The sequence below is a fragment of the Hemitrygon akajei genome, chromosome 27 (genome assembly GCF_048418815.1).
Source record: "Hemitrygon akajei chromosome 27, sHemAka1.3, whole genome shotgun sequence".
Lineage (NCBI taxonomy): Eukaryota > Metazoa > Chordata > Chondrichthyes > Myliobatiformes > Dasyatidae > Hemitrygon > Hemitrygon akajei.
In genome coordinates, this window is record NC_133150.1 from 41109767 (window position 1) to 41253945 (window position 144179).

The window sequence follows — 144179 nt, forward strand, 5'->3', positions numbered from 1 at the left end:
CATTCACTAAGCAAAAGTGTAGAAAGATTGAACTCAAATGAATTCTATGATGAGCAGTTTCAAGCACAGAAACTTTAGCGGATAGGGCTGGGTTAAGTTCAAAGTACAAAAAACATTTATTCTCGAAGTACGTATACCATATACAACCTTGAAATTTATCTCTTTACAGGCAGCCACAAAACAAAGAAAGCACAATGGAACCTATTGAAAAAAGATTGTCAAACACCCAAAGTGCAGAGAAAAAAAAACAAATCATCAAATAGTAAGAGTATGCAAATAACATTCAGGACTGAAGTTCATGCAAGTGAGTCCACAGCCATGAAGCCATTCAGAGCCTATCTAGGACCCGTTAGATACGGGCCAGAGCCTCAGTTCAGAGCAGAGACGAGTAATCCTTGAGGAGCAGTTAGCCTCACATCAGCCCATCCCTCTTGTTCAGTCCTGTCACCCTGATCTTTTCAATCTGGCCTGCTGCTGAATTCAGCCAAACAGCAGATCATTCCTCATTCTCGCACCCAGTCCCTGCCTCTTCAATGCACTCTCGTGCCTGGGTCCTGCTGCCCCGATTTGGCTCGTACTTGACCTTTCCATTCTGGACCAAAGCTTAAATCGGTTAGACTTTGACTTGTTCCTTGCTCTTGGGCCACCGATATTGTGTGCAGATTTGGTCCGATGAAACATTTTCTTGTTGTGGAAGGAGGCGAGCAAAGGATCAGCAGACTGATTTCTGGAGATCATTGGGTTTATTGCAAGGTAGAAAGTAGGTAATCACCAATAATAGAGGAATGGTGATGGAAAATTGATGTGATTGAAAACCAAAAAATCTCCTGCTTTCAGTGTTGTGTTTGATCATCTAAAAGCTTCTGAGGGGATCTCTGTAATGCATGAAATATTCCCTGAGGGATGGATGGAGTTCCTTTTAAAAGGGATGTTTCACAGGCTGCAGGGTCTGGAATGGGGACAATTCCAGGAGAATATTGATCATCATTTTGTTCTTGTACATAAGTGTATTTCACTGTGCAGTTTGAACAGATGTTTCAAAAATGAAAATCAGAGAAATTATATGCAGAGAAAATTATTGCCAGGATTTTATGACAGCTTCTGAGAATGAGGTATCTGTCACTAGTGCAAACGCAAAGTGCCGGACATAAAGTTTACACACACGTTCTCCCAGTTACTACGTGGGTTCCTCCAGGTGCTCAGGTTTCCTCCCCTGCTCCAAAAACACAAGTGTTAGCATTAGTAATATGTAGGCAAACTACTCTGACACTGGAAACATGGAACATTTGCAGGCTGGTCCCAGAACGAAGCAAGAAACTGAATTTTACTTTCTTTCAACAGGGCCAATTCATTTCTGTGAAAATACTGTGAATGGAACGACAACTCCACAAAACGAAGGATCTACAAATGAAATGTAAAGTATAAGGTTCTCTCTACAGATGGTTTCAAACAGACCCATTTGGGAGAGAAATTGGATTCTCTTTAACTGTGATAAACATGCTTGACATGATTAACTTCAATGAAATCATGTATTGGAAACTTAATATTCCTGATTTTCTTGTCCAGATGTCAAAGATAATAATGTGCAGCAGTTCTGATGAAATGTTTGTAAAGGAACATGGTAGGATTCCTGAATGACCTGGACAGTAGTTACTCTCTAACCAACATCACTATCATTGGCCATGATCACATTTCTATTTGTGAGACCTTGGAGTGAGCAGATTGGCTGTTGTAATTTGCCACACTGTCAACAGTGTCTAATGTTCATTTTCTGAGCTGTAGACATCCGGAGTTCATGAAAAATGTTGTGTAAATGTCAGAGTTTACAAATGGCCAAGAATAAGTGATGAACCAGCACTGACCCTTTCCTGTTCTTTACCACAGATCCACTGTGCTCAGTGTTGTTGGAATTCTATTCATACTGCTTGTCGTTTGTCTACTTTGCTACCTGAAGAGAAAAAACAGGGGTAGGTTTCTTTGTTTCTTTAATTATTTCATGATGAATATGATAGACAGCTGCTGAATTTTAAGGAACTTGATTTGGCTGCAGTCAACAAAAAGCCAGGATTAGAGTGCCAGTGTGTTGGTTTGCAACACCTCAATGAATGGTGTTGCTTCCACTGTAACCCGGTGACTCCATTATTCCCGAAACATCAGACGATGGGATCTGACCTCAAACGTGGAATGGTAGAGGACCAAGAGGTTGGGGAGAAGAAAGATTTTGATGGTCTCACCTGTTCTAATCAATTTTGGGGAATTAGCTCTTGTGATTGAAAGTGCATTCAATAAGCTGTTCCTCAGAACAGTCTCCAATTAAATGCAATCATTTGGACAATGTATGTGTAAAATCATACTCCCGTGTAATTCTCAAAAAATGGCGCATCTTTTACCAATCTACCACTGACTGCATATCACTGGAGAAAATTCTCTGCTCTCATCGTACAAAGTTGCTGTAGATTAAGTCAGAGGTCTGCTTTATTGAGATGATCCTGAGATGAGCATCACAGTAGCGTAGAGGTTAGCGCAACACGATTATTCCTCGGGGCTTTTTGAAGTTCCAAGTTCAATTCCGATGCTGTTCTGTGGAGAGGCTCTGTGTCTTCCCCATTGACACATTGGGGATGGTATTTGGTTATTGTAAATTGTTCATGTTTAGGTTAATGTGAGTCAAGTTTGTCAGGATTAATGTGTCAACGTGGCTCAAAGGACTGGAAGAGCCCACTCACAATGTATCGCTAAATAAATAAATAAATGTCGTTAAATTGACTTTGTAAACCAATGAAGAGAACTGTGAGTACAGTGATCTTCTGTGTGTTATTATCAGATGGGGAAATGTAGATCACTGGAAAATAAAGCCCCTGCAACCTCCAACTCATCAGCTGATGGAATATATCTCCTTGGCTGAAAATTATGACAATTAATAATTCATCTGAGCCCTGTGATGTATTTCCTGGCCTCTCTGTCTCTCCAACTGACCAGACAATTACCTGTAGTGTAGTGTTATCCCCCAGTCGCTATTTGTTACAAAGATCTGAACAAAAGGAGTGCATTCTTTTCCAAAGAGAAATTCCCCAAGTGATCAATACCTGAGATATTGGCAGAAAAGTGCTGGGAATGCTCAGCATGTCAGACGGCAGCTGTGGGGAGAGGAACAGCAGATCCTTCAAGGCAACGACCTTACATCAGAACTGGAAAATGTGAGCGATAACAAGTCTTGAGGTGCAGAGGAAGTATAGAAGGAAGAACAAAAAAGCACGATTCTGATAGAGTACAAAATAGAATATAGTACATCAGAAAAGATGATGTGCGAGGCAAAAGGTGGGTGGTAATATAATTAATGAAGATTTAAAGATGGGCGGGCTCTGAAATTTGATCTCTGCATCGGTGACATTATCCTCATCAGTAACTGAGAGTACTGCTCTTGATTTTCCTTGACACTTCTCTTTATATAGTTGACTACTAATTATTTAAAAAAACGGACAGGCTTTGTGAAATAAAATCTGTTCACAATTCAGCTTCCACTATTCTGCCCTCACTCAAGAGCTTTTCCCGTTTTCTGAAGATATGCATATAGGTAAACTCTACTCCAGGTGTAGTTGTAGTTTTAAGGCAGTTTTATTGTTCACCAACACGTTACAGTAAACCAGGAGCTCAGTAGAAAGACAGTGTTTCAAGGTGTACTCACGAGAGATGGATCCAAATATTGATTAAAATCCCTTCAACTCATAAGTGTTTCTGACAAATGAATGAATAAATAAACAAGTGACTCTAAAATGGCCGACTTGATGTCGAAAGTCAACTGCTTAGAAACACTGTAGTAAGGAATGAACAACAGCTGTAAACCTACAAATAAGCCGTGATATCTTGTTGCTAGAAATAAAATAGCAAACAAGTCAAGAGGGACCTAACATACACCAATAGTCAAAGGCCATCAAAACCGTTCATTCAGGATAGGACATTTGGATTCTGTATGAAATCGTTGATCACAGTGTTGAATTCAAAAGGGGTTTTGTGGCCAGTAGGAAAATGAGATGATTTTAATTTTGGGCAGTTTGTTCCTTCTGCTTGAGGGACAATCTGTCACTGTGGCCTGGACAGATCAATGAGATGTTCATGGGGCAGTGTGAATATTGTCTGGTAATCTGCTCCATCATATTGTGAAGGAGAAATATTCTCTAAAAATACGCAGAGATAATGTAGAAAAGCTCAGTAGATCAGACAGAATTTTTAGCAATATAAAGCAATTAAAATGTCAAATCTAAAACCCTTATAACAATGTTCATAGATGGAAAGCATTAGATTTCAGTTGCCCAGAGAAGGAGGGGGTGGGGAGGGGATGGGTAATACAATATGATCCTTTCTGAATATTGTGTAGTAACCAGAGCAGAGGTTGTGTGGAGAATCATTATTGTGCTGCATCCTTGTTTCCTGTGGTTCTGAGATTCAGTATGGTGACCATGGTAACGTAGCGGTTAAGTGCAAAGCTATTACAGCTCAGGGCGTTCTGGAGTTTGCAGTTCAATTCCAGAGCCGTTCTCAAAGGAGTCTCTGAATGTCCTCCCTGTGGGATGCATGGATACACTCTGGGTCCTTCAGTTTCCTCCCACAGTCCAAAGACGTACCAGGTAGGTTAAATGGTCAATGGAAATTATGTCATCGTTACGTTAGGGTTAATCTGGTTTGTCAGAGGTTGCTGGGGAAGGCTGAAAGTGCCTGCTCTGTGCTGTATCACTAAATAAACAAATAAATAAATCTTTATGTCTGTTCCTGACATGGAATTGTTAGCAATAATTTTGTATTTTCCAGAATCCAAGCACAACGCATATCACGGAGGAGAGAAGAATGAAACCCAGGTATGGACATGAAGTGTAATTTGTCTGAATAATTCAGAATGTTTAAAAATTGGATTACATGGGAGTTCACACATCATTCATCCCCACTAGGCCATTCCAGCATCAATATTTTACAGAAACCTCTAAACACTCCTCTCATTGAATCCCATCAGCATACCCTTATAGTTATTTGTCCCCTTCTCTTGTGTTTATCCAGCTTTTCTTTAAGTGTATCTGTAATATTTTATGTGATTCTTTTCCAAAGTCTTTATTATCATTACTGAATGGTGAAGAGTGAGATTGGTCCTTTCTCTACTGTTAGACATGAAGCGTTTAATTGTGTAAATCTCTCTTTGGGTTCAATGATTTTTCAGTTTACATTTTGTATATTCACACTGAGTCTCAAACTCAGATGTGAAATCAGAAAAAATAGGGCAGGTCTACTCAGAATAATAAATTGGGGATGACACGGTAGTGTAGCAGTTAGCGTAACTCTATTGCAGTGACAGTGACCTGAGTTCACTTCTGCTCCTGTCTGAAAGAGTTTGTATGTTCTCCCTGTGACCGTGTGGATCTCCTCTGGGTGCTCTGGTTTCCTCTCACATTGCAAAGATGTTACTATGTTAATTTGGTCACATGGGTTTAATTGGGTGATGCGGGCTAGTTGGGCCAGAATGGCCTGTTTCCATGCTGTATCTCTAAATAAGTAAATATCTGTTCTGTGCTGACCTCACCCACCCACTTTCTCACTCTACCCCTCAATCCTGACACCAGTGTGAATATTCTAATGTCTCTTCGGTCTGTTACGAACAATCTTTGTTAGTGATATTTTCCACAGATTTCAACTTGCTTGTTGTATATTATTACCTTCTTAATTAATATCTGAATTGATATAACTTGTTCTTAATTGATTAAGATCAATATAGTCAAAGAGCTTCAATTTTTTCTCAATTTTATCAGTTATCTTTCACTGTCCCAAATATTACTAAATGGTGGAGATTGTTAAAGAATTGTAATAATATTGTAATTTGCCCAAATAATTTCCAAGTTCCTTTTTAAGCTCTTCTCTCGCTGAACTTCAGTGAAAAGCCTCGGACCAGTTTAGTGTGTGGATGTTGTGAAGCAACATGCTGTTGTTGTACATTTAGTAGCGGGTCCTCACTAAGGTTCACAGCCACTGAGTCTAAAGCTCTTATTAAACATTCAGGAAATTTAATTTCTGCAAGCTGATTGAAACAATCAGGGTTTATATAAAGGGTGAAAACTGAGAGTGATCTGGTAGTTGTCTGCAAGAGTATCAATTTGTTTTACAGAATAAAGAAAGTGTTCTATGTGAACACAATGAGATATTAACATAAGATAGTTAATTAAAAATCTTCAGGAACTTAAAACCTTAAGACCATATGGTATAAGAGCTGAATTGGGCCATTTGGCCCATCAAGATTGCCCCACCCTTCAATCATAGCTGTTTTATTTCCCGCTCACACAATTTTCCTACTTTCTCCCCATAACCTTTCACATCCTCAACTTTCATATTCATCAGTCATAAAATAGAACTTGGAATTTTTTTTCAGGAATTGGCCACGATGGAAGAAAATGTCACTTATGCAGATCTACACCATGTTCAAAACAATGAGGCAGCTGCCCAGTTGGCTAACAATGAAAATGGAATTGTGTATGCAAAAGTGGAATATACAGGGAAATCTGGAGCATTACACTCTGTTACTGATGTGGACAATGTCAACTACACAGATATCAAATTCAAATATCAACATGCAAAGCCCAAACAGAAAGCTTTCTCTCCTGGTACTCCACGGGACTTGGAATAAGTTTAATAAAGTAATTATGTGGATCAATGAAGGCAGAAGAGTTATGCTTGGTGGCTATTTTACACTTGTACACCTGCTTGTTAATAAAAACGCCTAGTCAGCCAATCACGTAGCAGCAACTCGATACATAACAGCACACATATCGGCTGATGAATAACTGTCACATTTCTGTCAGATTGAACCAGTCTCACCATTGTCCACTACTGGACCTCAGTTTATTTTCTAATCCTTTGGGTTCTTCCATGATTCAGGAATGATGAACAGTCTTAATTCTAATGATCATTTATTTTACAGTACAAACAAACGTACAAATACTATGCAAACTAAATAAAGAACTAAGAAGTAAGTGAACAGTAACAAATGTGAAGACAAAAAGATGGCACATCTGAAAAATATATTACTTTTAAAGTTATGATTAGGAAAGTTCCTTCCATAGAAATAAATTAGTTAATGGGCTACACAATTAAAACAATTACATCACATGGGTAATGGGCTAATATTTCACCAGTGAAAAAAGAGGAAGGTGATAAATGATTAGTTTAACTGCAATTACACTTTCTGCCAGTGAGTGGGGACAAACCAGCACATACTGTGAAAAATGAATCTGTTGAAAAGTAAAAATCTTATAAAAAGTATTGTTTAAAAAAAGCACTAGTTTGCAACACCTTTGACCTCTCTCATTAACAAGCATTTGCAAGCACAGAACTGACACTCTCTGGATTTTTTTTGTTCATCGCTGATATCACATTTCTTATCAATTCGTCTAAACAAAACTGAACCTCTTAATCATATGTTTTTATGCACTGAATTCCTGTCTTATGATTGGCTGATTAGTTACTTGCAATTATGAGCTGAGATGTACCTAATAAAGTGGTCACTGAGCATAACTCTTCTGCTTTAATCAATCCACATAATTACTTTGTCAAGCTTTTTTCTGAGCTGCTTCTTCCACACCCCCCATGTTCCAGTTCCCTTCATCAGCAAGTATGACCTATTGGCAATGAGGGCCTGACTCTAGATCATCTCTGTTACACCACTGGCGTTTGGGGCAGCAATGGAGGTCCTCCATCTCTGGTGGTGTTCGGTGCCTCCTTCATCATGTCAGTAGCTTCATCTCAGTTTTCACGACTGATAGTCGTGCAAATCCTGGGTAGAGACTCTGGAATACTATCGCACTCAGATGTAGAATGATTCTTCATTGCTGTTTCCACAACAGTGTTGTTTCACCTGAACGGAACCCCAAAACTGGAGGACCTGTGAACCACTCTTAGCCTGGCCTTTACCCTTTGACCTGTTAGCAAGATGACCAGACTAAGAACCAAAACATAATGCTTGAATCCAGCCAACATATTTCTCTGGGTCACTGAGGCACACAAGCCTCCAAACCTTGACAAGGATTTGATCCCCTTGGAGGCCTGATCATCTCCACAAATGTCAAAATGCTCTTGTCCCCCAGGGTACAATAACCAACCTGACACCCCACTCCCACCAGCTCCTCCTCAATCATAACTCCTTTCAGGTAGTTAAGTATTAACAGAGTGTTTATCATGTTCCCGTTATACAGAGCTCTGGTAAGACTGCATCTGGACCATTTTCTACAGGTCTGGTTCTTCCCACCTGAGGAAGGATACACTTACATTGGACTGAGTACAGCCAAAGTTTTCCGAAAAAGATTCTTGGGATTTTTAGGAGGTACAGAAACCTAAAGACACACACTCAATGTTCCAGAAACAGCTTAAACCCCTCCACCAGCAGATTGATGAATGGACAGTGAATCAATGAACATCACCTCACTATATATTCCTCTCTTTCTGCATCACTGATTTAATTTAATTTTCCATTTATGTACTTAGGGTAATTTCCAATTTTTTATAATTATTTATATCAATGTACCTCTGATGTAAAACAACAGATCTCATGATGTAGGGCAGTGATATTAAACGTGATTCTGATTTCCAGCATTCAGCCCACATCTCTCTGAGCCCTGCCCCTCCATGAACCTATCCAGGTGCTTCTTGTACCTGCCTCATCACTTCCTCTGGAAGATTCCACAACTCAAAGCTCTGCTGCCTTGTGGCTATACACACTCATGGGTAAGGCTTGGGGAGTATCTGGAGCTGCAGTCTCTATGCCAATCCTACGTTAAGTTCAATGCTGATCGGCATTGTGACACCACTCCTGCAAAACTGTATTTGTCTCCGCTGTTCCTTTGGAATCATTAATTGTGTGGAGAGCAGGAGCCTGGTACACAGGCAACAGCTTGCTTATCACATAGACGGCTGGGATACAACATCAATGGTCAGCCCCAACCAACAGAGGTCCTTTTAATTATCTTTTTTTTTTCTCAGCTCATGCTGGTAAAACCAGTGGTACAGCCAAAGCAAAGCTCTATTTTATGGACTTTGACTCCAAAACTGGATAAGGCTTGTATGAAGAGTAAGTTATGAACTCCTTTTATGAGTTTGTATTTTAAAGCAAAAGTTTGGTGAATGGTGTTTGCCGCTTGGTTGTCCCCATGTAAGTAATCAGATTGAGTTAAACTGCTGCAGGATCCATTATTATTATTCATTATTTTTTCTCAGATCAAAGTCGTAGGACCTGAGGTACAGGAATAGCCAAACACACTCATTTCTCAATTGCTAGGAACTTTCAGACTATTCTAGTGGTGTTTAGCATTGTGGCTTTCTTAAGACTTATATAGATATAGGTGATCTAATTGTTTAATGCTATTGGGTAGTGCTTTTGGGATGATACCAGTTGTAGATATTACTATCGGGACAATGTATACCATGTTAATGTTCCAAAGTTGTTTAATTTCCTCTTTCAATTCAGCATAGTTTTGGCATTTCTCACTTATTGATTTATGTAAGTTATGTGTGTTTGGAATGGCTATATCTATGAAGTAAGATGATTTTGCTTGTTTATCCTGTATTATTCTATCCAGATGGTTATTATGGATTAACCTGTCTGCAATAACGGATGGGCCATAATATAATTTGTGGGATCCTAACTCTAAAATTGAATCAGATTGTATTTATTGTAAGATATGGTGTCCACCTTATCTATGTCTCCCATAATTTGACGCACTTCCATCAGGTCTCTACTCATTTTCCTGCATTCTGAGGAATAATGATCTAACCCGGACAACCTATCCCGATAACTCAATGTCCTCTAATCCTCTAACACTCGGTGCCCTGACAGGTGAAGGCCAGTGTGCTGGACATTTGTTTCAGCACCTCTGTCACAGTTTTCAATAAACTATGCACTTGTATTTCTCTGTCACAATGTTGCATTACGCACCCTAGCACCATGTCATTCATAGTATAAGTCCGATGGTGGTTTGACTTTCCAAAATTCATCATCACACATTTATATGTATTGAAATCCATTTGCCACTTCCAGTTACAGCTGTGGCAGGCTTCTTCTTGAGCATGAAAATCAATCACACGAACAGCCAGTGAGGGAGAAGGAGTGAATTTACTTGTGTGCGATTGGCTACAGCAAGTGCCCGTTTTAGGTCTGTATCAGATGAAAACCGGCAAGTCGGTCAAGCGGAAACATTATTTTTCAGCAATCCTGATGAAGGTAAACTCAAGGGTACCAAAGTACGTCTTCAAGAAACAGGTACAGCCAAACCAGCTTCCTTCAAGGCACGTTCCCTGCCGTACGTGCTTCGCCCCAAAGCCGAAGCGGAGTTTCGCGATTGCAAGAAAACGGGACCATTGATCCTGCGAGATTTTCACAATTGCAACCGCAGATGTGCCAGTAATCGAGAGTGATGGGAGCGTAAGAATATTTAATAATTTAATCTAATCTAATTATTAATTAATTAATCTAATTAGCTTAGAAGTAGGTAATGGAGGCAGTTGAGTGCTCCGTTTGCAGTATGTGGGAAGTCAGGGCGTGCACTGTTGTCCCTGATGACTACACCTGCAAAAGGTGCATCCAGCTGCAGCTCCTGACAAACCGTGTTAGGGAGCTGGATGAACTTCGGATCATTCGGGAGGCGGAGTTACAGGGAGATAGTCACCCCTAAGAGTCAAGAGAGAGGTAGCTGGGTAACTGTCAGGAGAGGGAAGGAGAATAGACAGGAAGAGCAGAGCACCCCTGTGGCCGTTCCCATCAACAATAAGTATATCGTTTTGGATACTGTTGGTGGGGACGACCGACCAGGGACAAGTTGCAGTGGTTGCGTCTCTGGCACCGAGACTGGACCCTCAGCTCAGAAGGGAAGGAGGGAACAGAGGAGAGCAGTAATGATAGGGAATTCGATAGTTAGGGGGACAGATAGGAGGTTCTGTGGAAGAGATCGAGAATCCCGGATGGTCTGTTGCCTCCCTGGTGCCAAGGTCCGCGATATCTCGGATCGAATTCTTACTATTCTTAAGAGGGTGGGTGAGCAGCCAGATGTCGTGGTCCATGTAGGGACCAATGATGTGGGTAGGAAGAATGAGGAGGTCCTGAAAGGTGAGTTTAGGGAGTTAGGTGCCAAGTTAAAGGGCAGAACCTCCAGGATAGTAATCTCAGGATTGCTACCTGTGCCACGTGCAGGTGGGTTTAGAAATAGATAGCACAGACCAACACGTGGCTGAAGACATGGTGCAGGAGGGGGGGGGGGGGGGGTGGTTCAGATTTATAGATAATTGAGCAGTTTTCCAGGGAAGGTGGGATCTGTTCTGGCGGGACGGTTTACATCTGAACTGGAGTGGGACAAATCTTCTTGCAGGTAGGTTTGCTAGAAAGGCTCCAGTGGATTTAAACTAGATACAAGGGGGGAGGGGAACCAGAGTGTAGGAACAGATATATGGGAGAAGGAAGAAAAAGAAGATAGTAAAGTTGTTTATACTGTTAGAGATAAACAGAGAGGAAGAAGTGGAAAATTTCTTAAGTACATTTACTTTAATGCTAGGAGCATTGTAAGAAAGGTGGATGAGCTTAGAGCATGGATTGATACCTGGAAATATGATGTTGTAGCTATTAGTGAAACATGGTTGCAGGAGGGGAGTGATTGGCAACTAAATTTTCCTGGATTTCGTTGCTTCAGGTGTGATAGAATTGGAGGGACAAGAGGGGGAGGTGTTGCTTTGCTTGTCAGAGAGAACATTACAGCCGTGCTCTGGCAAGATAGATTAGAGGGCTCATCTAGGGAGATAATTTGGGTAGAATTGAGGAATAGGAAAGGTGTAGTAACACTTATAGGGGTGTATTATAGACCACCTAATGGGGAGCGAGAATTAGAGGAGCAAACTTGTAAGGAACTAGCAGATATTTGTAGTAAATACAGGGTTGTGATTGTGGGAGATTTTAATTTTCCACACATAGGCTGGAAAGTCCATACTGTAAAAGGGCTGGATGGTTTGGAGTTTATAAAATGTGTGCAGGATAGTTTTTTGCAGCAATACATAGAGGTACCAACTAGAGAAGGGGCAGTGTTGGATCTCCTGTTAGGGAATGAGATAGGTCAGGTGCTAGAGGTATGTGTTGGGGAGCACTTCAGGTCCAGTGATCACAATACCATCAGTTTCAATATAATTATGGAGAAGGATAGGACTGGACCCAGGTTTGAGATTTCTGATTGGGGAAAGGCTAGCTTTGAGGAGATGCGAAATGATTTAAAAGGAGTGGATTGGGAGAATTTGTTTTATGGGAAGGATGTAATAGGGAAATGGAGGTCATTTAAAGGAGAATTTTTGAGGGTACAAAATCTTTATGTTCCTGTTTGGTTGAAAGGAAAGGTTAAAAGTTTGAGAGAGCCATGGTTTTCAAGGTATATTGGAAACTTGGTTCGGAAAAAGAGAGATATCTACAAAAAATATAGGCAGCATGGAGTAAATGAGGTGCTCGAGGAATATAAAGAATGTAAAAAGAATCTTAAGAAAGAAATTAGAAAAGCTAAAAGAAGATACGAGGTTGCTTTGGCAAGTAAGGTGAAAATAAGTCCAAAGGTTTTCTATAGTTATATTAATAGCAAAAGGACAGTGAGGGATAAAATTGGTCCCTTAAAGTACCAGAGTGGACAGCTATGTGCGGAGCCAAAAGAGATGGGGGAGATTTTGAACAAATTCTTCGGTATTCACTAAGGAGACGGATATTGAATTGTGTAGGGTAGGGGAAATAAGTAAGGAAGTTATGAAAACTATGATGATTAAAGAGGAGGAAGTACTGGTACTTTTAAGGAATATAAAAGTGGATAAATCTCCAGGTCCTGACAGGATGTTCCCTAGGACCTTGAGGGAAGTTAGTGTAGAAATAGCAGGGGCTCTGACAGAAATATTTCAAACGTCATTGGAAACAGGGGTAGTGCTGGAGGATTGGCGTATTGCTCATGTTGTTCCATTGTTTAAAAAGGGTTCTATGAGTAAACCTAGCAATTATCAGCCTGTAAGTTTGACGTCAGTGGTGGGTAAATTAATGGATAGTATTTTTAGAGATGGTATATATAATTATCTGGATAGTCAGGGTCTGATTAGGAACAGTCAACCTGGATTTGTGCATGGAAGGTCATGTTTGACAAACCTTATTGAATTTTTTGAAGAGGTTACTAGGAAAGTTGACGAGGGTAAAGCAGTGGATGTTGTCTATCTGGACTTCAGTAAGGCCTTTGACAAGGTTCTGCATGGAAAGTTAGGAAAGTTCAATCATCAGGTATTAATATTGAAGTAGTAAAATGGATTCAACAGTAGCTGGATGGGAGATGCCAGAGAGTAGTGGTGGATAACTGTTTGTCAGGTTGGAGGCCAGTGACTAATGGTGTGCCTCAGGGATCTGTACTGAGTCCAATGTTGTTTCTCATATACATTAATGATCTGGATGATGGGGTGGTAAGTTGGATCAGTAAATATGCAGATGATACCAAGATTTGTGGTGTTGTGGATAATGAAGTAGGTTTTCAAAGCTTGCAGAGAGATTTAGGCCCGTTAGAAGAGTGGGCTGAAAGATGGCAGGTGGAGTTTAATGCTGATAAGTGTGAGGTGCTACATTTTGGTAGGAATAATCAAAATAGGACATACATGGTAAATGGTAGGGCATTGAAGAATGCATTTGAACAGAGTGATCTAGGAATAATGGTGCATAGTTCCCTGAAGGTGGAATCTCATGTGGATAGGGTGGTGAAGAAAACTTTTGGTATGCTGGCCTTTATAATTCAAAGCAATGAGTATCGGAGTTGGGATGTAATGTTAAAATTGTACAAGGCATTGGTAAGGCCAAATTTGGAGTATTGTGTACAGTTCTGGTCACCGAATTACAGGAAATATGTCAACAACTTAGAGAGAGTACAGAGAAGATTTACTAGAATGCTACCTGGTTTCAGCACCTAAATTGCACAGAAAGGTTGAACAAGTTAGGTGTTTATTCTTTGGAGCGTAAAAGGTTGAGAGGGTACTTGATAAAGGTATTTAAAATTATGAGGGGGATAGATAAAGTTGACGTGGATAGGCTTTTTCCATTGAGAGTAGGGGAGATTCAAACAAGAGGATATGAGTTGAGAGTTAGGGGGCAAAAGATTAGGGGAACACGAGGGGGACTTTCTTTACTCAGAGAGTGGTAGCTGTGTGGAACGAGCTTCCATTAGAAGTGGTAGAGGCAGGTTCAGTATTGTCATTTAAAATAAAATTGGATAGGTATATGGACAGGAAAGGAATGGAGGGTTATGGGCTGAGTGCAGGTCGTTGGGACTAGGTGAGAGTAAGCGTTCGGCACGGACTAGAAGGGCCGAGATGGCCTGTTTCCGTGCTGTAATTGTTATATAGTTATATAATATGTCGAGATTACAAGATCACCGACCGAGACATACCCGATTCCAAAGATAGAAGACATCTGCGCAACACCAGGAGGCGGAAATATCTTCACTAAGGTTGACCTCGTACATGCATACCAACAGCTCGAGCTGGAGAAAGTCTCAGAGCCTCACTTCTATTGCAAGGCACGAAGGGTCCAGTATTCTAGGCTCCCGTTCGGAATAAATTCATCTTCAGCAAAATTGCAACGTACCATCGATTCCTACATTGAAGACCTGCCCACTGCAATAGCTCACCTGGATGACATTCTCATGACCGGTCGGCCCGTGAATAATCTTGATAAACCTCCCGACTGGCGCAACTTGATCTACGACGAAAGCGCGAAAAATGCGCCGTTCCGACAGATCGTGTAGAATACCTGTGTTTCCGCTTGGATCCCAAAGATACACATCCTATCAAAGAAAAGCTTATCCCCGTTCTTAAAGCCCCAGCACTGAATAATATCCGGGAACTTCGCACCTTTTGGGGCGTTTTCATTCATGCCAGAGTTTTACCTCGCACAACCATGCTCCCGGCTCCACTTCGCGCTCAATGTAAGAAAGATACGAGGAGGCGTTGGGAACGGGCAAAGGAATTTGCTTTTCAACGAGGGAAACAAGTGCTGACTCAAAACCAAGCATTGATACATTTCAGACCCGGGGCGCCAATAGTTTTGCCTCCGTGTATAGTTTTGGTGCGGTGCTACCCCAGAAGGATACGGACGGACTTTAAAAGCCTGTCGCTTTCGTGTCATTAACCCAGCCGAAGGAATCTATTACAGTTGAACCAAGGTAGCATTGACATTAGTTTTTCGGGCGATGCCTTTTCACCATTACCTGTGTTGCCAACGTTTCGAGATTCATACGGATCACAAGCCATTGGTGGGACTGCTTGTTGAGAGCAAGGCCGTTCCGCAGACGGCGTCACTAATGGTGGACTCTACCTGTCCGCTCATCAATACACGATATCTTGGGTCCACAGCAGAAACAATCAGAGAGCAGACGCCTTAAAGCCGTCTACCGTTTCGTGAATATTCTGGCGAGTCAGAACTTTGAGGTGAACTGGTACGACTGATGAATGGGTCAACGCATCTCTGATCGTCGCTTCTTGGGTGAAAGAAGAGACTGAGCGAGATGTAACATTGGTACAAGTAAAACGGTACGAGGAAGACGAATGGCAAACTAATGTGCCCTAAACTGTGCTAACATGTACCAAACGTCAAAACGAGCTGAGCATCTCCGACAGTTCTCTACTGTGGGGGAAGTCGTTGAAAGTGTTGATTCCTGATCAACCCTCGATCCTGGGGTTCCCGGATTGCGCTGATCAGAACGGGTCAGAAAACCGGTGAAATATCATCAAGCTGGGTTTGTCTAAAAACTTGCGGGTGGAGAGATATTCTATCTTTTTCCACGGGTACAGCCTGACCTACTGAGTACTCCCAGCATTTACCAGTCTCTGTAACGTCCCGCGCCGGCGGTCGCTCACCGGACAGAGAACAGGTGAGAAGAAACAGAATCCACTTTGTTCTATTGGCAGTGACCGACCGGGCAGCACTTGTCCGCTCGAAGAACTAAGTAACTAACAAGGGAAATACGACGTGGAATTTTAAATCTGACTGAGGAGTTAATAGTGACTGTGACAAAAATACTGCTTACACTCGAGCCGCGTGTGATGTTCTCTTTCTTCCCTTTATTGAAAAAGTATTTGCGTTACTTTGTTTAACGTGGGGAGGCTGATGCACAGGCACCGTCCTTGACAGATCGCGCCCAGGGTCCAGTAGTCTGGAGTGCCAGGCGACCGTGGACCCCAATTTCAGGTAATTCCCTCCCCTTCCCCCTCCCCTTATCCTAGGTCCCTCTCTGCCTCTCTCTCCCCTTTCAACTTTCTGCTCCTTTACCTCTACAGTTCTTTCATGCTTCTCCCCTCCCCCCTTTACCCTTCCTCTGATTGGTTCTCCACCTGCCGCCTCTAGCCCTTCCCCCTCCCCTAGCTCTATTACTGGGCTTCGGCCCACTCTTCCCCCCCCCCCCATTCCTGATGAGGGGACTCGGCCCGAAACGTTGGCTACGCTTTTCTCACGGATGCTGCCTGACATGCTGAGTTCTTCCAGCGTCGTGTACGTATTCGTGGAACTTCACTGCCGCCGCCTTCATCCACCTTCACTGCTGTTGTGATGTATCAACGTCTTCTGCCAGCTCCGCCGTTGAGAACTTGGTTGGATCGCAGTTTATCTGAAAACTCTCTCCTTTGACCATTCCACCATTGTCTTTCCTGGGTCTCCCCGCTGGGGCAATACAGGGAGTTGTGCTTTGGAGTCTCCAAGCTCACCGGCGGGCCAGAGCTCTGCGTGGAGCGGAAGTCAGTCCATAACTTAACTGGGAACCTGTTCAGTCCTGACTGAGTGAGAAAAGTAGAGGGGGGTGAGGGGGAATGTCACTCAACCTTACTCACCGCAACACTGGATCGTTCCTGCAACGTGTGGACTCAATTTCAAGTTCTCTTCATCTCATGTTCTTGATATTTATTGCTGATTTATTGTTATTACTCTTTTTTTTGCATTTGCCCATTTCATTGTCTTTTGCCCATGGGTTGTTTGTCCGTCTTGTGTGCGGTTTCTCATGGAGTCTGCGGTGTTTCTTTCTATTTACTGTGAACGTGTGACAAGAAAAGGTCAGTTTTAAAGAGGAAGAAGAGATTTATTGCAGTGAGTATGTGGACTACATTTTTTTTTCAGTGTCACCTCCTGGGTATGCGGTGTTCCTTGGATTGTTTACCTGTTATGTCTAATTGTTTGTCTTTGGTCTATCTGGGTTTTGCACTTTGTTTTCTAGGCGTCCCATTTCGGATCATGTAGATTTTTAAGCTCTCTTTGTACTTATCACTTTTATTGGATTTGGGATAATTAGCATGGTATTTGCAATGTTTTGCATTGGAGTTATTGTCTTGTTTGGACACCTGTGTTATATGATTGACACTGAATTCCTATATATTCCAGGGTATATTTTAGGGGGTCATGCCAACCCCTCCTTACTCAGTCGTTGTAGATCCTTGTCTGATGAAACCCAAAGTTCTCTGTGTAATGTGAGTGACTTCATTTCTTCAAAACTCTGTATAGAGTGCCTGTCTTCTTGGTAGTTTTCCTGCAGACTTAACTGGACAATGAGAGCAAGCCCCTCTCACGAGGAGTAGCCCCATCGATGACCGCCAGTTTTCACCCATCATAAGCTCAGTATGATCTGTCCCCTGTCCACAGGCTATCGCAGAGGTGGATGTGGGGCTGTGCAGCACACACATGGCAGAGCCAGCTTCGGGAACGGTCACATAGAAACATAGAAAATAGGTGCAGGAGTGGGCCATTTGGCCCTTCGAGCCTGCACCGCCATTCAGTATGATCATGGCTGATCATCCAACTCAGAACCCTGTACCTGCTTTCTCTCCATACCCCCGATCCCTTTAGCCACAAGGGCCATATCTAACTTCCTCTTAAATATAGCCAATGAACCGGCCTCAACTGTTTCCTGTGGCAGAGAATTCCACAGATTCACCACTCTCTGTGTGAAGAAGTTTTTCCTCATCTCGGTCCTAAAAGGCTCCCCCTTTATCCTTAAAATGTGACCCCTCGTTCTGGACTTCCCCAACATCAGAAACAATCTTCCTGCATCTAGCCTGTCCAATCCCTTTAGAATTTTATACGTTTCAATAAGATCCTCCCTCAGTCTTCTAAATTCCAGTGAGTATAAGCCTGGTCGATCCAGTCTTTCTTCATATGAAAGTCATGCCATCCCAGGAATCAATCTGGTGAACCTTCTCTGTACTCCCTCTATGGCAAGAATGTCTTTCCTCAGATTAGGGGACCAAAACTGCACACAATATTCTAGGTGTGGTCTCACCAAGTCCTTGTACAACTGCAGTAGACCCTCCCTGCTCCTGTACTCAAATCCTTTTGCTATGAATGCCAACATACCATTTGCCTTTTTCACCGCCTGCTGTACCTGCATGCCCACCTTCAATGACTGGTGTACAATGACACCCAGGTCTCGTTGCATCTCCCCTTTTCCTAATCGGCCACCGTTCAGATAATAATCTATTTTCCTGTTCTTGCAACCAAAGTGGATAACCTCACATTTATCCACATTAAATTGCATCTGCCATGAATTTGCCCACTCACCTAACCTATCCAAGTCACCCTGCATCCTCTTAGCATCCTCCTCACAGCTAACACCGCCGCCCAGCTTCGTGTCATCCACAAACTTGGAGATGCTGCATTTAATTCCCTTGTCTAAATCATTAATATATATTGTAAACAACTGGGGTCCCAGCACTGAGCCTTGCGTTACCCCACTAGTCACTGCCTGCCATTCTGAAAAGGTCCCGTTTGCTCCCACTCTTTGCTTCCTGTCTGCCAACCAATTCTCTATCCACATCAATTCCCTACCCTCAATAGCGTGTGCTTTAAGTTTGCACACTAATCTCCTGTGTGGGACCTTGTCAAAAGCCTTTTGAAAATCTAAATATACCACATCCACTGGCTCTCCCCTATCCACTCTACCAGTTACATCTTCAAAAAATTCTATAAGATTCGTCAGACATGATTTTCCTTTCACAAATCCATGCTGACTTTCTCCGATGATTTCACCTCTTTCCAAATGTGTTGTTATCACATCTTTGATAACCAACTCTAGCATTTTCCTCACCACCGATGTCAGACTAACCGGTCTATAATTCCCTGGTTTCTCTCGCCCTCCTTTTTTAAAAAGTGGGGTTACATTAACCACCCTCCAATCCTCAGGAACTAATCCAGAATCTAAGGAGTTTTGAAAAATTATCACTAATGCATCTGCTATTTCTTGGGCTACTTCCTTAAGCACTCTGGGATGCAGACCATCTGGCCCTGGGGATTTAACTGCCTTTAATCCCTAAAATTTACCTAACACCACTTCCCTACTAACATGTATTTCCCTCAGTTCCTCCATCTCACTAGACCCTCGGTCCCTTACTACTTCCGGAAGATTATTTATGTCCTCCTTAGTGAAGACAGAACCAAAGTAGTTATTCAATTGGTCTGCCATGTCTTTGTTCCCTATGATCAATTCACCTGTTCCTGACTGTAAAGGACCTACATTTGTCTTGACCAATCTTTCTCTTTTCACGTATCTATAAAAGCTTTTACAGTCAGTTTTTATGTTCCCTGCCAGCTTTCTCTCATAATCTTTTTTCCCTTTCCTAATTAAGCCCTTTGTCCTCCTCTGCTGTTCTCTGAATTTCTCCCAGTCTTCAGGTGTGTCGCTTTTTTTTGCTAATTTATATGTTTCTTCTTTGGACTTGATACTATCCCTAATTTCCCTTGTCAGTCACGGGTGCACTACCTTCCCTGGTTTATTCTTTTGCCAAACTGGGATGAACAATTGTTGTAGTTCTTCCATGTGATCTTTAAATGCTTGCCATTGTATATCCACCGTCAACCCTTTAAGTATCATTTGCCAGTCTATCTTAGCTAATTCATGTCTCATACCTTCAAGTTACCCTTCTTTAAGTTCAGAACCTTTGTTTCTGAATTAACTATGTCACTCTCCATCTTAATGAAGAATTCCACCATATTATGGTCACTCTAACCCAAGGGGCCTCACATGACAAGATTGCTAACTAACCCTTCCTCATTGCTCAATACCCAATCTAGAATGGCCTGCTCTCTAGTTGGTTCCTCGACATGTTGGTTCAGAAAACCATCCCGCATACATTCCAAGAAATCCTCTTCCTCAGCACCCTTACCAATTTGGTTCACCCAATCTATATGCAGATTGAAGTCACCCATTATAACTACTGTTCCTTTATTGCACGCATTTCTAATTTCCTGTTTAATGCCATCCCCAACCTCACTACTACTGTTAGGTGGCCTGTACACAACTCCCACCAGCGTTTTCTGCCCCTTAGTGTTATGCAGCTCTACCCATATCGATTCCACATCCTCCAGGCTAGTGTCCTTCCTTTCTATTGCATTAATCTCCTCTCTAATCAACAATGCTACCCCACCTCCTTTTATTTCCTGTCCATCCCTCCTGAATATTGAATATCCCTGGATGTTGAGCTCCCATCCTTGGTTGCCCTGGAGCCATGTCTCTGTGATCCCAACTATATCATATTCATTAATAACTATCTGCACATTCAATTCATCCACCATGTTACGAATGCTCCTCACATTGACACACAAAGCCTTCAGGCTTGTTTTTACAACACTCTTAGCCCTTATACAATTATGTTGATAAGTGGCTCTTTTTGCTTTTTGCCCTGGATTTGCCTGCCTGCCACTTTTACTTTTCACCTTACTACTTTTTGCTTCTAACCTCATTTTACACCCCTCTGTCTCTCTGCACTTGTTCCCATCCCCCTGCCACATTAGTTTAAAGCCTCCTGAACAGCAGTAGCAAAACAACAGCAGTCACCTTCAGCAAGATACCTGATGGGGTCGACAGTCTTTGTCCCTCCACCCTACTGATGGTTATCTTTAATGTGTAGCACTTAGTGTAATACCCAGCACTGCCTGTAAGAACGTTATACATTCTCCCCGTGACTGTGTGAGTTTCCTCTGGGTGCTCCAGTTTCCTCCCACATTCCAAAGACACACAGGTTAGCAGGTTAATTAGGCAGTGGTTTCTTGTTGGGCCTGATGAGCTTGTCACTGTGCCATAGCTCTAAATTAAATTTAAAATTAAAATATACAGGTGTCAATGGACAATGTCCCCTGAGACAGTGGTGGTTTTGAACACTCCTACGTTACTGAGCATTTTTCTCTGCAGATACTGCCTGGCTCTCTGATTTACTGCAACAGTTTCTGTGTTGTTCTTGTTGTGGGCAGGGTCGGGAAAAAGGAATTCTCTGTGTGGGCAACAGGGATGTCCCACTGGCCGAGCAGATTCAATAGAGTGGGAAGGACTTTGAAGAAAACTGTTGCAACTAAGCATTGTGCTAACTGCTTAATCGGTGGCTCTCACGAACATCCCCTGTGATTCTGGGAATAAAAGAAGGTATTTCCTGTGATTCTCAACATGTCGCCATTTCTGGCTCAGCCCATAATTCACCAGAATCCCCTTATTTAAGTGTGATCATTCAGTCCCGCTAACATTTTAACACTCTTCACAAATTTTTATCACTGGATGAAATTAATGTACTGTCTCTGTTGTGTATACTTCACGAACCTCAATCGTTCAGATGTCAGATGTCATCCGCTGGCTCACTATGATTTCTAATGAGTCTTCCTCCTGCATAATTCCTCATTTATATTCTAATGAATAGTTTCACTTCAGACCATTATTTAGATGATGTGTAGTAAGAGCTGGATGACTGATGAACAAAGTTCCAGACTGTGGTGTTTATTCTAGGTAGCCCTGAGCTACACAAAAAAACATTCAAGACCTTTACAAAATAATCAACAATGTCAAGAGACAATACCAGCCCAAAACTGAATCCCAGATGACTGTCAGATGTGGAATGGCTTAAATACTGCAAAACAAAGCAGTATGTTTGGCCACACTACATCCCTTCCCAGTAAAGTTTATGCATTCTGAGCATGTTTTGAACAGAAAGGGTTTGGAGTGTCATCATTTGCCCTGACAGCCTCCAGTGCTTCTGATCCCACAGTCACTGTGACAGATGTCCATTCAGTCTGGAGACTCAACCTACAGAAAGCATCTGGACTGGATGGTGGACCTGGCCATGTTCTCAGATCCTGTGTGGATCAATTGGTGAGGGAGTAGGCAGACATTTTTAACTTCTTCCTGCCTCCATCTGAGGTACCCTTCTGCTTTAAGATGAGCACTATCATCCTGGTTCCAAAGTAAAACAAGGTAATTTACCTTAACCACTATCGCATATTAGCTCTGCCATCCACCATTATGAAGTGCTCTGAGAGCCTGTCATGGCACCCATCAACATTAAACTCCTAGACAACCTCAGTCCACTGCAACTCACCTACTGCAAAATCAAGTCTATGATGGAGGCTGTCTTCCTTCCCTTTTACTCTTTGGAGCATCTGGACAGAAAAGAGCTCCGATGTTAGATTGCTACTTATTGATTAAAACTCCATCTTAAATACAATAGTTTCAAGTACACTCATCTCCAAACTCCTTAATGTGGGACAGAGCACCTCCATTTGCAGCTGGATCCTTCACTTCCTGACCAACAAACCACAATTTGTAATGGTAGGCAGCAACACCACCACCACGATTATTCTCAAAACTGGTGTCCAAAAGGTTGTATCCACAGCCCCTTATTCTACTCCCAACACACTTATGACTGTGGTGGCAGATTCAAATCTAACTCCAACCATTCCCTTTCCTAGTGGGCCGTATCTCAATGAACAATGAGGTGGAGTAGTGGAAGCACATAAGAGAGCCTAGTGACATCGTGACAATAAACGTCCCCTCAGAATTTGGAAAAAAAAGCTGGTTATTGACTTGAGGTGGGGTGGTGCACTTGCTCTTGTTTACATCAGTAGTTCTGAGGTTGAGTGAGTTGAGAGCTGTGAGAAATGTAGAGGAAGTTTGACATAAAAGCAGTGCAAAGGGGATGATTTAGAGTGAACAATAACTTTACTAATGGACCACAAAATAACAACCCGGTGTGGTGCGGAAACAAAAGAGAACAGAAAATAAGCATGACAGGCAATAAGGAAAAATTTATGCAGGGGGAGTGCAGGCCAGGAACAATTGCTTGAGGCCAGCTGGGTTGATGAATGAACAAGGACTGTGGATGCAACTGGGTTCAATAGGCTGCAGGTGATTGGTCTGGAATAAGCAGCAGATGAATCCTATTACCTGGCTGGAGACTGGGAGGTGCCTGCGTGTGCATGCTGAGAGTGGTCTGAGGGAACAGTCCTGACACCGAGGTGTGAATATCACCAACAGTCTGTCCTTGTCCAACCACATTGATGCCACTGCCAAGAAATGTGATCCGTGCATCTACTTCCTCAGCGAACAAAGAAATTTGGTATGTCAGCTTTGACCCTCCCCAATTCTTATCAATGCATGGTGGTTGTCATTGCAAGTGTTTTGCCCATGACCACAGATAATGCTGAGAATTGAGAACATACCTCAGTACATCATGGAAAATGACCAACCCTCCACTGACTCTATCTGTGCTTTTTTCTGCCTCAATACAGCAGCCAGCAGAATCAAAGACCCCACATACCCTAGACATTCTCTCCTCAACCCACTCCCATCAGGCAGAAGATACAAGAGCCTGAAAGCACACAATTCTAGTCTCAGGGATGGCTTCTATCCTCCCGTTACAATACTATCTATTACAATACAATCATCTATTACAAAAAGCTGAATGATTGACTTCACAACTTACCTCATAAATTTCATCTTACTGCCGCCCTGCTCTGTACCATGTCTGAAACTGTAATACTTTATTTTGCATTCTGTTATTGTTTTCCCTTGAATTACATCAATGCACTGTTGTAATGAATTGACGTATATGGGTGGCATGCAAGACAGTTTGTTTTTACTGTATTTCAGTACATATAATAATTCTATTTACTAATTTACTGGTTCACAAGCATGATTACTGGTTAAGTAAGAACATAAGAAATAGGAGCAAGAGTTGGCTATTTGGCCCATCGAGCCTGCTCTGCCATTCAATCAGATCATGGCTGATCTGGCCATGGACTCATCTCCACCTGTCTTTCTCCATAACATTTAATTCCCCTACTATGCAAAAATCTATCCAACCTTGCATTAAATATATTTACTGGTGAAACCTCTTGAAATAATGTACATGTTGTGTTGGCCTTCATTAATTGGGGGATTGAGCTTAAAAGACATTAGGTATTGCAGCAATTCAATGAAACCCTGGTTAGACTAGACTTGGAGTATTGCATTCCATTCTGCTTATCACATTATACGAAGGATGTGAAAACTTTGGAGAGGGTACAGAGGAGACTTTCATTTTCAACTAAAAAACAATTATTTGTTCAGCTTGAGCAGATGGACAATCATTGGATAAAGAGCTCAAAGGTCAATTAACAATTGAAGAGAACAATGGATTTTGAGTAAAATGAGAGAGTTGGACCTTACAATGGTCAATATGATGTGACATTCTCAATAGGAGAGAATCTCAGTGTTGTTTTTGAGCCCTGCCCCAAACTCAGGTTGTCACCAGCTGTGAATTCAAGTGAGATATTCTTCACTTCAATGACCTTCTAGATGGCTGTTGATCTTATAGAGAGCTAAAGAATCATGAGAGGCACAGAAAGAGTAGATCACACAATCATTTTCTCAAGGAATGCCATGCCTAATGAATCTTTAGAGTCTTGAATGCTATCTACTTGGAACTTAGCAAGGCTTTCACTTTGGCTCCATAAATCTGGGCCCCATGGAGTCCAGGGAGAGATAGTGAGGAGGAATCACATTGGCTTGAATTAGGAAGCAGAGGTGGTGTTTGAAGGCTTTTCTTGGCATGGAGATTGGTGACTCTTGTCATGCCACAAGGATCAGTGTCAGGGCCCTTGTTATTCCTTACTTATATCAGTCATTTGGATGCAAGTGCACAAGCAAGTTTGTGAAGAGCAGAAAATTAGGAGTTGCTGTTGTTAGGGGAGAAAGTTAATGTAGATTACAGAAGTATCTTGATCAGTTAGGGAAGTGGACGGAGGAGTAGCAAATGGATATCAATACATATAAAAATGTGATGATGAATTTTGGAAAGTCAAACCACCATTGGACTTATACTATGAATGACATGGTGCTAGGGTACGTAATGCAACATTGTAACTGAGAAATACAAGTGTATAGTTTATCGAAAACTGTGACAGAGGTGCTGAAACAAATGTCCAGCACACTAGCCTTCATCTGTCAGGGCACCAAGTGTTACAGGATTAGAGGACATTGAGTTATCGGGATAGGTTGTCCAGATTAGATCATTATTCCTCAGAATGCAGGAAAATGAGGAGTGACCTTATAGAAATGCATCAAATTATGGGAGACCATAATTATGAGACCATAATTATGGAGACCATAATTAAGGGCACCATATCTTACAATAAATACAAGCCTGATTCAATTTTAGAGTTAGAATCCCACAAATTATATTATGGCCCATCCGTTATTGCAGACAGGTTAATCCATAATAACCATCTGGATAGAATAATACAGGATAAACAAGCAAAATCATCTTACTTCATAGATATAGCCATTCCAAACACACATAACTTACATATATCAATAAGTGAGAAATTCCAGAACTATGCTGAATTGAAAGAGGAAATTAAACAACTTTGGAACATTAACATAGTATACATTGTCCCGATAGTAATATCTACAACTGGTATCATCCCAAAAGCACTACACAATAGCATTAAACAATTAGATCACCTATATCTATGTAAGTCTTAAGAAAGCCACAATGCTAAACACCACTAGAATAGTCTGAAAGTTCCTAGCAATTGAGAAATGAGTGTGTTTGGCTATTCCAGTACCTCAGGTCTTACGACTTTGATCTGAGAAAAAATAATGAATAATAATAATGGATCCTGCAGCAGTTTAACTCAATCTGATTACTTACATGGGGACAACCAAGTGGCAAACACCATTCACCAAACTTTTGCTTTAAAATACAAACTCATAAAAGGACTTCATAACTTACTCTTCATACAAGCCTTATCCAGTTTTGGAGTCAAAGTCCATAAAATAGAGCTTTGCTTTGGCTGTACCACTGGTTTTACCAGCATGAGCCGAGAAAAAAAAGATAATTAAAAGGACCTCTGTTGGTTGGGGCTGACCATTGATGTAGTATCCCAGCCATCTATGTGATAAGCAAGCTGTTGCCTGTGTACCAGGCTCCCGCTCTCCACACAACTAATGATTCCAAAGGAACAGCGGAGACAAATACAGTTTTGCAGGAGTGGCGTCACAATGCTGATCAGCATTGAACTCAATGTAGGATTGGCATAGAGACTCCAGCTCCAGATCCTCCCCAAGCCTTACCCATGAGTGTGTATAGCCACAAGGCAGCAGAGCTTTGAGTTGTGGTATCTTCCAGAGGAAGTGATGAGGCAGGTACAAGAAGCAACTGGATAGGTACATGGAGGGGCAGGGCTCAGAGAGATGTGGGCTGAATGCTGGAATTCAGAATCAGGTTTAATATAACTGCCCCATGTCATGAAATTTGTTGTTTTACTTCAGAGGTACATTGATATACATATCAATAAAAAATTGTAAATTACCCTAAGTACATATATGGAAAATTAAATTAAATCAGTGATGCAGAAAGAGAGGAATAAATAGTGAGGTGATGTTCATTGGTTCACTGTCCATTCATCAATCTGCTGGTGGAGGGGTTTAAGCTGTTTCTGGAACATTGAGTGTGTGTCTTCAGGCTTATGTGCCTCCTAAAAATCCCAAGAATCTTTCTGGGAAATGTTTGGCTGTACTCAGTCCAATGTAAGTGTATCCTTCCTCAGGTGGGAAGAACCAGACCTGTAGAAAATAGTCCAGATGCAGTCTTACCAGAGCTCTGTATAATGGGAACATGATAAACACTCTGTTGATACTTAACTACCTGAAAGAAGTTATGATTGAGGAGGAGCTGGTGGGAGTGGGGTGTCAGGGTGGTTATTGTACCCTGGGGGACAAGAGCATTTTGACATTTGTGGAGGTGATCAGGCCTCCAAGGGGATCAAATCCTTGTCAAGGTTTGGAGGCTTGTGTGTGTAAGTGACCCAGAGAAATATGTTGGCTGGATTCAAGCATTATGCTTTGGTTCTTGGTCTGGTCATCTTACGAACAGGTCAAAGGGTGGAGCCCAGGCTAAGAGTGGTTCACAGGTCCTCCAGTTTTGGGGTTCAGTTCAGGTGAAACAACACTGTTGTGGAAACAGCAATGAAGAATCATTCTACATCTGAGTGCGATGGTATTCCAGAGTCTCTGCCCAGGACTTGCACGACTATCAGTCGTGAAAACTGAGATGAAGCTGCTGACATAATGAAGGAGACACCGAACACCACCAGAGATGGAGGACCTCCATTGCTGCCCCAAACGCCAGTGGTGTAACAGAGATGATCTAGAGTCAGGCCCTCATTGCCAATAGGTCATACTTGCTGATGAAGGGAACTGGAACGTGGGGTGTGTGGAAGAAGCAGCTCAGAAAAAAGCTTGACAAAGTAATTATGTGGATTGATTAAAGCAGAAGAGTTATGCTCAGTGGCCACTTTATTAGGTACATCTCAGCTCATAATTGCAAGTAACTAATCAGCCAATCATAAGACAAGAATTCAGTGCATAAAAACATATGATTAAGAGGTTCAGTTTTGTTTAGGCGAATTGAGAAGAAATGTGACATCAGCGATAAACAAAAAAAATCCAGAGAGTGTCAGTTCTGTGCTTGTTAATGAGAGAGGTCAAAGGTGTTGCAAACCAGTGCTTTTTTAAAACAATACTTTTTATAAGATTTTTACTTTTCAACAGACTCATTTTTCATAGTACAGTATGTGCTGGTTTGTCCCCACTCACTGGCAGAAAGTGTTATTGCAGTTAAACTAATCGTTTATCACCTTCCTCTTTTTTCACTGGCGAAATATTAGCCCATTACCCATGTGATGTAATTGTTTTAATTTTGTCGTCCATTAACTAATTTATTTCTATGGAAGGAACTTTACTAATCTTAACTTTAAAAGTAATATATTTTTCAGATGTGCCATCTTTTTGTCTTCACATTCATTACTGTTCACTTACTTCTTAGTTCTTTATTTAGCTTGCATAGTATTTGCATGTTTGTACTGTAAAATAAATGATCATTAGAATTAAGGCTGTTCATCATTCCTGAATCCTGGAAGAACCCAAAGGATTAGAAAATAAACTGAGGTCCAGTGCTGGACAATGGTGAGACTGGTTCAATCTGACAGGAATGTGACAGTTATTCATCAGCCGATATGCGTGCTGTTTGTATCGAGTTGCTGCCACGTGATTGGCTGACTAGGCATTTTTATTAACAAGCAGTTGTACAAGTGTAAAATGGCCACCAAGCATAACTCTTCTGCCTTCATTGATCCACATAATTACTTTATCAAACTTATTCCAAGTCCCGTGGAGTACCAGCAGAGAAAGCTTTCTGTTTGGGCTTTGCAGGTTGATATTCGAATTTGATATCTGCGTAGTTGACGTTGTCCACATCAGTAACAGAGTGTAATGATGCAGATTTCCCTGTATATTCCACTTTTGCATACACAATTCCATTTTCATTGTTAGCCAACTGGGCAGCTGCCTCATTGTTTTGAACATGGTGTAGATCTGCATAAGTGACATTTTCTTCCTTCGTGGCCATTTCCTGAAAAAAATCCAAGTTCTATTTTATGACTGATGAATATGAAATTTGAGAGTGTGAAAGGTTATGGGGAGAAGGTAGGAAAATTGTGTGAGGGGGAAGTAAATTGAAAGCCATGATTGAAAGGTGGGACAATCTTGATGGGCCAAATGGCCCAATTCAGCTCTTATACCATATGGTTTTAAGGTTTTAAGTTCCTGGAGATTTTTAATTAACTATCTTATGTTAATATCTCATTGTGTTCACATAGAACACCTTCTTTATTCTGTAAAACAAATTGACACTCTTGCAGACAACTACCAGATCACTCTCAGTTTTCACCCTTTATATAAACCCTGATTGTTTCAATCAGCTTGCAGAAATTAAATTTCCTGAATGTTTAATAACAGCTTTAGACTCAGTGGCTGTGAACCTTAGTGAGGACCCGCTACTAAATGTACAACACCAGCATGTTGCTTCACAACACCAACACACTAAACTGGTCCGAGGTGTTTCACAGAAGTTCAGCGAGAGAAGAGCTTAAAAAGGAACTTGGAAATTATTTGGGCAAATTACAATATTATTACAATTCTTTAACAATCTCCACCATTTAGTTATATTTGGGACAGTGAAAGATAACTGATAAAATTGAGAAAAAAATTGAAGCTCTTTGACTATGTTAATCTTAATCAATTAAGAACAAGTTATATCAATTCAGATATTAATTAAGAAGGTAATAATATACAACATGCTAGTTGAAATCTGTGGAAAATATCCCTAACAGAGATCGTTCATAACAGACCGAAGAGACATTAGAATATTCACACAGGTGTCAGGATTGAGGGTTAGATTGAGAAAGTGGGTGGGTGAGTTCAGCACAGAACAGATATTTACTTATTTAGAGATACAGCATGGAAACAGGGAAACTGGCCCAACAAGCCCGCATCACCCAATTAAACCCATGTGACCAAATTAACATAGTAACATCTTTGCAATGTGAGAGGAAACCAGAGCACCCAGAGGAGATCCACACGGTCACAGGGAGAACATACAAACTCTTTCAGACAGGAGCAGAACTGAACCCAGGTCGCTGTCACTGCAATAGAGTTACGCTAACTGCTACACTACCGTGTCATCCCCAATTTATTATTCTGAGTAGACCTGCCCTATTTTTTCTGATTTCACATCTGAGTTTGAGACTCAGTGTGAATATACAAAATGTAAACTGAAAAGTCATTGAACCCAAAGAGAGATTTACACAATTAAATGCTTCATGTCTAACAGTAGAGAAAGGACCAATCTCACTCTTCACCATTCAGTAATGATAATAAAGACTTTGGAAAAGAATCACATAAAATATTACAGATACACTTAAAGAAAAGCTGGATAAACACAAGAGAAGGGGACAAATAACTATAAGGGTATGCTGATGGGATTCAATGAGAGGAGTGTTTAGAGGTTTCTGTAAAATATTGATGCTGGAATGGCCTAGTGGGGATGAATGATGTGTGAACTCCCATGTAATCCAATTTTTAAACATTCTGAATTATTCAGAGAAATTACACTTCATGTCCATACCTGGGTTTCATTCTTCTGTCCTCTGTGATATGCATTGTGCTTGGATTCTGGAAAATACAACATTATTGCTAACAATTCCACGTCAGGAACAGACATAAAGATTTATTTATTTGTTTATTTAGTGATACAGCACCAAGCAGGCACTTTCAGCCTTCCCCAGCAACCTCTGACAAACCAGATTAACCCTAACGTAATGATGACACAATTTCCATTGACCATTTAACCTACCTGGTATGCGTTTGGACTGTGGGAGGAAACTGGAGGACCCGAGACTCCTTTCAGAACAGAACTGGAATTGAACTGCACACTCCGGAATGCCCCGAGCTGTAATAGCTTCGTGCAAACTGTTATGTTACCATGGTCACCATACTGAATCTCAGAACCACAGGAAACCAGGCTGCAGCACAATAATGATTCTCCACACAGAGCAAACCTCTGCTCTGGTTACTACACAATATTCAGAAAGGATCATCTTGTATTACCCATCCCCTCCCCCGCCCCTTCTTCTCTGGGCAACTGAAATCTAATGCTTTCCATCTATGAACATTGTTATAAGGGTTTTAGATTTGACATTTTAATTGCTTTATATTGCTAAAAATTCTGTCTGATCTACTGAGCTTTTCTACATTATCTCTGCGTATTTTTAGAGAATATTTCTCCTTCACAATATGATGGAGCAGATTACCAGACAATATTCACACTGCCCCATGAACATCTCATTGATCTGTCCAGGCCACAGTGACAGATTGTCCCTCAAGCAGAAGGAACAAACTGCCCAAAATTAAAATCATCTCATTTTCCTACTGGCCACAAAACCCCTTTTGAATTCAACACTGTGATCAACGATTTCATACAGAATCCAAATGTCCTATCCTGAATGAACGGTTTTGATGGCCTTTGACTATTGGTGTATGTTAGGTCCCTCTTGACTTGTTTGCTATTTTATTTCTAGCAACAAGATATCACGGCTTATTTGTAGGTTTACAGCTGTTGTTCATTCCTTACTACAGTGTTTCTAAGCAGTTGACTTTCGACATCAAGTCGGCCATTTTAGAGTCACTTGTTTATTTATTCATTCATTTGTCAGAAACACTTATGAGTTGAAGGGATTTTAATCAATATTTGGATCCATCTCTCGTGAGTACACCTTGAAACACTGTCTTTCTACTGAGCTCCTGGTTTACTGTAACGTGTTGGTGAACAATAAAACTGCCTTAAAACTACAACTACACCTGGAGTAGAGTTTACCTATATGCATATCTTCAGAAAACGGGAAAAGCTCTTGAGTGAGGGCAGAATAGTGGAAGCTGAATTGTGAACAGATTTTATTTCACAAAGCCTGTCCGTTTTTTTAAATAATTAGTAGTCAACTATATAAAGAGAAGTGTCAAGGAAAATCAAGAGCAGTACTGGGAGTATCTGGGAGTACAGTTGGACGAGAAGCTAGACTGGACTGCCAACACAGATGCCTTGTGCAGGAAGGCACAGAGTCGACTGTACTTCCTTAGAAGGTTGGCGTCATTCAATGTCTGCAGTGAGATGCTGATGATGTTCTATAGGTCAGTTGTTGAGAGCGCCCTCTTCTTTGTGGTGGCGTGTTGGGGAGGAAGCATTAAGAAGAAGGACGCCTCACGTCTTAATAAGCTGATAAGGAAGGCGGGCTCTGTAGTGGGCAAAGTACTGGAGAGTTTAACATCGGTAGCTGAGCGAAGGGCGCTGAGTAGGCTACGGTCAATTATGGAAAACCCTGAACATCCTCTACATAGCACCATCCAGAGACAGAGAAGCAGTTTCAGCGACAGGTTACTGTCGATGCAATGCTCCTCAGACAGGATGAAGAGGTCAATACTCCCCAATGCCATTAGGCTTTACAATTCAACTGCCAGGACTTAAGAACTTTTTTTTTTCTTTTTAAAGCTATTATTAATGCTTTTGAATTAGTGATTTAGATGCATATCATATTATTACTGAGTTAAGTATTGTATGTAATGAGTTTTTGCTACAACAAGTGTATGGGACATTGGAAAAAATGTTGAATTTCCCCATGGGGATGAATAAAGTATCTATCTATCTATCTATCTATCTACACTCTGTTACTGATGAGGATAATGTCACCGATGTAGATATCAAATTTCAAAGCCCGCCCATCTTTAAATCTTCATTAATTATATTACCACCCACCTTTTGCCTCACACATCATCTTTTCTGATGTACTTTATTCTATTTTGTACTCTATCAGAATCGTGCTCTTTTGTGCTTCCTTCCATACTTCCGCTGCACCTCAAGACTTGTTATCGCTCACATTTTCCAGTTCTGGTGTAAGTTCGTTGCCTTGAAGGATCAGCTGTTCCTCTCCCCACAGCTGCCGTCTGACATGCTGAGCATTCCCAGCACTTTTCTGCCAATATCTCAGGTATTGATCAGTTAGGGAATTTCTCTTTGGAAAAGAATGCACTCCTTTTGTTCAGATCTGAGTAAAAAATAGTGACTGGGGGATAACACTACACTGCACGTAATTGTCTGGTCAGTTGGAGAGACAGAGAGGCCAGGAAATACATCACAGGGCTCAGATGAATTATTAGTTATAATTTTCAGCCAAGGAGTTATATTCCGTCAGCTGATGAGTTGGAGGCTGCAGGGGCTTTATTTTCCAGTGATCAACTCCATTTCCCCATCTGATAATAACACACAGAAGATCACTACACTCACAGTTCTCTTCAATGGTTTACAAAGTCTATTTAAGGGACCGACAATTATTTATTTATTTAGCGATACATTGTGAGTGGGCTCTTCCAGTCCTTCGAGCCATGTTGACACATTAATCCCGACAAACCTGACTCACTTTAACCTAAACATGAACAATTTACAATAACCAAATACCATCCCCAAGGTGTCAATGGGGAAGACACAGAGACTCTCCACAGAACAGCATCGGAATTGAACTTGGAACTTCAAAAAGCCCTGAGGAGTAACAGTGTGGCGCTAACCTCTACGCTACTGTGATGCCCATCTCAGGATCATCTCAATAAAGCAGACCTGTGACTTAATCTACAGCAACTTTGTACAATGAGAGCAGGGTATGTTGTCCAGTGATATATAGTGAGTGGTAGATAGGTAAAAGATGCGCCATTTTTTGAGAATTACACGGGAGTATGATTTTACACATACATTGTCCAAATGATTGCATTTAATTGGAGACTGTTCTGAGGAACAGCTTATTGAATGCACTTTCAATCACAAGAGCTAATTCCCCAAAATTGATTAGAACAGGTGAGACCATCAAAATCTTTCTTCTACCCAACCTCTTGGTCCTCTACCATTCCACGTTTGTGGTCAGATTCCATCGCCTGATGTTTTGGGAATAATGGAGTCACCAGGTTACAGTGGAAGCAACACCATTCATTGAGGTGTTGCAAACCAACACACTGGCACTCTAATCCTGGCTTTTTGTTGACAGCAGCCAAATTAAGTTCCTTAAAATTCAGCAGCTAGCTATCGTATTCATCATGAAATAATTAAAGAAGGAAAGAAACCTACCCCTGTTTTTTCTCTTCAGGTAGCAAAGTAGACAAACAACAAGCAGCATGAGCAGAATTCCAACAACACTGAGCACAGTGGATCTGTGGTAAAGAATAGGAAAGGGTCAGACCTGGTTCACAACTAATTCTTGGCCATTTGTAAACTTTATATTTACACGGCATTTTTCATGAGCTCAGGATGTCTACAGCTCAGAAAATGAACATTAGACACTGTTGTCAATGTGGCAAATTACAACAGCCAATCTGCTCACTCCAAGGTCTCACAAATAGAAATGTGATCATGACCAATGATAGTGATGTTGGTTAGTGAGTAACTACTGTCCAGGTCATTCGGGAATCCTACCATGTTCCTTTACAAACATTTCATCGGAACTGCTGCACAGTAGGATCAATTGGTGGTTTCTTCTCTGACAGACAGCATTGCTGACCATGTACCCGAACCTCTTCTTTGAATGGTTTCCATGGTTTTCTTTGTTTCTAGACTCTTGGTTGGCTTGGACGAGTTAGGCTTAGGATCCTGTTCTAATATATAACCATGACTTTATAACTCAGAACATGAGCTTCAACTGCTATACTTTAATTATTAAATATTTAGTGTAAGAAAATTATCTTTGACATCTGGACAAGAAAATCAGGAATATTAAGTTTCCAATAAATGATTTCATTGAAGTTAATCATGTCAAGTATGTTTATCACAGTTAAAGTGAAACAAATTTCTCTCCCAAATGGGTCTGTTTGAAACCACATGTAGAGAGAACCTTATACTTTACACTTTATTTGTAGATCCTTCGCTTTTTGCAGTTCCATTCACAGTATTTTCACAGAAATGAATCGGCCCTGTTGAAAGAAAGTAAAATTTAGTTTCTTGCTTTGTTCTGGGACCAACCTGCAAATGTTCCATGCTTCCAGCGTCAAAGTAGTTTGCCTACACATTATTAATGCTGACATTGCGTTTCTGGAGCGGGGAGGAAACCTGAGCACCTGGAGGAACCCACGTAGTAACTGGGAGAAAGTGTGTGTAAAATTTATGTCCGGCACTTTGCGTTTGCACTAGTGACAGATACCTCATTCTCAGAAGCTGTCATAAAATCCTGGCAACAATTTTCTCTGCATATAATTTCTCTGATTCTCCTGCTGGTGGGAATGATGATCAATATTCTCCTGGAATTGTCCCCATTCCAGACCCTGCAGCCTGTGAAACATCCCTTTTAAAAGGAACTCCATCCGTCCCTCATGGAATATTTCATGCATTACAGAGATCCCCTCAGAAGCTTTTAGAAGATCAAACACAACACTCAAAGCAGGAGGTTTTTTGGTTTTCAATCACATCAATTTTCCATCACCATTCCTCTATTATTGGTGATTACCTACTGTCTACCTTGCAATAAACCCAATGATTTCCAGAAATCAGTCTGCTAATCCTTTGCTCGCCTCCTTCCATAACAAGAAAATGTTTCATCGGACCAAATCTGCACACAATATCGGTGGCCCAAGAGCAAGGAACGAGTCAAAGTCTGACCAATTTAAGCTTTGGTCCAGAATGGAAAGGTCAAGTACGAGCCGAATCGGGGCAGCAGGACCCAGGCATGAGAGTGCATTGAAGAGGCAGGGACTGGGTGCGAGAATGAGGAATGATCTGCTGTTTGGCTGAATTCAGCAGCAGGCCAGATTGAAAAGATCAGGGTGACAGGACTGGACAAGAGGGATGGGCTGATGTGAGGCTAACTGCTCCTCAAGGATTACTCATCTCTGCGCTGAACTGAGGCTCTGGCCCGTAACTAACGGGTCCTAGATAGGCTCTGAATGGCTTCATGGCTGTGGACTCACTTGCATGAACTTCAGTCCTGAATATTATTTGCATACTCTTACTATTTGATGATTTGTTTTTTTTTCTCTGCACTTTGGGTGTTTGACAATCTTTTTTCAATAGGTTCCATTGTGGTTTCTTTGTTTTGTGGCTGCCTGTAAAGAGATAAATTTCAAGGTTGTATATGGTATACGTACTTCGAGAATAAATGCTTTTTGAACTTTGAACTTAACCCAGCCCTATCCGATAAAGTTTCTGTGCTTGAAACTGCTCATTATAGAATTCATTTGTGTTCAATCTTTCTACACTTTTGCTTAGTGAACAAGGATACACAATTTTTTGAGTCACATCTGACTATTCCATCTACAAGGGAAAGATATGTGGGTTTTCAGGACACAGACAACCCATGTGATTCTTTACTTTTTATCAAGGTTCAACTGCTTTGATTTTATGACTCAGCCCATTTTCTATAAAATACAGAACAGATAATTGTTTATAAATTCAGGCAGAGCAAATACGGATAAAAGTCTTCAAGGAACACTGCCATGAGAAAGCAGCATCTATCATCAAGGACTGCCACCATCAAGGCCATGCCTTCCTCTCATTGCTGCCATCGGGAAGGAGGTCTCATACCAGCAGATTCAGAAATAGTTATTACCCTTCAACCATCAGGCTCCTGAACCACTGTGGATAACTTCACTCATTTCAACGTGAAAATGATTCTACAACCAATAGACTCATTTTCAAGGAGTCTAAGTCTTATGTTCTCAATATTTTTTTTGACTAATTAATAATTTGTTCTTTTATTTGCACAATTTGTCTTCTTTGCAACATTGGTTGTTTATACACTTTTGATTGTGTGGAGTTTTTCATTGATTCTGTTTTATTTATTTGTATCTACTGTGAATGCCTGCAAGAAAATGGATCTCAGGGTAGTATGTGGTGACATGTATGTAACTTGATAACAAATTTACTTTAAACTTTGAAGTGGATTACCTTAGAAGACTATCTTAATTAACAGCCATAAATATTACCAGATGATACACCTAGCCAGTAAGAGCAGATCAGTAGCAGGAGACTATGTGGTGAGTGATTCATGTTTCAACTGCTGTGCCGAAAGGCTTTTAATTCTCTGAAAGGTGGTGACAACATACATTCCATGCTCCTGAGTGAAGTTCCAACAACACAATATCCAGCACTCATCAGTCATTGAGTTGTACTCCATCGACCATCATAAAGAATCAAACCCGGCATCATTTACTGTGCTGTTGACTTCAATCACATTTCTGCAGATACTGACACTGTCTAGAGATGGATACGTTGACCACTTCACAGAACTTTTCTCCCTTAGCTTTTGAGGCTTTGCAATACTGTAATACAAATGATTTTTGTATTTTAAGGATTGACAATTTAGATCCAGTTTGTTGGTGTCAGAGATCTTTGAATCCCCAGATGGCATCTTTTCGTACCATGAGTACTGAATGGGAAGGGATCCATGGACAGACTCACAGGACACTGACATGCAGTCCCCACAACTTAAGCCACTTGTTGGTGATGAAAACCGAAGCAAAGGAACAGACGGGGGTTCTGTGGAAAATAATCAGTGAACATCTGAAAATCAAACAAACTGAAGATTTCAGCAATTCTGTATCTCAACCAGGACCGACCAGTTTGGAATCACAGCAGCTTGTCTACCTCTACATCTCTGCAACCTCACAGCTGTCTGAACTGCCATGTCAGGCATTATCCCAAAACAGAATGTAACTCCAGATCAGGACAGCAGTGATGACACTGTGTCAGTCACTATCTCTCAGCGGTAAAGGGACACCTAACAGCTTGACTTTGAATGGCTTCATGTGGAAGTGGGAAATTGTCAGATATGTGTAAAATGAATGGTGACTTTAGGGAGAGAGTATAATTGTGATTGTTTCAGTGACCTGGAGCAGAAAGTTAGTTTTGATATCTATATGAAGCTGACAAGGAATCATGTGAGACTGGAGAACCAGAAGGTCCATAGACCATAAGACATTGGATCAGAATTAGGCCATTCAGACCATTGAGTCTGCTCCACCATTCTATCATGGCTGATGGATTATCCCTCTAAGTCTATTCCCCTGCCTTCTCTCTGTATCCTCTGACACCCTTACTAATCAATAACTTATCAAACTCCACTTTAAATATACCCAGTGATTTGGCCTCCACAGTTGCCTGTGGCAATGAATTCCACATATTCACCAGCTTCTGGCTAAAGAAATTCCTAGTTAACTCACTTTTAAAGGCACATCCTTCTTTTCTAATCTGTGCCCTCTAGTCCTAGATAGTCGCTTTGTTGGAAACATAAGACCATAAGACAAAGGAGCAGAAATCAGCCATTAGATACATCGAGTCTGCTCCGACATTTTATCATGAGCTGATCCATTCTCCCATTTAGTCCCACTCCCCTGCCTTCTCACCATAACCTTTGATGCCCTGGCTACTCAGATACTTATCAATCTCTGCCTTAAATACACCCAGTGACTTGGCTGCCACCACCACCCGTGGCAACATATTCCACAGATTCACCACCCTTTGAATAAAAAAATTTCTTCGCATCTCTGTTCTGAGTGGGCGCCCTTCAATCCCCAAGTCATGCCCTCTCGTATTTGACTCCCCCACCACGGGAAACAACTTTGCCACATCCACTCTCTCCATGCCTTTCAACATTCGGAATGTTTCATTGAGGTCACCATCATTCTTCTAAACAAGGAGTACAGTCCAAGAGCAGTCAAGCGTTCCTCATGTGTTAATCTTCTCATTACCGGAATCATTCTCGTGAATCTTCTCTGAACCCTCTCCAAAGTCAGCACATCCTTTCTTAGGTAAGGAGCCCCACATCCTCCCCACATCCACTGGGCTTTTCAATGCTCGATAGCTTTCCATGAGATTCTTCCTCATTCTTCTAATCTCCCACAAGTACAGGCCCAGAGCCCTCAAACGCTCCTCATGCATTAGGGAAGTTTGACATGATCTGGAATTTAATAGCTGGATTCCTTTAGAATTAATGTTCTTGGGGTAAAAGTCCATTGCTCCCTGAAAGTGGCAACACAGGTAATGAAAGCATTCAGCACATTTGCCTTCATTCTAGATGTTGAAGCCTAAAGCTGACAAGGCATTTTGTAGCTTCACAAAACTTAGGTCACATTAGGAACGTAATATGTATTTCTGGTTGCAACACTATGGGAAGGATGTTAAGGTTTTGGAGAGGGTAAGGAGGCTCACCAGGATGTCACTAGGGCAACATGGAAGCATACTGGTTACCACGATGCTTTACAGTCCCAGCAACCCGGGTTCAATTCCTGCCACTGTCTGTAAAGAGTTTGTACATTCACCCCATGACTGCAAGGGTTTTCTCTGGGTGCTCCCTTTTCATCCCACAGTCTAAAGAAGTACTGGTTGGTAGGTTAATTGGTCATTAAAAATTGTCCAGTGTCTAGAGTTAAATTTGGGGAAGCTGGGTGCAGGGCCCAAAGGGGTAGAAAGGCCTATTCCACCCCTTATCTCAATAAATAAACAAACAGATAGATAAATAGATAGATCGATAGACAGATAGACTATGAATGAATGAATAAATAAATGTTCCCGGAACTGGAGTGTATAAGCTGTGGGCAATAGTCCAAAAGGAGCGAAAAGGATTAAACTAAAAAAAAATAGTTGGAGAATTTTGGTTTTCTTCACTGGAGAGTTAGAGGCTGAGGAGGGACATGATAGAAGTTTATAAAATTATTGAAGTCATAGATAGTCAGAATCTTTTTTTCCAGGTCTGAAATATCAAATAATAGTGACCATAATTTGAAGATGATAAGGAAAAAGTTTAAATGCCATTTGTGAAACAAGTTTTTTCTTACAGTGAGGGTAGTGACTGCATGGAACACATCAGACCAGCTGGTGGAATAGGATATCAACAATATTTTAGCTCTGGGAAATGATTCACTTTTTATGATTATTGAAAATATCTTTGGGATGTGTTTCCTCTGAAAATCATTCTTCCATACTGCTCATTTTGCCCATTTGTATTCACTAACGATGTGCATTGACAATCCTGCATGTGGCCCAAATACTTTGTGTGTGAACGATACATTGGTGCATAGTGACAATTGATTGTGATCGCTCTTTCCACCACTCCACTCACTTTATCTTCTGCCTGTAAAGCCCTGGAACTGAGGGAAATGGTCAGGTATAATCAAATTTACACAAGCAGATTCAAGATTCTATGTTGTTTAATGTCATTTCCTGTACAATAGTGTGAAGGAGAATGAAATTGTTGTTACTCTGGTCTGATATAGCACAAAAAAATACAAAAGGTAACAAACACAATAATTATAAAAGAGATGTTTTATTTAAAGCTGTCACTTGTGTGTGTTTTGCTATGCATTCTATAGTGTTTATCTGCAAAAAGATGAATCTCTAGGTTGTTTATGGTTTCCATACTTTGATAATAAGTTTAGTTTGAACTTTGAACTAGGAAAGTGGCCAAAGGAACGGCTGATGGCATTGAACTCTCCTGTTTTAGAGGGACTGGAGGGGGAGTGTTTTCCACACAGAGCGGTGTGTACGTGGAAAAGGCCGCCAGAGAAAGTGCTGGAGGTGGGTACACATACACTCAGGCAAGTTCATGTACAGGAAAGCTTCTGAAGGAAGTGGCCCAAATGCAGGGAAATGAGAGAAGCTCAGAAAGACACTGTGGAATCTCCTGTTTCCATAATCTGTAACTCTGACTCTGCAGCATCCTCTCTAAACTGGACCACACTTTTGAATGGTTAAATTCAGAAATCTATTCCTTTGCATTGGTGTAACTTCTTATGAAATCACAAAGAGTCAATTTCAAAGATCAAAGTTGAAAGTACATTTATTATCAAGGTATGTATACTACATACAGCCTTAAAATTTGTCCCCTTACAGACAGCCAAAAGGCAATGAAACCACATAGAATGCATGAAAAAACAGTCAAACTCCCAATGTGCAGAAATACACTGAAGCAAACCATAAAAAGAAAGCAAATTACATTCAGAACTGAAATTCACAAAAGTGAGTCACAGACACAAAGCCACTCATCACTGCAGCTGATTCAGAAGCTCATTAATTGCAGGTCACAGCCTCAGTTAGTCACAGAGAGAGCATCAAGCTGAACACCAGCCTGTCTCTCGCCTACAACAGGCATTCCTGTACTCAAGAAATTCTGAAGTTCATCAAACATTTCCATAAGATGTATTTCAGACATTGTACATATATATCATATAATCATATATATCACAAAATCTCCACAAAGTATTTATTTATTTGAACTTCAATAAAAAATAAATTACAAAAAAAACAAAAAAAAATTCTAAAGTTAATGATAGCCATAAGACAATGGGACCATAAGACATCAGAGCAGAATTAGGCCATTCGGCCCATCCAGTCTCTCTGCCATTACATCATGACTGGTTTATTACCCTCTCAATCTAAAACACCTGCCTTTTCCCCAAAACCTTTGATGCCCTTTCTAATCAACAAATTATCAAGCTCTGCTTTAAATATGCCCAATGACTTGGCCTCAACAGCCGTCTGATGTAACAAATTACAGAGATTCACCACCCTCTGGCTAAAGAATTTTCACCTCATATCTGTTGTAATGCACTTCCTCCTCATGGAATGTGTGGGATTTCCATGGGTGCTTCCATTTTCTCCCACAGTCCAGAGGTGTACCAGGTAGGTTAATTGGTCGTTGGAAATTGCTCTGTGATTAGGTTAGATTTAATTGGTTTTGTCAAGGGTTGCTGGACAGCTGTGTCTCAAGGGGTAGGAAAGGTTTAATCTGCACTCTATTGCTAAATAAATAGAATTAATTGATATTGTTGTGTTCTGAGACTGTGCCCTCTGGTCCTGGACACCACCCTCTACAGCAAAACATTCTCCCCAAATCCACTCTATCTTAGACTTTCAATATTGTTCAGGATTTATTGAGATCACCCTCACTCAAAGTCAAATTCAAAGTAAAAAAGTATTATCAGAGTACAGACAGGTTCTACAGGCATACTTAGCAAGTCTACAGAACAGAAACAGTAAACAGGAATAATGAGCAACAAACTGAACTCTGACTTTATTGTCCCCAAACTTGGCCACAAAGTCATCAATACCAAATCATTGACATAAAACATGAAAAGAAGCCATCCCAACACAGACCACTGCAGCACACCACAAGTCACTGACAGGCAAACAGGAAGGGGCCCTTTGTTCACACTCTTTGTCTCCTGTCAGACAATCTTCGATCCCTGCAAGATTCTTTCAGGTATTAATGTGGCTTCTTAACTCATTTAGCAGCCTCGTGTGTGGCACCTTGTCAAATGCCTTCTAAAAATCTAATTGAGCAACATGTACTCACTCTCCTTTATCTATCACACCTGATATTTCCTCAGAAATTGTCAAGAGACTTATTAGGCAAGATTTCCCCAACTGGAAACCATCATGCTCCTCCAAGCACCCCAAAACCTCATCCTTTATAATGGACTCCAACATCTTCCCAACCACTGAAGACAGGCTAACTGCTCTACAATTCCCTTTCATTTACGTACCTCTTCTTAAAGAGTGGAGTGACATTTCCAATTGTTCATTCCTACAAAACCATTCCAGAATCTAGCTATTCTTGAAAAATCACTACTAATGCCACCACAATCTCTTCAGCTACCTCTTTCAGAATCCTGGTGTGTGGACTATCTGATCCAGGAGACTTATCTACCTTCAGACCTCTCAGCTACCCAAGCACCTCACCTTAATAACAGCAACTACACTCACTTCTGCCCCCTGACTTTGCTGAATTTTTGTCACACAGCTTGTGCCTTCCTCAGTGACAAATTATGCAAAATACTGAATAGGTTTGTCCTCCATTTCTTTGTCCCTCATTATTACCTCTTCTGTATCATTACCCAGTGATCTGATATCTATTCTTGCTTTTCTTTTACTCTTCATATATCTGAAATTCTTTTTGTCTTCTCTTTTATATTATTGGCAATTTTTCATTCATATTTAAACTTTTCTGTCCTTATGGTTTTTCTTTCTACCTTCTGCTGTTTTTTTTTCAAAAACTTCCCAATTCTCTAATTTATATGTCTTTCCTTTTGTTTTTATGACAGTGTCACTGTCTCACAACTCAACACCCATTCCAGCGTCTTCAATGCAGGAGTCAGAAGTATGAATGGAATGCTCTCAATTTCCCTCCAGCGAAGGGATCCCTGGAGAGAGACTCAGGGCATAGACACTGAGCCCCCGAGATATCGAAACATACAGCAAAATGCATCTTCTTGTGTCAAATCAAATCAGTGAAGACTGTGCTGGAATTAGGCTGGGTTAAATAGATGGGTTACTGTGCGATGTTGCTCATTGGGCTGAAAGAGTCTGTTCTGTGCTGAATCTCCAAATAAATAAATACTGAGGACATGAGTTGTAGAGTCCTCAAAAGTGAACCCATAAATTGTGTGCAGTAATCAGTTCTGTGTTGAGAGAGTGAAGTTATCCATGCTGATTCAGGAGCCTGATCTTGAAACTACAGTCTGTCTGTTACTGAAACTTGTCACAATAAAAGGTGAATCCTCTGTATCATATTTATTAAAGAAAATGACATATTGATCAATGGTGAAAGATATACAACTAAAATAAGCTTAAAACTGGTGTGTGGATAGTTGAAACTTAAGCTTAATCAATGTTGAAACTTAGGTAATAGTGACCTGCCACATTTATTCATATAAATGTGGTCTTTGGATTTATTTCTTCTTTTCCTCATCCACTGTATGAAAAAATTATGCGACATCACATTATCTGACTACAAAGAATCTTCTAATAATTCTAACTTCCTATCATGCAGTGATGACTCTCACATTTGCAAATATCTCCCTTCATGCTCCGAGGCTAAATGTACATCCACAGATTACAGTTACATGTCAACTCTGAGAAAAGTAGCAACTTCTATTTACAGATTCACACCCCACTGACCATTGCAAGCTGCATCAAGCTGCAAACACTCATTTTGTTCAATGCCCAACTTTTAATTTTATTGTTCAATCAACTTCAAGGCCTTTGATTATTGTTTGCAAATATACTCAATTTCAATTAATTCTTATTTTATGTTGATCAGATTGTTGTATCATTCTCAGAAGAGAAAATTAAATTTATTAGTAAACAACATATTGTATATGTCTCAATGAAAGGCCATAAGACAAAGGAGCAGTATTAGGCCACCTGGCCCAGCGAGTCTGCTCCACCATTCAATCATGGCTGATCCTTTTTTTTTAAATCTCCTCCTCAAACCCAGCTCGCAGCCTTCTCCTCGTAACCTTTGATGACATGTTCAGTCAAGAACCTATCACTCTCTGCTCTAAATGCACCCAGCGACCTGGCCTCCACAGCTGCATGTGGCAACAAATTCCACAAATTCACCACCCTTTGGATAAAGAAATTTCTCTGCATCTCTGTTTTGAAAGGACTTCTCTCTATCCTGAGGCTGTGCCCTCCTGTTCTCAACACCCCCACCATGGGAAACATCTTTTCCACATCTAATCTGGAGTGTTGTCTACAATTTCCCTTCCTTTGCCTCCCTCCCTTCTTAAAGTATGGAGTGACATTTCCAGAGTCTGGTTATTTTTCAAAGATAACCACTAATGCCTGCACAATCTCTTCACTTACCTCTTCCTGAAACCTGGGTGTAGTCCATCTGATCCAGGTGACTTATTGACCACCCCGAGCACCTTCTCCTTAGTAAAAGTAACTACACTCACATCTTCCCCCTGACATTGCCGAATTTCTGTCATTCCCACCATATATTAGATATATTTCATGTCCTTCCTTTTGTTTTTATGACAGTGTCAATGTCTCACAACTTAACATCTCTTCTAGCTTTTTCAAATCTGAAGCCAGAAGTATGAATGGAATGCTCTCAATTTGTCTAGATGTGGTAGACCAAATATGTTTGAGCTGCTCCACATCTTCCAGGAGGAAATGACAGACTTAACTGTTGACAACATTTTATTTCTACCCCATGGAGGCTGCAATATGTAGTTTCTACAAATGCAAAGAAATTCATTACCCTCACTAGAAGTGTAAGAGCACATGTAAAAGAGTATCGAGAATAAATATTTAAATGTATCCCCACTTAAAATTAGAACTTACTGGTGCCATTGATTTCTGTCACATAACTGCAGATCTCTCCGTTGTTGAAAACTGTCACATTAACCATTGCACTGGATCTTGCTCCAAGCCAATTCGAGGCACTGCAGTAATATTGTTGGTGCTGATGGTTGAAAGATTTACAGCATAGATTCAGTTCATTTGTATCTGAGATCTTTGTATATCCAGATGAGGTTTGTTCATACCATTTGTACTGAATGGGAAGGGATCCCTGGGAAGACTCACAGGAAAGTGACACTAAGCCCCTGAGACCTGAAATATTTGCTGGTGATGGATATCGAAGCACAGGAACAGACACGGGTTCTGTGGAAAGGAATTCAACAATCAGATACTGAATGAACATCTGAAAATCAAACACTTTTCTGCCACTTTATTAGGTACTCCTGTTCACCTGCTTGTTAATGCAAATATCAAATTAATCTATCATCTGGCAACAACACAGTCCATAAAAGCACGAAGACGTAGTTAAGAGGATCAGTTGTTATTCAGGTCAAACATCAGAATGGGGAGGAAATGTGATCTTAGTGGCTTTCACCATGGAATCATAGTTGGTGCCAGAAGGGGAGGTTTGAGTATCTCAAAAACTGTTGATGTGCTGGGATTTTCATGCACAACAGTCACTAGAGTTTACAGACAATGGTGAAAAACAAGAAATATCCAGTGATCAGCAATTATGTGAGCAAAATGCCTTGTCAATGAGAGAGATCTGTCAATACCTCCAGTTGAACTTTGTCTCTTTGTGTGTTTTCCTACTAGCGGTCGGTCTCTGGTTTTGTATTGTCATGTGCGGTTGTTTGTGTTCATGCCCCATGTGCTCCTGTCCCCGCTCCTGCTCTACTCCAGCCCCTGTATTACTGAGAACTCCCCTCTCATCTGTTTTTTATTATTACCTGTTTTGCTGCCACTTCTGTCTCATTGTGCTCCACCTATCATCTGCCTCTCTGCTTATTGCTCAGTGTATTTTAACCCTGTGTTGTCACCTGTTTGTTGCCAGATTGTGCCAGTGAATTTTCCTGAGCCTTTCCAGTATTCATATCTGTACTCTGTCTGTCTGACTATCGACCCTGCCTGTTTCCCGATTCTGGTTTTTGGATTTATCTGGATGTGTTGGTCTCTGCCTGAACTTTGACACTGACTTTGTTTGTACCTTGGGATTTATACTCAATTAATATCTCTGTGTGCACGGTGCTAGATGTGCAAATGGATCCCTTCTCCAGTGCCCTGACAAGGTCAGAGATGAATGGCCAGACTGGTTCAAGCTGACAGAAAGATGATAAAAATACAGATAACCACGTTTTATGTCAATGGTGTGCAGAAGAGCATCTGGATACACAACACATTGAACCTTGAAATGAATCGGCCATAGCAGCAGAAGACCATAACGATAAACTCAGTGGCCACTTTATTAGGCAGAGGAGGGTCCTAATTACGTGGCCATTGAGTATTTAGAGACATATGTTTGGAGGCTGTCAGGAGAAAATGAAATTGTGACTGGTTTCAGTGACCTGCTGTAGAGAGGGAAACATTTGGCACTGATATTAATGCAGAGATAGTGAGGGATGGGCAGGGTCTGGACAAAGATCTTGTAATCTGTGCAGAGGCTGATCAGGAGGAGGAGGAGATTGCTGTTCTTCGGACACATCCATGAAATGGGCATTTCTCCATTCAACAAGCTCGAACCTGGGATCGGCACCTGTTGCCAGATTGTGCCAGTGAATTTTTAATCGGTCCTAATTAAGTGGCCATTGAATATTTAGAGACATATGTTTGGAGGCTGTCAGGAGAAAATGAAATTGTGACTGGTTTCAGTGACCTGCTGTAGAGAGGGAAACATTTGGCACTGATATTAATGCAGAGATATTGAGGGATGGACAGGGTCTGGACAAAGATCTTACTATATGTGCAGAGCTGAGCGAGAGGAGAAGTAGTTTGTTGTTCTTCAGAAACATTCATGAGATGGGCATTATTCCATTCTACAAGCTTCACCCTCGCATCAGCACAGTGTCACTGCTCTGGACATCTAATGCACTGACCCTTCCCAGAGGAAACACGGATGAGACATTTATTTTACTGAAGGCACAAAGTCAATCACTGAGAAACCTACCTTCAGATACTTCTAAGTGTACGTTTAACATTGGATCGAGACCTGTTGTTGTAATTCCACAGCTGTACCATCCTGTATCTCCAGAGTGAGGATTCTTCATAGTAACAGTAAATATTCCCCGTTCCGGGTTATCTGTGATTGACACTTGTCCACTCCGTCCGTGTTGCCCATTTGTTTTCACTAAAACTGAACAGTAACGAGTCCATCCATGGCACCAATACTTTGTGTGTGAGTGGTACTTTGCTTCATAGTGACAATCGATTGTGATCGCTCTTCCCACAACTCCTCTTACATATTTCTCTGCCCACAATGCACCTGAAACTGAGGGAGACATTTTCAGATTTGAGGGGGAAAGAACAACTTAATGCAAACAACTAACTTTGAACATCACGGTAAAAACAGGTCCAGGTCACGTCCAACATGTCATCCATGACACCACAGCCAATGATTTTGGTCTGCAGTGCAGTCAGTGCTGTTACTGTGTCAGTGCTCTCTCCCCTGTGTCACTACATTGTGGGTTCACTTCCCACTCCAGAGTCCTGAGCAGAAACCAGGGTTAACCATCCAGTACAGTACTGAGGGAGAGCTGCAACATTGAATTATAAATTACCTCAGATCATGCTGCACTTTCAAATGTCCACAAATATCCCAGGCAATTTATTTGGGATAGATAGCGCTACTCTACATGGAGATTTGTGAGGGTATGGTTCAGTTCTCTCCATGATGCCAATGTCCTGACTTCCTCCTCACTTACAAGTTTATAAGCTGCAGAAAGAAACTCCTCATGAACTCTGAAACTGAGCCCTCTGGTTCTGATGGAAATTTTATATTTCTATCTGTCAGGTATTTCTATGGGTACTTAGAAGGTGGTGCAACAGTGATCGTTACCACTTTAGTGTCTAGAAATCCAGGTGTGATTTCAATTTCTGCTGGGATATATTGTGTGTTTAAATCTAATTTATTATTTCTGGAATTAAAAACCACATATCCATAATGATAGTGATCAACTACCAGATTGTTAAAATCCCATCTGGATCAGAAAGGCCTTTAAGGACAGAAATCTCTCATCCCTCCCCACCCTGGTTTACCTGTGACTCCACATCTAGTAATGTTCTTTACTAATTGCCCCACTGGAATGGCCCAGGAAAGACATTGATATCAAGAGAATAAAGTCCATTTACGTAGTGATCCCTGCAAAGTGAGATCAGTTTCCAATAAACCTGATGTTCTCACTTAACAGCCTCTAGATTCCATCAGCAGGATATATATATTCTTCCCTCACCTGACTCCACACTATATCCTTTTTCTTCTTATCTGCTTCCTCCTCTTATGCATCTCCAAAGTCCACCCCTTTTCCTCCCCATTCCAGTTTCCTGTCATGCTTCACTCCTCCTAAGTCCCTGAACCCCTAGTGGATCCAGTCTCACACTTCCCCCTCTCCTACTTACACTGTCTCCCTCTCCACTCACACTTGAGGCAGAGTCGCAGACCAAACTGTAGCCAATTCCCCTCCCCTAACAGATGCTGCTTCAGCCGTTGAGTTCCTCCAGGGTGCACTCTGAACTCCAATTTCTCATCTCTTTTGTGTCTATGGGTATTCATGTACTGTTCTGCAAATGGTGTACGACCCCCAAACCAACACTGATTATGCAAATGTCCAGCAAAATTTGTCACTTACCGGGTAGGAAACCAATCAGGAAAATCGAAGTCCACATTTTTTTTATTCACAGAGACCCAGCCAGGACCTGTCTGTCCTCAGAGAGAAATAAATATTAAATAAAAATGAGGAAGAAGGCAGCAGGAAGTTTGATCAAAAAACCAAGGGTGACGCAACCGGTGTGAGGTACATGAGAATCTGGAAAGCTTTTGGCTACATTTATCAAGACAAATACTTAAACAATTCCTAAAGACTGAACGAAATGGTGAGAAGAGTTGAAATATTTGACACAAGCTACAGTAGATGTTCTAATCTGAATGAACAGTAAATAGCTGGAGGTGTCCTGAAACAGGAGATTAATCTGAAATGTTGACCACTCTGCCTCCACAGATCCCACATGATTCATTTTCTATGAAAATGACTCCAGAAGTTTTATTTTTTCCTTGACTTAAAATATACTCACTGGAGTTTAGAATAATGAGACAGAAACTTGAAGAAACCTATTGAATATTGAAAGGCCTCAAGTGAGTGGATGTGGAGAGAATATTTCCTGCAGTAAGTGAGTTTACAACCAGATAGCACAGCCTCAGAGTACATGAGGTTGATAGGTTCTTGATTTGTAAAGGTGTCAAGGGTTACGGGGTAAAGCAGGAGAATGGGGTTGAGAAGGCCTAATTCTTCTTCAATGCCTTTTGGGTCTTATGGGCTTCTAATACAGACACCAATCTTGTGAATCTCTTCTGCAACATGAATTCTTGAATGCTCATTGCTCATCCTATGCCAGAAGCCCTCTTTAACACCTACTTTACCATCCCTGTTTGTTCTAAATCTCAGGGAGTTATGGACTTGCAATCCAAGATTTGTACATCTTTGTGGACCTGCCTTGATGATAATTTAATCAAACGCGACATGAGGAAGACATGACATGAGTCCTGATGAAGCATCTCAGCCTGAAAGGTTGATTGTTGACTCTTTTCTGTAGATTCTGCCTGGTCGTCTGAGTTCCACCAGCTTTTTGCCTGTGTTGCGATAATTTTTGGGAACTTGCTACTGAGCAGGGAGCAAAGTGGGAAATAAGTGAGGTGTAGAAGGGGCTTCTCCTGCAAACTCTGCAAATATAGTTGGTTTCATTCTCTCTTCTCTTTGATCCTCAAAAGCTCACCTATTCTGAATTCTATTCCAACTGTCATTGCAATTTTGTGACCTCTGATGGGATTTCACTTTGCCGCAGTTAGATTTGAGAGGAAACCTTCTGAATGGATTTACACATTCACAATGGTGTAAAATCCATATCAGATCCATTCTTAAAGCAAATCAACTCCGTTTGACAGTAAATGATCTGTGTGAGTAGACAACCCCTGGTGTTTCTAATTCCCACAGAATAATAGAGCACAGTAAATGGACAGTTCACACTGGTCAAAGGAGAGAATATTTCTATCCTTCCTATCTCACTCCCATGGTCTCCCTGACCCCTGAAACTACACACCTTTGCTCACTTTCTCAGTAGCTAGCTTCACAATATCTCTGTTTACCTGGTTAGATCTTTCAATGTTATGGAAAGTGTGATCTATCCAGATTCATGCTGTCTGATTCCCTGGGGCAGATGAAGTCTGAGGAGAGTTTCAGTACAGGGGATAACAATTCTCACATGTCACACATATTGGAGAAGTAATAGAGAATCAGCATCAAAATCAGGTTTCATATCACCGGCATACTGTGTATCGCGAAATTAGCTGTAGATGTATGAAACCGTGACTATCTGTTCATTTCCATAGATGCTGCCTGAGCTGCTGAGTTCCTCCAGCATTTTCTGTGTGTTACCTTTGATTTCATTGTCGTGTGAGGGTTGTGCTGATGCAAGAATGTGGCTGATTTACATTTTCCTGAATTTTATAATTTTATTTGCTGACTTTGCAATTGTTTATAAACACTTAATTTCACATTGATAAGTAAATAAACGATAAATTAATTCAGTACACACGGTGAGCTTTTGTTACGTTGGGTTTGTTTGAGAGATAAACAGTGCAATATGTTAACCTTGAATGTGTGTTTGCTTAAATTCTGTACATTGTACAATATGAGTGCTGACTATTTCATCAGTCACTGCTGTCATCTGTGTAATGTTCACCCTCAGTGAAGGATGTGATCAGAACTTCTGTTTTCTTTATTTGTCTTACCAAACAGAATATAGAGAAGTAACAACAGGTGCTACACATTGAGAGATCATTCCCGTCACCATGTTCAGATATGGCCCATGTGAGGAGTGAAAGATACTGAAGCCAGTCGATAGTTCACAGACCTTTATGCAAACAGCGATAGAGGAATAAACCAATAAATACTAAGCCAAACAGGGCTGTTCACTGAAACTCTCAAATTGAAATGAAGACAACACCGTGCTGAAAGGAATAACTAAATATGAAATGAAAACTGCTAGTCTTCAGAGTCAGTTGACTCAACAGTCCTATTTCTCAAGCTAGGCCAAATGCAAGCAGGCAATGAAACATTGCTGTGCTTTGCTCACTTCTTAGCAAGCAACACAACGAAAAGAATGGACTGAAATACCATCACATTGAAGTAATAATTAACAGACATGTGCATATTCATGAGCACAACTGCCGTATCTGTTGCGATGCTGAATTTGTGGTTGTGACAGTTCTGGCCTCTTCCTGCATTGCCCCATCTCTTCTTGGAAAACTTCTCAACAAACGTGGTTCAATATGCTGATGAGAACAAGTGCTGAGATACATTTTCAGCAAAGTGTTTCTGTTTCAGCAACTAGATTACTAAATAACAGTAACAATTTGGTGAAGAAAATTGAAAAGGCCTTTAACTATTATGTTAAATATTAATCCCACTGCTGTGCATAACTGTAGATGCAATGGTAGGATCTTAAAACGTTTTCTATTTGGTTATTGAGATTATATCCAAGAACTGAAGTTTTATAAAGCATTAGTCAGACCAAACTTGGAATATGGTGAATAATTTTGGCTTCTATCTATAAAAGGATGTACTATAATTGCAGAACTTCACGTGAATAAAAGTGTTATGTTATGAGGAGTGTTTGATGGTCTGGGCTTGTACTCATTGGAGTTTAGAAGAATGAGGGGAGTTGTCATTGAAACCCCTTCAATAGTGAAGGCCCAAAACCTGGATGGCATGTATGTGGAGAGGATGTTCCTGTAATGGGGGAGTCCCAGAGCAGAGGGCACAGTCTGAGAATAGAAAGACATCCCTTTAAAACAGAGATGAAAAGGAATGTCTTTAATCAGAGGATACTGAATCTGTGGAATTCATCTCCACAGATGACTGTGGAGGCCAAGTCTTTGGGTCTATTTAAAATGGAGTTTGATAGGTTTTTGATTAGTAAGGGTATCAAAAATTACGAGCTAAATGTGGTTGAGGGTGGTAATAAAACAGCCATCATAGCATGGCAGAGCAGACTGAATGGGCTGAATGGCCTAATTCTATTCCTATGTCATTTTGTCTTACCGGTCTTCTGGTCTTACGATCTTAAAACATGGAGCAGCGCAGGAAGAGGATGGAACATTTAGTTTCCATGAGGCATCTACTGGTTTTTCCCTAAATTCTGTTTTGTAAGAGAAGTAAAGGGAACACAAGTTCCAACCATCCAATAAGTGAATTGTTTTGGGACGTTCTTGGAAAGGGAAAAGGTCCCCTTCAGAATCAGAATCTGGTTACTCTCACTGTCTTCTGATGTGAAATGTCATTTTTGCAGCAGAAAAAAACTAAACAAGTCTGTTTTCTCAGACCATTAGCAAGCTCAGGATGAACATATTGAGATTTACAAGTCGGACCAGTGCAGCTGGAGTTATCCCCGGATAATCAACACCATCAGGTAACACTGGGTGAACTCAGCAGGTCAGGCAGCATCCATGGAAACGAGCAGTCAATGTTTTGGGCCAAGACCCTTCGTCAGGACTGAAGAAGGAGGGAGCAGGGGCTCTATAAAGAAGGTGGGGGGAAGGGGGAAGGTTCCAGGTGAAAAACCAATCAGAGGAAAGATCAAGGGGTGGGGAAGGGGAAGCAGGGATGGGATAGGCCGGAGAGGTGAAGGAGGAATGTAAGGGGAAAGCACTATGGGTAGTAGAAGGCAGCAAAATCATGAGCGAGGTGATAGGCAGCTAGAAGAGGAGGCAGAGTGAAAGTGGGATGGTGGAAGGGAGAGGGAGGGAATTACCAGAAGTTGGAGAGTTCGATGTTCATACCAAGGGGCTGGAGGCTACCCATACGGTATGAGGCGTTTCTCCTCCAACCTGAGTTTAGCCTCATCATGGCAGTAGAGGAGGCCGAGTATGGACATATCCGAATGGGAATGGAAAGCAGAGTTGAAGTGGGTGGCAACCGGGAGATCCTTTCTGTTGTGGCAGATGGAGTGGAGGTGCTCGATGAAGCGGTCCCCCAATCTGCATCGGGTCTCGGTGATGTAGAGGAGGCCGCACCGGGAGCACCGGATGTAATAGTTGACCCCAACAGACTCACAAGTGAAGTGTTGTCTCACCTGGAAGGACAGTTTGGGGCACTGAATGGTGATAAGAGAGGAGGTGTAGGGACAGGTGTAGCACTTGCGCTTACATGGATAAATACCAGGTGGGAGATCTGTGGGGTGGGACGTGTGGACCAGGCAGTCGTGGAGGGAACAATCCCTGCGAAAAGCAGAGAGGGGTAGAGAGGGAACGATGTCCTTAGTGGTAGGGTCCTGTTGAAGGTGGCGGAAGTTGCGTAGGATAACATGCCGGATCTGGAGGCAGGTGAGGTGGTAGGTGAGGACAAGGGGAACACGGTCTCTGTTGTGGTGATGGGAAGATGGAGTGAGGGCCGAAGTGCGGGAAATGGAGGAGATGTAGGTGAGGGCATCATTGATGACTTCCAGTAATTCCCTCCCTCTCCCTTCCACCATCCCACTTTCACTCTGCCTCCTCTTCTAGCTGCCTATCACCTCTCTCATGATTCTGCCACCTTCTACTACCCACAGTGCTTTCCTCTTACATACCTTCTTCACCACTCTGGCCTATCCCATTCCTGCTTTCCCTCCCCCACCCCTTGATCTTTCCTCTTATTGATTTTTCACCTGACACCTTCCACCCTCCCCCCACCTTCTTTATAGGGCCCCTGCCCCCTCTTCTTCAGTCCTGATGAAGGGTCTCGGCCCGAAAGGTTGACTGCTCATTTCAACGGATTCTGCCCGACCAGCTGAGTTCATCCAGCTTGTTTGTAGGTGCTGATTTCACCACAGCATCTTCAGTGTTCTTTGTGTTTACTATCAAGTGACACTGACCTGAAGATGTAACAAGCTCCAAACAGAGTCTGGTGTTAATGCTTCACATTCTCACACAGCAGGTGAAGGACATTGTGTCATATTCCTCCTTGTCAGTGAGGCATTTCAAAGTTCAAAATTCAGATTAAGTTGATTATCAAAGTAGAGTACATACATGTCACCATATACTACACTGAATATAATGACAATAATTTACGACCCTTCATTGTACACTCATGGATTACAGTCACAGATCAGTACTGAGAAAAGTTACACCTCCTATTTGCAGATTCACACCCTGATGACCAATGCAAGATGCAATTATTTGCAGCTCACTCAGTTTATTCAGCACCCAACTTTTATTTCCATTGCTCGTTCTCCTTTAAGACCTTTGTACAGTGACTGGAAATGTTCATGCTTCAGTCTCTTTCTCACTCCATTTCTACAAAATCTGTTACAAAAGACCAGTGGTCATGCACGTGATCAAAGTTCAAAATGTACTTTGTTGATTTATTTTCAAAGTATGTTAATGTCACCAGATCTATCTTCCACCGACATTCATCTTGTTGCAGACATTCAGAGTAGGACAAAGAAATGCAACAGAATCAATGAAACAGGACACACAAGTATGGAGAAACAGACGATGTGCAAAGGAAGACAAACTGTGCAGATACAATTAAAAAAATTAATATATAATAGACCATAAGACATAGGAGCAGAATTAGGCCATTCAGTTCATAGAGTCTGCTCCACCATTCCATCATGGCTAATCCCAGATCCCACCCAACCCCACACACCTGCCCTCGCCACTTCCTTTGATGCCCTGACCGATCAGAAAACTCTCAACTTCCACCTTAAGTATACCCACAGACTTGCCCCCACCACAGTCTGTAGCAGAGCATTTCACAAACCTACCACTGTCTGGCTAAAAAATATTCTTCCTTACATCTGTTCAAAGGGTCACCCCTCAACTTTGAGGCTGCGCCATCTAGTTCTGGAACACAGAACAGCACAGCACAGTTCAGGCACTTCAGCCCACAATGTTGTGCCAATCGATACTCGATGATGAATCTAAACCTTCCATCCTACAAAGCCTGTGACAGTCTGTTTCCAGACATAAATGTATGTGTTGATCTAAGAGCCTCTGAATATCCATATTGGATCAGCCTCTGCCACCTTGCCAACAGTGCGTCCCTGGAACTCAGCACTCTGTGTGAAAAATACATAACTCTTACATCTCCCCTAAACTTTCCTCCGCTCATTTTAAACAGAGGTCCTCTGTATGGGTCATTGTCACCATGAGAAAGAAGTGCTGCTTGTCCACTCAATCTATGCCTTATACACCTCTTCTACATCACTCTACCAAGTTACCTCTCACCCTCCTTTTCTCTGAAGAGAAAAATCACTGGCTCACTCAACACTTGCTTTTCGACCGAAGACATATTCTCTGATCCAGTCAGAATCTTGGTAAACCTCCACTGCACCCTCTCTACAGCTTCAGCAAGCTTCCAACAAACAGGCAATCAGAACTGAACTAAATTCTCCAAGTGTGATTGAACCAGAGTTTTATAGAATGTAACATTACCTTGTGGCTCTTGAACTTGATCTGTCAACAAGTAAGGTCCAGCACATCATACACTTGCTTTAACACCTTTACAACTTGTGCAGCAACTTTGAAGAATCTACAGACTTGGAGACCAATATCATTCTGTACCTCCATATTGCTCAGAAACCTACTATTAACCAGCCTTCAGGCTCGATCCTCCAAAGTGTATCACATCACATCACATTTTTCTGTGTTAAACTTCATCAATCACTTCTCCACCCAGCACTGCATCCTGTCTTTACCCTGTTGTAACTTAAAACAATCTTTGTATCACATGCAAACTTATTTACATATGGTACTGTGCAAAAGCTATAGGCATATGTAAAAATATTCTGTAAAGCCAAGATGCTTTCAAGGAAAACCTACCAGAAATTTGTCTGGTAGATTGCCACAGTTCTTCTCCAGACTTTGGCTGCCACACTTGTTTCTGATTTTCCAAGTAATCCCAGACAGCCTCAGTGATGTTGAGATCAAGAAAGAGCAAGAGCAAGGAAATCCTCTTGCATTTGTACAGAGCCATGGTGAGACCACACCTGGAGTATTGTGTACAGTTTTCATCTCCAGCGTTAAGGAAGGACATCCTGGCTGTAGAGGAAGTGCAGCGTAGATTCACGAGGTTAATTCCTGGGATGTCTGGACTGTCTTACGCAGAGAGGTTAGAGAGACTGGGCTTGTACACGCTCGAATTAAGGAGATTGAGAGGGGATCTGATTGAAACATATAAGATTATTAAGGGATTGGACAAGATAGAGGCAGGAAATATGTTCCAGATGCTGGGAGAGTCCAGTACCAGAGGGCATGGTTAGAGAATAAGAGGTAGGTCATTTAGGACAGAGTTAAGGAAAAACTTCTTCTCCCAGAGAGTTGTGGAGGTCTCGAATGCACTGCCTCAGAAGGTAGTGGAGGCCAGTTCCCTGGATGCTTTCAAGAAAGAGCCAGATAAGTATCTTATGGATAGGGGAATCAAGGGATATGGGGACAAGGCAGGAACCGGGTATTGATGGTAGTTGATCAACCATGATCTCAAAATGGCGGTGCAGGCTCGAAGGGCCAAATGGTCTACTTCTGCACCTATTGTCTATCATGGCTCTTTGGAGGCCATACCATCAGAAACCATATAAGACTCTTGTGTGCCTAAATCTGTACACTGGAGTTTAAAATTAAGTAACATTACAGAAGCTTGTTCATATGTAGAAGTATCCTTAAGCCAGGAATTCACAACCTGGGAAATGAACTGCATAGTCTTTTATCCTACACATCACTCCTCCCACCAGATCTGCTTTGTAAACTGACACTATTCTGCTTTTAACCCAGATCTGAAGAGCGTTCCTGACCTGAAAGCTGATTAAGTGGCCATTGAGTGTTTAAAGGCAGAAACTTGTGAGTAATCCATCATCTGTTTGGTGCCTTTCAGAAGGAAATGAAATTGAGACTGGGTTTAGTGACTTGCAGAAGCATTTGGCACTGAATTTGCAAGAAGTTCTGGTAATCCACGCTGAGGCTGAGTAAGAGAAGGAGTTTGATGTTCTTCAGACACATCCACGAGATGGGCATTTCTATGTTCAACAAACTTAACCCTGTCATCACTCCCCAGGACATCTAATGCACAGACCCTTCTCAGAAGAAACATGGATGAGACAGAAATCTCTCATCCCTACCCACCAAGGTTTACCTTTGACTCCAGATCTCATAATATTCTTTCCTAATTGCCCCACTGAAAATGACCCAGGAAAGACACCGATTTCAAGACAATAACATCAAAAGTCATAGTGATCCCTGCAGTGTGAGATCAGATTCCAACAATGGGAGACCTGATATTTCTGCTTAACAGCCTCCAGGAGATTTCTCCAGTTGGACGTATTCTCCCCCCAAACTGGCTCCACTTTATCACCCTTTTCTCATTATCTTCTTCCACCAATCACCAAGCTCCAAACTCCAACAATTTTCCTCCTCATTCCATTTGCTTGCCATGCTTCACCAATCCTCAGTTTCCAACTACCGACAGAATTCAGTCTCAGGCCTCTCCCTCTCCACTCTGACTTCCTGCAGATTCTTGACCCAAAGCTTTGTCAAGTCCCTCCCCACTGACAGACACTTTTGACTCATTGAGTTCCTCCAGAAATTTGCACTGAACACCAGATTCCGACATCTTCACTGACTACATTTACTCAAGCACTGGTCTGGAAACTATGCATGACCCCAAACCAACACTGCTTACGCAGATGTCCAGTGTTGTTTGTTCCTCACAGGTTAGGAACCCAATCAGAGGAATGAAAGTCCATAACATTTTATTGACAGAGACCAAGCCAGGGCCTGTCTGTTCTCAGAAAACAATGACTAAAACTAAAATGAAGAAGAAGGCAGCTAAAAAATATTCTTCCTTTCATCTGTTCAAAGGGTCACCCCTCAACTTTGAGGCTGCGCCATCTAGTTCTGGAACGTGGAACATGGAACAGCACAGCACAGTTCAGGCACTTCAGCCCACAATGTTGTGCTAATCGATACTCGATAATGAATCTAAACCTTCCATCCTACAAAGCCTGTGACAGTCTGTTTCCAGACATAAATGTATGTGTTGATCTAAGAGCCTCTGAATATCCATATTGGATCAGCCTCTGTCACCTTGCCAGCAGTGCGTCCCTGGAACTCAGCACTCTGTGTGAAAAAGACATAACTCTTACATCTCCCCTAAACTTTCCTCCACTCATTTTAAACAGAGGTCCTCTGTATGGGTCATTGTCACCATGAGAAAGAAGTGCTGCTTGTCCACTCAATCTATGCCTTATACACCTCTTCTACATCACTCTACCAAGTTACCTCTCACCCTCCTTTTCTCTGAAGAGAAAAATCACTGGCTCACTCAACACTTGCTTTTCGACCGAAGACATATTCTCTGATCCAGTCAGAATCTTGGTAAACCTCCACTGCACCCTCTCTACAACTTCAGCAAGCTTCCAACAAACAGGCAATCAGAACTGAACTAAATTCTCCAAGTGTGATTGAACCAGAGTTTTATAGAATGTAACATTACCTTGTGGCTCTTGAACTCGATCTGTCAACAAGTAAGGTCCAGCACATCATACACTTGCTTTAACACCTTTACAACTTGTGCAGCAACTTTGAAGAATCTACAGACTTGGAGACCAATATCATTCTGTACGTCCATATTGCTCAGAAACCTACTATTAACCAGCCTTCAGGCTCGAACCTCCAAAGTGTATCACATCGCATTTTTCAGTGTTAAACTTCATCAATCACTTCTCCACCCAGCACTGCATCCTGTCTTTACCCTGTTGTAACTTAAAACAATCTTTGTATCACATGCAAACTTATTTACATATGGTACTGTGCAAAAGCTATAGGCATATGTAAAAATATTCTGTAAAGCCAAGATGCTTTTAAAGAAAACCTACCCGAAATTTGTCTGGTAGATTGCCACAGTTCTTCTCCAGACTTTGGCTGCCACACTTGTTTCTGATTTTCCAGGTAATCCCAGACAGCCTCAGTGATGTTGAGATCATGGCTCTGTGGAGGCCATACCATCAGAAACCATATAAAACTCTTGTGTACCCAAATCTGTACACTGGAGTTTAAAATTAAGTAACATTACAGAAGCTTGTTCATATGTAGAAGTATCCTTAAGTCAGGAATTCATAACCTGGGAATGAACTGCATAGTCTTTTATCCTACACATCACTCCTCACACCAGATCTGCTTTGTAAACTGACGCTCTTCTGCTTTTAACCCAGATCTGAGGAGGGTTCCTGACCTGAAAGCTGATTAAGTGGCCATTGAGTGTTTAAAGGCAGAAACTTGTGAGTAATCCATCATCTGTTTGGTGCCTTTCAGAAGGAAATGAAATTGAGACTGGGTCTAGTGACTTGCAGAAGCATTTGGCACTGAATTTGCAAGAAGTTCTGGTAATCCACGCTGAGGCTGAGTAAGAGAAGGAGTTTGATGTTCTTCAGACACATCCACGAGATGGGCATTTCTATGTTCAACAAACTTAACCCTGTCATCACTCCCCAGGACATCTAATGCACAGACCCTTCTCAGAAGAAACATGGATGAGACAAAAAACTCTCATCCCTACCCACCAAGGTTTACCTTTGACTCCAGATCTCATAATATTCTTTCCTAATTGCCCCAATGAAATGGCCCAGGAAAGACATTGATTTCAAGATCATAACATCAAAACCCTGCAGTGAGAGATCAGATTCCAACAATGGGAGACCTGATATTTCTGCTTAACAGCCTCCAGGAGATTTCTCCAGCTGGAAGTATTCTCCCCCCAAACTGGCTCCACTTTATCACCCTTTAAATACCAAGAGAATTCAGTCTCAGACCTCTCCCTCTCCACTCTGTCTTCCCGCAAATTCTTGACCCAAAGCTTTGTCAAGTCCCTCCCCACTGACAGACATTTCTTGGCTCATTGAGTTCCTCCAGAAGTTTGCTCTGAAGAGCAGATTCCGACATCTTCACTGACTACATTTACTCAAGCACTGCTCTGGAAACTATGCATGACCCCAAACCAACACTGCTTACACAGATGTCCAGTGTTGTTTGTTACTCACAGGTTAGGAACCCAATCGGAATAATCAATGTCCATAACATTTTATTGACAGAGACCTAGCCAGGGCCTGTCTGTTCTCAGAAAACAATGACTAAAATTAAAATGAGGAAGAAGGCAGCAGGAGGTTTGATCAAAAAACAGTGTCCCAAGTGGTGTGTGGTATGTGAATATCTGAAAGGCTTTTAGTTATGTTTAGCAAGATAAACATTTAAACAATTCCCAAAGACTAAATGAAAGTTGAGATGTGTTATATTATTGGGCACAAGCAACAGTAAATGTTCAAATCTGAAGGAAAAATTAACAGCTGTAGGTGTCCTGATTAATCTGAAATGTTGACCACTCTGGCTTTGCAGATCCCACCTGACTCCTGAAGGCAGGAGAATGCGGTTGAGAGAGGAGATAAATCAGCCATGATGGAATGGTGGAATAGACTCAATGGGAAAAGCAGCTGAATTCTCCTGCTATGTTTTTTCATTTTCCCTTCCTCTGATACAGGCAACAATCTGATGTGTCTCTTCTTCAGTCACTCCGATATTTCCACATCCTTCCTGCTATGCAGTAAACACAACTGCACACCTGCCCCAAGTGTGTCCTAAGCATATTTTTATCCATTTGCCACATGTATTCTTGAATGCTCAATGCTGTCCCTATACCATAAGCTCCCTTTACCACCTGTTTTACCATCTCCCTGTTACAAATTTTAGGGAGTTATGGACTTGCACTCCAAGATTTGGACATCATTCTGCATCTGCCTTGGTGATAATTCAAGCAAATATGTTCTGGGGAAGTTGCTGCTGAGAAAGTAGCAAAGTAAGAAATAGCTGTGATGCAGAAGGACTTTTCATGCAAAGTAACAATGTGGTGCGTCGATTCATTTCCATAGATTCTGAATTCCTCCAGCATTTTGTGTTGCTTTTGGTTTTATTATAATCCAAGAGTTGAGGTGATCCAAGAATGTACATTGTATAGCATGAGTGCTGACATTCTGTAAATTGTATAGTATGAGTGCTGACTATCGCATCAGTCACTGCTGTCATCTGTGAAATGGTCACCCTCAGAGAAGGATGTGGTCAGAACTTCTGTTTTCTTTGTCTTACCAAACTGAATATAGAGAAGTGCCAATGGTTGCTACACACTGACAGCTTATTCTGGTCTCTTCCACTATTGACTCATCACTTCTTGGAAAACATCTCAACAGCCATGGTTCTCTTTGCTGACGGGAACAAATGCAGAGATACAAAACATCTTCAGCAAAGCATTTTGTTTCAGCAGCTAGATCACTGACCAACAATAACAATTTGGCCATTTCATCATTGTGTTTAAATCTAATAATAGTCATGCACACACTTTTAAATACAATGGTGGGATTGTAAAACATTTACCACTGTTGTTGATGAGTTATCCAAGAACTAGAGCTTTATAAGTTATTGGTCCGACTGCACTTGGAATATGGTGAACAGTATTGGGCCTCTTATCTTCAAAAGTGTCATACGGTGGGCACTGCGAGCAGACCCAAATGCAAGACACAGACAATGAAGGACTTGGAACTGGACAAGACATAGAATAGGAGATGGGACTGGAACACAGACTTGTGCTAGGATTTTGGCTAGGAAAGCAGGACCAGGACAAGGAACTGGGAACTAGGAGCCTGGGCTTGGACTCCAAGCCAGAGACTGGGCAAGGACCCAGAACATGGGTCTTGACTTGGGCTTGGACCCCAGAACTAGGCAAAGACATAATGTGGCTACAGGACAGGATGAGGCTTGGGTTTTTCAAGGCTTGGGGTCTTGGCAGAACTGGAACACAGGGACATGGAACACAGAGCCAGGACCCCTCCTTAGGAACAGGACTTGGGGCTGGGGCTCTACACGGAGTCAGGGCCCCTCCTAGGATGCAGGACACAGGGCCAGGACTCATACACAGAACACAGAGAGATGGTTCCCAACACAAGATAGTAGTGAACAGCCAGACCTACCTAGCAAAGGCATGGACACAGAAACAGTTCCCAACAATGATAGACAGTTCCTTATCCAGACACAGCAAGGTTCCAGTCTTGCTCTGGCAGCAGAACTTGACAGCAATACAGGCCAGGACACAGGCAAAGGCTTCAGGAGGAAGGTGAAGTAAAGGGAACAGTCCAGCAAATGAAGGTGACCCCAGGAGCTATTTATGTAGCCAGCCTAAAATGAGAATCAGGTGCCTCAATTAGAGCACCCAACAGAACAAATGAAAAGTGGAAAACCTGGAATAAGGAAAGATTGACCTGACTGTGAACCAGAATGCGGATTTATGAACTGGACCATGACAGAAAGGGTGTGCTGTAATTGGAAAGGTGTTCAGAGGAGGTTCCCCAAAGTGATCCCAGCAGTGAAAGGGTAAATGTACGAGGAGTTTTTGATGGCTATGGACCTGTACTCGCTGGAGTTTAGAAGAATGGTGGGTGTGGTGGGAGGGGTCTCATTAAAATCTCTCGTATTGTAAAGGGCCAAGAAGCTAGATGGAGTGCATGTGGAGAGTATGTTTCCTGTGGTGGGAGAGTCCCTGACCAGAAGGTGCTGATCCTTTGGAATTCATTCTCACAGACTACTGTGAAGGACAAATCATTGGATATACTTAAAGCAGAGTTGATATGTTTTTGATTTTTAAAGTTGTCAAAGTTTATGGGGAGAATAGGGTTGAGGGGGATAATAAAACAGTCTTTATATAACCACAAGATACTGCCAGGCAAACAGAAATGGTCTCTTTGTTCACACTCTGTCTCCTGTCAGATAATCTATTGATGCTAGGATCTTACCAGTAATAATATGGCTTCTCATCTCATTTTGCAGCCCAATGTGTAGCACTTTGTCAAAGGCCTTCTAAAAATCCAAGTAAGCAATATGTAAGCAACAGACTCTCCTCTGTCTATCCGGCATGATATTTCCTCACAAATTTCCTGCAGATTTTTTTTGGCAAAATTTCCCCAACAGGAAACCATATTTTCCCAACCACTGAAGTAAGGCTAACTGGTCTATAATTCCCTTTCATTTACCTACATCATCTTAAAGAGTGGATGAACATTTTCAATTGTTCTGTCCTACAAAACCATTCCAGAATCTAGTAATTCTTGAAAGATCACTACTAATGCCTCCACAATCTCCTCAGCATCCTCTTTCATGTAGTCTATCTGATCCAGTTGACTTATCTACCTTCAGATCTCTCAGCTATCCAAGCAGTTCACCTTACTAATAGCAATTAAACTCACTCCTGCCCCCCTGACATTGCTGAATTTCTGTCATCCTGCTTGTCTTCTTCATTGACAAATTATGCAAAATACTGAATAAGTTCATCCTCCATTTCTTCATCCCTCATCATTACATCTTCAGCATCATTATCCAGTGATCTGATATCCACTCTTGTTTTTCTTTTACTCTTCACATATCTGAAATTCTTTTGGTCTTCTCTTTTATATTATTGGGTAGATTTAATCTTTTCTCTCCTTGTGGCTTTTCTCGTTGCCTTCTGTTGATTTTTGAAAGCTTCCCAGTTCTCTAACTTAACACAAATTTTTGCTATGTCAAATGTCCTTCCTTTTGTTTAAATGACAGTGTCACTCATTCTAGCATCTTCAATGCAGGAGGCAGAAGTATAAATGGAATGCTCACAATTCCCCTCCAGGGAAGGGATCGCTGCCCTGGAGAGACTCACAGGACACAGACACTGAGCCCCCTACATGTAAGACATAGGAGCAGAATTAGGCCATTTGGCCCATCAAGTCTGCTCTGCCATTCAACCATGGCTGAGATTTTTTTTCTCTTCCTCAACCGCAGCCAGTTCCTGGCCTTAAATAACCTTTAATGCCATGTCCAATCAGGAACCTATCAATCTCTGCCTTAAATACACCCAGTGACCTGGCCTCCACAACTGCATGTGGCAACAAATTCACCACAGTTTGGCTAAAGACATTTCTCTGCACCTCTGTTTTGAAAGGGCACGCCTCTATCCTGAGACTGTGCCCTGTTGTCCTAGACTCTCCCACCATAGGATACATCTTTCCACATCTACTCTAGAGTGCTGTCTACAATTTCCCTTCCTTTGCATCCCTCCCTTCTTAAAGTGTGGAGTGACATTTCCAGAGTCTAGTTATTTTTCAAAGGTAGCCACTAATATCTGCACAATCTCTTCCCTAACCTCATTCAGAAACCTGGGTGTAGTCCATCTGGTCAAGGTGACTTATAAAAATCCTCGAGCAACTTCTCCTTAATAATAGCAGCCACACTCACTTCTGCCCCCTGATATTACTGAACTTCTGTCATTCCCACCTGATATTTGCAAAATTTTATGTCCTTCCTTTTGTTTTTATGACAGTCTCACAACTCAACATCCATTCCAGCATTTTCAATGCAGGAGCCAGAAGTATGAATGGAGTACTCTCAATTTGTCCGGATGTGCAATTCCAACTATGTTTGAGCTGCTCCACATCTTCCAGGAGGAAGTGACATACTTACTTGTTGACAACGTTTTATTTCTACTCAATGGAGGCTGCAATGTGTAGTTTCTACAAATGCAAAGAATTTCATTACCCTCACTAGAAGTATAAGAGCAGCAGTAACAGAATAACTAGAATAGATATTTAAATGTATCCCTCCTTAAAATTAGAACTTACTGATGCCATAGAGTTCTGTCATGTAACTGCAGTTCTCTCTGTTGCTGAAGACTGTCACATTCACCATTGCACTGGATCTTGCTCCAGACCAATTCCAGGCTCCGCAGTAATATTGATGGTGCTGGTGGTTGAAGGATTTACAACATAGAGCCAGTTCATTTGTATCTGAGATCTTTGTATGTCCGGATGAGGTTATTTCATACCATCTGTACTGAATGGGAAGGGATCCCTGGGAAGACTCACAGGAAAGTGACACTAAGCCCCTGAGACGTGAAACATCTGCTGGTGATGGATATCGAAGCACAGGAACAGACACAGGTTCTATGGAAAGGAATTCAACAATCAGACACTGAATGAACATCTGAAAATCAAACACTCTTCTGACACTTTATTAGGTACACCTGCTCACCTGCTTGTTAATGCAAATATCTAATTAATCTATCATCTGGCAGCAACACAGTCCATAAAAGCATGTAGACATAGTTAAGAGATTCAGTTGTTGTTCAGACCAAATATCAGAATGTGGGGGAAATGTGATCTTAGTGACTTTGACCTTGGAATTATAACTGGTGCCAGAAGAGGAGGTTTGACTATCTCAGAAACTGTTTATGTCCTGGGATTTCCATGCATAACATTCACAAGAGTTTACAGAGAATGGTGTAAAAAACAAGAAATATCCACTTATCAGCAATTATGTGAGCAAAATGCCTTGTCAATGGGAGAGGTCTGTCATTACCTCCAGTTGAACTTTGTCTTTGTGTATTTTCCAACTAGCTGTCAGTCTGTGGTTTTGTATTATCATGTGCTGTTGTCTGTGTTCATGCCCCATCTGCTCCTGTCTCTGCTTCTGCTCTACTCCAGCCCCTGTATTACTGAGAACTCCCCTCTCATCTGTTTCTAATTATTACCTGTTTTGCTGCCATTTCTGTCTCATTGTGCTCCACCTATCATCTGCCTCTCTGGTATTTTAGCCCTGTGCTTTCACCTGTTTGTTGCCAGATTGTGCCAGTGAATTTTTAATCGGTCCTAATTAAGTGGCCATTGAGTATTTAGAGACATATGTTTGGAGGCTGTCAGGAGAAAATGAAATTGTGACTGGTTTCAGTGACCTGCTGTAGAGAGGGAAACATTTGGCACTGATATTAATGCAGAGATATTGAGGAATGGACAGGGTCTGGACAAAGATCTTACTATATGTGCAGAGCTGAGTGAGAGGAGAAGTAGTTTGTTGTTCTTCAGAAACATTCATGAGATGGGCATTATTCCATTCTACAAGCTTCACCCTGGCATCAGCACATCGTCACTCCCCAGGACATCTAATGCACTGACCCTTCCCAGAGGAAACATAGATGAGACATTTATTTCACTGACGGCACAAAGTCAATCATTGAGAAACCTCACATCAGATACTTGTAAATGTACATAAACCATTGTATCAAAACCTGCTTTTTTAATTCCACAGCTGTACCATCCTGTATTTCCACGGTGAAGATCCTCCATAGTAACAGTAAATATTCTCCGTTCCGGGTTATCTGTGATTGACACTCGTCCACTCCGTCCATGTCACCCATTTGTTTCCACTAAAACTGAACATAGTGGAGTCCATCCATGGCACCAATACTTTGTGTATGAGCTGTACATGGCTTCATAGTGACAATCGATTGTGATCGCTCGTCCCACAACTCCTCTTACATATTTCTCTGCCCACGATGCACCTGAAAGAGAGGAAAGCATTTTCATATTTGAGGGGAAAGAAACAACTTAATGCAAATAACTAACTTTGAACATCATGGTAAAAACAGGTCCGGGTCACATCCAACATGTCGTCTATGACACCACAGCCGATGATTTTGGTCTGAAGTGCAATCAGTGCTGTTACTGTGTCAGTGCTCTCTCCCCTGTGTCAGTACATTGTGGGTTCACTTCCCACTCCAGAGTCCTGAGCAGAAACCCAGGGCTGACCTTCCACTGCAGTACTGATGGAGAGTGGCTGTGTTGAACTTTCAATTACCTCAGATTATGTTGGCCTTTGAAATGTCCACAAAGGTCTCAGCTATTTCATTTGAGATGCTTCCAGGTGTGTGTGATGAATTCCAGATAACTTTAGAGTTGAAATGGGGGTCAGTGAGAGACAGTGAGGGATGGACAGAGTCTGGACAAAGATCTTGTACTCTGTCCTGAGGCTGAGCAGGAGGAGGGGGAGATTGCTGTTCTACAGACACATCCACAAGATGGGTATTTCTCCATTCAACAAACGTAACCCTGGGATCAGCACATCATCACTGCCCAGGACATCTAATGCTCTGACCCTTCCCAGAGGAAACATGGATGAGACATTTATTTCATTGGAGGCACAAAGTCAATCACTGAGAAACCTACCATCATATACTTGTAAATGTACATTAAATATCGGATTGGCACCTGGTGTTGTAACTCCACAGCTGTGCCATCCTGTATCTCCAGAGTACAGATCCTCCATAGTAACAGTAAATATTCCCCGTTCCGAGGTTATCTGTGATTGACACTCGTCCCCTCCGTCCATGTTGCCCTTTTGTTTCCACTAAAACTGAACATTAACGAGTCCATCCATGGCACCAATACTTTGTGTCTGAGCTGTACATGGCTTCATAGTAACAATCGATTGTGACCGCTCTTCCCACAACTCCTCTTACATATTTCTCTGCCCATAATGCACCTGAAACTGAGCGAGGCATATTCAGATTTCAGCGGAAAGCAACAACTTAATGCAAACAAATATTTTTGAACATGATGGTAAAACAGGTCCAGGTCGCGTCCCGCATGTGGTCCATGACACCACAGCCAATGATTTTGGTCTGAAGTGCAGTCAGTGCTGTTACTGTGTCAGTGCTCTCTCCCCTGTGTCAGTACATTGTGGGTTCACTTCCCACTCCAGAGTCCTGAGCAGAAACCCAGGGCTGATTCTCTCCATGCTGCCAGTGTCCTGATTTCCTCCTCACTTACAGACAAGTTTATAAGCTGCAGAAAGAAACCTCATGATCTCTGAAACTGAGCCCTCTGGTTCTGATGGAAATTTTATATTTCTATCTGTCAGGTATTTCTATGTGTAGTTAGAAGCGTAACCGCTTTAGTGTCTAGAAATACAGGTGTGATTTTAATTTCTGCTGGGATATATTGAGTGTTTAAATCTAATTTATTATTTCTGGAATTGAAAACCACATATCCATAATTATAATGATCAACTACCAGATTGTCAAAATCCCATTTGGATCAGAAAGGCCTTTAAGGACAGAAATCTCTCATCCCTCCCCACACTGGTTTACCTGTGACTCCACATCTAGTAATGTTCTTTACTAATTGCCCCACTGAAATGGCCCAGGAAAGACGCAGATATCAAGAGAATAATGTTAATTTTCATAGTATCCCAACAGAGTGAGATCAGTTTCCAATAGACCTGATGTTCCCACTTAACAGCCTCTTGATTCCACCAGCTGGATATCTAAGAGATATATATATTCTTCCCTCACCTGACTCCACACAATTTCCTTTTCTTCTTATGTGCTTCCAACTCTCACACACCTCCAAAGTCTACCCCTTTTCCTCCCCATTCCAGTTGCCTGTCGTGCTTCACCCCTCCTAAGTCCCTGAACCCCTAGTGGATCCAATCTCACACTTCCCCCTCTCCTACTTACACTGTCTCCCTCTCCACTCACACTTGAGGCAGAGTCGCAGACCAAACTGTAGCCAATTCCCCTCCCCCTAACAGATGCTGCTTCAGCCGTTGAGTTCCTCCAGGGTGCACTCTGAACTCCAATTTCTCATCTCTTTTGTGTCTACGGGTATTCAAGTACTGTTCTGCAAATGGAGTATGACCCCCAAACCAACACTGATTATGCAAACATCCAGCAAAATTTGTCACTTACCGGGTAGGAAACCAATCAGGAAAATCGAAGTCCACATTTTTTTACTCACAGAGACCCAGCCAGGACCTGTCTGTCCTCAGAGAGAAATAACTGGGAAATAAAAATGAGGAAGAAGGCAGCAGGAAGTTTGATCAAAAAAACCACGGATGACACAACTGGTGTGTGGTACGTGACAATCTGGAAAGCTTTTTGGTATATTTAGCAAGACAGAAATACTTAAACAATTCCTGAAGACTGAACAAAATGGTGAGAAGAGTTGGAATATTGCACACAAGCAACAGTAGATGTTCTAATCTGAACGAACAGTAAATAGCTGGAGGTGTCCTGAAACAGGGGATTAATCTAAAATGTTGACCACTCTGCTTCTGCCAATCCCACATGACTCCCAACGATCCCCCAGAAGGTTTATTTTTTGCTTGACAAAATATACTCACTGGAGTTTAGAAGAATGAGACGGAATCTCATAGAAACCTATTGAATATTGAAAGGCCTTGAGTGAGTGGATGTGGAGAGAATATTTCCTGCAGTAAGTGAGTCTACAACCAGACGGCACAGCCTCAGAGTACATGAGGTTGATAGGTTCTTGATTTGTAAAGGCGTCAAGGGTTACGGCGTAAGGCAGGAGGATGGGGTTGAGAAGGCCTAATTCTGCTTTAATACCTTTTGGATCTTATGGGCTTCTAATACAGGCACCAATCTTTGAGTCTCTTCTGCAACATGAATTCTTGAATGCGCATTGCTCCTCCAGTGATAGAAGGCCTCTTTAACACCTACTTTACCATCTCCCTCTGTTCAAAATCCCGTGGAGTTATGGACTTGCAATCCAAGATTTGTACATCTTTGTGGACCTGCCTTGATGATAATTCAATCAAACACAACACATGAGGAAGACATGACATGAGTCCTGATGAAGTGGTTCAACCTTAAAGTTTGATTGTTTACTCTTTTCTATAGATTCTGCCTGGTCAGCTGAGTTCCACCAGCTTTTTGCCTGTGTTGTGATAATTTAGGGAACTTGCTATTGAGGAAGGAGCAATGCAGGAAATAATTGAGATGTAGAAGGGGCTTTTCCTGCAAACTCTGCAAACATACTTGGCTTCATTCTCTCTTCTCTTTGAGCCTCAAAAGCTCTCCTATTCTGAATTCTATTCCATCTGTCAGCGCAATTTTGTGACCTCTGATGGGATTTCACTTTGCTTCAGTTAGATTTGAGAGGAAAGCTTCTGAATGGATTTACACATTCACAATGGTGTAAGATCCATATCAGATCCATTCTTAAAGCAAATCAACTCCACTTGACAGTAAATGATCTGTGTGAGTAGACAACCCCTATAGTTTCTATTTCCCACAGAATAATAGAGCACAGTAAATGGACAGTTCACACTGGTCAAAGGAGAGAACATTTCTATCTTTCCTATCTCACTCCCATGGTCTCTCTGCCACCTGAAACTGCACACCTTTGCTCACCTTCTCAGTTGCCAGCTTCACAATATCTCTGTTCACCTGGTTAGATCTTCCAATGTTACTCTAAGTGTGATCTATCCAGATTCATGCTGTATGATTCCCGGGGGCAGATGAAGTCTGAGTAGAGTTTCAGTACAAGAGATAGCAATTCTCATGTGTCACACATAGTGGAGAAGTAATAGAGAATCAGCATCAAAATCAGGTTTCACATCACCGGCATACAGTGTATCGCGAAATTAGCTGTAGATGTATGAAACCGTGACTATCTGTTCATTTCCATAGACACTGCCTTAGCTGCTGAGTTCCTTCAGCATTTTGTGTGTGTTGCCTTTGATTTCATTGTCGTGTGAGGGTTGTGGTGATACAAGAACGTGGCTGATTTACATTTTCCTGAATTTTACTTGTTGACTTCACAATTGTTTATAAAACACTAAATTTCACATTGATAAACAGATAAACAATGAAATGATTCAGTATACATGGAGAGCTTTTGTTACGTTGGGTTTGTTTGAGAGGTAAACAGTGCAGTATATTAGCCTTGATTGTGTATCTGCTTAAATTATATGCATTGTTACAAAGAGTGTTGACTCTATTGCATCAGTCACTGCTGTCATCTGTGTAATGTTCACCCTCAGTGAAGGACGTGGTCAGAACATCTGTCTTCTTTATTTGTCTTACCATGGGGAATATAGAGAAGTAACAACAGATGCTACACATTGAGAGATCATTCTTGTTACCATGTTCAGATGTGGCCCATGTGAGGAGTGAGAGACACTGAAGAAGGTCGATAGTTCACAGACCTTTATACGAACAGATATAGAGGGATAAAATGATAAATGCTAAGCCAAACAGGGCTGTTAACTAAAACTCTCAAATTGAAATGAAGACAACACTGTGCTGAAAAGAATAACTAAATATGAAATGATTATCGCTAGTCTTCAGAGTCAGTTGACTTGACAGTCCAATTTCTCAGGCTAGGCCAAATGCAAGTAGGCCACGAAACATTTCTGTGCTTTGCTCACATCTCGGCAAGCAATACAACAAAAAGAATGGACTGAAATACCATCACAGTGAAATAATAATTAACTGACACGTGCATATTCACGAGCACAACTGCCGTCTCTGTTGTGATGCCGAATTCGTGGTTGTAACAGTTCTGGTCTCTTCCTGCATTGCCCCATCTCTTCTTGGAAAACGTCTCAACAACCATGGTTCAATATGCTGATGAGAACAAGCGCAGAGATACAAAACATCTTCAGCAAAGCGTTTCTGTTTCAGTAACTAGATCACCCAACAACAATAACAATTCAGTGAGCAAAAGTGAAAAGGCCTTTTATGATTGTGTTAAATCCTAATCCTACTCTTGTGCATAACTGTAAATGCAATGGTGGGATCTTAAAACGTTTTCAATTTGGTTACTGAGATTATTTCCAAGAACTGAAGCTTTATAAAGCATTAGTCAGACCACTCTTGGAATATGGTGAACAATTTTGGCCTTTTTTATATAAAAGGATGTACTGTAATTGGAGAACTTCCCAGGAATAAAAGGGTTAATGTATGAGGAGTGTTTGATGGCCTGGGCTTGTACTCACTGGAGTGTACAAGAATGAGGGGAGTTGTCATTGAAATCTCTTCAATAAAGAAGGCTCAAAACCTGGATGGTGTATATGTGGAGAGGATGTTCCTGTAATGGGGGAGTCCCAGAGCAGAGGGCACAGTCTGAGAATAAAAAGACATCCATTTAAAATAGAGATGAGAAGGAATTTCTTTAGCCAGAGGATGCTGAATCTATGGAATTCATTTCCATAGACAGCTGTGGAGGCCAAGACTTTGGTTATATCTAAAACAAAGTTTGATAGATTATTGATTGGTCAGGGTGTCAAAAGTTACAAGACGAATGTGGTTGATGGTGTGGTGATAAAGCAGCAAATATAGAATGGCAGAGCAGAATGAATGGGCTGAATGGCCTAATTCTATTCCTATGTCTTACGTTCTTCTGGACATGATCTTAAAAGATGGAGCAACACTGGGAGAGGATGGAACAATTAGATTTCATGAGGCATCTACTGGTTTTTCCCTAAATTCTGTTTTGTAAGAGAAGTAAAGGGAACACAAGTTCCAGGCATCCACTTTGTGAATTGTTTTGGGATGTTCTTGGAAAGGGAAAAGATCCCTTTCAGAATAAGAATCTGGTTACTCTCACTGTCTTCTGATGTGAAATGTCGTTTTTGCAGCAGAAAAAACAAAGCAAGTTTGTTCTCTCAGACCATTAACGAGCTCAGGAATAACATGTGGAGATTTTCAAGTCGGACCACTGCATCTGGAATTGTCTCCGGATAATCAGCACCATCAGGTAACGTTGACCTGAAGATGTAACAAGCTCCAAACAGAGTCTGGTGTTACTGTTCCCATCCTCACACAACAGGTGAAGGACATTGTGTCATATTCCTCCTGGTTAGTGAGGCATTTCAAAGTTCAAAATTCAGATTAAGTTGATTATCAAACTAGAGTACATACATGTCACCATATACTACACTGAATATAATGACAATAATTTACGACCCTTCACCCTAACGTACACTCATGGGTTACAGTCACAGATCAGTACTGAGAAAAATTACACCTTCTATTTGCAGATTCACACCCTGATGACCACTGCAAGCTGTAATTATTTGCAGCTCACTCATTTTATTCAGCACCCAACTTTTATTTCCATTGCTCGTTCTCCTTTAAGACCTTTGTACAGAGACTGGAAATGTTCATGCTTCATCCTCTTTTTCACTCCATTTCTACAAAATCTGTTACGAAAGGTCAGTGATCATGCACGTGATCAAGGTTCAAAATATACATGGTAAATTTATTATCAAAGTATGTTAATGTGACCAGATCTATCTTCCCTGACATTCAGAGTAGGACAAAGAAATACAACAGAATCAATGAAACAGGACACACAAGTATGGAGAAACAAATTATGTGCAAAGGAAGACAAACTGTGCAAATACAATAAATAAATTAATATATAATAGACCATAAGACATAGGAGCAGAATTAGGCCATTCAGTTCATAGAGTCTGCTCCACCATTCCATCATGGCTAATCCCAGATCCCACCCAACCCCACACACCTGCCCTCGCCACTTCCTTTGATGCCCTGACCGATCAGAAAACTCTCAACTTCCACCTTAAATATACCCACAGACTTGCCTCCACCGCAGTCTGTAGCAGAGCATTCCACAAACCTACCACCATCTGGCTAAAAAATATTCTTCCTTACATCTGTTCAAAGGGTCACCCCTCAACTTTGAGGCTGCGCCATCTAGTTCTGGAACACGGAACATGGAACAGCACAGTTCAGGAACTTCAGCCCACAATGTCATGCCAATCGATACTCGATGATGAATCTACAAAGCCTGTGACTTTCTGTTTCCTGACATAAATGTATGTGCCTATCTAAGAGCTTCTGAATATCCATATTGGATCAGCCTCTGCCACCATGCCAGCAGTGTGTCCCTGGTGCTCGCCAACCTGTGTAAAAAAAACTTAACTCTTACATCTCCCCTAAACTTTCCTCTGCTCAACTTAAATGGATGTCCTCTGTATTGGTCATTGTCACCATGAGAAAGTGCTGCCAGTCCACACATTCTATGCCTTATACACCTCTTCTACATCACTCTACCAAGTTACCTCTCACCCTCCTTTGCTCCATAGAGAAAATCACTGGCCCACTCAACACTCACTTTTCCTCAAAAGACATTTCTCTAATCCAGGGAACATCCTGGTAAACCTCCACTGCACCCTTTCTACAACTTTGGCAAGCTTCCAACAATGAGGCAATCAGAACTGAACTAAATTCTCCAAGTATGATTGAACCAGAATTTTATAAAGTGTAACATTAGCTTATGCTCTTGAACTCAATCTCTTGACTATCATACTCTTGCTTTAACATCTTTACAACTTGTGCAGCAACTTTGAAGAATCTACAGACTTGGAGACCAATATCCTTCTGTACCTCCATATTGCTCAGAAACCCACTAATAACCAGCCTTCAGGTTTGTTTGATCCTCCAAAGTGCATCACAACACATTTTTCTGTGTTAAACTCCATCAATCACTTCTCCACCCAGCACGCCATCTTGTCTTTACCTTGTAGTAATTTACGACAAGGCTCTGTACCAACCACAGCACCGACAGTCTTTGTGTCAGATGCAAACTTATGTACATATGGAACTGTGCAAAAGTTGTAGGCATATGTAAAAATATTCTGTAAAGCCAAGATGCTTTCAAAGAAAATGAAATGTGAAGTTTCTAAATATCAAACATTTACTATAAAGAGCAGTAAATAGTAAAAAAAATTAAATCAAATCAATATTTGGTTTGATGATCCTTTCTCTTTAAAACGGCCTCAATTCTCTAAGATACCGTGTAGTGCAGTTTTATATGCAAATTGTCTGGCAGGTTCCCACAGTTCTTCTCCAGACTTTGGCTACCACATTTGCTTCTGATTCTCCAGGTAATCCCAGACAGCCTCAGTGATGTTGAGATCATGGCTCTGTGGAGGCCATACCATCTGAAACCATATAAAACTCTTGTGCCTAAATCTGTACACTGGAGTTTTAAATTAAGTAACATTAAAGAAGCTTGTTCATATGTAGAAGTGTCCATAACCAGGAATTCATAACCTGGGAATGAACTGCATAGTCTTTTATCCTACACATCACTCCTCCCAACAAATCTGCTTTGTAAACTGACACTCTTCCACTTCTAACCCAGATCTGAGGAGGGATACTAACCTGAAACGTAATGAAGTGGCCAGTGAGTGTTTAAAAGCTGAAACTTGTGAGATATCCATCACCTGTTCGGTAGCTTTCAAGAGGAAATGAAATTATATCTGAATTTAGCGACTTGCAAAGCATTTGGCACTGAATTTGCAAAAAGTTCTGGTAATCCATGCTGGGGCTGAGTAAGAGGAGAAGGAGTTTGATGTTCTTCAGACACATCAATGAGATGGGCATTTCTACGTTCAACAAACTTAACCCAGGTCATCTAATGCATGGACCCTTCTCAGTGGAAGCATGGATGAGACAGAAATCTCTCATCCCTACCCACCAGGGTTTACCTTTGACTTCAGATCTCATAATATTGATTCCTAATTGCCCCACTGAAATGGCCCAGGAAAGACATTGATTTCAAGACCATAACATCAAAAGTCATAGTTATCCTTGCAGTGTGAGATCAGATTCCAGCAATGGGAGACCTGATTTTTCTGCTTAACAGCCTCCAGGAGATTTCTCCAGCTGGAAGTATTCTTCCCCCAAGCTGGCTCCACTCTATTACCCTTTTCTTGTTATATTCTTCCATCAGTCACCAAGCTCCAAACTCCAACATTTTTCCTCCCCATTCCATTTGCTTGCCATGCTTCACCCATCCTCAGTTTCCAACTACCAAGAGAATTCAGTCTCAGGCCTCTCCCTCTCCACTCTGACTTCCTGCAGATTCTTGACCCAATGCTTTGTCAAGTTCCTCCCCACTGACAGATATTTTTGACTCATTGAGTTCCTCCAGGAGTTTGCTCTGAACACCAGATTCTGACATCTTCACTGACTACATTTACTCAAGCACTGCTCTGGAAACTATGCATGACCCCAAACCAACACTGCTTACACAGATGTCCAGTTCCTCACAGGTTAGGAACCCAATCGGAATAATCAAAGTCCGTAACATTTTATTGACAGAGACCCAGCCAGGGCCTGTCTGTTCTCAGAAAACAATGACTAAAATTAAAATTAGGATGATAGGCAGCAGGAAATTTGATCAAAAAACAACAGTGACCTGTTATGAATGTGAAGCAACTCTGAGGGGCCGAAGGGTACAAAGTCACCCCTTCCTTTTTGAGAATCGCAAGATCGCTATTAATTCGGGTCTGGTACCCAGGAAATGAGAGAGAGACACGCAGAATACACAGGGTTTGGAATGTGTCCTGGCCTCAGCGAAACGGGACCACTGATAACGGCTATTGTCTCTTGGAGACGGAATTGTGTATTGAGTACTGTACTATTCATTGAAACCCCTCAGGGGACAACCAGAGTGGTCTGGTTGAGGGATTGCATCATCCCAACCTGATTGACATTTGAGACCCCGTGAGTAAGGATAAAAGAGGGTCTGGGGAACAACCCCTTTAGACACACCAGGAGAAACGCTAGAGATCCCGTGACAGCGTTTAATAGCGACAGCCAGTGTAGGCTCGTGTGCATCCTCCCTTGCCTGGGTTGGCGGGCTCACCACGGAAGAACGGTTTAGCTAAAGGAGAGGCCACAAGTGAAAGGCCACAACAACGAGACTCCTGACGGATCGAAATCATAAAAGGAAAATCGGCAAGTTTTCTCCAAATCTCTCTCTCTCTCCAACCATTGCAACACAGTGGTCCCCAAAGGCTGCAGCCTGCATGAGCTGAGTGAACTTTATATTTCCATCGGACAATACATTATCCCCTAGACAACGATAGAGCTTATTTCTTATCGATTATTATTATACCCGCACTTTTAGATTTAGTATTGACGACGTATATTATCTGTATATTTGCATTGATATCATTTTTGTGTATTTTTACTAATAAATACTGTTAAAAATAGTATCATCAGACTTCAATGGACGTCTCCATCTTTGCTGGTAAGTGACCCAGTTACGGGGTTCATAACAGACCCAAGTGGTGTGTGGCATGTGAATACCCAAAAGGCTTCTAGTTATGTTTAGCAAGACAGAAACATTTAAACAATTCCCAAAGACTAAATGAAATGGTGAGAACTGTTAAAATATTGGACACAAGTGACAGTAAATGTTCAAATCTGAAGGAAAAGTAAACTGCTGGAAGTGTCCTGATTAACCCGAAATGTTGACCACTCTGGATTTGCAGATCCCACCTGACTCCTGAAGGCAGGAGAATGCGGTTGAGAGAGGAGATAAATCAGCCATGATGGAATGGTGGAATAGACTCAATGGGAAAAGTGGCTGAATTCTCCTGCTATGTTTTTTCATTTTCCCTTCCTCTGATACAGGCAACAATCTGATGTGTCGCTTCAGCAGTCACTCCGATATTTCCACATCCTTCCTGCTATGCAGCAAATACAACTGCACACCTGCCCCAAGTGTGTCTTAAGCATATTTTTATACATTTGCAGAATGTATTCTTGAATGCTCTGTGCTGTCCCTATACCATAAGCTCCCTTTACCACCTGTTTTACCATCTCACTCGGTTCCAAATTTTGGGGAGTTATGGGCTTAACTCCAAGATTTGGACATCATTCTGCATTTGCCTTGGTTATAATTCAAGCAAATATGTTCTGGGGAAGTTGCTGCTGAGAAAGGAGCAAAGTAAGAAATAGCTGTGATGCAGAAGGACTTTTCATGCAAAGTAACAATGTGGTGCGTCGATTCATTTCCATAGATTCTGAATTCCTCCAGCATTTTGTGTTGTTGCTTTTGGTTTTATTATAGTTCAAGGGTTGAAGTGATCCAAGAATGTACATTGTATAGCATGAGTGCTGACATTCTGTACATTGTATAGTATGAGTGCTGACTATCGCATCAGTCACTGCTGTCATCTGTGAAATGTTCACCCTCAGAGAAGGATGTGGTCAGAACTTCTGCTTTCTTTATTTATCTTACCAGAGGGAATATAGAGAAGTGCCAATGGTTGCTACACACTGACAGCTTATTCTGGTCTCTTCCACTATTGACTCATCACTTCTTGGAAAACATCTCAACAGCCATGGTTCTCTTTGCTGACGGGAACAAATGCAGAAATACAAAACATCTTCAGCAAAGCATTTTGTTTCGGCAACTAGATCACTGACCAACAACAACAATTTGGCCATTTCATTATTGTGTTTAAATCTAATAACAGATATGCACACACTTTTAAATACAATGGTGGGATTGTAAAACATTTACCACTGTTGATAAGTTATCCCAGAACTAGAGCTTTATAAGTTATTGGTCCGACTGCACTTGGAATATGGTGAACAGTATTGGGCCTTTTATCTTCAAAAGTGTCATACGGTGGGCACTGTGAGCAGACCCAAATGCAAGACACAGACACTGAAGTACTAGGAACTGGACTGGACTAGAGTTAGGGATGGGACAGGACATCAACTAGGAGATGGGACAGGAACACAGACTTGGTCTAGGACTTTAGCTAGGAAAGCAGGACCAGGACAAGGAACTGGGAACTAGGAGCCTAGGCTTGGACTCCAAGCCAGAGACTGGGCAAGGACCCAGAACGTGGCTCAGACCCCAGAACTACTCAAAGAAATGATGTGGCTACAGGACTGGATGTGGCTTGGGTTCTTCAAGGCTTGGCTGCAGGACTGGGCGAGGCTTGGGGCCTTGGCAGAACCAGAAACAGAGCCATGGTCTTGGAAAAACCAGAACACAGGAACATGGAACACAGAGCCAGGACCTCTCCTTAGGAACAGGACTTGGGGCCAGTGTCTACACAGAGTCAGGACCCCCCTAGGGAGCAGGATGTAGGGCCAGGACTTATACAGAGAAGACAGAGAGACAGTTCCCAACACAAGGTAACATCAGACAGCCAGACCAACCAAGCAAAGGCATGGACACAGAGACAGTTCCAAACCACAATAGACAGTTCCTTATCTAGACACAGCAAGGTTCCAGTCTTGCTCCAGCAGTAGAACTTGACAGCAATACACGCCAGGACACAGGCAAGGTTGCAGACAAATGCTTTAGGAAGACAGCAAAGGGAACAGTCCAGCAAATGAAGCTGACCCCAGGAGCTATTTATTAGCCAGCCCAAAATGAGAATCAGGTGTCTCAATTAGAGCTCCCAACAGAACAAGGGAAAAGTGGAAAATCTGACATAAGGAAGAATGCGGACTTTATGGACCAGATCATGACAGAAAGGTGTTCAGAGGAGGTTCCCCAAAGTGATCCCAGCAGTGTGAGGGTAAATGTATGAGGAGTATTTGATGGCTATGGACCTGTACTCGTTGGAGTTTAGAGGAATGGTGGGTGTGGTGGGAGGGGTCTCATTAAAATCTCTCGTATTGTAAAGGGCCAAGAAGCTAGATGGAGTGTATGTGGAGAGTATGTTTCCTGTGGTGGGAGAGTCCCTGACCAGAAGGTGCTGATCCTTTGGAATTAATTGTCACAGAATTACTGTGGAGGAAAAAATCATTGGATATATTTAAAGCTTAGGTTGATTTTTTTTTTGATTTGTAAAAGTGGTAAAGGTTATGGGGAGAATAGGATTGAGGGGGATAATAAATCAGCCATTAAAGAATGAGGAACAGACTCAATGGGCTGAATGGACTCAGGTTTAACAGGTCCAGATTCACAAGTGGGAACACTGCATCTGGAATTATCTCTGGCTCACCGACATCCATCAGATAACCCTGAGCTGAAGATGTAATGAGCTCCAAACAGACTCTGGTGTTACTGCTTCACCTCCTCACATAGCAGGTAAAGGATATTATGTGATATTCCTCCTTGTCAGTGAGACATTTCAAAGTTCAAAATTCAAATTAAATTTATTGCCAAATATATGTTTGCCACCATATATGATCCTGATTAGAAAGGACATACAACAAAACAAAATTAATGGGAAGATAGAGGTTTGGGAAGCTTTTAAAAACCTACAGAGAGCAGCTAAAAATCATTAGAAGGGAAAAGATGAAATATGAAAGAAGCTAGCAAATAATATCAAAGTGGATAGTAAAAATTTGTTCAAATATGTTAAAAATAAAAGAGAAATTAGAATGGGTATAGAACTGCTGGAAAATGAGGAAGGAGAAATAATAACAGGGGACAAGGAGATGGCTGATGAACTAATAAGTATTTTGCATCAGTCTTCACTGTGGAAAACACTAGCAGTATGCCTGATTTTGTAGTGTGTGGAGGAAGAGAGGTGAGTGCAGTTACTGTTACAAGAGAGAATGTGCTCAAAAAGCTGAACGACCTAAAGGTACATAAGTCTCCCAGACCAGATGAACTGCAATCTAGGGTTCTGAAAGGGTTAGTGTTAGAGATTGTTGTGGCTAATTCTGTGCTTGTGAACGTGTTCATTGTTTCTGGGTGACTATGAATCCAGCAGACATATTCTGCGACACTATATATGATAAATGTTCTTTCACTGTAAGAGACTGAAGACGATGAAGGAGAGGGTGAGGAAAGAGTGTGATCAGACCGTAAGAAACTTGAGACTTTTTTTCTCTGCACCACATGGTTACCGGGTTGTCAACTCAAATACCCAAATTAATCAGGTCATCCAGACTATCCTGCTTGTCATGATGTTCTGCTGGAACCCTGAGTTCAGTCCACATTGGAAGGCCGTGATGAGAGATCTCTTGTTCCGTCTCGTCTCTTCTGCAAGCGTGTAAAACATTTTCCAAGTTATTTTCAATATTACTGGATGCTGATGAGTAAAACAAATGTCACAGTTCGGGGAAGAGAATGAGAAGGAAATGGATTCTGAGTACGAGGTTAGCCCTCAACCCACACAGAACTGAAGAACAAGACATTTCAATAACAGGAATAGCTGTCTATCGGAGACATCTTACTATTCATGTATAATTCCTATGCTGATTTTAGTGAGTACAAGGCAGCATGAAAATGATGTTTCATGGATGGAAAGGGAGCCTTTGCACTTACATCTGCAAACCTTTACAAATTAATGTTCCCTGGGCAGGAACACACTCTGCCAAGACTATTCTGGTGCCAGAGACCAAGATGTGTCCTCAGTTCCCTTCTCTCCTCCCTGCACAATCACAACTGCAGGCTGGGTTTTGTTTCTTTCTTCCCCCCACCAACCCACACTCCCCCCAGCCCTGATACAGGGTCTCCAACTGGAATACCTTTTGCCTCTATAGATGCTGCTGGACCCATACAATTCTTCCAGCATTGTGTCTGTGGTTCCTCACCCCAATACTTTTGAACCTATTTATGGAGTATTTTCTATCTTTACATATCTGCACATACTTTACCATCTCTGCTACAGAAACAGTGCACTAGACCCAAATTAACACAGATTATTCGAATGAACAAGTAAACGGCAGATGTTGGAAATTTGAGACAAAAACAGAACATGCTAGAAATACCTCGTATGTCAGGCTGAATCTCTGGGAAGTGAAACGGAGTCAAGAGTCTTGGGTCTGAAACTTTTACTGTTTCCTTTTCCACGGGTACAGCCTGACATGCTGAGTATTTCCTGCATTTACCATTCTCTGTAACGTTTCACACTGGTCGTCACTCACCGGGCAGTGAACAGATGAAAAGAACCAGAATCCACATTGTTCAACCTGTAGTGAGCCTGTTATCACTAGTCCATCACTTAGCTTGCAGCTTGTGCATCTACATAGCTGATGATGACAAATAGGACGTGGAAGTTGAATGAGGAATGAGGCAGCAGAGAATTCAGTTGTGAAACCACAGTGAGCTGGACACTGTAATCTGATGCCTTTGAATCTGAGTCATTCTCAGTTGAGCTGACTGGACAAATCGAAATGAATTTTTATTATCTGATGGAAATGGTGTAGATTAGTTACTGTCAGCAAAACTGTTAATAACAGCCTGACTGAGAAGTCAATGTGACTGTGATAAAAATACTGCTATCACTCCAGTCAAGTACAATGCTCTCCTTATTCCCTTTATGGAAAAATACCTGTGCATAACTTTGTTTAACATGGGGAAGCTGATGGAGAAAGTCCTTGACAGAACAGGGTCAATGTCCTGTGGCATGGAGTGCAAGCCATCTGTGGACCTTCTCTACTGCAGCCTTCCTCCATCTTCACTACCATTCTGATGTATCACCATGTTCTGCCAGCTCTACCTTTGAGGACTTTGTTGGATCGCTCTTTGTCTGGAGGCTCCCATTTGACCATACCACCATGGGTGACCTACCAGGAGTTAAGCTCAGATAGCAACACTCCCGGGTTCTCAGGAACTCACAAGCCAGTCCACCACGACAGGGTTATGATCCACTGAGAAGGGTACCATGTTCAGCGGGTGGGGCTTGCTTCAATTGGCAATCCTCCCAAGAACTTACTTGCGGCTTGCATCAAATTCAGGACATGTTTGTCTTGCCAGGCTTTCCTGAGCCACTCCACTGGGGCAATGTCAGGCAGTTGTGCTTTGTTGTCTCCAAGCTCACACACGCACCAGGGTGCTGCGTGGGGCGGAAGTAAAGTCCGTAACTTAACTTGGAACTCGTTCAGTTATAGACTGAGTGAGTAAATTGTCTGGGAGGAAATTTCACTCAGTTTTACTCACCCCAACACTGAACTGCTCCCACAACCTATGGAGATATGTTCAAGGACTCTTCATCTCATTTTCTTGATATTTATCGTTGACTTATTTATTGTTCTTATTTTTTTGTATTGTCTCAGCTTGTTGCATTTTGCACTTTGGTTGTTTGTCTGACTTGGGTATGATTTTGCATTGACTCTGTGGTGTTTCTTTGTATTTACTGTGAATGTGTCACGACCAGGAGTTTTTATAAAGAAGAGGAAGAGTTTTTTTTCATTTGTAATGTGGACTGTGTTTTCTGGGTGTAACCTCGTGGGTATGTGGTGTCCCTTGGATTGTTTAACTTTATGTCTCATTGTTTGTCTTTGGACTCGTTCCGCATTTTTTACTTTGTTATCCAGATGTCTCATTTAGGATCATGGGGATTTTTAAACTCTCTTTGTATTTATCACTTTTATTCAATTTGGGATAATTTATTTAGCATAATTTGCATTGTAATTGTTGCCTTTGGGGATTATTGTTTCATCTGGACACCAATGTTGTTCGATTGGCACTGAGTTCCAGTGTGCTCCAGGGTGTATTTTTGGGGTGAATGCCAATCTCTCTTTGCTCTGTCATTGTGGATCCTTGACCGATGAAACTCAAACCGAGTTCTTCTGTGTATTTTGAGTGAATTCAGTTCTTCAAATTCTGTAGACCTCGCCTGAGGTCTAGGTAGTTTTACTGGTTAATTTCTATAATGAAACTTTTGTTTTGGTTGAGTTGCTGAAGTCATTGTGATTTCTGCAGTATGAGTTCACTAGTGAATCTTACAGAATACCTATGAGCAAATTAACCTCAGGGTTGTGTATGGTAACATAGATGTACTTTGATACAAAATGTATTTTGAACATTGAAATCCATCCCATTTGAACAAGACTTGCCCATGGGAACACCTCTGATATCCAAGGCTCAGAAACCCCAGCCACCAGAACAAAGCTGGACAATGAGACCAAGCCCTACTCACAAGCAGGACCTAGGCCCCGCCCACACCTACAGTTTTCTCCCATCATAAGCCCCACCTGTGATCTGTACCTCATCCATCAGAGAGTCACCATGGGGATCTCTGCACCCAACATGCAGCATACAAATGGCAGAGCCACCGTCAGGAATGGTCAACAGCAGGGAAGCACCAGATGGGTTTGAACAGTCTGTGCCCTGCTGATGTTATATTTTGTATGTAGCAATTAGCGTAACAATATTACTGCACCAGTGACCCAGGCTCAATTCCCACTACTGTCTGTAAGGAGCTGATACGTTCTCTCCATGACCATGTGGGTTTCCTCTGGGTGCTCCAGTTTCCTCCCACATTCCAAGGACCCACAGGTTAGTAGGTTAATTAGGCAGTTGATTCTTGTTGGGTCAGAAATGCTATATCGCTAAATACAATTAAACTTAAAATAAAAATTATTCAGGTGAGAGTGGGCAGTGACCTTTCAGACATTAGAAGTCCCGCTGGTGGTTTTGAACCTTCCCATTGAAGGGTCGCATCCAAAATGGCAACTGGCTATTTTTCTAGTCCGCTGGTCTGGTTTTCTGGTTGCCTGGTCAGCTGAGTTTCTGGTTGTGGGCAGGTCCCTGCAGCAATTGGGATGTCCCACTGTTTGAGCAGATTCAGCAGAAAACTGCTGAATGCCTTTCTACAGGAACCAGCTCTGACAACAACCATGAACTCGACATGAACTCCAACTGTGAATTCTGATGTTCCTCCACTGTCAACAAGCTCTGTTCCAACTGCTTGATCTTTGGCTCTCATTTACAAGTCCTGTGTTTCTGGGAGTGAGGCAGGTGTGATGCTAAACATATTATCTTTACTGGGTCTGCCCGCAATTCACCAGAATCCCCTTGCTTTAGTGTTACCTCCCAGTCCTGCTAACATTTTAACTCTCTTCTCAAATTTTCAATCATTTGATGAAAATTATTGTTATGTTTTTGTTACATACACTTAACAAACCTGAAACATTCAGATATCTGATATCATCAGCTGTCTCACTGTGATTTCTAATCCATCTTCTTCCTATATAATTCCTCATTGATATTCCAATAAATCATTTCAGCACACTGGCCTTCATCAGTCACAGCACTGAGTATTTTATTGGGATGTTATGTTGCAGTTCTATAATTCCTTCTTGAAGCCTGTGCACAGTTGGAGTACTGTGTACAATTTCTGTCACCCTGTTATGGGAAAGAATTGGTTAAAATGGAAACAGTGCAGAGAAGATTTGCAACTCGAGGGCATTGAGTTATCGGGCCAGGTTGGCCAAGTTAGATCTTTATCCCTCAGAATGCTGGAAAATAAGGAGTGACCTTACAGAAGTGTTTACAATTATGGGATGCATAGATAAGATGGTGGTAACAGTTTTATTCCCCCCCACCCCCCCCCCAGAGTTGGGGAGACTAGAACTAGGGACATAGATTTAGGGTGAGAGAGGGACCTGAGGGGCAACATTTTTCATGCAGAGCATAGTGACTGTATGGAAACTTCAAAACAAATTGATTATCAAATAAATAGGTGTCGCCACATCTATCCCTGAGACGCATTTTCCTGTGGGTAAATAGAAAGAACCACAAGAGAATCAATGAAAAGCTGCGAACAACAGAGATGGACAAAGAACCAATGTGCAAATACAAAAGAAAAGTAGAGATGATGATGATGATGATGATGATGATGATGATGATGATGATGATGATGATGATGATGATGATGATGATGATAATAATAATAATAATAATAATAACAGCACTGGAACAGATGGCCACGCGGCAGCACCGGATCCAGGGCAGCCAGCAGCACCACCACCTTGTACGGGACCAGGTGACAACACCAGCCTCTGGCAACGGGCGGCAGAATTTGGAGAACTCGAAGGACGGTGAGCCGCTGAGTGACATGGACTCGGAGGACAAGTGAGGAGCCGGGGCTCGGTTTCGGGATCTGCCGGACAGTCTGGGACATCAGGGTGCGGCGAGAAGACATCCACAGGTGTAAAATCAGCCGGTAGATTGGTCGGTGCAGTGCTGGTTGTCTGTTCTCCATGTTAAGGACAGACGAAGCTAAACCCTGGCTGAAAGTATAGAAGAAAGTACCCCTTTGCTTTAGAAATGGAGGGATGTTTACGGAATAGAGATACGGCCATTGCTTGGAACGAGCGCTGGGCATGTCAGTAGCAAACCGCTGTTGATGAACTATTGAAAAGGCGGGCAGGGACCGGGAATCCCGAGAAAGATACAGCCGGTATTCAAGGTAGCCAATCAACATCACAGGTTGCGACTGCTGTAAGTGTTTTTTTTTTCAGGGCAGCAGTCCACTTACAACTGAGACCACTCAAGCAGTTAAAAGAAGAAAGACGCGCATGAAATGGTCATTAGAATTAAAGACATTCACAATGCGTGTAGACTACCGAGTAACGGAAATTGAGACTGATATGATCGGATACAGGGACAAACTTCACCGAGAGTTCATGGCACAATATCCCTCCATGCAGGCAAATGCGCAACGAATATCAGAACAACGCCGAGTTATAGTAAAAAAATAATTTAATCCCCATAGACATGTTAAACCAAGCAAAACATGAAGTTGCACAAGAGCTAGAAAGAAACCAACATAAAGATCACGACAAAATTATGCAAGAAAATAATGACGATGCAACCCACCGAAGCACTGATGAAAATACAATTATTTCAACTGCTTCACAATCGGATGTTAACAGCAACAACAGTTCCAGAGCCTCCGCAGGATGCTGATGATGAAGCTGAATTTACAGACTGTTACGTACCAGCAGCAATGGATGACGCCTTGAGTCAGTTTTAAATGTTAAAACCACTATCTATATTAATATCTACACATAACATAGAAAATTAAACAAAATCAACAGAAGTTAACAAGGTTGTGCGTGTATATGTGTGTGTGGCTCCCAAATAGTCAAGTTCAGGAATAGTTCTTAAAGTCTTAAGATGGCAAAGTAGAAAAGTCCAGTAATCCACAGAATTAATTAGAGGAGAAACTTGTAAATCCACTTCAATGTATAGAGAGGAGGATCACGAAGTATTCTACAGGTTCTACACTGGGTAAATAAAAATAACAGTCACCGAAGATCTAATCCATCAAGTCGTTCCAAAAACCACTTAGAAATATCACCAGGTGGCAGACACAGGAATATCATCTTCAAGTGGTTACCACAACACCCCGAGTCCAGGTAAGGGCCAACAAAAGTGATACCACAGGATACTCCATCAAATCCACACATATGGATTATATGAAATGACAGCCACACATCTATTATCCACTGAGTACCGATGACAACCCAATCTTTTGGGCAGAGAAGAGTTCCTAACCATAGCAGTGACAAGCTGAAGTTCCAACAGCCTGTCTTGCTCTTTCTCTCTCTCTCTCTCTCTCTCTCTCTCCTTACTAAGCAGCAGTGGTTGACTGCAGCTTATTACACTGACATCATAGTCCCGCCTCATCCAGGCGTCTCTTAAAGTGACAGTCCACAGTGAACAAAACCTGTGGTCCCGTAACAAGAAAAAGTTTCCCATTATTTAACAACACACTAAGAGAGCATATGGGCATTGAGTCAACAAAAAGATCCTACATACCAAAACACCACATGTCATAAAAATTTGCTAAAATTGTTCAGTATTATATTACCACAACATTTAGGAAAACTTGAAACATTTGAAGAACTACACACAATAACATACTGTGCAACATTAACAACAGTGCAGTGCAATGGCTCCAAGATAGAGACTCTCATGAATAGAAATGCAAAACTAAGTAATGAAACAAGAACAGGGAAATGGCAGAAGAGATTTAAACACAAAATAGAAACCTTAAGAGTAGAAATAGCCCACCTAATGGAGTGGTATTCACCTAAAGGGGAAATCACAAAATATCCATCAAAATATCATTGTTCATACTTGTTTACTATCTCTATATAAAATTGTAACATCATGTACTTTGCCACTAATCACCACTCACTTAGGTAACCACAAGAAACTGTAACATCTCAGTTCAAATTTTTACTGCTATGCTGTAGGTATTTCATTTTAGTAGTTCTGTAAGAGCCGTTAGTTCTGCTTTCAGCTTGTTGGGGTTACTGTTAAAGATAAGGCAGCTTAGGAATGTTGTGTCATCCAGTCAGGATGGTGGATCTGGGAGGAAGTTCCATAGAATGCTTGGGGTTATGTTTTTGGTGATGGACACTGCGGTGGGTCGAGGGTTTTTTCAGTGGGTGATGAGGAGAGAAGAAACCTGTGAGAACCCATCGCAGTATTTGAACCAGCAGGAATGCAGAATTCGATGCGACCCAATGTGGGCAATTCTACCAAGCATCGGCAAATCTGGGTTGGTGCCATAAGTACATTGGACACATCAGCTTTTGGAAGATTTGAACTCCAACCGGTGCACATCTTGACTTAATTATAATGGCACATACAAAATGCTGGTGGAACACAGCAGGCCAGGCAGCATCTATAGGGAGAAGCGCTGTCGATGTTTCGGGCCGAGACCCTTCATCAGGACTAACCGAAAGGAAAGATAGTAAGAGATTTGAAAGTAGTGGGGGGAGGGGGAAATGCGAAATGATAGGAGAAGACCGGAGAAGGTGAGATGAAGATAAGAGCTGGAAAGGTGATTGGCGAAAGTGATACAGAGCTGGAGAAGGGAAAGGATCATGGGACGGGAGGCCTCAGGAGAAAGAAATTGGGGGGAGCACCAGAGGGAGATAGAGAACAGGCAAAGAGTGATGGGCAGAGACAGAAAAAAAGGGAAGGGGGAAATAAATTAATCAGAGATGGGGTAAGAAGGGGAGGAGGGGCATTAACAGAAGTTAGAGAAATCAATGTTCATGCCATCAGGTTGGAGGCTACCCAGACAGAATATAAGGTGTTGTTCCTCCAACCTGAGTGTGGCTTCATCTTGACAGTAGAGGAGGCCATGGATAGACATATCAGAATGGGAATGGGACATGGAATTAAAATGTGTGGCCACTGGGAGGTCCTGCTTTCTCTGTCGAACAGAGCGTAGGTGTTCAGTAAAACGGTCTCCCAGACTGTGTCGGGTCTCACCAATATATAAAAGGCCACACCGGGAGAACCGGACGCAGTATACCACACCAGCCGACTCACAGGTGAAGTGCCGCCTCACCTGGAAGAACTGTTTGGGGCCCTGAATGGTGGTGAGGGAGGAAGTGTAAGGGCAGGTGTAGCACTTGTTCCGCTTACAAGAATAAGTGCCAGGAGGGAGATCGGTGGGAAGGGTTGAGGGGTACAAATGGAGAAGGGAGTCGCGTAGGGAGTGACCCTGTGGAAAGCAGAAGGGGGGAGGGAAAGAAGTGCTGGGTAGTGTGATCACGTTGGAGGTGGCGGAAGTTACAGAGAACTATACATTGGACCTGGAGGCTGGTGGGGTGGTAGGTGAGGACAAGGGGAACCCTATTCCGAGTGGGGTAGCGGGCGGATGGGGTGAGAGCAGATGTGCGTGAAATGGAAGAGATGTGTTTGAGAGCAGAGTTGATGGTGGAGGAAGAGAAGCACCTTTGTTTAAAAAAGGAAGACATCGCCTTCGTCCTCTCCTTTGTCCCTCTTACTGCTTGCAAAGAGATTGATTGCAAAGAAAGGGCAAAGACAGGTACAGTTTTGTACCAGCAGTGTCACAGGAGTTGCCAATCAGCATTGAACTCAATGTAGGACTGCCAGTCAGACTAGGCAGCAGAGGTTGGAGTCGTGGCGTCTTCCGGAGAAAATGATTGAGGCAGGCACAAAAGTCCCATTTAAGAAACACTTGAATATATGGAGGTACATGGAGGGGCAGGGTTTAGAGAGATGTGGACAGAATGCAGGAAATCAGAATCAGAATTAATATCACTGCCCTATGTGGTGAAAAAAAAGGTATGTGTGCATGTGTGTGTGTAAAATATATTAAGTAACTAATGCAAAAAAGGAGAAAGTTGTGTGCATGGATCAGAGTCCACTCAGATATCTGATGGTGGAGGGGTAGACACTGTTTAAAATGTTGCATGTGTGTCTTCAGGCTCCTGCACCTCCTTCTTGATGGAGCAATGAGGAGATGGCATGTCCCGGGTGAAGCAGGTCCTTAATGATGGTTGTTTCGATGGTGTCCTCAATGCTGCGTTAATACAGGAGACAGCCACTTAATGGCTCCCTTGATCTTATCCTGAAGGCATCATTAAATACAATTTAACATCACCATTCATCTGTTGTGTCACCCAGTGAGTGGCAGTTCTACGCACGCAATGCCATGTTAACGAGAGAAGACAGAGGTGTTGGAAACCATGACTTTTTAAAAATAATACTTTTTATATGATTTTTATTTTTTAGTAAACTCATGTATTTTTCACTGTATGTGCTGGTTTGTCCCCACTCGCTGGCAGAAAGTGGTATAGCAATTAAAATAATGGTTTATCAGCTTCCTCATTTTTCATTGGCTAAGTATTAGCACATTACCCATGTGAGGTAATTGTTTTAATTATGTAGCTTATTAACTAGTTTATTTTTAATCAAAGGAACTTTCCCTATCTTCACTATGAAAATTAACAGATTTTACAGAGGCGCCATAATTTTGTTTTCGCATTCATTTAGCTTCTTGCACCATTTTTCAGCTCTTTATTTAGTTTGCTTAGCATCTGTATGTTTGTTTGCACTCTAAAATAAGTGATCATTAGAATTAATTCTGCTCATCATTCCCGACTTCTGGAAAAACTGAAGGATCAGAAAATAAACGGATGTCCAACAGAGGACAATGGCCAGACTGGTTCAAGCTGACAGGAAGGTGACAGTAACTCAAATAAACATGTGTTACAACAGTGGTGTGCAGAAGAATACCTTTCAATGCACGACATGCCAACATGCATGCTTTTATGCATCAAGTTGCTGCCACATGATTGGCACATTAGGTATTTGCATTAACAAGCTGGTGTACAGAAATACCTAATAAAGTGGCCACTGAGTGTAACTCTTCTGCCTTAATCAATCCACATAATTACTTTATCAAATTCATTCTGAGTCCTGTGCTGTAGCAGGAGAGAAAGCTTTCTGTTTAGGCTTTGTGGGTTGGGTTTGAGATTTGATATCTCTATAGGTTACATTGTCCTCATCAGTAACGGAGTGGACTGCTCTTGATTTCACTTTAAATTTCACATCTGCATGCACAATTCCATTTACATTGGTAGTCGATTGGGCAGCTTTATTGCTTCGAACATGGAGTAGATCTGTATAAATGACATTTTCTTCCAACGTGGCCATTCCCTGAAATAAAAAAATAAATTCCAAGATCTATTTTATGACTGATGAATGTGAAGGGAGAGGGTGTGAAAATGTTTGGGAAGAAGGCTGAATAATGGGGTGAGAGGGAAAATAAATCAGCCTTGATTGAGGGATGGAGCAGTCTTGAGGGGCCAAATGGCCTAATTCTGCTCCTATGGTCTGAAGTTCTTGGATTATGGTCCTATGGTATTAAACACTTGGATTTTTTTTTATTAACCATCTTATGTTTATACCTCGAGTTCTACTCTCATCTGTAAGTGGAAGCACTTTCCTTAGTCTTGCAGACATCTACCAGATCACCCTCGGTTTTCTCTCTTTAAATAAACCCTGATCCTTTCAATCGACTTGTGGAATATAATTTTCCATAATGTTTGATAACAGCTGTTAAGTCCAGTGTGTGGGATTTGGGCAGCTGAAACTACTGACATTGGTGGTGGGATTCAGAGACTGGAGGATGCACAAGAGGAACACACAGTTCTCTAAGGGTACAGTTCTTGGCGAGAAAGTGATGCCCAGAAGGGAAAATCTATGGCAGAGCAGAATCCTTCAACAGTCTCCGCCCTGCAGTTACCTTTGGGAAAGTGGAAAGCAATTGATGAAATTGAGAAAACAACTGAAGCTCTTTGATAATACTGACCCTAATTATTCAATTAAGAAAATGTTAAATCAATTGGGATATTAATTAAGGTAATACACAAGCATTCCAAAAACTGTGGAAAATATCACAAAAAATATTGTTGATAACAGACATAAGAGACAATAGAATATTCACACTGGTGTCAGGATTGAGGGGCAGAGTGAGAAAGTGGGTGGGTGAGGTCAGCACAGAACAGATATTTACATATTTAGAGATACAGCATGGAAACAGGCCATTCTGGCCCAACAAGCCCGCATCACCCAATTAAACCCATGTGACCAAATTAACATAGTAACATCTTTGGAATGTGGGAGGAACCCAGAGCACCCAGAGGGAACCCACATGTTCACAGGAAAAGCATACAAGCTCTTTACAGACAATGGCGGAATTAAACCCAGGTAACTGGCTTTGTAATAGCATTACGCTAACCGTGCCACCCCCAGTTTATTATTCTGAATATACCTGCACTCATTTTTCTGATTTCACATCAGGGTTTGAGACTCAGATGGAATATAGAAAATGTAAACTGAAAGGTCATTGAACCCAAGGACAGATTTATATAATTAGACATTCAGTCAGCCCAAAACGTTGACTGTACTTTCTTCCATTGATGCTACCTGGCCAGCTGATTTCCTCCAGAATTTTGTGTGTGTTGCTTCAAAAGGGCCAATCTCACCCTTCGGTAACAATAAAAAAGACATGGAACCACTTTGAAGAACAGTTACGTAAAATATTATGGATAGACTTAAGGAAAAGCTGTATAAACCCAAGAGAAAAGGCCAGATAACTGGAAGGATATGCTGATGGGATTTAATGAGTTTCTGTTAAATATTAATACTGGACTGGATTAGTGCGGATGAATGATCTGTAAACTCCCATGTAATCCAATTGTTAAATATTGTGAAACATTCAGACAATTTATACTTCGTGTCCATACCTGGGTATCATTGTTGTGAAATTCTGTGAAATGTTTTGGGCTTCGAATCTGGGAAATACAACATTACTGCTCACAATTCCGTGTCTGTTACGGACATAAGCATTTATTTATTTATCTATCTATCTATCTATCTATCTATCTATCTATCTATCTATTTATTTATTTGTTTGTTTGTTTGTTTGTTGATTGATTGATTGATACAGCACAGAGTCGGCCCTTGCAGCCTTCGAGCTTCGCCACCACAGCAACCCCCGACAAACCAGATTAACCCGAACCTAATCACAGGACATTTCCATTGACCAATTAACCTACCTGGTATGTCTTTGGACTGTGGGAGGAAACTGGAGGACCCGGAGTGTATCCATGCATCCCACAGGGAGGACATCCAGAGACTCCTTTCAGAACGGAACTAGAATTGAACTGCAAACTCCGGAACGCCCCAAGCTGTAATAGCTTTATGCAATCCGCTACATTACCATGGCCCCCATACTGAATTGCAGAACCACGGGAACCCAGGCTGCAACAAAATAATGATTCTCCACACAGAGCAAACTTCTGCTCTGGTTACTGCACAATATTCAGAAAGGATCATGTTGTTTTGTCCCCCACCTTCTCTGCTACTGAAAATTGACGTTTTCCATCTTTGAACATTGTAATGGAGAGTTTAGATTTGAAATTTTCTTTTTCTTTTTATTGCTACAATTTTTGTCTGTTTAACCATGCATTTTCTACAATGTCTGTGCGTGTTTTTAGCTAATATTTCTCCTTCCCAATATGATGGAGCAGATTACCTGACAATATTCACACTGCCCCATGAATATCTCACTGATCTCTCCAGGTCTCTGTGGCAGATTGTCCCTCTGGAAGAAGGAACAAACTGCCCAAATTAAAAATCACCTAATTTTCCAACTGACCATTAAAACCACCTTTTGAATTCAGCACTGATCAGCAATTTCATACAGAATCCGAATATCCCATCCTCAATGAACAGTTTTGATGGCCTTGGACTATTAGTGAATGTTATGTTCCCCCTGATATGGTTTGCTATTTTATTTCTAGCCACTAGATATCACTGCTTACTTTTAAGTTTACAGCTGTTGTTCATTCCTTACTACTGTGTTTCTAAGCAACTGACCTTCAACATCAGGTCAGTCATTTTATAATTATTTTTATATTTACTCATTCATTTGACAGAAATACATCTTTAGGATTCGAAGGGATTTTAATCAATATTTGGATCCATCTCTCGTGAGAACACCTCGAAGCAGTGTCTTTTTACTCAGCTCCTGGCTTATTGTAATGTATTGGTGAACAATAAAACTGCCTTAAAACGACCTATCTGGAGTTTACCTATCTGCCTACCTTTAAGAAAACAGGGAAAACTCTTGAGTGAGGGCAGAATAGTGCATGTTGAATTATGAACAGATTTTATTTCCCAAAACATGATTCCAATTTGTTTATTAATATAGTAATAGTTAACCAAAAAAAGAGAAATGTACACTCTGTTACTGATTAGGATAATGCCACTGATGCAGAAATCAAATTTCAAAGCCTGCTCATCTTTAAATCTTCATTTATTCTATTATCACCCACTGTTTGCCTCACGCATCATCTTTCCTGACATACGTTTTCTGTCCTGTACTCCCTCAGAAACCCTCTCTTTTGTGCTTCCTTCTATACTTCCTCTGCACCTCAAGACTTGTTATCGCTCACATTTTCCAGTTCTGAGGTAAGGTCGTTGCCTTGAAGGATCAGCTGTTCCTCTCCCCACAGCTGCCGTCTGACATGCTGAGCATTCCCAGCACTTTTCTGCCAATATCTCAGGTATTGATCAGTGAGAGAATTTCTCTTTGGAAAAGAATGCACTCCTTTTGTTCAGGTCTTTCCAACAAACAGTGACTATGGGATAATACTATGCTGAAAATAATTGTCTGGTTTGTAGGAGAGAGAGAGAGGCCAGGAACTACATCTTGGGGAGAAGTCAAATTACTAGTTGCTATAATTTTCGGCCAGTGAGTCGGAGGCTGCAGGGGCTTTATTTTCCAGTGATCAACTCCATTTCCCCATCTGATGATAACACACAGATGATCACTGTACTCATAGTTCCCTTCACCGGTTTACAAAGTCTATTTAAGAGACACCAGATTATTTATTTATTGATTTATTTAGTGATACATCATGGAGTAAGCCCTTCCGTCCCTTTGTGCCACACTGACACAGGAACTCTGACAAACCTGATTAACCTTAAGCTAATCATGGAACAATTTACAATGACCAAATAACATACTCAGTGCGTCTTTGGACTGTGGGAGGAAACTGGAGCGCTCCAGGAAAACCCACACATTGGATGGGTGGACGTGGACGCTCCTTACAGACTGCATCAGAATTGAACTCCAAACTCCAAAATGCCCCAAGCTGTAATAGTGTCAAGCTAACCACTATGTAAAAAATAATTGAAGGAAAAAAGAACCTCTTCAGGTAGCAAAGTAGACAAACAACATGCAGCATGAATAGACTCCCGATGACACTGAGCACAACTATGTAAGTGGGTCTGTGGTAAAGAATAGGAAAGGGTCAGCCCTGGTTCACCACCTATTCTTGGCCATTTGTAAAGTCTGACATTTACGCAACATCTTTCATGAACTCAGGATGTCTGCAGCTCGGAAAATGAATATTAGACACTTTTGACAGCAGTGGGAAATTGCAACAGCCAATCTGCTCACAGCAAGGTCTCAGAAGCAGAAATGGGATCATGTCCAATGATAGTGATTTTGGTTAGAGAGTAATGATGTTCTAATTTTCAATAATGACTATCTGACTCAATACATGAGCTTCATCTGCTTTGCATAAATTAATAAATACTTAGGGTAAGAAAATTACCTTTGTTCTCACGCTTGACGCATGTCCAAGAAAATCAGGAATACTTAGTTTCCAATACATGATTTCATTGAAGTTAATCATGTCAAACGTGCTTAACACCAGTTAAAGAGAAACCAATTTCTCTCCCATCTGTTCTATTTGGAGCAGTAGCAGCAAAATCACCTTATACTTTACATTTTATCTGATGTAGATTCTTACATTTCTGCAGTTGTCATGGATTCAGTCACAGTATTTTCACAGAAATGAATTGGCTCTGTTAAAAGACATGATACAGATACAGGTACTGTAGGACCCTTTTGCAATGCCAGGGGATATGGGATAGTGCATGGAGTCTTGGAATAATCTAAAGGGAAACCCATTTACAACTGGGAGTAGGAAAGATTCCTTCTCCCAGAAAGTGGTGAACCTGCATTCAAGAAAGATTTAGTTATTTGTCTCAGAGGTAGAGAGATCTAGAGAAATGGGAATCAATCACTCTCCATGAAATACTGGAGACCATAGATGGTTTGGGAAGTGTCTATTTTAATGCAAGGAATATGATCAAAGCGGATGAGCTTAGAGCTTCGTTCAGTACTTGGAGCTATGATGTTGTGGCCATTACAGAGACTTGTATGGCTCAGGGGCAGGAATGGCTACTTAGGGTGCCAGACATTAGATGTTTCAGAAAGGACAGGGAGGGAGGCAAAAGAGGTGGGGCTTGGCACTGCTGATCAGAAATAATGTCATGGCTGCAGAAAAGGAGGAAGTCATGGAGGGGTTGTCTGAGTCTCTGTGGGTGGAAGTTAGGAACAGGAAGGGGTCAATAACTCTGCTGGGTGTTTTATTTATAGACCACCCAATAAGAACAGGGACATCGAGGAGCAGACAGGAAAACAGATTCTGGAAAGATGCAATAATAACATGGTTGTCATGGTGGGAGATTTAAATTTCTCCAATATTGATTAGCATCTCTCTAGAGCGAGGGGTTCAGATGGGGTGGAGTTTGTTAGGTGTTTTCAGAAAAATTTCCTGACACAGTATGTAGATAAGCCTACAAGAGGAGAGGCTGTACCAGATCTGGTATTGGGAAATGAACCTGGTCAGGTGTCAGGTCTCTCAGTGGGAGGGCATTTTGGAGATATTGACCACAATTCTATCTCCTTTACAATAGCATTGGAAAGGGATAGCAACAGACAAGTTAGGAAAGCTTTTAATTAGTGTAATGGTATATATGAAGCTATCAGGCAGGAACTTGGAAGCATAAATTGGGAACAGGAGTTCTCAGGGAAATGTATGCCAGAAATGTGGCAAATGTTCAGGAGATATTTGCATGGCATTCTACATAGGTACATTCCAATGACTCAGGGAAAGGATGGTAAGGTACAGGAAGCATGGTATACAAAGGCTGTTAAAAAGTTAAAAGTCAAGAAGAAAAAAGCTTAAGAAAGGTTCAAAAAACTAGGTAATAATAGAGAACTAGAAAATTATAAGGCTAACAGGAAGAAGCTTAAGAATGAAATCAGGAGAGCCAGATGGGGCCATGAGAAGGCCTTGGCGAGCAGGATTAAGGAAAACCCAAAGGCATTCTACAAGTATGTGAAGAGCAAGTGGATAAGACATGAGAGAACAGGACCAATCAACTGTGACAATGGAAAAGTGTATATGGAACCGGAGGAGATAGCAGAGGTACTTAATGAATACTTTGCTTCAGTATTCACTACGGAAAAGGATCTTAGTGATTGTAAGGATGACTTGCAGTGGACTGAAAAGATTGTGTATGTAGATATTAATAAAGAGGATGTGCTGGAGCTTTTGGAAAGCATCAAGTTGGATAAGTCACCAGGACCGGACGGGATGTACACCAGGCTACTGTGGAAGGCGAGGGAGGAGATGGCTGAGCCTCTGGCGATAATCTTTGCATCATCAATGGGGACAGGAGAGGTTCTGGAGGATTGTAGGGTTGTGGATGTTCTTCCCTTATTCAAGAAAGGGAGTAAGGATAGCCCAGGAGATTATAGACCAGTGAGTCTTACTTCAGAGGTTGGTAAGTTGATGGAGAAGATCCTCAGAGGCAGGACTTATGAATATTTGGAGAGGCATAATATGATTAGGAATAGTCAGCACCGCTTTCTCAAAGGCAGGTCATGCCTTACGAGCCTGATTGAATTTTTTGAGGATGTGACAAACACATTGATGAAGGTAGAGCAGTAGATGTAGTGTATCTGGATTTCAGCAAGGCATTTGATAAGGTATCCCATGCAAGGCTTATTGAGAAAATAAGGAGGCATAGGATCGAAGGGGACATTGCTTTTTGGATCCAGAACTGGCTTGCCCACAGTAGGCAAAGAGTGGTTGTAGATGAGTCATATTCTGCATGGAGGTTGGTAACCAGTGGTGTGACTCAGGGATCTGTTCTGGGACCACTGCTCTTCATGATTTTTATAAATGACCTGGATGTTATGTTAGTATGTTTGCTGATGGCGCAAAGCTCGGAGGTGTTGTGGATAGTGTGGAGGGCTGTCAGAGGTTACAGCGGGACATTAATATAATGCAAAACTGGGCTGATGGAGTTCAACCCAGTTAAGTGTGAGGCGGTTCATTTTGGTAGGTCAAATATGATGACAGAATATTACATTAATGGTAAGAATCTTGGCAGTGTAGAGAATCAGAGGGATCTTGGGGTCCAAGTCCATAGGACACTCAAAGCTGCTACGCAGGTTGACAGTGTGGTCTTAGAAGGCATACAATGCATTGGCCTTCATTAACCTTGGGATTGAGTTTAAGAGCCGAGAGGTAATGTTACATCTGTATAGGACTTTGGTCACACCCCACTTGGAGTATTGTGCTCAGTTCTGGTCCCCTCACTTCAGGAAGGATGTGGAAACCATAGAAAGGGTGCAGAGGAGATTTACAAGGATGTTGCCTGGATTGGGGAGCGCGCCTTATGAGAATGGAACTCGGACTTTTCTCCTCGGAGCAACAGAGCATGAGAGGTGACCCGATAGAACTAGAAAAGTGGCAAAAGGAATGGCTGATGGAATTGAACTCTCCTGTTTTAGAGGGCCTGGAGGGGCAGTGTTTTCCAGACAGGGCAGTGTGTACGTGGAAAAGGCTGCCAGAGGAAGTGCTGGAGGTGGGTACAAATACACTATTTAAAATACATTTGGACAAATTCATCTACAGGAAAGCTTTAGAAGGATGTGGGCCAAATGCAGGGAAATAGGAGAAGCTCAGGAAGGCACTGTGGACTTGGGCCAAAGCTCCTGCTTCCATAGACTATAACTCTCTGGCTCTGGCTCTGCAGCATCCACTCTAAACCGGACCACACTTCTGAAAGGTTAAATTCAAAATCCTATTTTATTGCATTGGCGTGATAGCTTATGGGATCACAGCCAATCAGATTGCACTTCAATTTCAAAATTCAAAGTTCAAAGTACATTTGTTATCTAAGAATCTATACTGTATACAACCTTGAGATTCACCTCCTTACAGGCAGCCAAAAAACAATAGAACTCATTAAACACCGTGAACCACCCAATGAGCAGAAAAAAAATTCATGCAAACCATGAAAGTAAGCAAGTTACATTCAGGACTGAAATTCACGAAAGTCAGTCAAAGACCTGAAGCCAGTCATCACTGCTGCTGATTCAGGAGCCCACTAATTGCAGGCTGCCACCTCGGTCCAGCACAGAAATGAGTAAATCTCATGGAGTAGCAAGCTGAACACTGGCCTGTCCCTCGCTCATGACAGGCATTCCTACAGTGTTCTAGAAGAGCTTCAAAGATTTAATATCCTGTTCACAATCTTGAAATGCAGCAGCCTTGTTCATATCCATACATAAACCCAAAGAGAAGGAATGGGCTCCTTTCACATATCTCAAAGTGAGTAAGGTATTTTAATCCTGCCGAAGGGTTTCGGCCAAAACATTGACTGCACTTTTTTCCATAGATGCTGCCTGGCCTGCTGAGTTCCTCCAGCATTTTGTGTGCATTGCTGGGATTTCCAGCATCTGCAAGTAATGATTTTGGTGTGAAGTGCATTCAGTGCTGTTACTGTGTCAGTGCTCTCTCCCCTGTGTCAGTACATTGTGGGTTCACTTCCCACTCCAGAGTCCTGAGCAGAAACCCAGGGCTCTCTCCCCTGCCTTGCACGTCTCTCTCTCCTAATTACACTATCTCCCTCTCTACTCAGAGTTGGTGCAGAGCCTTGACCCAAACTAATAAAATTTCCCCTCCCCCTGCCAGATGTTGTTTGACCCAATGAGTTCCTCTAGAGCATATATGTCAAACTCAAGGCCCGGGGGCCAAATCCGGCCCGCGGTGGAATTATCTTTGGCCCGCGAGATAATATCTAATTACTATTAAAGCTGGCCCCAGTAATCGAAGCGCCTATGACGTATGATATGGCTAATGCTGAGTTTATTCAGGTACCAGGTTTTCAGGGTTTTTAGTGTTTATTCGGCAGTCTTCTTCATAAGAAACGGAATTTGTAAAGTGAAACACTTTGTAGTTATAGCAGAGACTGAGACACATGAGAGCAGGCTGAAAAAATGGAGGCAACGAAAGCTGCGTTCGCACGCGTCCGACTGATCCAGCCCGCATGAAGCTGCATTTTGCTCAATCCGGCCCGTGACCTAAAATGAGTTTGACACCCCTGCTCTAGAGTGTACTCTGAATTCCAGTTTCCAACATCCTTAATGCCTACTAGCATTCAATCTCTGTTCTGGAAATGGGATACGATCCCCAAACCAACACTGATTATGCAAAATCCAGCACAAGTTGTCACTCACCGGGTAGGAAACCAATCAGAAGAATCGAAGTCCACAGCTATTTTTTCACAGAGACCCAGCCAGGACCTGTCTGTCCCAGAGAGAAATACTGTAACTATGAAATAAAAATGAGGAAGAAGGCAGCAAGAGGTTTGATCAGAAAACCACAGTGACCTGACTGGAAGGTGGTATGTGAAACACTTTCAGCGACATTAGCAAGACAGAAACATCTAAACAATTCCCAAAGACTGAACAAAACAGTGAGCGGAGTTAAAATATTTGACACAAGCAATAGCAAATGTTCTCATCTGAAGCAACGGTAAATGGCTGGAGGTGTCCTGAAGCAGAGGATTAATCTGAAATGACGACCACTCTGCCTCCACAGATCCCACCGGATTCCTACAGATCTTTTAATTTTTGCTTGGTTAAAATGTTAGCTGTGGTGTCTCTGGGGAAAGTGTTCATGGTGAAAATTTAATAGTGGAAAGGGAAAGAGCCCATGTTGAGTTTTGTGAGCGTGAGTCAAAAGTTACGTCACCCCTAGTCCAGCCCACAGGAGCATTCGATGGCTCTGGGCTGGAGATTAGAAGAATGAGGGGGAAGGTCTCATTGAAATCTGTTGAATATTGAAAGGTCTAGAGAGAGTGGGTGTGGAAAGGATGTTTCCTGTAGTAGAGGAGTCTACAACTAGATGGCACAGCTTCAGAGTACAAGGCCATTCCTTTAAAACAGAGACAAGGAAGGATTTGTTTAGACATAGGGTGATGAGTTTAAGGCCAAGTCATTAGATATATTTAAAATGGAGATTGATAGGTTCTTGATTATTGAAGGTGTCAAAGGTTATGTGGAGAATGCAAGTGAATGGGGTTGAGAGAGCCTAATTTTACACCTATGCTTTTTATGGTCCTCTAATACAGGCACCAACCTGGTGAATCTCTTCTGCAACAGGAATTCTCGAATGCTCAATGCTTGTCCAATGCAATAAGCCCTCTTTACCATCTCCCTTAGTTCTAAATCTCGGGGTGTTATGGACTTGGACCCAAGATCTGTACATCATGCTGGACCTGCCTTGGTGATAGTTTAATCAAACATGAGACAAGAGAGAGACATGACTTGAGACCTGATGAATGGTCTTGGCCTGAAAGGTCGACTGTTTACTGTTTTCCAAAGATGCTGCCTGGCCTGCTGAGTTCCTCCAGGTTTTTGCGAGTGTTGTGATCATTCTATCAAACCTGTTTTTGGGAACTTGCTGCTGAGGAATGAGTAAAGTGGGAAATAGGTGCAATGTAGAAGGGGCTATTCATACAAACTCAGCATACAATTCCCTTTCCTCTCTGAAGGCTGATTCAACTATTTGAAAGAACTTTAAAGCTCACCTCTACTGTATTCTATTCCAACTGTCAGCGCAATTTCAAGAGCTCTGATAGGATTTCACATTGCTTCAGTTAGATGTGAGGGAATTGCACATTCACAATGGGTAAAATCCACATCAGATCTGTTCTTAAACAAACCATCTCCACATTGACAGGAAATGGTGTGTGAATACACAATCCCTGTTGATTTTATTTCCCATAGAATCATAGGGCACAGTAAATGAATAGGTCATACTTGTCCAAGGGGAAGACATTTCTATCTTACCTATCTCACTGCCATGGTCTCCCTGACACCTGACCCTGCATATCTTTGCTCATCTTCACCATTGCTAATTTCCCAATATACCTGTGATCATAGTTAAATCTTCCAATGTTTGTCAAAATGTGACTTAACCAGATTCATCCTGTGCGATTCCCTGGGACAGATGAAGTTAGAGGAGAGCTTCAGTACAAGGGATAACAATCCTCACGTGTCACACATATTGGAGAAGTTATACAGAATCAGAATCAGGTTTCATATCATCGGCATACTGTGTGAGGTGAAATTAGCTGCAGTGGTCTGAATCCTTCACTATTCATTTCCATAGATGCTGCCTGACCTGCTGAGTTCCTCCAGTATTTTGTGTGTGTTGCTTTTGATTTCATTGTAGTGCGAGGGCTGAGGTGATCCAAGAAGGTAGCTCATTTATATTTTCCTGAATTTTTGTTGCTGACTTTGCAATTGTTTACAAACTCTTAATTTCACATTGTATATAAATAGATAAATGATAAAATAATTCAGGATATACGGACAACTTTTGTTACTTTGAGTTTGTAACACTTGTTTTAGGGGAAAACAGTGCAGCATACTAGCCATGAATGTACATCTGCGTAAATGTTGTACATTGTATGAGTGCTAATCCTATTACATCAACTACTCCTGTCATCTGTGTGATGTTCACCCTCAGCTATGGATGTGGTTAGAACTTATATCTTCTTTACTTGTCTTACCAAACAAAATATAGAGAAGTACCAATGGTTGCTATGCATAGCCAGATCATTCCGGTCTCTTTCTGCATTGCCCCATCACTTAATGAAAAACTTCTCAACAACCATTGTTCAATATGCTGATGTGAACAAGTTCAGAGATACAAAACATCTTTGTGCCTTATGGTCTTCTGGTCTATGGTCTTAAGAGATGGAGTGATGCAGGAAGAGGATAGAACCATTTGTTTACATGAGGCATCCATTGGGCCTTCCCTAAATTCTGTTTTGTAAGTAAAGAAAACACAAGTTTCAACCATATCCTTTGGGAATTGCTTTTGGATGTCCTTGGAAAGGGAAAGGGTCCCTTTCAGAATCAGAATCAGATGTGGTTTGTTGTTTGGCAGCAGAAATAAAGAAAACAAGTTCTTTCCCTCAGATGATTAATTATCTCAGGTATAACAGGCCCTGATTCACATGTGGAACCACTGTATCTGGAATTTTCTCTGGACATCAACACACATCAGGTAACCCTGACCCGAAGAGATCATGAGATCCAAGCAGACTCTGGTGTTATTGCTTCACATCCTCACATAGCAGGTGAAGGATATCATGCCATGTTATCCGCCTCTTTTACGTTTGCCTTCTTTATGCTGGGAGTAGAAGATTTGTTTTGGCAGACATTCGTCTTTCATCCAAACGACATGACCACTCCATCTTAGTTGGTTCTTGATGACGTAGGCTTCAATGCTTGTTGTTTTTGCTTCATTTAGCATGCTGACGTTGGTTCTTCTATCTTCCCAGCTGATATTTAAGATGTTTCGAAGACAGTGTTGATGGAACTTTTCAAGTGCCTTCAGATGTCATCAGTATGTTGTCCAAGTTTCTAATGCATACAGGAGCATTGTGATTACCACTGCTTTGTACACTAACATTTTGGTGTCCGTTCAGATGTCACGATCATGAAAGACTCTCGTTCGGAGATGTCTAAAAGCTGTTCCAGCGCATTTAAGACGATGTTGGATCTCATCATTAAGGTCGACATTGGAGGAGAGTTGACTTCCAAGATACGGAAAGTGGTCCACGTTTTCCAGGGTTACTTCATCTGTTAGAAGAGATTCAAAGATGTCTTAAAAGCCAACATGAAGAAATGTAACATCGACATCAACAATTGGGAAACCAATGCCAAGGAGAGGAAATTCTGGCAAGCTTTCATCCAAGAAGGAACTGCAACTTTCAAAACCAATAGATGTGCAGAATTAGAAGAAAAGAGAAGAAAATGGAAAGAGAGGCAGCAACCACAAAAGCCCAATATGCCATCTGGAACTACCTGTCCTGAATGCAGAAGAACTTTCAAAGCCAAGATTGGACTCATAAGCCGCTTGAGAACCCATAAATAGATCAACAAAATGAAGACCATTATCCACAACCTCGAGGGATAGCCATGACGATCATGCCATATTCCATAAGACCATCGATATAGGAGCAGAATTAGGCCACTTGGCCCATTGAGTATGCTCCACCATTTCATCATGAATGCTCTAAATTTCCTCTCAGCCCCAACCTCCTGCCTTCTCCTTGAATCCCTTCATGCCCTGACCAATCAAGAATCTATCAATCTCTGCCTTAAATAGACATAAAGACTTGGCCTCCACAGATGCCTGTGGCAAAGAATTCCACAGATTCACCACCCTCTGGCCAAAGAAATTCCTCCTTGTCTATGTTCTGAAAGGACAACCCACCCCCATTCTTAGGCTGAGTCCACTGGTCATAGCCTTTCCCACCATTAGAAAATTCCTCACCACCTCTACTCTGTCAAGGCTTTTCATCATTCAACAGTTTTCAACTAGGACATCTCTCATTCTTCTGAATTCTAAGGAATATGGACCCAGAGCCATCAGCCACTCTTCCTATGACAAACAATTCAATCCTGGAATTTTTGTGAACCTCCTTTGAACCCTCTCTAGTTTCAGCATACCCGTTCTAAGGCAAGGTGCCCAAACCTGCTCACAATACTCCCAAATAATGCCTCACCAGTGTTTTATAAAGTTTCAACATTACATCCTTGTGCTTATATTCTAGACTTCTTGAAATGAAAAATAACATTGCATTTTCCTTTCTCACCAGAGACTCAAGCTGCAAATTAACCTTTAGTAATCCTACACTTTTATTCAAGTTAAGTTTATATTCTGAAAATTTACCAAAATCTTTAAGTGTTTCCAAAACGTTAGGAATTGATTCCTCAAGATTTGAAAAAAAACCAAAAGATCACCTGAATAAAGAGAAATCTTATGTATGGTTCCATTCATAGAGATACCATGAATATTTTTAGCTTCATGTAATGTTATAGCTAAAGTCTCCAATACAAGATTAAATAATAAAGAACTTAATGGACATCCTTGTCTAGTGCCACAAGAAAGTGAGAAAAAAGAAGACCTGCAATTATTAGTAATAACCGTGGCAATAGGATTCTTATAAATCATTTGAATCCATCTATTAAAATTATTACCAAAACCAAATTTTTCTAATACTCTAAACAAATATGGCCACTCAACTCTATCAAATGCCTTTTCTGAATCGAGAGAGATAACACATTGAGGTTGTTTAGATAATGAAGAATATATAATATTCATCAATCTGGAATATAAAGGAGAGACTATCTAAAATATTTCCTAGTATAGATAACTATTGCGATAGATGTAAAACTGAAGTAGCTACTTTGTCACATATGTTCTGGTCATGTTCTGCATTAAAATCGTTCTGGAAATCTTTATTTTCGACAATCTCTAAAGCTTTGAAAATTAATTTACAACCTAATAGATTGATTGTTCTATTTGAAATAGTTCCACATCATATTCAGGGTATCTCATTTTCAGATCAACACTTAATTGCATTTGTTACACTACTGGCAAGAAGGGCTATCTTATTAAAATGGAAAGATATTTCTTCCCCTATATTAATTGAATGGTTTTCTCAAGTGATGTTATGTCTTAGTTTGGAAAAATTAGAAGTACAACTTTTGATCCTCAATTTGATTTTGAGAGATGATGGGGTTCTTTTGCCAAATATCATCATTTAATTTGAATTAAGTTATATGGCATCCTTCCAATTTTATTTGTTTTGTAAATATGAAATGGCGGTTGATGACTTTTTAAATATATTTTGATGATGGTCGAATGTATTGCTCCAGGGGGTTAATTCCTAATGTTTTTTTTTGTAGTTAGTGGGCTTTTTTTTTCCTAGTTAGATGGGGTTCTTTTTTTTTCCCTTCTTTTTCCTATATATAAAATTGTTTTTTCCATTTTTATATTTTAAGATCAGTTTTTTCTTCAGCTTTGTTAGTTGTATACATATTAATCTGTTGAAGTTTTGTATCATTTTATAGCTGTTGAAGATTCAATAAATATCAATAAAAAGATTCTAAAAATGAAAGGCAATCCTACACAAGGGCTCCCAAGTACCTTTGTGTCTCAGAATTTTGTATTTTTCTCCATTTAGAAAATAGTCAACCCTTTGATTTCTTCTAACAAAGTACACTTCCTGATACTGTATTCCATCTGCAATTTTTTCACCCATTCTCCCAATCTGCTTAATTCCTTCTGTAGCCTCTCTGCTTTCTCAAAACTATCATCTATCTTCATATTGCCTGCAATCTTTGCAATAAAGATATCAATCCATCATCCAAAATCATAAGGTAAAAATAATTGGCCCCAACACCAACCCCTGTGGAACACCACGTGCCACTTGCAGCCAGACAGAAAAGACTTCCTTTATCAACACATACAAAATGCTGGAGGAACTCAGCAAGCCAGGCAGAATCCATGGACAAAAGTGCAGTCGACATTTTGGTCCAAAACTCTTCGGCAGGACTGGAGAAAAAAAGCTGAGGAGTACTCAGCTACTCATCTGCAGATTATCTCTTGTTTGTGATTTGAAGACTCCCTTTATCCCCACTCTTTGCCTTCTGCCAGTCTGCCACTTTGCTAGAATCTTCCCTGAATTACCATGGCCTCATAGCTTGTTAAGCAGCTTCATGTGTGGCACCTTGTCAAAGGCCTTCTGAAAATCCACGTAGACAACATCAATTGATTCTCCTTTATCTATTCTGCTTGCTATTTCTCAAAAGAATTCCAACAAATTTGTCAGGCAAGAATCCTTGCTGACTATGGACTATTTCATCATGTGCCTCTAAGGACCCTGAAACCACATCTTTAACAATGGACTCCAATATACTTCCAACTGTTGAGGTCAGACTAACTGGCCTATAATTTCCTTTCTTCTGCCTCTCTCTCTTTTTGAAGAGTGGAGTGATATTTGCAATTTCCCATTCCTTTTGAACCATTCCCGAAGCAACTGATTCTAGAAAGAGCACTACTTATGCCTCCACAATTTCTTCAGACACCTTTTTCAGAGCCCTGCAGTATACCATCTGGTCCAGGTGATTTATTCACCTTCAGTTCTTTCAGTTTCCCAAGAACTTTCTGCTTAGGAATGGCAATTTCACACACTTCTGCCCTGTGACACACTTGAATTTCCACCATACTGCAAGTGTCTTTCACAGTGAAATCTGATGCAAAATACTTGTTCAGTTCTTCCACCATTTTCTAGTCAGCCATTACTACCTCTCCAGCATCTTTTTCCAGAGATCCAATATCCATTCTCATCTCTCTTTTACACTTCATGTATTTGTAGAAACATTTGGTGTCCTCTCTAATATTGCTGGCTAGTTTACTTTTGTATTGCATCTTTATATTCTTAATGACTATTTTAGTTCTCTTCTGCTGGGTTTTGAAAGTTTCCCAGTCCTCTAAGTTCCCATTAATCTTTTCTCTATTATAAGCCCTCGCATTGGCTTTTTTGTGGGCTTCGACTTCTATTGTTCGTGGTTGTGTGTCTTTCCTTTTGAATACTACAGTACTTCCTCTTTGGTACGTAAATATCTTCTGCCTTCTGAATTGCTTCCAGAAATTTCACCCATTGCTGCTCTACTGCCGTCCCTGCAGGCGTTCCTTTCCAATTAATTCTGGCCAAATCCTCTCGCATGCCTCTGTAATTACCTTCACTACACTGTAATACTGATACATCTGACATCCCACCTGTCAATGAGACATTTCTAAGTTCAAAATTCAAATTAAGTTGATTATCAAAGTACAGCACGTACATGTCACCACAAACTACACTGAATATAATGACAATAATGTAGTTCACCTTTGGTCATTTTCAAGACGCTTTATTGTACTTTCATGGGTTGCTGTCACAGATCAGTACTGAGAAAAGTTACACCTTCTATTTGCAGATTCACACCCTGATGACCAATGCAAGTTCAAATAATTTGTAGCTCACTCACTTTATTCAGCACCCAACTTTTATTTCCATTACTGTACTTGTTCTCCTTTAAGACCTCTGTACAGTGACTGGAAATTCTCATGCTTGTTTCTATTTCGCAGTCCATTTCTACAAAATGTGTTATGAAAGGTCAGTCACCATGCACCTTATCAAAGCTGAAGAAAATTATTATCAAAGAACATTTTTGTCACCAGAGGATTCACCCTGAGATTAATTTTCTTGCAGGCATTCAGAGTACAACAAAGGAATGTAATAGAATCAATTAAAAACACATACAGATATGTACAAATGTACAATGTGCTAAGGAATCAAACTATGCAAACTTAATAAATAAGTAAAGATATAATATGGAGGATATGAGTTGTAGAATCCTTGAAAGTGATTCCGTAAGTTGTGTACAGTGATCATTTTGCTATTGAGGTGACTGAAGTTATCCACCCTGGTTCAGGAGCCTCATGGCTGCCCTGTTCCTGAACCTGTTAGTTTGGGACCACAGGCTCACGTACCTCCTTCCGATCGGTAGCAGTGAGAAGAGATTATGTCTGGATGAAGGAGTCGTTGGATGAATCTTGCTTTCTTATGGCAGTACACCTTTGTAGATGTGCACACTGGTGGGCTGGGCTTTACCTATCAACTGATCAGATCAGTCTTAACCAACCTCCACACAGACTGTCCCTGAGTGATGAATGGGTCTGTTTTTACAGGTGCCTTTATGTCAATTCTGCCCATAATTCAGAAAACACAACAAATATCACTCAATATGGTATTCATACTTCCATGATACTATTATGAAAGGCATCAACTACATATAAAACTGAGGTGAAAGAGTAATTCTGAAAAGTAGAGAGAGAGAAAACTAGTTCTATTATTTAGAGGAACATAGAACAGCACAGTACAGGCCCTTTGGCACAGAGTATTGTGCCAATCTATACTTCTCGATCAATCTAATCCTTCCCTCCTATATAGCACATCATCCTCTATATTTATACACATACTGTATGTATGTGCATAACTAAGAGCTTCTAAATGTCCCTATTATACAAGCCTCTACAATCTTGCCTGTAGTGTTTCCAGGGATCAACCACTCAGTATAAAAAAAACTTACCTCTTACATTTCCCGTTAACTTTTGTCCACTCACCTTAAATGGACGTCCTCTGGTGTTGGTCATTGTCACCATGGGAAAGAGGTGCTGCCTGTCCACTCAATCTATGCCTTATACTGTACATCTCTTCAGCACCACCCTACCAAGTTACCTCTCACTCTCATTTGCTCCAAAGAGAAAATCCCTGGCTTTTCCAACACTTACTTTTCCTCGAAAGACAAGTTCTCTGATCCAGGCAGCATCTTGGTAAACCTCCTCTGCTCCCTCTCTAAAGCTTCCACAACCTTCCAACAATGAGGCAATCAGAATTGAACTAAATTCTCCAAGTGTGATTGAACCAGAGTTTTATAGAGTGTAACATTACCTTGTGGTTCTTGAACTCAGTCCCTTGACGAGTGAGGTCCAGCACATCATACACCTTCTTTAACACCCTTTCAGCTTGTGCAGCAACTTAGAGGAATCTACAGACCTGGACCCCAATATCCCTCTGTTCCTCCACATTGCTCAGAATCCTGCCATTAACCTTGTAATCTGCCTTCAAATTCGATCATCCAAAGTGTATCACTTCACATTTCTCAGTGTTAATCTCCATCTACCACTTCTCCACCCAGCACTGCATCCATTTGTCACCCTGTTGGAACTGACGACAGGCTCTGTACCATCCACAACACTGACAATCTTTGTGCCATGTGCAAACAGTACTTTGCAGAAGTCATGGGCAAATGCCAAAATATTCTGTGAAGTGACGATGCTTTCAAAAATAATGAAATGAGAATTTTCTAAACATTAAATATTTACTATAAATTGCAATGGAAAGTAAAAGCAATAAATCAAGTCAATATTTGGTGAGACCATCCTTTGCCTTTAAAACTGCATCAATCCTCTGAGGTGCACTGTTGTGCGGTTTTATAAGAAAATTATCTGATAGGTTGCTACAGTTCTTCTCCAGACTTTGGCTGTTGTGCTTGCCTCTGAACCTCCAGTTAATCGCAAACTGGCTCAATGATGTTGAGGTTAGTGTCATGTGGAAGCCATAGCATCTGAAACCATATTAAAAAAAATCTATGATGCCTGCTACTTTTGCACAGTACTGCACATTGGAGTTTTGAATTCAGTAATATTACCGAGGCTCATTCATTTGCAGAAGTGTCCATAAGTCAGGAATTCATAACCTGGGAATAAACTGTATAGAATTTCATCCTATACATCACTTCTCTGACTGGATCTGCTTTCTAAACTGACACTTTTCCACTTCTTAGCCAGATATGAGGATGGATCCCTGATATGAAACTGGGTTTGATGAAAGGTCTCTGTTATGGTTCATAGATCCAAAAGAGTAAAATAATTCAAAGGAAGCAAGAGAGACAAGAAATGTGAATATTAGTTTGTTTTTACTTTAAGTGATGTGTGCACGTATCACATGGTAGTGTCATGACATATGCAATTCAAGTCTTTTACAGGTACTTATAAACTGTATTTAATTACTTAATCAAACAAGACTGTATGTACAATATGTACAATATTATTCAAGTATAACTAAAATATGAAATACTCAACACTCCTCCCTGCTTAGCTGTAAATGGCAACTCAAAATAGTATGCATCTCAACTATATACAAAGTATAATATATCATGCAGCTTCTATTTGCAGACATCCACAGAACAGTAAATTTTAATTTGTCCCATTCAGGCCTAATGATTTAATCACTGTGGAGGATTTCCTACTCTTGTGGGACAACACCTTTCCTGACCAGTAAGATCACTCTGTCTGGCAGTTAAAACTTATGGCTGTGAAACAACCTCAGGTTCTGGGGCCTCGTCCGTGGTGCTTGTGGGAGCTGACTTTAAGACTGCAGAAAGTGGTTCTGACAGCTCTGGACACTTTTCTTCTTCTTCCCTTTTCTTTTTCTAGTTTATGTATCTTGATGTTGGGAAGGTGCAGTTAGTTAATTGGAGTATTCTCTTATTAATCCTTCTGTTTCTCCTATTACAATCTGATCTGTCCTCTTGGTTTTCTCATCCACATCATCATCTGATGAATCCTCTGCTTTTGAATCTCCTTTAACTCCTTTCCTTTTGAGCTTCCATTAATCCAGCTGGGCTTTGTTCATTGCCATGGACAAAGCAGCGTTTTGTCTCTCACTTGAAGTTCATGCAATAAGTACATTGCACACACAGTAGATTCTGGTTCTTTATACTCACAAAAGCTGAATGCTTGCAACTTTCCTGAAGCTCCTGAAACTGTCTTCCATTTTAAAACCAAGCCATATTTCACAAATAACTGCCTGACTAACATGCCAGAAGCATTCTTTGATATGTTGCCCACAAAAACTGTTATTGTCAGACCAGTGTTTTCATCATTTTCACACTTCTGAACAGCATGGTCCTTCCTTGATCCAATATGCTTTCCAACCAGAAGTACAGAGGTTGGGACCAACACCTGTTAGTCCTCCGTTTAGTAGTGGTTCATGCTGTTCTGTGTGGAAACAGTTGTGGCATCATCCAGTATCGTTTTAAATTTGTTTTCAGTTAACTTCATTGCAGGGGATATGGCATGCAAATTATTGAATGGGTTTCTCAGTCAAACATGTCCCCACAAAGCTGGTCCTTCTGTTCTTGCCACATATAAGCTCAATGTAGCTATTTCTCAGTTACAAATGTCATTCTCACAGGAATTACTTTTTCTCCTGGATAAGTTCTTAGTTGATTATCTGCAGGCTTCAGCTTGGAATCTTTGAAAAGCTGTGCAAACTCATTTTGTGGAACTGAAACAGCTGAATGACCTAATCCTGCTCCTATATTTATGTCTTAGGATCTTGACTCCATCGATAAAATCCAGGAACCTGAATGTAATCTGTTTGTCATGTATAAAGTTTCATTCTCAACTAAACCAAACGGATAAATAACTTATTAACTTCAGCAGTTTATAAACAAGTATTCTAACTGACTGCTTATTAACTATTTAAAGATACAATGACCTCTGGCATTTAAATCCATAGAAGAGAGTTTAATAGAGTAGAATAGTCTTAAGGAGTTCACAGCTGTGACAGGGTTAAAAATAGTTGCTGTGGCAACAAATAAAAGGTGCCACATAGGTTCCTGAAAGTGGCAAGACAGGTGGACAAAGTGGTGAACAAGGCAAATGCCATGCTTGCCTTCATTGGATGGGGCATTAAGTACAGTTGGGATGGCATGTTGCAGTGATAAAGGACGTTGACAAGACCTCAACTTGACTACTATGGCAAGTTCCAGAGGAAGAGTGTGATTAAATTCAAGAGGATACAGAAAACATTCACAAAGATGCTGCTGGGACTGGAGGGTTTGGGTTATCGATAGGCTGGGACAGTTTTTCCTGAAGTGAACACAGCTGAGGGGTGAACTGATAGGTGGTTAAAAATTAAGAGGGACAGAACTATGGTGGATGGTTGCAGTCTTTATCCCAGGGTAGAGGAGTCAATAATCAGCGAGCCTTGGCTTGAGAAAAGAGGGGAAATTCTTGGAGGGTCTGGAGGGGCAGTGTATCCACACAGAGCAGTGTGTACATGGAAAAGGCTGCCAGAGGAAGTGCTGGAAGTGGTTACAAATACACTATTTAAAATACGTTCAAACAACTTCTTGTACAAAACAGCTTTAGAAGGATAGCAGTCAAATTCAGGGAAATGGGAGAAGCTCAGGAAGACACTGTGGTTAGCATGGACGATTTGGGGTGAAGCTCCTGTATCCACAACTGTTAACTCTATGACTGCAGCACCCTTTCTAAACTGGAACAGATTTCTGAAAAGTTAAATTCAGAATTCTATTTCATTGCATAAATGAGGCAGCTTATGGAATCACAGCCAATCAGATTGGACTTCAATTTAAAAATTCAAACTATATTTATTATCAAAGTATGTAAATTATATACAATCTTGAGATTTGTCTCTTTATAGGCAGCCACAAAACAAAAAAAAATTAAATAGAACTCATTAAAAAGACCATCAAACTCAAAGGTCCAGAAAAAAGCCATGCAAACCATAAAACTATCCAAATTACTTTCAGAACTTAAATTCACAAAGGTGAGTCACAGACACAAAGCCAGTCATCACTGCCACCGATTCAGGAGCCATTAATTACAGGCCACAAGCTCGGTTCAGCACAGAAATGCGTATATCTCATGGAGTAGCAAGCTGAACACCGGCCTGCTCCTCACCTACGACAGGCATTCCTGCAGTGTTTTCCATGGCTTTTGAAGATTTGTTATCCTGTACACAATCATGAAATGCAGCAGCCTTGTTCATACCTGAACATAGATGCAAAGAGAAGCAATTAATTCCTTTCTCATATCTCAGAGTGAATAAGGTATTTTAATCAGCAACCAGAAACTCGGTTTCAGCCATTTCTAATACACAAGGTCTGCCCAAAAATCCTAAAACTACTGATGACCATAAGACAAAGGGACCATCATATGAAAGAGTAGAATTAGACCATTTAGCCCTTACAGTCAGCTCTGCCATTCCATCATGCAGTCCCAACAAGTGCAGAACACTATGAGTCACTGACAGACAAACATAAAGGTTCTCTTTATTACCAGTCTTTGCCTGCTGACAGTCAGCCATAATCTTTCCAGCAATAATATTGGTTCTCATCTTGTTAAGCACCCTTGTCAGAGGCCTTCTAAACATTCAAGTAAACGGGATCCACCGACTCTCCTTTGTCTAGCCTGCCTTGAATTTCCTCAAAAAATTCCAACGGGTTTTTCAGGCAATATTTCCTCAGTGACAAACAGTTCATAAAAGCATGCAGACATAGTCAAGAGGGTTCAGTTGTTGCTCAGGCCAAACAAAAGGATGAAGAGGAAATGTGATCTTAGTATCTTTGATAATAATTGGTACGAGAAGGGGAGGTTTGAGTATCTCAGAACCCGTTGATCTCCCGGGATATTCATGCCCAACAGTCCCTTGAGTTTACAGAGAATGGTGCGAAAACCAAAAAAGTATCTAGTAAGCAGAAATTCTGAGAGAAAAAATGCCTTGTTAATGAGGCAGTTCAGAGAAGATTGACCAGGCTGGTTCAAGCTGACAGAAATACGACAGGAGTTCAAATAATCATGCATTCTGACAGTGGTATGCTGAAAAACAAGTCTAACCTTGAACTGAATGAGCCACAGCAGCAGAAGACCATGAATATACACTCAGTGGCCACTTTATGAGGTATGGGAGGTACCTAATAAAGTGGCCACTAAGACTTAAAGGCAGCAACTTGAGAGATATCCATCACGTGTTCGATGGCTTTCAGATGAGAATGAAATTGTGACTGGGTTCAGTGACCAGCAGTAGAGGGGAAAACTTTTGGCACTGATATTAATACAGAGATAGTGAGCGATGGACAGGGCCTGGATGAAGATCTTGCAATCCGTTCTGAAGCTGAGCAAGGGGAGAAGGAGACTGCTGTTCCTCAGACACATCCATGAGATGGGTATTTCTATATTCAGCAAGCTTATCTCCGATTCAAGCATGTCATCACTCCCCAGGACATCTAATGCATGGACCCTTTTCTGAGGAAATATGGATGAGACAGGAATCTCTCATCCCTATCCACCAAGGTTTACCTTTGACTTCAGATCTAGTCATGTTCATTACTCATTGGTCCACTGAAATGGCCCAGGGAAGACACTGATTTTAAGGCTATAATGTTAGTTGTCATAGTGATCTGTGCAGAATAGATCACATTCCAGCAATCGTAGTCCTGATGTTTCTGCTTAACAGCCTCTGGGAGATTTCTCCATCTAGACATATTCACCCCTCCACCTGGCTCCACACTGTTCCCCTTTTCTCCTTATCTGCTTCCACCTCTCACTCACCTCTAAACTTCAACCCTTTTCCTCCCCAATCCATTTGCCTGCTGTGCTTCACCTCTGAAATCCCTCCAATGTTTCCATATCTTTCCTGCTATGTGGCAATCCAGCAGCACACCATACCCAACTGTTGCCAAACCATATTTTTATACATTTACAACATGAATTCCTGAATGCTCAATACTGCCCCAAAGTCATAAACTCTCTTTCAAAACTACTTTACAGTTTCCCTCTGTTCCAAATTTTGGGGAGTTATGGACTTACATTCCAAGATTTGGACATCATTCTGGATCTGTCTTTGTGATAATTCAGTCAAATATGTTTTGGGGAACTTGCTGCTGAGGAAGGAGCAAAGTAGGGAATACATACAATCAGTCCTTGTGTGTAGTTTAGATTGATTCTATTGCATTTCTTTCTTCTGCTGTGAATACCTGTAAAGAAATTTAACTCAGTATAGTATATGGGGACACAGACATACTTTGATAATAAATTTGCTATGAAGTTTTTCAACATTGAAAAGGTGCATGATTACTGACATTTCATAACACATTTTGCAGAAATGGAGTGAGAAAAAGACACAGCATGAAAATTTCCAGTCACTGTAGAAAAGTCTTAAAGGAGAATGAGCAATGGAAATAAACATTGGCTGCTGAATAAAATGAGTGAGCTGCAAATTATTGCAGCTTGCATTGGTCATCAGGGCTTGAATCTGCAAATGTAAGGTGTAACTTTTCTCAGTACTGATCTGTGACTGTAACCCATGAATGGGCAATAAATGTCCACAAAAATAAGAAGATTAACTGCATTTTTGCAATTATAATTAGGTTAGCAGTTGGTGATATATATGCACTTTGATAATAAAATTAATTTGAATCTTGAACTTTGAAATGCCCCACTGAGAAGGAGGAGTATCACATTATATCCTTCACCTGCTATGTGCGGAGGTGAAGCAATAACACCAGAGTCTGTTTGGAGCTCTTGACCTCTTCAGCTCAGGGTTATCTGATGAGTGTTGATCAACTGCAGATAATTCCAGATGCAGTGGTCCCTCTTGTGAATTTGGACCTGTTAAACCAGAGGTCATTGATGGTCTGAGCGAAGGAACTTGCTTTGCTTTTATTTGCTGAAAAGCAACAAATTTCACATCTGAAGACAGTGAAAATAAACCTGATTCTGATTCTGAAAGAGAACCTTTCCCTGTACCAGGCAATTTCAAAGCAATTCTCAAAGTGTATAGTTAAGAACTTCAGTGCTCTTTACTTGTCTTACAAAGCAGAATTTAGGGAAGTACCAATGAATGCTTCACATAAACAACCTGCTCTATTTTCTCCCAGCATTGCCCAATCACTTCTGACCATAAGATATAGGTTGAGAATTAGGCCATTCAACCCATTGAGCCTGTTCCTTATTCTATAATGGCTGATTTATCCCTCTCAACACTAATCTCACCGTAACTTCAGACACCCTTTCTAATCAAAAGCCTATCAAACTCCATTTTAAATATACCCCAATATTTTTGCCTCTACAGCCCTATGTGACAATGAATTCCACAGATTCTGCTCCCACTGGTCAGGGACTCTCTCACCATAGGAAACATCCTCTCCACATACACGCCAATTAGGTCCTTGGTTCTTCACTATTCAGTGAGAATCCTTCCCTCCTACCATTCTTCTCAACTCCAGTGTGTACGGGCCCAGAGCTGCCAAACACGCTTCATACATTAACCCTTTGATCCTGGGATTGTTCTCAGGAAACTCCTCTGGACCCTCTACAATTACAGCACATCCTTTTGAAGATGAGGGGGTCAAAACTGTTTATCAAATTCCAAGTGCCATCTGACCAATACCTTATAAAGCTGCAGTTGTTGGATAACTTCACAATAAAAGAATGGAAAAAGTTTTACAATCTTACCATTGTATTTGCTGATGTGCACGTGATTGGGATGAGGTTTAACCACAATGGCTAAAAGGCTTTTCACTTTTCTTCATCAAATTGTTATTGATTTTCAGTTATCTAGTTGTGATATAAAAATGCTTTGCTGAAGATGTTTTGATCTCTGCACTTGTTCTCATCAGCATATTTCACCGTGGTTGTGGTGAAGTTTTCCAAGAAGCGATGGTGCAATGCAGGAAGAGATCAGAATAATTTGTCAATATATAGTGTCCATGGTACTTCCCTATAGGCTACTTGGCAAGATGTTAGAAAACAGAAGTGCTAACCACATCCTGACACAGATGACAGCAGTGCCTGAAGCAATAGCCTCTGCACGCATACTATACAATGCATGTTCTTGAATTACCTCAACCCTTACACTACAATGAAACCAGAAGCAACACATACAAAATGCTGGAGGAATTCAGCAGGTCAGGCAGAAGCTATGGAATTGAATAGTACTGTATGCTGAATGTGCATGAAAAGCCCCTCTTCACAGATTCATCAATTATCAGTGCCATCTTGAAGTTTAACTAAAAAATGTTAATTGTTCAACCTTGATTTCACTGTAAACACGAGAAGATCGGCGGGCGCTGGAAACCCAAAGTGCTGTCAGAAAATGCTGGAGGAACTCAGCAGGTCTGACAGCATCTGTGGAAATGAACAGATAGTTGACAGTTTGGGCCAAGATGTTCAATGCAACCTTTCAGACCTTTCTTCAGGACTGAGAAGGAAGGGGGAATACGTCTGGATAAAAAGATGGGGAGGGGAAGGAGGCTGTCAGGAAGGTGATTGGTGAAACAAGGTTGGTGGGAAAGATCAAGGGGTGGAGAAGGAATCTAAGAGGAGAGGAGAGTGGACATTGGAGAAAGGGGAGAAGGAGGCATCCGAGGGGGATGTAACAGGCAGGCCTGAAACCTCGACTCTCTATACATTTCCATAGATGCTGCCTGACCTGCTAAGTTGCTCCAGAATTTTTTTTGTGTTGCTTTTGATTTCATGGTAGTTGAGGTGAGCCAGCTTTATATTTTCCTTAGTTTTTGTTGCAGACTTTGCAATTGTATATAAGCACTTAATTTCACGTAGTATATAAACCGACCAATGACAAAATCATTCTGAATACATGGAGAGCTTTTACTTTGGGTTTGTTAGCTTTGTTTTAGGGTAAAACAGTGCAGTATATTAGCTTTGAATGTACACCTGCTTAAATTCTGTACATTGTACAGTAAGAGTGCTGTCTCTATTGTGACAGTCTGACTCAATGGGCTGAATGGACTTAGGTTTAACAGGTCCAAGAATCACAGGAGGGACCACTGCATCTAGAATTATCTGCAGCGAATCAGCACCCATCAGATAACCCTGAGCTGAAGAGATCAAGAGCTCCAAACAGACTCTGGTGTTATTGCTTCACCTCCTCATATAGCAGGTGAAGGATATTATGTAATAATCCTCCTCATGAATGGGGCATTTCAAAATTCAAAGTTCAAATTAAATTTATTATCAAAGTGTGTATATGTCACCATATACTACATTGATTCTAATGCAGTTCAGCTTCTCTCATTTTCAAGACCCTTTATTGTACATTCATGGGTGACAGTCACAGATCAGTACTGAGAAAAGTTACGCCTTCTATTTGCAGATTCAAACCCTGTTGACCAATGCAAGCTGCAATAATTTGCAGCTCACTCATTTTATTCAGCACCCAACTTTTGCTCTTTCCATTGCTCATTCTCCATTAAGACCTTTGTACAGTGAATGTTCATGCTAGTGTTTCTTTCTCACTCCATTTCTACAAAATCTGTTATGAAAGGTCAGTGATCATGCACCTTATCAAAGTTGAAAAACTTCATGGTAAGTTTATTATCAAAGTAAGTATCACCCTGAGAATCATCTTCTCACAGGCATTCACAGTAGAACAAAGAAATACAGTAGAATCAATGAAAGATGCCTTGAATTTGTTTTTCTGGTGGAAGAGAATGTTTGTGATGATAAGACTATGGTCAGGACATATGGTGAGAAGTCATCCATTTAATTTTATCAGCACCCGGCATTACTTTCCATTAATCAGGGTCCTGAAGACCTTTGTACAGTGTTGATAATTGTGCTCAATGTGAATAACATTGTGGTATTTTTCTGTGTATTGATATTCCTAAATACATAAGGAAAATATATGGCTGCCTGAAATGAAATCTGCAGATGATGGAAATACTCAACAGGTCAGCCAGCAACTACAAGGGAAATAACAAAACTAATATTTCAGGTCAATATTTTTCAATAAAATCATTCTGATGGGATGCCAGATCTGAAGATTATTTGATTCCCTATCCAATAGTTTCCAACCACTGACACCTTAAGGAAAATCTAGTACCCTGAATTCATGAGTCAAATTATATTCTAAACAGAACAAATGATACATTTTTCTGTGAAAGCAAATTTTATTGAACAAGCAGTTTTGTTAATGTATTAGGAATTACTTACTGAAATAAACATCAGTGAAGACAGTAATTTGAATCTATTGAACAGATTTTAACATGAAAAGGGATCTTGTGCTTTCCCGGCACACAGTATATGACAAATAAAACTTTTCTCAGGTTTCATTTGGCTTCAGGTATCAATTATAACCAACATTTTGCTGACAAAATCTGCCATCTTCTTCAATGATGATGAGGAAGATCCCTGAAGATGTTGGTAGAGTTTGTCATCGAAGCATTAGTTTTAATCGATACATGTACCTGATTGAAGCCCGAGAAGAGGTTGTAACACAGTAAAAGAATTTTGAGCAGTTCATGATCATACAAAGCTTAAAAAATGATGCTGGGTTTATGCAAGAAATGAGGAGGCGATGTCATAATATTAAGATCAGTGTGGGTGAAGTGTTGCAAGTGGATTTCTATTAAACAAGGCCACTATCTTGAAGCATGAGAAGATTATTTTGTTTGACTTCACCTTCAGCAAAGCAATTTAATGATTTAATAACAAGAAATCAATTCTGTTTAAAAGTTCCACAAAGCGGGATGAATAATGAATAATCTTGGTGCAAAACTCCCCCTCCGTCGCTTAATCTGGGATCCTTCTCTTTTCCTCATGGACCGGTTGGTGAGGATCTAATTGATCAGATCTCTGTGAAAGCAGAAATTAAATTACCAGATTGATTGACACAGGGAACCATGCAATACTGTGTGATTCTATGCACCTGTGATGTTGCACTCATTGCACTGTTGCAAACATGTGCTTGTGTATTGGACAGTAAAGTGCACATTGACTTTGATTTACATTTCATGTGGACTCCTCGCAAGAGAATTCTGTCTGAAACACGGTGTCCAATATATATTCTTGTAGAGCACTGGACTTCATTCTACACATGGACAGAGTGTAAAAACCTGCTTAAAGTACATCATCCTCATGAAACTTTGTTTTGACAAAAGGTTAAGAGTTCATATGTGAATTTTTTTTCCCTTTAAATGATCAGTTTATTTGAATGGAATTGGACTGAAGGAGAATGAGAGGTACTGCACCTTGATGGGGATGTACTAGATGATAAGAGGCGTAAATCGAGTGCATAGCCAGAAACATTTTCCAAGGGCAAAAGTGTCTCATACTAGCAGGCATAATTTTAAGTTAATTGGAGGAACACACTGGGGAGACATCAGAGTTAAGATTTTACACAGATGCTGTGGGTGCATGGAATGTCCCATCAGGTGTGGTGGTAGAGGCAGATACATTCGCGACATTTAAGAAACTCTCAGAAAGGTGCAAGGATCACAGAGGAGTCGAAGGCTATATAGGAAGGAAAGATTAGAGTAATTTAAGAGGCCAGCACAACATCATGGACCAAAGGTCATGTATTGTGCTGTATTGTTCTATGTTCTATGTTCTAATTCATGAAAACCATTCAGGAGCATCTGCTGATCTAGACTTACCTTTTTGTCTCTCGTGAACCATGTGACAGCGATTGTCCAGATCCCCAGCAGAGCAAAGAACAGCCAGCGTCCCACTTTCCATATCATGTAACTGAACAAAGGGGAAGAGATACAGAATCAGTGGCAGGAGAGAAGACATCTTGGTATTTGAAATATTTCCCTCCTGGTTCCTCTGTGAAATGAGTGAAGTGGAGCAATAAAAGCAGCAAGGCCAGGATAGTTCAGCTGGGAGATTAATCTCATGTTGGACTGAGGGAGGGAAGATAACCTATGATCATCATTTGGAAACGTAATTGGGGAAACACGACTGCAGATACCGTATGCTGCGACAATAGATAATGGAGATTACTTTAGAAATGGCAGGGAATGAAATAATGAGGTTGGGTAACGATGAGTCTGGGATAATGTAATGTCATTGAAATGGTACAATGATTTATAACAGTCAGCTGTACCACTGGGATCAATTCCTGCCACTGTCTGTAAGGAGTTTTGACCATTCTCCCTGAAACTGCGTGGGGTTCCTCCGGGTGCTCCGGTGTCCTCCCACATTCCAAAGACATATGGGTGAGAGATAGTCGCATGAGGGCATGCTATGTTGGCAATGGAAGAATAGCAACACTAGCAGACTGCCCAGCTCAATCTTTGCTGATTTGATTTGATGCAAAATGATGCATTTGTCAGGAAACGTAGAGGAGGCTTGACCAAAATTGAGGAGCAGAGACAATTTAGCAGTAAATGTTACTCTACTGATAGACTGCAAAATAGCAAGTCATGAGGTGCCACAAAACATGAAAGAGCAGAAAATAAACACAACAAGCAGGTGGGGGATTGAAGGCTAGGAAGAACTTGTAGAGGCAATCTGGTTTGATGAGTGAACAAGGTCTGTAGATGAGAACTAGGATTAAGTAGGCTGAGTCTAGAATGAGTGGCAGATGAATTCTATTAGTCAGGTGGAGTTGGGAGGTTCCTGCATGTGCTGGCCTGACAGCATTTCAATGTATGTTTCAATGCACGTGTAAGAAGTATAGACAATCTTGCCGAAAAAGGACACAACTCTTTGGAGCTTCAACAATGAATCCTTGCAGACAGATTCCGTATGAAAACTGATAAGTGATCCATAACTTATTGAAGAATGGAGTTAGGGAATGAAATACACAGACAAATAGGACAATCAAAATAAATCATAAAAGTAATCGGGGCATCTCAAAAAATCTCAGTATTCCTTGGGCACCATGCAGTGTAGTGGTTATCATGATGCTATTACAGCTTGAGGTGTCAAAGGTCAATTCTGATGTCTTTTGTGTGGGATCTCTATGTCCTCCCTGTGGAATAAATGGGTTTTCCCTTGGTGCTCCGGTTTCCTCCCAGAGTCCAAAGATGTATCAGTTCGTTAGTAAACTGTCCTGTGATTAGGCTGAGGTTAAATTGAGGGTTGCTGGGTGGTACAGCTCAAAGGGCTGGAAAGGCCTATTCCACACTGTATCTCAGTAAACAGAGTAAAAAAATAAATACAGTGGTAGGAGTGGGGATGGGGAAGTAAGATCAACAATGTTTTATGGGATCACTTGTAACACAATGTCTAAAGAGTCCATGCAGGGAACTTGCAAATTTGAGCATTTAGAGCAGGAGTTCCAACCTTTTTTGTGCCATGGACCAATATCATTAAGCAAGAGGTCATGGACCCCAGGTTGTGAACCTCTGATTTAGAGGGTAAATTACCCAGAATATGTAGGGAATTTAAGATGACGTGAGCAACATAAAATGCATTTTATGATGATAATAGAGAAGTAAACAAATAAGAAGTAAATCAAATATGTAAGGGAAAAGCAGATAGAACATAGAACAGCACAGCAAAGTACAGGCTCTTCAGCCAACCATGTTTTATCAGCTCTTTAGCCTATTCCAGTATTAATCTAATCCTTCCCTCCCACATAGCCCTTCACATTTCTTTCCTCATGTGCCAACCTTAAATCTCCCAAACGTACTTGTCTCTACTAGTACCCCAGCAGCACGTTCCAAGCACTTGCCAGTCTCTGTGTAAAAGGCCTCCCTCTGATAACCCACCTATACTTTCCCCCAGACCTAATAGTATGTCCACTTATATTAAAGTTCAAAGTTCAATGTAAACATATACTTCACGATATGCAACACTGAGATTCATTTTCCTTGTGGGCATAATCAATAAATCTATAGAATATTAACCATAACAGAATCAATAAAAGATCACCAGACTTGGGTGTTCTACCAGGGTGTAGAAGACTGCAAACTGTGCAAACACATAAAGAAAGACATAATAATAAATATATAAGCAATAACTATCAAGAACATGTGTAGATGAATCCGTGAAAGTGGGAACATTGCTTGTGAAAAAAACTCAAGTATCAAAAGAATTCAATTTACTAATGCCTCCTATCATCTTATACACCTCTATCAAGTCACCTCTTAACTTCCTTATGTTCAAAGAGCAAATCCCTAGCTCACTCATCCCATCCTCATAAAACATGTTGTCCATACCAGGAAGCATCCTGGTAAATCTCTTCTCAAGCTTTTTCATCTTTCCTATATTGATTGATTCGAACTGAGCACAATACTCCAAGTGTGGACGAACCAGAGTTTTATAGAGCTGCAAAATTACCTCATGCCTCTTAAGTTCAATTGCCTGACTAAATTTTGCCTGACTAATGAAAGCCAACACACAATGTTCTTTGTTAACCACCCTATCAACTTGCATGGCAATATTCTTTTTATGTCTGCGGGCAAAGATCTTTAGGAAAAACAAGACACGGTAGGGAGGCAAACAAAAGATTCTAGGGTGACATCTACTATTGGACTGCCTGAGCCAAATTGTCTTTTTACTTCAACATATCTCCAAGGTAACCCCATTTTAATGCTGTGTAGTCCAGAGCAGTAATACTGACCTCACTACTGGTGCCCTCTCTCCAGGCACACCTTTCCTAGAGAGGCAGTGACCAGCATTGATACCTTAACCGACCATGAAATTTGCCATCAGAGTCAGTCATGGCAGGACAAAGCAGCATTGCTGAGATTTGACAAATACAACCGACATCAAGCCATACATCCTCTGAGGGGTGGCAAATGGAGGAATCTGTTCCTTGATTCCAAAATAACACTTTCAACTTTCATGTTTAAATCAACACAAAATATTTAACTTGGAGCCTCGGGGTTGAAATGTGCGAGAAAGAGTAGTGTACAGGCCTCTCCCATTATTTCAGTATGATTGAAGTCAATACTCTCACAAGTACAATGCCAGTGAAGAAAAGTGGGTGCACCACCCACCTCCTGCCCCTCCCATTCACCACCCTCCGTAAGCCAACACCCCCAATAACATCACATATCTCATATAGCAATAGTGTCAATCAAAGCGTTGACAAATGAGAACATTGTACCTTTTGGCAGAAATAGATTGTATGCTATTCCTTTGAGTATCATTGAATCTTATTTCCAAAGTTTCAGAATGTGAAGTCCTCATTGATTCTGTTACTGAAGTTTTGGAAGGTGAAGTCCTCGTTGATTTTGTTACAGAAGTTTTAGAAGGCGAAGTCCACATTGGGGCTGTTACAGCAGTTTCAGAAGTGTATTTAGATTCTGTAAAGATAAGAGATAAAATCCAGTTCCAACAACTTCCCTGTGCAACTAGATGAGACGATAGCTTGCAGAATAATTATGGCAAGTCCATTGATGTTGTGCGTTTAGATTTCCAGAAAGCATTTAATAAGGTTCTACATGATGGATTAGCATATAAGATTAACGCAAGTGGATTAGAGGACTAATATGGATTGAGAACCAGTTGGCAGACAGAAATCAAACACAGGAGTGAAGAGCTCTGCTTTTAACTAGCAGTGAGTTTATAGAGGAAACTGTTGTATTCAGTGCTAGAAACCCAACTTATCTCATTGTTTATTAAGAATATTTCTCTGTCTCTCTCTAAACCCTTAGTGCCTAGGTGGCACATGGGGCCTCCATTAATAACATAGTCCAGGGGAATTAAATGCAATTTTTCAAGTTTTCAGAGGGCACAAAGCTGGGTGTGATGCACCAACAATAACTCTCTGAGACAGGAGGTTAGATAACGGCTTTTATTGACTGGAAGAAAGAACAAGCAGTAGTTGACCACCATACTACATCCTGGAGACTGAGAGGCAGGGCTCAGGCCCCAATCGCCTTTATACCAGGGTCTGTGGGAGGAGCCACAGGAGCAGTCGGCAGGGGGGGCGTGTCCAGACAGGTATATGTAGTTCACCACAGAGTGACAATGTGTACTCTGAGGAGTTTGTTAAACATGATTTGAACTGGTTCAGAGAATTAGCAAATGAATGGCAGATGCATCAGTCTGTAGACAAATGTGAAATGATCCACTTCAGTGTGAGCAGTCTTAGTTCAAAGATTTCTGCTTATTTTAGAGTACAAAAAAACAAAGCTTTGGAAGAATTGAAGGCAGTCTGCTGAGCTCTGGGAAATGATTCCCTTTTTATGGTTTTCAGGTACTTAGCCCATGAGTAACAAAATTCTCTCTGATCTCTTACGGCTGGATTATTAGTTTTAGTCTGAATGCAAACCTCTGATAAAGTGACATTCCATCTGTTTCTGAGGCAGGAAAATTGGACTGGAAATCGGTGTCCATTCAGTGGGTCTGACAATGCAATGGGTGAGAGCAACCTAAGTGTGACTTCCCCGACCCCTGCCCATCCTCACAGGATTCTGAACTGCAGTGGATCCTTGGGATATGAGAGCTGTCCTGACCCTTCACAGTGAAGACACAGATTGGATTTTTAAGTGGGGACAGAACGTCTATCCCAGATAAACATACTGTCAGATACTTTTAGATATACGTGGAACATTGGATTGGGTGAGATCAACATACATACGGTTTCCAAACTCCTGCCCATTCCTCGTAGGGCTCTTCATTGCTGCGGAGCCTTGGATATCCATGCTACCCTGACCACTCCCAGAGAAAATATGGATCAGACATCAGTGTAAACATAAAATCAATCACTGAGTAACCTACCGTGAGATACTTGTAGATGTACCTTAAATCTCAGATCAACACCTGGTATTCTAATTCCACAGCTGTACCATCCTGTATCTCTAGAACGAAGAACCCTCATAGTAACAGTAAATCTTCCCCATTCTGGGTAATCTTTGATTGACACCCGTCCACTCCGTCCATATTGCCCATTTGTTTCCACTAAAACTGAGCATTGTTGATCCCATCCATGGCACCAATACTTTGTGTGTGAGCGGTACTTTTTTTCATAGTAACAATCGATTGTGATCTCTCTTCCCACAACACCTCTTACACATTTCTCTGCCCACAATGCACCTGAAACTGAAGAGAACATGCTTCTGTAAATCAGAATCAGGTTTAACATCACCAGCAGGTCATGAAATTTGTTAACTTTACATCAGCAGTACAATGCAATACATGATAATATAGAACAAAAAATTGTGAATTACAGAAAACATACACATATTAAATAGGTAGTGCAAAAATAGAAATAGAAAGTAGTGAGGTAGTGCTCGTGGGTTTAATGTCCATTCAGAAATCAGATGGCAGAGGGGAAGAAGCTGTTACTGAATTGCTGAGTGTGTGCCTTCAGGCTTCTTAATAATAACAAAAACTATAAATTACAGTGAGATAGCCAATATTTGGTTTATTTGCATTCTACACGAAGACATACACACACACACACACACACACGTATGTATGTATGTATATATATAATTAACTAAGTAGAATCCAAATAGAGCAAATATTGTCAGTCTTGTTTTGTAATGAGTAATGTATTTCTAGTTTCATTTCAATAGGGTGGGATACATAAATGCCATGTTAACAATAGCAGGTCAGAGAGAAGTGGGTGCTGGGGTGGTAGATATGGGGGCGGGGGGTGCTTTTGGTAATGGACTCATTTTCTAAACCCAAAGATGGTTCATACTCCACAAGTATAAATCCTGTTAGAGTAGTGATGCAGTAGCCTGCATATGTTTTAACCGGCTCCAACAACACAACATCTTGAAAGTAGTCACTCCATGAAACACCCAAAAGTGTCCGTTATTCATCTACCACTCACCAGTGTGACTGAATTGCAGCTGATAACTGCAGTGCCAAGTGCTGCTGAAGACTACCACATTGATCATTTCACTGGATTTCGCTCCATGAGTATTTGAGGCTGTGCAGTAATATTGATGGTGCTGGTGTTTGAAGGATTGACAACGTAGATCCAGTTTACTGGTGCCAGAGATCTTTGAATCCACAGACGAGGTCTTTTCATACCATGTGTACTGAATGGGAAAGGATCCTTGAACAGACTTACAGACAACTGACACGGAGCCCCCGACACACGAGTCATCTAGTGACGACAGAACTTGCAGCACAGGAACAGACACGGGTTCTGTGGGAAAGGACCAAACATTCAAGTGAACGTTTGAAAACCACTCTCCAATTTTCAGCACTTCTGCACCTCACCAGGTTGGAATCTCATCAGCTCCTCTACCCCTTTGTGTCTCTGCATCCTCCCAGCTGCCTGAACTGCCAGGTCTGACATTATCCCAGAACATAGCAGGACTCTAGATCAGGACGGCAGTGATGACACTGAGGATGTGTCAGTGTGAATATCAGGGTTTCAATCACTCTCAGCAGCAGGGAGCAAGTGTCCATTGGAGACGGGTAATGGGAACAAACTGGAGAGAGTCCTGGAAGAACTAAACATAATGAGGGTGAGAAATGGTCAGGTGTCTGTCACATGTTTGGCGGGTTTTGGTAGAAAATGTTTGGTTTCTGTGATCTGCAATAGCAAGAGAGTACTTTGGTGCTGCTGTTTGCATGGAGACAGTGGGTGAAGCCCAGAAATCTCAGGAAGGTGGATGGCCACACAAAGGAGCTGGAGTAACTCAGTAGGCCAGGCAACATCTCTGGAGGAAAATACATGTGTAATGATTCAGGATGGGACCCTTCATCAGGACTGGAAAGAATGAGGGGACAGGACTGAATAAAAGGGTGGGGAGAGGGGGCGGAGCATAAGCTGACAGGTGAGGAGGAAGGTGAAGTGGGGCAAGAGAATGGTGTGATAAACTGGAGGTGATAGGCAGAAGAGGCATAGGGTTACTGAGTGGAGAGGACATTAGACCATGAAATAAAATAAGGAAGTTGGGCATCAGAGGGAGAAGGTGTGGGCATGAGAGTGGTGGAGGGGAATGAGAAAGGGTAACAGGGCAAGAGGGAAAAAGGAAAACAAAGGAATTCTGATGCGAATCTCAACAGAATTCCTTTAATCTGTTTCCCATCGGTAATGGATGGATGAAAGGCTGGATGCTGTGGAGTGGATGATCATTGTGTTCTGGGGTGGGTGCTCAGAGCACATTTACATGAATACTGGGGTGGAGGGGTGGTGGGAATGATGATCCCTGAGATAGGCCAGGGATTAGACTGGTCTGCTTTGGAAGAATTGAGTGCAATCTGTTGAGCTCTGGGAAATGATTCCCTTTTTATGGTTTTCAGGTATTTTGCCCATGAGCAACAATTTACTCTCTGATCTGTTATGGTTAGATTATTAGTTTTAGTCTGAATGCAAACCCCTGAATGAATGACATTTAATACAGTTCAGAAACAGGAAAATGGTGCTGAGCCTTCCACTGAAAATCGGTGTTCAGTCAGTGGGTCAGACCCTGCAGTGGGTGACAGCAACATGAATGTGATTCCCTTTTTCCTATTCACTCCTCGCAAGACTCTGCACTGAAGTGGACCCACGGGATGTGGGAGCTGTCCTGACCCTTCACAGAGAGAAAGTAAATCCCTGATAAATGTACCGTCAGATTCTTGTAGATAGAGGCGGAACATTGGACTGTGACCATGAATTGGGTGAGATCGACATAAGTTGTGTTTCCTGACTCCTGTCGACGCATCGTAAGGCTCTGCCCTGCTGCGGAGCCTTGGGATATCAATGATACCCTGGCCGTTCCCAGGGAAAACTTGGATCAGACATTTCAGAGAAGACATAAAATCAGTCGCTGCACAACATACCGTCAGATACTTGTAGATGTACGTTAACCATTGGATCATAACCTGATGTTGTAATTGCACAGCTGTACCATCCTGTATCTTCGGAGCGAAGATCCACCATAGTAACAGTAAATATTCCCCGTTCCGGGTTATCTGTGATTGACACTCGTCCACTCTGTCCGTGTTGCCCTTTTGTTTCCACTAAAACTGAACATTGGCGACTCCATCCACGGCACCAATACTTTGTGTGTGAGCGGTACTTTGCTTCATAGTGACAATCGATTGTGATCGCTCTTCCCACAACTCCACTTACATTTTTCTCTGCCCACAATGCACCTGAAACTGAGGAGAACATGCTTCCGTAAATCAGAATCAGTTTTAATATCAAAAGCACATTTTGTAAAATGTGTTAACTTTTTGGCAATACTACAATGCAATACAGGATAATATAGAACAAAAAACTGTCCATTGCAATATTTATATATATTAAATAGTTCGATTAAATATGTAGTGAAAAAACAGAAATAAAAATATGGGACAAAGTGTTCATGGGTTCAATGTCAGTTCAAAAATCAGATGGCCGAGGGTAAGTGGACCCTTGGGATATCGGAACGGTCCTGACCATTCTAGGTCAAGACACAGAAGATATTTTAGTGGGGAACAGAAAATAAAGCCCTGATATATGTGCCATCAGATTCTTGAAGATACAGGTAGAACATTGGACTGTGGCCATGACTTGGGTGAGATCAACATGAGTTGGGCCTCCTGACTCCTGCCTATTCCTCGTAGGACTCTGCCCTGCTGCGGAGTCTCAGGATATCAATGGTACCCTGGCTGTTCCCAGAGAAAACTTGGATCAGACATTTCAATGGAGACATATGCTCAGTCACTGCATCACTTACCGCCAGATACTTGTAGATGTACGTTAACCATTGGATCATAACCTGATGTTGTAATTGCACAGCTGTACCATCCTGTATCTTTGGAGCGAAGATCCACCATAGTAACAGTAAATATTCTCCGTTGTGGGTTATCTGTGATTGACACTCGTTCACTTCGTCCATGTTGCCCATCTGTTTGCACTAAAACTGAACATTGACGACTCCATCCACGGCACCAATACTTTGTGTGTGAGTGGTACTTTGCTTCATAGTGACAATTGATTGTGATCGCTCTTCCCACAACTCCGCTTACATTTTTCTCTGCCCACAATGCACCTGAAACTGAGGAGAACATGCTTCCGTAAATCAGAATCAGTTTTAATATCAAAAGCACATTTTGTGAAATGTGTTAACTTTGTGACAATACTACAATGCAATACAGGATAATATAGAACAAAAAACTTCCATTGCAATAATTATATATATTAAATAGTTAGATTAAATATGTAGTGAACAAACAGAAATAAAAATATGTGACTAAGTGTTCATGGGTTCAATGTCAGTTCAGAAATCAGATGACAGAGGGGAAGTGGACCCTCGGGATATCGGAACGGTCCTGACCATTCTAGGTGAAGGCACAGAAGATATTTTAGTGGGGAACAGAAAATAAAGCCCTGATATATGTGCCATCAGATTCTTGAAGATACAGGTAGAACATTGGACTTTGGCCATGACTTGGGTGAGATCAACATGAGTTGGGCTTCCTGACTCCTGCCTATTCCTTGTAGGGCTCCGCACTACTGCAGAGCCTCAGGATATCGATGTTACCCTGGCTGTTCCCAGAGAAAACTTGGATCAGACATTTCAATGGAGACATATGCTCAGTCACTGCATCACTTACCGCCAGATACTTGTAGATGTACGTTAACCATTGGATCATAGCCTGATGTTGTAATTGCACAGCTGTACCATCCTGTATCTTCGGAGCGAAGATCCACCATAGTAACAGTAAATATTCTCAATTGTGGGTTATCTGTGATTGACACTCGTTCACTCTGTCCGTGTCGCCCATCTGTTTGCACTAAAACTGAACATTGACGACTCCATCCACGGCACCAATACTTTGTGTGTGAGCGGTACTTTGCTTCATAGTGACAATCGATTGTGATCGCTCTTCCCACAACTCCGCTTACATTTTTCTCTGCCCACAATGCACCTGAAACTGAGGAGAACATGCTTCCGTAAATCAGAATCAGTTTTAATATCAAAAGCACATTTTGTAAAATGTGTTAACTTTTTGGCAATACTACAATGCAATACAGGATAATATAGAACAAAAAACTGTCCATTGCAATATTTATATATATTAAATAGTTAGATTAAATATGTAGTGAACAAACAGAAATAAAAATATGTGACAAAGTGTTCATGGGTTCAATGTCAGTTCAGAAATCAGATGACAGAGGGGAAGTGGACCCTTGGGATATCGGAACGGTCCTGACCATTCTAGGTCAAGACACAGAAGATATTTTAGTGGGGAACAGAAAATAAAGCCCTGATATATGTGCCATCAGATTCTTGAAGATACAGGTAGAACACTGGACTGTGGCCATGACTTGGGTGAGATCAACATGAGTTGGGCTTCCTGACTCCTGCCTATTCCTTGTAGGGCTCCGCACTACTGCAGAGCCTCAGGATATCGATGATACCCTGGCTGTTCCCAGAGAAAACTTGGATCAGACATTTCAATGGAGACATATGCTCAGTCACTGCATCACTTACCGCCAGATACTTGTAGATGTACGTTAACCATTGGATCATAACCTGATGTTGTAATTGCACAGCTGTACCATCCTGTATCTTCGGAGCGAAGATCCACCATAGTAACAGTAAATATTCCCCGTTCCGGGTTATCTGTGATTGACACTCGTTCACTCTGTCCATGTTGCCCATCTGTTTGTACTAAAACTGAACATTGGCGACTCCATCCACGGCACCAATACTTTGTGTGTGAGCGGTACTTCGCATCATAGTGACAATCGATTGTGATCGCTCTTCCCACAACTCCGCTTACATTTTTCTCTGCCCACAAAGCACCTGAAACTGAGGAGAACATGCTTCCGTAAATCAGAATCAGTTTTAATATTAAAAGCACATTTTGTGAAATGTGTTAACTTTGTGACAATACTACAATGCAATACAGGATAATATAGAACAAAAAACTGTCCATTGCAATAATTATATATATTAAATAGTTAGATTAAATATGTAGTGAAAAAACAGAAATAAAAATATGTGACAAAGTGTTCATGGGTTCTTTGTCCATTCAGAGATTAGATGGCAGAGGGGAAGAAGCTTTTTATTTATTTATTAAATTTTAGAAAATTACAAAGAATAAATGTGATCATAAAATAGTAAGAAAAATAATATTAACCCTCCCCCCTCCCCTTAACCCTCCCCCCCTTAACCCTTGTCTAAAGAAAGAAAAAAAAGAAAGAAGAGAAAGATTGCCTGGATATCGGAGGATCCCCACATGCTCCATGGAGTTCAAAATAATTTTGATATTTATTTTTACTTTCCCCAATTACTTTATAATTTTATCTTCAAAGGACCTATGTATTTAATCCTATCTTTTGTAAGTATGGGAGCCAAATTTTCAAAAATATATCATATTCATTTCTTAGATTGTATCTTATTTTTTCAAGTGGGATACAACTATGTATTTCATTATTCCAACAATCCATAGTTAAATATAAATCCGATTTCCAAGTAACTGCGATAACTTTTTTGGCTACTGCCAATGCAATTTTTATAATTTTTTTCTGATACTTATTCAATTTAAGTTTCGGTATTGTCCCTTCAATATCTCCTAATAAAAATAATACTGGACTATGTGGGAGTTGTACTCCAGTAATTTGTTCCAATAAAAGTCTTACCGTAGATTCCGGATTATAAGCCGCTACTTTTTTCCCACATTTTGAACAGCTTTGAACTCTGCGGCCTTTAATCCGAAGCGGCTAATACATGGTTTTTTTTCATGCCGCCTCGTAAACATTTTGCCTCGTAACAGTAGACCAATAAAATTGATGAGTAGTTCACAGAGGTCCAATGAAATTGTACGATAAATCAAGCGCACTTTCACAATTAAATTATTGTAAATCAGTCATTTGTACTCACCCTCATCAACATGGAAAATACTCGAAGAAAAGCAAGACCCGAGCGCGTCAGACCCGATTAGACCCGATCGCGTTACGCAAGCGCGTCAGACCCGATTAGACCCGATCGCGTTACGCAAGCGCATCAGACCCGATTAGACCCGAGCGAAAACGCTGCTTTTAAGTTAAAGGCTCGCAGTATATATATTTTTACCAGTCGCTAGGAGATATTGGAATGTTGTTCATGCTGTTCAGTAAAAAAGTATATGCAACGTAATTTGTGTTACCGATACGTATGTATATTTAAAAGTAGCGGTGCGGCCTAAAATCCGGTGCGGCCTTTACAATTAAAAAATTGATTTTATTTCTAAAATTAGAGCCAGCGGCTTTTAATCAGGTGCGCTCTGTAGTCTGGAATCTATGGTAGATTTATCCAAAATGGTTGAATTTTAAAACAAGACCAAGTAGAATGTAAAAAAGTACCAATTTCTTGATTACATCGAAAACATTGGTAAGACATATTTGAATTTAATCTATTTATTTTCTGTGGTGTTATATATAATTGATGTAAAAAATTATATTGTATTAATCTGAGTCGAACATTTATTGTATTTATCATACTATCAGAACATAATCTTGACCAGTTTTTTCCATCAATTTTAACATTCAAATCAGATTCCAATTTTTGTCTTGATTTATGAATTCCCGATTTAATTGTCTGTTTTTGAATCAAATTATACATACAAGATGTAAATTTTTTAATCTTTCCTTTTTGAATTAATATTTCTATTTCACTAGGTTTTGGCATCAACATTGTTTGACCTAGCTTTTCTCGTAAATAAGCCTTTAATTGAAAATAACAGAAAAGAGTGTTATTTGATATTTTATATTTATTTTTAATTGCTCAAACGACATCAATATACCTCCTTCAAAACAATCACCTATATATTTAATCCCCTTTTGGAACCAATTATGTAAAAGTTTATTATCCATTGTAAAAGGAATAAGCCTATTTTGAATTAAAATTCTTTTTGCTAATAAAGATTTCTTTATCTCATCATCCATATTTACCTTATTCCATAAATCAATCAAGTGTCTTAATATAGGAGATTCTTTTTTTTCCCGTACCCATTTGGATTCCCATTTATATATAAAATCTTCTGGTATGTTTTCTCCTATCTTATCTAATTCTATTCTAATCCATGCCGGTTTTTCTTCATCAAAAAAAGACGCAATAAATCTAAGTTGATTTGCTTTATAATAATTCTTAAAATTTGGAAGTTGTAACCCTCCTAAATCAAATTTACATGTCAATTTTTCCAATGATATTCTTGACATCTTTCCTTTCCAAAGAAATTTCCTTACATATTTATTCAGTTCTTGAAAAAACTTCTGAGGTAATTGTATTGGTAAAGTTTGAAATAAATATTGCAATCTAGGAAAAATATTCATATTTACAGCCTACCTATTAATGTTATTGGTAACATCATCCATTTATCAAGATCCTCTTTTATTTTTTTTAATAATGGCAAATAATTTTGTTTATATAAATTTTTTACATCATTATCAACTCTAATACCTAAATATTTTATCCCATTTATTGACCATCGAAATTGAGTTACTAATCGACATTGATTATAATTTCCTTTGGTAAAGGGTAAAATTTCACTTTTATCCCAATTTACTTTATACCCTGATACTTTTCCATATTCTTCCAATCAAAACATCATCAGCAAATAAATTAATCTTATATTCTTCTTGATTAACTCTAAAGCCCCCAATGTCTGAATCTGTTCTAATTAATTCAGCTAATGGTTCTATTGCCAATACAAATAAAGCAGGTGATAATGGGCAGCCTTGTCTAGTTGACCTCGTTAAGCAAAATGGTGTTGAAATCTGACCATTTGTAACTACTTTAGCTTGAGGATTAGTATTTAAGATTTTAATCCATTGTATAAAAGATTTTCCTAACTCATATTTTTCGAATAGCTTAAATAAAAAATCCCATTCCAATCTATCAAATGCTTTTTCTGCATCCAAAGCAACTGCCACACTCATTTCCTCTCTTTTTTGTGCCAAATGAATTATACTAAGTAACCGGGTGAAATTATCCATTGATTGTCTGTTTTTAATAAAACCTGTTTGATCCATATGTATTAATTTTGGTAAATATTTAGATATTCTATTAGATAAAATTTGTGCTATTATTTTATAATCTGTATTCAACAAAGAAATAGGCCTATATGATGTTGGTTTTAAAGGATCTCTATCTTTTTTTGGCAATACAGTTATGATCGCTGTTAAAAAAGATTGTGGCAGTTTATGCATTCTTTCCACTTGGTATATTAATTCCATAAAAGGAGGAATTAATAAATCTTTAATTTTTTTATAAAATTCAGGAGGAAAACCATCTTCTCCTGGGGATTTATTACTCTGAAGTGATCCTAGAGCTTCTTCAACCTCTTTTAATGTAAAGGGCATATCTAATCCTTTCTGTTCTTCCAAATTTAATTTTGGAAGGGTTATTTGTGATAAAAATTTATCTATCTCAGCAATCTTATTTTGTGATTCTGATTGATATAGTTCAGTATAAAATTTTTTTAAAGTTTCATTAATTTCTAAAGGTTTATAAGTAACCTTATTTATACTTGTTCTAATTGCATTTATTGTTTTAGAAGCCTGTTCTGTTTTCAACTGCCAAGCAAGAATTTTAGGTGATCTTTCACCTAATTCGTAATATTTCTGTTTAGTTCTCATAATTACTTTTTCTGTACGATATGTCTGGAGTGTATTATATTGTAGTTTTTTTATTAACAAGTTGTCTTCGTTTTTCTTCTGTCATATATCTTTGAGATTCTTTTTCTAACTTTATGATATCTTTTTCCAGTTGATCTATTTCTGCCATGTATTCCTTCTTAATTTTAGATGTATAACTTATATCTGACCCCTTAAATATGCTTTCATCACTTCCCATAATACAATTTTATCCTCAACTGAATGTAAATTTGTATCCAAAAAAAATTGAATCTGTTTTTTCATAAAATCACAAAAATCTTGACGTTTTAATAAAATTGAATTAAATCTCCATCTATAGATCGATTCCTCCTTATCCATCATTATCATTGTCATTATCAAGGGGGAATGATCTGACAGTATTCTTGCTTTATATTCCACACTTTTCACTCTATCTTGAATATTTTTTGATAATAAAAAAAATCAATCCTTGAGTAAGTTTTATGTCTATTTGAATAAAATGAATAATCTCTTTCTCTTGGATTAATTTTTCTCCATATGTCAATCAGGTTTAAATCTTTCATTAATGATAAAGTTAGTTTTATTACTTTTGATTTTGTAGCAACTTTAGTTGACCTATCCAAAACTGGATCTAAACAAAAATTAAAATCTCCACCTATTAATATTTTATCATGTGCATCAGCCAAGTTCAAAAAAACTTCTTGTATGAATTTTGCATCATTTTCATTTAGTGCATAAATGTTCATAAAAGTCCATAATTCTGAAAAAATTTGACAATGTATAATCACATATCTCCCCACAGAATCAATTATTACATTTTGTGTTTTAATTGGTAAAGATTTATTAACCAAAATTGCAACTCCTCTCGATTTTGAATTAAATGAAGCTACAATGACATTTCCAACCCAATCTCTCTTTAATTTCTTATGTTCTGTTTCTGTTAAATGTGTTTCTTGTAAAAAAAAGCTATATCTCCTTTCATTTTCTTAATATATGTTAAAACTCTTTTTCTTTTCACAGGTCCATTAAATCCATTAACATTAAAACTTAAAAAATTAAGTCAACTAATCATTCATAATACCTTGGGAACTCTTTAAAATTCTCCATGTTGCTATGAGTCTCTCCCCAACCATCCAGGCAAAAAAGAAGAAAAATAGAAGAAAGATAACTAATACATAAGAAAAAAAAATAAAATACCCCCCCCACTAATGTTGCGAATAAAAAGAACACAACATTAACCCACCCCCCATTTTACGGGTCATGGCAATCGCCATGATTGTACACGTGAAACTCGCAGCCATCGATCAGGAGCTCCTCCAGCTCCCCCGCAAAAAAAAATAAAATATATTAGTGAAGAAAAAAAAGAAAATATTTAATGTCTCTACTCCCAATTAATACTCCTCAACTATTTTTTTTCCTTATAAATGTCCGTCAAGTCCAACCTTGTTTCAGTCTTCACCATTAGTCCATTTCATTTCTATAATTCTTTACTCCTCTTCGTGGACATCAGGTAATTCTTGTACAAATTTCTCCGCTTTCCGGTAGTCAACGAAAAAATCTTCTTTCTTCGTTATCCAGGAAAATTATCAATTTTGCTGGGTAGCTCAAAAAAAATTTATAGCCCTTTTCCCATAAAGATTTTTTCACTGGATTAAATTCCTTCCACCTCTTCAGAAGATTGTAACTTCTGTCTGAATAAAAAAAAACTCTTTTCCCTTCTATTATCAATGGCCCTTTTCTCTTTTTAGCATCTTGAGTAGCTGCCTTCAAGATCATTTCTTTATCTTGGTACCTTAAGCATTTTATCAAAATTGATCTTGGATTTTGATCTTGTTGAGGTCTTAGTCTTAAAGCTCTGTGTGCTCTTTCAATTTCAATTACTTGGCTTCCTTCTTTTATTTCCAAAATTTTCGGAATCCATTTTTGAAAGAATTTTATTGGATTTTCTCCCTCTGTACCTTCCGTAAGACCAACAATTTTGATATTATTTTGTCTACTAGAGTTTTCAAGTGCATCTATTTTTTCCAACATCCATTTTCTTTCTATTGTCCAGGCAAGATTATTGTCTTCTATCTTATCTATTCTTTCAGTGTTTTCTTCCACTTTTACTTCCATCTCTTTAACTTTATTATCCATCTTCTTTTGTTTTTCCACCACATTATCGAGTGTATTCTGCATCCTTCTTATATCTGTTCTTATAGCTTTTAATTCATTCATCATATATATCAGGATATCTTTTATGTCTCCTTTAATCTCCTCCTTCTTTTCCTCTTCTTCTTCCTCTGAATTTCCCAAAGACTCTGATTCCACTTCCGATTCACTTCCAATTTCACTTCCAGCCGTAGTTGGGATTTGTAGTTTTGTTAATATCTGTTCATGCATACTTGTTTCTTCACGCATGCGTTGTTCTTGCCGTTTCTTCTTAGAGACCGCCGACATTGCTGCAACTTCCTGTCCCGCATCATCAGAAGTGCCATGCTCTTCGCCGGGAAGAGATCCAACTTGAGTCTGAGGCTTCGCTGAGACGGTTAGGCCTTTTTCCCCGCCGATTTGCGCAGTCTTCGAAGTAGTACCTTTCTTCTGTTTCGGTTTAGGAGCCATATCAAAAGATAATCCTGAGTTGCTTATAAATAGTTTCTGGTAGGTATTTGTTAACTCTTCTTCATTTAAACCCTATTTCATTACTTTTTACGAGGGAGCTGGATTCCCAACGTCTCGATCCTACGTCATCATGTGATGCCCCCCCGGGAAGAAGCTGTTTCTGAAATTCTGAATGCGTGCCTTCAGGCTTCTGTATCTCCTTCCTGAAGGTAACAATGCCAAGAAGGAATCTCCTGGCTGGCGAAGGTCCGTAATGATGGGTACTGCCTTTTTGAGGCACTGCTGCTTGAGGATGTCTTGTATACTATGGAGTCTAGTATCCATGATGGGTCTGACTTATTTTTCAACTCTCTGTAGCTTACTTTGATCCTGTGCAGTATCAGCGCTCCGCCCCACCCCACATCCCCACATACCAGACAGTGATGCAGCCAGTCAGAATGCTCTCCACAGTGCATATGGAGATATTTAGGTGACATAACAATTCTTCTCAAAATCCTAATTAAATATAGCCACTGTCTTGCCTTCTTCACAGCAGCAGTGATATGTTGGGATCAGTTTAGGCCCTCAGAGATACTAATGCCCAGGAACTTGAAATTACTCACTCGCCCCACTTCTGATTTCTCTACAAAGACTGGTGTGTGTGCCCTCCTCTTACCTGTTCTCAAGTCCACAATCAGTGAATGCAAGGATGTTGCTGCAACACCATTCCACTTGCTGGTAGATCTATTCCCGTACACCCTCTCATCTCCAGCTGATATTCTGCCAACAATGGGTGTATCATCAGCAAATTTATAGATGACATTTTTGCTGTGCCTAGCCACACAGTCATAGGTGTAAAGGGACCAGAGCAGCAAGCTAAGCACACATCCCGGAGGTGCTCCACTGTTGATTGTCAGCGAGGTGGAGTTCTTATTTCCAATCTGCACAGATTGAGGTCTTCCATTTGCAGAGGGCGGTACAGAAGCGCAGGCTCTATAACTCTTCAAAAAGCACTGTAGGAATGACGGTGTTAAATATTGAGCTATAGTCAATAAGTAGCACGCTGACATAGGTATTTTATTGTCCAGATGATTCAAGGCTGCATGGACAGCCAATGAGATTGCGTCTACTGTAGATCTATTGTGGTAATAGGCAAATTGCTGTGGTGCAGGTCCTGGCTGAGGCAGGAGTTGATTCTAACCATGACCAGCCTCTCAAAGTACTTCATCACGTATATGTGAGTGCGACTAGACGATAATCATTAAGCCGGTTCACACTGGTGTTCTTGGGCACTGATATAATTGTTGCCCTTTTGAACCAAGTGGGAATTTCTGGTTGTAGCAATGAGAGATTGAAAATGTCTTTTAATTTTTTCAATCTCTCGAAATTTCTTGAGTAAGCAAAAAAAAAAACTGCTTCGCAAACAACTTTCTGGAGCAACTCACAAAGCAATAGAGGACCTCATTGGGTCAGTCGACATCTGTTGCAGTTTCAGGTCGAAAACCTATGACAGTTTAATAACCTCAGCCATCCCATGCCCTGACAGGTGCTGAAGTCCTGACCCACCGAGTTCCTCCAGCTGATAGATTGTCACTCCAAATTCTGGCATCAACAGACCTCTGTATCCCCAAAATATTTTCAATATTCAGAGTGAATATCCTGTCTGTGCTGGTCAATATCCATCCCTTTACTAGGACCCCAATCAGACATTCACCCTTGTTTGTGGTCAAAAGGTGGGAGGATTGGCAGAGGCCATCACCCAGTCACCAGTGTTTAGCCTATACCCTTGCCACAGAACAGTTTCATCTTCAGCACGTGGCTTCTAACAGTATTTCCCAGCTTTTTACTCAGCTTCTTCCTCAGATCCCAACTTTTCCAAGGACATTCAGTGCACATTTCCCTGAATGGTGAGAGATGGCGGACTGAGGGAGAAGAGAGACACAGTCTACTTCTTGGAAAACGGGGTGAGGGGAAGCATCATTAAGGACAGTTGATTTATAGTCACCCGAACTTTGAGGGCAGGAGAAAGTACTGTATATACAGAAAATGTTGAATCCCAAAATAACATTAGGGTCTTCATACATTCTGGTTTTGTACTTAGCAAATACGGACATTGACGTATGTCACCAGAATTTCCTGTCAATAGAAAATAAAATATTCAGTTCTACTTCTGTTTTCCTGAAGCAGGATCATAGAATTTATTACTTAAGAGGCCGTTCAGCCCTCCTTCTGTACTGGTTATGTTCTGGTCCTCCCTCTATCACTGGGTCCTTTGCCCGGCAGGTAACAGCTCTTCAAATACACCTTCCAGGCTCAGTTTACTGTGCTGAAGGATCCTGACTCTACCAACTGTTCAGGAAGTGTATTTCAGAATGTTACCACTTACTCACTTCTCCATGGATCATCACCTTGTGGTGGTGGAGAGGCTTGTGAGTTTCTGACATCCTGAGAGCGATGGCATCTGGTATGGTCTTACATGGCAGAAAGCTCGTGGGAAGTTCCAGTCAAAGAGCAATCTAAACAAGACCTTGACAGTGGAGCCAATGAAAGATGACTAGTAGTGTTCCACAATGGTCTGTGCTGGGACCACTTCTTTTTACTTTATATGTCAATGACTTGGATGATAGAATTGATGGCTTTGTTGCAACGTTTGTTGATGTTATGAAGATAAGTGTGGGGCAGGTAGTTTTGAGGAAGTAGAGAGGCTACAGATGGACTTAAGCAGTTGAGGAGAATGAGAAAAGAAGTGGCAGATGGATTACAGTATCAAGAATTGTATGTTCATGCACTTTGGCAGAAGAAATTAAAGGATAGACTATTTTCTAAATGGAGAGAAAATACAAAAAAAACTGAGGCACAAAGAGAATTGCGAGTCCTTCTACAGTATTCCTTGAAGGTTAATTTGCAGGTTGGGTTGGTGGTGAGGAAGGCAAATGTGATGTTAGCATTTATTTTGAGAAGACTGGAATATAAAATCAAGGATGTAAAGTTGAGGCTTTATAAAGCACTGCTAAGGCATCACTTGGAGTATTGTGAGCAGTTTTGGTCCCCTTATCCAAGCAAGGATGGGCTAATGTTGGAGAGGGTTCAAAAGAGTTTCACAGAAATGAATCTGGGATTGAAAGGCTTGTCATATGAAGAGTGCTTGATGGCTCTCAGCCTCTACTCACTGGAATTCATAGGAATGAAGGGTGATGTCATTACTGCTTATCAAATGTTGAAAGGCCTCAATCAAGTGGATATGGAGAGGATGTTTCCTATGGTGGTGACCATCTGGCCAAGGCCCCAGACTGTCGGTGTCCACAGGTGATGTTGCCTGCCTAGGATTTCAGCCTGAAGCACCAGACAGGGAGTCGGACCATTGATACTGATGCATTGTCCTGACGTGCATATGAAGGGCTGGACAGGGACGGAGAGTGGGAGAGCATTCCTGTCCCGGGAGTCAAAGCCATGACCCAGTTTTCCATCACGGTGAAGGCAGAGGAAAGGCAAGGGCAGAATCGAGTGGTAGATCTTTTTGAACTTCTGATGGTGCCACTCCACAGGTTTCCTGCATCCTAACTGCTCTGAAGACAAAGCAGTTGGCAGAATTGAGTCCTGGGGAAGTGGCAGCTGCTTAGTGAGATGACCTGTGCATAGGCACTGTCTGGTCAGCAGTTGTGGAAGGGGACATGGACCAAGCGGACAGCTGAACCTCTCTGCTACTGAGTGGATGGCCCTGATTGGAGCTGAGGAACCAGATTTGATACCGGGTCACATAGCCTCCAGTCTTCTCGTTGCCAGCTGGTTCTGCGTGAGACGTATCAGAGGATTGTGTTGAAGTCACTGCCTGATGATTCCAGTCATTTGAGGTTTGACAAGACTTACGGATTGCTGAAAGATCAGTTTTTCCGGCCCCAAATGAAGCCAGAGGCCAAAGAGTACTGCAAGTCATGCATTCAATGCATACGGAGGAAGATACTGCCTACGAAGGCCAATCTATTATCCCACTTACAGAATGCGGAGCCACTTGGCCTGGTGTGTATGGATTGACTATCAATAGAGCCTGGTGGCAGCAACATGGTGAATGTCCTGGTCGTTACGGATCACTACACCAGATTTGTGCACGCCTTCCCTACCAAGAATCAGAAGTCCACCGTGGCCAAAGTGTTATGGGAGAAATGTATCTTTATTTAGGGCCTCCCCAGGCAAATACTGTACATTGTGATCAGGACGGGATTTAGAGAACAGGCTCATACATGAGTTACTGAACATGCTTGGACTTAAGAAGTCAAGGACTAAGCCTCATCATACACAGGGTGATCCTCAGCAGAAGTTCAACTGTGTCTTGCTAGACATGCTCAGAACCTTGGCATAAAAAGTAAAAAGGACAAGTGGAGTCAACATATTGAATGTCTGGTCCACTGCTACAACTGTACACAGAATGAAGCTGCCAGGTACTCACCGTATTATCTGATATTTGGGCGTGAAGCGAGGTTACCCATTGATCTCTGTTGTGGGACTGGTGAGGAAGTTCTACTACAGCAGACGTATTTGAAGTATAGAGCCATAGAACACTACAGCACAGTACAGGCCCTTCAGCTTTCCATGTTGTGCTGACCCATATAATCTTTAAAAAAAAGTATTAAACCCACACTACCCCATAACCCTCTATTTTTCTTTTATCCATGTGCCTCCCTTAATTTTGTACATATGCCCTCTGGTGTTTGCTATTGGTGCCCTGGCAAACAGGTACTGACTATCCACCCTATCAATGCCTCTCATTATCTTGTTGAGCTCTATCAACTCCCCTCTCATTCTTCTACACTCCAAAGAGAGAAGTCACAGCTCTGCTAACCTTGCTTCATATGACTTGTTCTCCAAACCAGGCAACATCCTGGTAAATCTCCTCTGCACCCTCTCCATAGCTTCCACATCCTTCCTATAATGAAGTGACCAGAATTGAACACAGTACTCTAAGTGCAGTCTCACCAGAGATTTTTAGAGTTGCAACATGACCTCTCTACTCTTGAACTCAGTCCCCCTGTTAATGAAGCCTAGCATCCCATAGGCCTGCTTAACTACCCTATCATGATATGAAGGACACCACTGGGGTTTCACATGTGTGATGGATAAAAACAGATGGGGGAGATCTTAAATGCATTCTTTGCATCTGTATTTAGTTGGGAGATGGATACAGAGTCTATAGAAGTGAGACAAAGTAGCATCAACTTCATGGACCCTGTACAGATTACAGAGGAGGAGGGATTTGCTACGCTGAGGCAAATCTGGATGGATATGCTCCCAGGACCTGAGAAGATGTTCCCTTGGACACTACGGGAGGGAAGTGTAGAAATTGTCAGGGCTCTAGGAGAGATTTTTAAAACATCCTTAGTGACAGGAGAGGTATCAGAGGGTTGGACCACTTCAACAGAATAGCCCTCCTAGCTATCAGTGTAACAAATGCAATAATGTGTTGGTCAGACAAAGAAATACCATGGATATTTTGAGGTATTATTCCAAAGAGCACAGTTAATTTGTTAGGTTGCAAATTAATTTTAAGTGCTCTAGAAATTGTAGAAAAAACTGACTTCCAAAACTGTTCCAGTATAGAACAAGACCAAAACATGTGTGTCAGTGTAGCTGTCTCAGTTTTACATCTATCACAATAACTATCAACATTAGGAAAGACTTTAGACAATCTCTTCTTTATCAAATAGTAACGATGTACAATTTTAAATTGAATCAATGAATGACTAGCACAAATCGAGGAAGAGTTAACCAGCTTCAAGATCCGCATCCAGTCCTCCTTTATAAAAGTCAAATTAAGTTCCTTTTCCCAATCTTGGTTAATCTTGAAGAAAGGTCACTTATCCCATTGTAATAATAAATTATAAATTCTTCCAATGCAACCCTTCATCAAAGTGTCCGTACTCATAATAGTATCTAACAGGTTGGCCTCTAATATGCAAGGAAAATTACTTAAATATTTTTGTAAGAAATGTCTAACTTGAAGGTATTGTAAGAAATGTGAATATGAAAGAGAGAATTTATCAACTAATTGTTCAAAATACATCAGTCTTACCTTCTTTAAGTAGATCCAAAAAAGAATTAATACCTTTATTTTTCCAAAAGCCACAGTGGCTTCTATGGGGTCACTAAGAGGTGCTACTGTTGTACTTAAGTGTATATAAAATGATCACAAGCTTCTACTATGCTTTAAGAACTCAAAGGACCACAGGTCTACACTATTAGCAAGTTGCTTGCTGGCAGAGATAACGAAGGAGCCACGCAAGGTGCCACTGCCTGAGTCAATATAGCCATCATGGTCACTTTTCTTGTTATAGCGGGACCCTTTTGGACATTGTTAATCTGGTATGCTGCAAGTTTGATTTGCAGATTTATTTGATGGGAGCAGTGGTGGTTGGAAGGAGCCAGTTCTTTGGCCGTAACGAGGACTAGGCCTGAAACCATGGTGTCGCCTG

General features: G+C 41.0%; 2 protein-coding genes and 1 long non-coding RNA gene across 4 annotated transcripts; 1 reads left to right on the top strand and 2 right to left on the bottom strand.

Annotated features, from left to right (window-relative positions):
* Positions 1–1860: 1860 nt before the first annotated feature.
* On the top strand, positions 1861–6531 carry LOC140717060 (uncharacterized). The gene is made up of 3 exons (XR_012096435.1): positions 1861–1967; positions 4807–4853; positions 6407–6531. It is a non-coding gene; the product is annotated as an uncharacterized lncRNA (long non-coding RNA).
* Positions 6532–25970: 19439 nt separating this feature from the next.
* LOC140717287 (Fc receptor-like protein 5) lies at positions 25971–67241 on the bottom strand. 2 transcript variants are annotated; one of them, XM_073030721.1, is made up of 9 exons: positions 67093–67241; positions 66156–66428; positions 64714–65034; positions 46958–47278; positions 44836–45156; positions 34622–34688; positions 33850–33932; positions 30313–30359; positions 25971–28758 (listed from the first exon to the last, which is right to left on the bottom strand). In XM_073030721.1, exons 2-9 carry the CDS (start codon positions 66211–66213, stop codon positions 28504–28506), a joined length of 1473 nt encoding a protein of 490 aa, XP_072886822.1. In that variant the 5' UTR covers positions 66214–66428; positions 67093–67241; the 3' UTR covers positions 25971–28503. The 2 variants fall into 2 exon arrangements, with proteins under 2 accessions (XP_072886822.1, XP_072886823.1); XM_073030722.1 differs by lacking the exons at positions 66156–66428; positions 67093–67241 and adding an exon at positions 48636–48711 and having other exon boundaries at positions 64714–64821.
* A 51633-nt stretch (positions 67242–118874) lies between these two features.
* On the bottom strand, positions 118875–129440 carry LOC140717043 (polymeric immunoglobulin receptor-like). Its single transcript, XM_073030226.1, has 7 exons — positions 129248–129440; positions 128367–128687; positions 126418–126738; positions 125355–125675; positions 123736–123934; positions 120329–120419; positions 118875–119528 (listed from the first exon to the last, which is right to left on the bottom strand). The coding sequence occupies exons 1-7, from the start codon at positions 129345–129347 to the stop codon at positions 119466–119468; spliced, it is 1416 nt and encodes a 471-aa protein (XP_072886327.1). The 5' UTR covers positions 129348–129440; the 3' UTR covers positions 118875–119465.
* Between the last annotated feature and the right edge of the window lie 14739 nt (positions 129441–144179).

Excerpts from the sequence above, each read along its gene's own strand:
- LOC140717287 (XM_073030721.1), bottom strand. The coding sequence starts at position 66,213 with ATGGAGGATCTTCACCGTGGAAATACAGGATGGTACAGCTGTGGAATT. Across the intron at positions 65,035-66,155 it reads CTGTGGAATTAAAAAAGCAG|AACCTGTGTCTGTTCCTGTG; the intron begins GTTTTGATACAA and ends TCCTTTCCATAG. Across the intron at positions 45,157-46,957 it reads ACACTTAGAAGTATCTGAAG|AACCCGTGTCTGTTCCTGTG; the intron begins GTAGGTTTCTCA and ends TCCTTTCCACAG.
- LOC140717043 (XM_073030226.1), bottom strand. The coding sequence starts at position 129,347 with ATGGTGGATCTTCGCTCCAAAGATACAGGATGGTACAGCTGTGCAATT. Across the intron at positions 120,420-123,735 it reads CAATCTATTTCTGCCAAAAG|TTACATGATATGGAAAGTGG; the intron begins GTACAATGTTCT and ends CCCTTTGTTCAG. Across the intron at positions 119,529-120,328 it reads GGTTCACGAGAGACAAAAAG|AGATCTGATCAATTAGATCC; the intron begins GTAAGTCTAGAT and ends CTGCTTTCACAG.